The 144179-nt window shown below is 36.6% G+C and overlaps 6 protein-coding genes, 1 long non-coding RNA gene and 1 pseudogene across 19 annotated transcripts; 5 read left to right on the forward strand and 3 right to left on the reverse strand.

The window, feature by feature from the left end:
* Positions 1-2036: 2036 nt before the first annotated feature.
* LOC138316277 (ileal sodium/bile acid cotransporter-like) lies at positions 2037-6936 on the forward strand. Its single transcript, XM_069257904.1, has 3 exons — positions 2037-2820; positions 5494-5668; positions 5982-6936. Exons 1-3 carry the CDS (start codon positions 2095-2097, stop codon positions 6629-6631), a joined length of 1551 nt encoding a protein of 516 aa, XP_069114005.1. The 5' UTR covers positions 2037-2094; the 3' UTR covers positions 6632-6936.
* Positions 6937-16296: 9360 nt separating this feature from the next.
* Positions 16297-35133, forward strand: LOC138316278 (ileal sodium/bile acid cotransporter-like). 7 transcript variants are annotated; one of them, XR_011207616.1, is made up of 4 exons: positions 16297-16989; positions 21211-21382; positions 24403-32531; positions 32706-35133. XR_011207616.1 is itself a non-coding variant. In XM_069257905.1 (3 exons), the coding sequence occupies exons 1-3, from the start codon at positions 16417-16419 to the stop codon at positions 25086-25088; spliced, it is 1431 nt and encodes a 476-aa protein (XP_069114006.1). In that variant the 5' UTR covers positions 16297-16416; the 3' UTR covers positions 25089-35133. The 7 variants fall into 7 exon arrangements, 1 of the variants encoding a protein (XP_069114006.1); XR_011207618.1 differs by having other exon boundaries at positions 24403-32009; positions 32184-35133; XR_011207614.1 differs by having other exon boundaries at positions 24403-31023; positions 31140-35133.
* Positions 35134-41536: 6403 nt separating this feature from the next.
* LOC138316279 (adhesion G protein-coupled receptor E4-like) lies at positions 41537-55902 on the forward strand. 4 transcript variants are annotated; one of them, XM_069257907.1, is made up of 11 exons: positions 41537-41804; positions 44705-44753; positions 45424-45527; positions 49403-49502; positions 49978-50070; positions 50333-50463; positions 51119-51185; positions 51448-51533; positions 52728-52854; positions 53135-53283; positions 53618-55902. In XM_069257907.1, exons 2-11 carry the CDS (start codon positions 44712-44714, stop codon positions 53745-53747), a joined length of 1029 nt encoding a protein of 342 aa, XP_069114008.1. In that variant the 5' UTR covers positions 41537-41804; positions 44705-44711; the 3' UTR covers positions 53748-55902. The 4 variants fall into 4 exon arrangements, with proteins under 4 accessions (XP_069114008.1, XP_069114007.1, XP_069114010.1 ...); XM_069257906.1 differs by having other exon boundaries at positions 45421-45527; positions 53618-55901; XM_069257909.1 differs by having other exon boundaries at positions 41540-41804; positions 45421-45527; positions 53135-53287; positions 53618-53755.
* A 14397-nt stretch (positions 55903-70299) lies between these two features.
* On the reverse strand, positions 70300-80027 carry LOC138316281 (dehydrogenase/reductase SDR family member 1-like). Of its 4 annotated transcripts, XM_069257914.1 has the most exons (12): positions 79525-80026; positions 78879-79023; positions 78362-78420; positions 77367-77510; positions 76850-76929; positions 76532-76664; positions 75428-75556; positions 74870-74948; positions 73483-73566; positions 71128-71246; positions 71033-71095; positions 70300-71000 (listed from the first exon to the last, which is right to left on the reverse strand). In XM_069257914.1, the coding sequence occupies exons 2-11, from the start codon at positions 78982-78984 to the stop codon at positions 71078-71080; spliced, it is 951 nt and encodes a 316-aa protein (XP_069114015.1). In that variant the 5' UTR covers positions 78985-79023; positions 79525-80026; the 3' UTR covers positions 70300-71000; positions 71033-71077. The 4 variants fall into 4 exon arrangements, with proteins under 4 accessions (XP_069114015.1, XP_069114012.1, XP_069114014.1 ...); XM_069257911.1 differs by having other exon boundaries at positions 70300-71095; positions 79525-80025; XM_069257913.1 differs by having other exon boundaries at positions 70300-71246; positions 78879-79002; positions 79525-80027.
* Positions 80028-118289: 38262 nt separating this feature from the next.
* LOC138316282 (uncharacterized) lies at positions 118290-119716 on the reverse strand. Its single transcript, XR_011207620.1, has 2 exons — positions 119413-119716; positions 118290-119133 (listed from the first exon to the last, which is right to left on the reverse strand). It is a non-coding gene; the product is annotated as an uncharacterized lncRNA (long non-coding RNA).
* A 2372-nt stretch (positions 119717-122088) lies between these two features.
* LOC138316800 (repetin-like) lies at positions 122089-125490 on the forward strand. Its single transcript, XM_069258456.1, has 3 exons — positions 122089-122158; positions 123480-124232; positions 124763-125490. The coding sequence occupies exons 1-3, from the start codon at positions 122089-122091 to the stop codon at positions 125488-125490; spliced, it is 1551 nt and encodes a 516-aa protein (XP_069114557.1).
* A 1730-nt stretch (positions 125491-127220) lies between these two features.
* Positions 127221-141071, reverse strand: LOC138316283 (uncharacterized). Its single transcript, XM_069257915.1, has 2 exons — positions 140789-141071; positions 127221-128602 (listed from the first exon to the last, which is right to left on the reverse strand). Exons 1-2 carry the CDS (start codon positions 141001-141003, stop codon positions 127492-127494), a joined length of 1326 nt encoding a protein of 441 aa, XP_069114016.1. The 5' UTR covers positions 141004-141071; the 3' UTR covers positions 127221-127491.
* LOC138312908 (uncharacterized) lies at positions 129920-130646 on the forward strand (annotated as a pseudogene).
* Positions 141072-144179: the final 3108 nt, after the last annotated feature.

Consider the following 144179-nt stretch of genomic DNA (forward strand, 5'->3'; position numbering starts at 1 on the left):
GGTTAGATTTAACATTGTAGACTTTATCAAACAGCGATTGGAGATTAATGGCGTCGTTAAGTTAGCTTTAACAACCCAATGTTTTGCAATGACTCAACACATGTACACGGATTACTATCTACTAGGTACTATAGTTCGTCTAACCAAGGAATTATGACAGCATGACACACACATAAATACAACAAGTTACATCCCCTACGAGGTAAAACCTTCATGGATGTAACATATATATATCACCAGTATCCCAGATTTTAACTTGAGCTTTCACCGATTTTCCAGTATATGACCTAAAACTATATTGTTGTTCACAAATTCGGTCGACAAGGTGTGGGGAATTTTTGATAGTTTAGTATGTAAATAGCCAATTTCTTAACAAACATCTATTGGACTATGTCAGACACCAGGACGCTATATAGATACTTTTTCTGGTTTTATGAGGAAATCATAATATCACCACGTTTTGCTGACACGTGACTAGGAAGTTATTAATTGTAAGTCACTGTAATAAAACAAGCATTAACCAAGAACATGTATAATAATTAATGTATTATGATTACCATCTAACACTCATGCAAGAAAAGGCAAGTTAGTTCGAACACATTCATTTTCTTTCTGTAACAAATCCTAATTTTAAATCACATGATTATTTTTAATCCCATGATCAAATAACATTGAAAACAGCATATGACTAAGATGAGCAGCCATGAAGATCCCTCAACCCCATATTCTAACTGTATAATAATTCAACTGCAATCTCACCATCAAAATATGACGTCGAATCAATCACTCCCATTCATGGTACTTTCTCACATTCCCGACTATCACTGTTGTTTAGCGGAGACTAGGGGACAAAGGTTTTTTCGCTGGTTTTTTTCTCGGATGATACAGAATAATATCGGTTTGATGCAGCAGCCATGACGTACATGTAGGAACAGTCTATCTAACGACTTCGAATTGTGAATAGGTCATCTGACTAGTTATGAAATATAGCGTTTACACCGACGGAACCACCCCGGGAGGGTTTGTAGAAAGTGAACACCAACACCCAAAGATCAGGGATGTTTTAACAGATTATCGGCGTTAGCCAAGGCGATTCCATTTGTCCCTTCACTTGTTTAAAACTGTGAAATTCAGTTTTTAAATTATATCTATGGCCGTAAATTAAGGTGATTCATTATGTCCCTTCATTTATTAGCTATGAAATTAATTTTATATTTATGGTTTTTTTTATTAACTGTCATTTAAACAGATATTCTAAATATGTATAGTATGATGTTAGATAAAAGATATATTTCGCAACGACAAGATACTGTAATTCTTTTGTACATTATAAATCAACATGCATGGTTGTCACGTTAGTCATGCAAATACTTACGAATTATAGATGATATGAAATTGTTGATGGTTTAATAACATCTTAAATTTTTTTATGTCGATGACCTTTAAATGTCATTGGCCTTAAACACGAGGTCCAGATCTTTCGTCAAGAGTGGCCAGTGCGATACTGCATGTAAAATAGATTGGATAAGTTACACTATTTATCAAGTAAATAGCTGGAGAATATGAGACTTTTGTGTGCAGCTTGGGCGGCTACAATGACCTGTAACTTCTTTACAATAGCCATGGCGATATAAAGATACTTCTTGACCTAAGATTACTAAGATAACCATTTTTTCACAAAAATGATGATACGTTTGAATGTTGTTAGAAAAAGCTGGAATTTATGGGGGAAAATATATGACCAGCTAACGATGTATACGAACGAGTAATCGTACCCTCTCTCCTACTGCACCATCCACCCAACTACCCAAGATCACCTTCACGAAACACTGTTCTACTTTCATGAGAACAGCATGGTCATAATTTAGGACACTTGTACCCGCAAAGAAGCGGTGCCTAATCCAAAAATGTAAGCTATCCCTGTAAGTGTGATATTACAGACATTTGTATACATGTCGTGTTCCGTCCCACTTTATAACCCGCGGTGTTAACAAAGGCCGCCAAGTAAGTTTGTTTGCAAACAAGTTCACGGATGGCTTTACGATAGACTATATAAACCTGCCTACGGGTAGCTTACCGTAAACAGTCTCGGTCATGGCCTACACGTTGTTGTTGGGTCTGTGTCTGCTCGTAACAATCGGGGTATGTAATGGGGTCGGGCCCGATTACGCCGTCCCGGGGGTGGAAAATGCAAACAACGACACAGCCACCCCTGAGGGGTTCCATGCATTTTTCAGCTCGCCGATGGATTTCTTTCTGTTTATGGACGAAGTGAAAACTGTCTCAATGTCGTATAGACTGGTATGTGATACTCCGACAGACCAAGTCCAGTTGTCTTTTCGAAGTGAAGATCCACGACGATTCTTCGTCCTTTCCCCGACAAGTGTACATATTTCGTGTGAAAATGCAACAGAGACTTCAGTCAGTATAGTCAACACATCCGTAACGACCGCTCCAGCATCGCTACCGTCTCTCATGACAAACCTACCCACGCAATTAATCCTATCTGAAGCCGTGGACCTACAATTGTCCGCGACTCTGCTCGGACGCTCGGACTTGGTCATAAGTGTTCGTCGGTCAAGTCTGGATAGTGACATCATTAGTGAAAATGGAACTATGGATATATTGACGTTTCCCTTTGTCGTCAATCGGAAGATGCGAGCTCTCGATCAAGTAGTCCAAGTCATTGTGTATCTATTCCTAATCTTCATCACGTTAGCGTTTGGGTGTAAGCTGGACTTAAAAGTGGTCAAAAACTCAATCAAGAAGCCGATTGCTGTTAGCATTGGACTTGGCTGTCAATACATCGTTATGCCTCTCGTAAGTAACATTTATATTCAATTCAATTCAATTCATTTATTGAATTTTTACATCCACAAACAAGGATCGATAGCAGATTACAAAGATAATATTACATGTATAACACAATAATAATAAAACAACTTAGCATTCAAAAAGCCCGCTTTCCTCAGTTCAAACGAGTTTTTAAGGAAGAGGCCCAAATCCTATTAAATTTTCATAGTCTGTGAACATAGAATTGGTTTTGTATTTAGATAATAGGTGGGAGTAAAAGGAGTGGGGGAAAGGGGTAATGAGGGTAGGGAGGTGTTAAGCTGGAACAATTATAAGTTGGTGTAGCAAAACCTTTTTATCTGATGTGGTAGATGTGTTGAATAAAATTTCAATGTCATGATGAAATAGGCTAACATGTTAAATTACTGATTAAGCTTTTCTGTCTATATAACTTAGATTAAACGTAATCCCGGCCTCTGCATGTATTTATCTACTCGTTCTCAACGTATTGGTGTTTATCCCGTTGTGAATGTCGAATTGACACAGTGATATTCTCCATGCCATATACACATGCTAATTTTTGTGATCTTAATGCTAGTCTTTTTGTTGGTGTCACCCTCAACGTTGTGTGTCACATTTCACTTGGCTATGCATCACCGATATTTCCCCACTGTCCTCATTGAGGAATTCATATTATTACTTTTGAATCTTATGATAATTTCCGGCCGATACATTCAGAACCATAAAGGATATTTTGACAAAAAAAAAAACATCATATAGCATCACTTTATGAGAGTGTGCCATGTACAACGATGTTACAAGTAAAATTTGTCTCATCAACTTTTATGGTACTGTTATAATTATGTATCAGTAAATTGTCAAAAAGGGTCCACATCAAACATTTAAATACGCATGGCATCGGATGTCACTGCGTCTCTGTTTAAAGCAACTGGAGGGGAGACAACTGCTTTTATTCTAGAAAAAGTTTCGTCAAAGAGACATGTACACGCTATCTGTCCAGGTGCAGTGTTACGTGTACTGTAATGGAGATTAACTTATAGCAATTAAAGGAAGATAAAATTGTAGATATGGGAGATAAATATCAAGGTGTTTAGTGAAAGCATATGTCACGTGATTTGCATTACAGCCACACGTGTCGCGGTAATGGTATCGAGGATGATATGGGGTTTTATTAAAACCCTTGACCTATTTGTAACAAAACAAACATGTATATTTAACCTTGTGTTGTACATTTTCTATGTAGATATTGTACCTGACCTGTTTAGTATATCAGAGCTTGTTATCACTACTGTTTACCTCCACTACAAGTAGGTTTGTCGAAACTACATTGTATGTAACGAGGAATAGGCTTCTGAGAATCAACATGTATTTGATCTGAACTATAAAATATTTCTTGAAGGTAATCAGATATTGTCTGGACTTTGTCTGTCCGTGCATCACATATATACCGCGAAAAAGGAACTATTTTTTGTCTTGGTATTTATAATATTGATTATTGTTCGGTAAAATAGGCAATCACAATCGTTTTATTTAAAATTTTGACATCGTGTACGTCATGATATCTGTTCTCTCATACCTATACGTGTAATACTGGCTGGTCCAGGGCAATATACACATGCCGCCTGAAGCGGTATTGCAAAGCTACCCATGCAATAAAGCCTCGTGACGTTACAGCATCCACAAAATTTCTACTTCCTCGGTACAATTTAACATTTTTCTTCAGAAACTATGCAGTATTTACTTTAAAAGATACAATCAATAGAATTTGCGTTGAAAATATAACGCAATTATCATGTTGGGAGAAATGATTTGCATTCACATTTATTTTTCGAATTCATTTAAAAATGGCGGAAAGTCGTAGTAGCAAAACGGCAATTCATGTTGAAGTATGAGAGAAAAATACTCTTTCATACGTGGATATGAAGGATAGGGATATTCTACCCTCGGGATCACAAAATGTTGTAAAACCCTCGGCAAGCCTCGGGTTTTACAACATTTTGTGACCCTCGGGTAGAATATCCCTACCCTTCATATAGCATGGTACAGCTGATGAAGCCTTTCCATAGATACGAGAACCAACAGTATATAGGGATGTCTTGGTTTCAGGACTAATTTACCACCTATACACAACGTCAGCGTCTCATCAACTGTAGCCAATGTGATAATGGTTTACTGCCCACCTGACTCCCGCTATGGTCAGATTTAATATACTGTATTACAACCATTACAGTGTTACCGTTCCGTGACGAAATATAGAATAACATGCACACATAGCAGACGATCTGGTTAGATAGTACGTGTAATTGTCATGTCTATACTGGGGTCGTTATCATGTCAACATTACAAACGCATCTGTCATTGTTAGAAGTTTTCTATGGGAAATGTTCGCCATCGTTTAAATAAAATCCGGCAAAAATAATGATACAGTTATATAACTACAGCATTCACATTCATCGTTAATCTTATTTGAACGCTTTTCGTGCCTAAACAAAAATAAATAAAGATGTTAAAATAAATCTGCTAAAAGACAATTTTTTTTATATTTATTATGTAAAAAAGATGCCGCCGTTTGTACCGCCATATCTGATTGGCTGCAACAACGACGCAATAATTTTATAGGATGAAAAAGAGTCCCTCGAGAAATTTGGATTGATTAAATTACCTTTTTGATTATTTCAGCTGGGGTATGCCATCGCTAAAATCGTTGCTTCCGATCAACCTTCTGTGGCCCTGGGAATCTTCCTTGCCGGTACTTGCCCGGGGGGTGGGGCAAGTAACATATACTCGCACCTTCTTGACGGCGACCTTTCCCTCTCCATCACCATGACATTAGTAAGCACAGTGTGTGCTTTAGGTAAGTCATGTCCTTCTGAAATTCGGTTTTGAAGAAAAAATACGTACATGTAATATATTAGTATATTATATTATGTTTTACTTATTTGCTTCATAATAATCAGTAAAATGTTTGAGAAATAAATGACTAGTTAAGGGATTCTGACAGAGATTTAATCTATAAGAAATGGTAGTCCCATGCTCCTGCTTAACGTTCAACGTAATGGCCGATGGCGGTATGAATAAGATAAATATCGAAAGGAAACACGAACATAAGGAGTGGTAACTCTGGAAAGAAAGAATAATCTACATGGACATGTTTTTATATCTTTTAGGGCTTCTTCCAATGTGGGTATACACCTTAGGCCAAGAATTTCTCCAGGACGACAAGAAAAAACTGAATGTTCCATTTTTCAACATTTTCACAACTCTTCTTCTCCTGATCATCCCACTTCTTGTGGGTATCGGCATACAGTACAAACTTCCCAAGGTCAAGAGATTCATCCTCAAGGTCGTCACCCCTGTAACCATAGTAGGCGTCATAATTCTCCTCTCAGTAGGAATATATTCTAACTTGTTCATATTCAAACTGTTCAATCCGAAAGTGATTCTAGCTGGCTGCCTCTTACCATATTTTGGCTATGTTATTGGCGGATTAATTGCGATTATTCTCAGACAACCTTGGGTAAAGGTCAAGACTATTGCCATAGAAACAGGAATGCAGAATACTGGCGTGGCGTTTATCATCCTGCTGTACGCCTTTCCGCCTCCGGATGGACAGCTCGCGGCTGTCGCCCCAGCAGCCTCAGCGGTGATGACGCCACTCCCCCTTTTTGTTGTTACTATAATATTTGTTATTTACAAAAAGTGCAATCCTAAAAAGTATCAGAAAGTTACACAAAGAGATGAAAAGGAACCAGAAATGGAAATAAATGGAAATATAACTTTGGAGGCTCTCGAGAAAGCTAGAGAGTCGAATGTTTAATGTATATGGAACGGTCTCGTGCATGCTGCTACTAAGTGCTGCATCTACAACTGTATTACGGTCGTTACCAAGTTCTATCTTGGACCCAGACACTGTTAAACACAAACCAAATGTTGCCGACAATACATACAAATAATGGCTAGTCTACTTGACTCATGATCACATTAATTAACAATCATATGCATGTTCTAATTCATTTACACCTGGTAAATACAAAAACTGAATCACCGGGAACACCTTCTATACCAACCATAGGTATTTAGCACGCTGGTAAGTCAAAGACCCAATAAAGACTAATATATAGAGAAAGGTGAAGAACTCCTCCGTGACGCAAAATTGGGTAATCTAGTTCAAAGTGTTGTAAAAAATATCCAGACTTTATATCTCAAAAATCCCCCTCCCATGGTCCTTATGTCGTTTTTCAACGTTAATAATTATCTGGGTCAGGTTGACTGCCATTTTGCCACTATCTTGAAAGTTATGTAAAGACTAATCTCATTGGTCGTTGGTTTTAGCTCAGCCAATGAGATTAGGTTTACATAACTTTCAAGATAGTGGCAAATGGCAGTCAACCTGACCCGGATTACTATTAACGCTTAAAAACGACGTAAGGACCACGAAAGGGGGATTTGAACGATGTTTTCACCTGACGTTTGTTTGTGCCAAAGCCTGTTATTGTAGGCTGCCGTGTAGAGAATAGGCATTTTTGCTTGCAAAAAATGTTCTCGATCGTGTCCGACTAAGGGAAATTCGTCAATTTTTCAAGTTTCGAGGCTGTTTGTGAAAAAAGTAGACAAGTTCAGTAGGACTTCTTGTTATCATCTTGAGGTGTAGCATCTTAACTTTCGATTAAGACCAAAGACGTTGAGATATCTGGTCTGGATATTTTTTTACAACACTTTGAACTAAATTACCCAATTTTGCGTCACGGAGGAGCTCCTTACCTTTCTCTATATATTAGTCTATATTGGGTCTTTGACTTACTAGCGTGCTAAATACCTATGTACCACCTAGGTATGGAGGCTGCTTCACTATAACAGTCAGTTCCTCGTTTACAAAGCGATATCATTAGACCACTCTCATTTCCAATATATCGTCCCTACATATAACTGTAAAATTAGAAACTGTTTACAATATTCCAGACCTGCCCATCTACTAGGTATTTATTAATTAAAGAATCATTATAAACTTCCGGAAATCAAGGAGAATAACTCTAATCAAAATATCGTACCGTCACTCGCTTCATATATTTAACGTGCGTTGCCATTTATAGTAATTGTGTATTGTAACATTATACTTTTCTAAACGTTATATTTTTAATAACAAGTTAAGAATTCGTTTTTATCTAATCTATTCGAAGATCACTCACGAGGAAGTCGTAGTTCGAATGTTGGATGTCCATTTCTGCTCATTCGGTGTCATATCATTAGATACTTAGACATCCACAAAGTTTCCGTATTGGCTTCTTACAAAGTTACACTATATGTCCTCGCGGGTAGGTATCGATTGTGACATTATAAGTTTAAGCTTATACCAGCATGGGAGGAATATGCTGTAAGATGCAAATTACAGAAGATGGATTTATTTGGATTTCCAACCTACGGCCAATAGTGATATATGTCAATCGTCTGTGTTATGAGTTTGTAATTCATGCCAAACCCATTACACATTTTAAATATGCGTAAATTCATAGATCAATACGATGATTTTTTCGAACAAGAAAAATAATGATTTTGTAAATATCGCTCAATATTTTTGTTTAATCGTGAAGTTAACAAGTCCCCATTATTAGGATACACCACGAGCGTATTTTGTTTAATCGTCGAGCGTATTTTGTTTAATCGTGAAGTTAACAAGTCCCCATTATTAGGATACACCACGAGCGTATTTTGTTTAATCGTGAAGTTAACAAGTCCCCATTATTAGGATACACCACGAGCGTATTTTGTTTAATCGTGAAGTTAACAAGTCCCCATTATTAGGATACACCACGAGCGTATTTTGTTTAATCGTGAAGTTAACAAGACCCCATTATTAGGATACACCACGAGCGTATTTTGTTTAATCGTGAAGTTAACAAGTCCCCATTATTAGGATACACCACGAGCGTATTTTGTTTAATCGTCGAGCGTATTTTGTTTAATCGTGAAGTTAACAAGTCCCCATTATTAGGATACACCACGAGCGTATTTTGTTTAATCGTGAAGTTAACAAGTCCCCATTATTAGGATACACCACGAGCGTATTTTGTTTAATCGTGAAGTTAACAAGTCCCCATTATTAGGGTACACCACGAGCGTATTTTGTTTAATCGTGAAGTTAACAAGACCCCATTATTAGGATACACCACGAGCGTATTTTGTTTAATCGTGAAGTTAACAAGTCCCCATTATTAGGATACACCACGAGCGTATTTTGTTTAATCGTCGAGCGTATTTTGTTTAATCGTGAAGTTAACAAGACCCCATTATTAGGATCACACCACGAGCGTATTTTGTTTAATCGTCGAGCGTATTTTGTTTAATCGTGAAGTTAACAAGTCCCCATTATTAGGATACACCACGAACGTATTTTGTTTAATCGTGAAGTTAACAAGACCCCATTATTAGGATACACACGAGCGTTTGTTATCGTGAGCGTATTTTGTTTAATCGTGAAGTTAACAAGTCCCCATTATTAGGATACACCACGAACGTATTTTGTTTAATCGTGAAGTTAACAAGCCCATTATTAGGATACACCACGAGCGTATTTTGTTTAATCGTGAAGTTACAAGTCCCATTATTAGGATACACCACGAGCGTATTTTGTTTAATCGTGAAGTTAACAAGTCCCCATTATTAGGATACACCACGAGCGTATTTTGTTTAATCGTGAAGTTAACAAGTCCCCATTATTAGGATACACCACGAGCGTATTTTGTTTAATCGTGAAGTTAACAAGTCCCCATTATTAGGATACACCACGAGCGTATTTTGTTTAATCGTGAAGTTAACAAGTCCCCATTATTAGGATACACCACGAGCGTATTTTGTTTAATCGTGAAGTTAACAAGTCCCCATTATTAGGATACACCACGAGCGTATTTTGTTTAATCGTGAAGTTAACAAGTCCCCATTATTAGGATACACCACGAGCGTATTTTGTTTAATCGTGAAGTTAACAAGTCCCCATTATTAGGATACACCACGAGCGTATTTTGTTTAATCGTGAAGTTAACAAGTCCCCATTATTAGGATACACCACGAGCGTATTTTGTTTAATCGTGAAGTTAACAAGTCCCCATTATTAGGATACACCACGAGCGTATTTTGTTTAATCGTGAAGTTAACAAGTCCCCATTATTAGGATACACCACGAGCGTATTTTGTTTAATCGTGAAGTTAACAAGTCCCCATTATTAGGATACACCACGAGCGTATTTTGTTTAATCGTGAAGTTAACAAGACCCCATTATTAGGATACACCACGAGCGTATTTTGTTTAATCGTGAAGTTAACAAGTCCCCATTATTAGGATACACCACGAGCGTATTTTGTTTAATCGTGAAGTTAACAAGTCCCCATTATTAGGATACACCACGAGCGTATTTTGTTTAATCGTGAAGTTAACAAGTCCCCATTATTAGGATACACCACGAACGTATTTTGTTTAATCGTGAAGTTAACAAGTCCACATTATTAGGATACACCACGAGCGTATTTTGTTTAATCGTGAAGTTGACAAGTCCCCATTATTAGGATACACCACAAGCGTATTTTGTTTAATCGTGAAGTTAACAAGTCCCCATTATTAGGATACACCACGAGCGTATTTTGTTTAATCGTGAAGTTAACAAGACCCCATTATTAGGATACACCACGAGCGTATTTTGTTTAATCGTGAAGTTAACAAGTCCCCATTATTAGGATACACCACGAGCGTATTTTGTTTAATCGTGAAGTTAACAAGTCCCCATTATTAGGATACACCACGAGCGTATTTTGTTTAATCGTGAAGTTAACAAGTCCCCATTATTAGGATACACCACGAGCGTATTTGCGAGTTATAAGACAATAATTGCATTAACAGCATTGCACATTTGTTCAGACAAAATGTATTAATATTACATGAATTACGTTGTCCTGGAAATCTCATCTTTCTGTATTTATTTGTTTATGTATACAATGTACATATGTAGTCATTTTGAGAAACACAGTGGCATTTAAGTGACCTATCTAATATTGCTGTAAAATACACAGATTACACACATGATTTGTGTACACCGTTCAACGACAACTGGATTATTATGTACCTCTCCATCAAAGACATTTACTTAGACAACACCTACGTTAATTATTATTATATGTTTATATCATAGTTTCTATATCAATCAAGTATTCCAACATAAATGTTGCTTGATCAGCATATTTTATAAGTTTCATATGCCAAGTATTCAATATTCCTTAAAAATCTTCAAAGTTCCCAAAAGATAACTTCTGTAATGTTTGAATGTAAAGGATCTTCCTTTAAACTAAGGACCACCAGGGTTGTGTGGAAGGAGATGGAGTCGATTAGATATTATGGAATACATATATATGTATGTTTGTTTTCAGGTCATCTGACCATAGGTCATGGTGACCTATTGCGATAGTCTTTTGTCCGTCGTCGTGCGTCGTGCGACGTCCGTTAACATTTCCTTGTGAACGCGATAACTTCATCCCGTCTTGAGTAAATATTAAAACGAGCTTGATGAAACTTTTTATGCAGACTAACATTGCAAAGATCTCGGACGAGTTCGAAAATCAGCTTGATTCGACGGTAATTTACGGAGTTATTGTCCTTTGCACTAATAATTATGATTGGACCTTGTGAACACGATATCTTGAGTAAATATGAGGAACTAATACTACGTTTCTATTTCGTGAGCAGAAGACATCAGTTGGCTAGTAAATAACATCACAAATTTGTATCAAATATCAGGTGACCGTTAAAGGGACAATTCATTTTTAAAAGAACATTAAAATTTGTACATATATCGGAAAAACCCAGTTCTAATGGAAATTAGATAAGTCGGTTTTACTGTGATATGCCAGAAAAGCCCATGGTGGTGAAATGCGTGTGAAATGTTCACACTCGCTCGCTGTCTGCCATTACACATTGTGGTCGAACATCTTGTATGCCGAACCCTATCCCATGCTCGTAGAGTAATGCTACTTTTGTCTAGAACTGCTCAAATCGCTCTGACAGAAGTGTGTGTACCTTATTATGTGAATTGTCTTGCCTAAAAAATCATTTTATCACCTCCTCAGTGGTTATGTAGTACATATGTTTAACGTGCGTGACTTTGGCTTGGGTATGGGTACAGCGTACATATTGTACCTGCTTAATAGTATTGATCAACGATTTGTAATTACAACAGTATCAATTAAAATACTAAACAATGACGTGGAATTTGTCAATATTTTATGTTATATGTTTCATAAGAAATGTAGAACAATACATTTATGCTATATTTTGCTTCTTGATTATGTAAAAGAAGTAGCCTGAGTGAATTGTCCCTTTAAGGCCCATGGGCCTCTTGTTAGTCTTGTTATGTTATCGGAACGCTGTTATTATGTTATAACTTTTATACGAATCAAATAAAAAATGTTAAATCCGGTTTTTAGTTTTGTTTTCTTGTTGCAATTGACAATATTCATTGTAACAGCGATTAGTATACCCCACTTTCATAAGGAGTGTTCTGAGTGGATCAAACTTGATTAGTGACATTGAATAAATTAGATATATTTCACCGGACTCGAAAGGTAGGGGAAATAACTCATGAGGGAAATAATCCCTTGGAAGCTCAGCGCATGACTGGAAGTGGGCGTCGTCTGCATCTTCAGCAATGTAAACGATGCTGCTTACAGTTTTTACGACAAAGATGCAACAAACAACAACAAAAAATCTAAAAGATATGTCGAACAATCACTGTGGCTTACACCATGGAGTCAGTGCATAATGCTGATCTCTTTATGTGACACAGACTACAGTACTACAGATTTAACATCAATGTTGGCAAATGTATTTATGAGTTACTTTTACCAGAAATTTGGAATGCTTGTTAATGATGATTTTAACAAATTCGTGTATTTATTTTTGTTCGATTTAAAAAAAAATATGTCCAGATGTGTCGAGATTTGTCTCCATGGAAAGAATTTTTTCCCTCTCGAACTGCACACTCGATATACCTGCATATAAACCTACGCAGACAAACGATATGTGTCTTGTCAGTACAGAAAGTACAAGTTTTTAAAAATTGTTAAATATATATGAAGAATACAGTAGAAAATGGAGATTTTTGTATTCAAGCTAAATAATTATTGTATTTTCTGATAAGAGAACTTCAAACATCAACTGTACATTTAGTCTATATAATAATGTTTTACATATTGTTTTAGAAACTAATCATCTGGATCTTATTATGAATAGTAAACATCATTACTTTGAAAGGATCAAACAGGCATGTAACAAGTTAAAAAGTGGTACTATGGCATTACTACGTTCTGGTGCACACCAGTGTGCCCTGAAACCCCTATTTCAAAAATTATCAAAATAAAAATTCATCCTTCTGCCCTATATAGTTGTGATCTTTGGGTGTGATCTGATTTATTAATGCTGGAAAGGGCTCAACATTTTATTATAAAGTCTATACAAGGGTTTGACAGAAAAAAACCTAGAATATGTGTGTACTTCACTAATAGGATGGACCTCTATTGAGGCTTATATAGATATTAAAAAACTATGTTCCTAGGCAGAGTTTGTAGAAGGAAAAGAACAAATTTGATATTGGGAATTTTCAATATTATATATGTTTTTTAAATAATGTGACTACATATGTTCAAAAAGGTTTTATTCGAGACATTACCATAATACTTAGAACTATAACTTATATGAATATGTCTTAAAATTTTTCGATGATAAATCTTTTCCTACTAGTTATTGCTTGAAGGCCTTAGTCCACAAATCTGTAACTATGTATGAAACAAATGCATGGAATTTGAGAATGTCAAATGACGCAGAATTCACACGATTCTTATTATTACACGATTGTTTAAAACCCCATTAGCTTTGGAAACTAGCTCTACATGATGTAAGATATATTATGAAAATGATTGTGTCTGTACGTTTAGAAAATTATCTAATGTTGTGGACACTTTTACACTGATATTATTAGTTATATTGTTTAAATTGTTCATTAACTGAACAAATAAGAGATAATTTCATATGTTCAATTGTATCAATCACAAGTATATATTTCAACTCATATTTATACTCCCTCCCAGATTTTGAGCAAATACCAGGGGCGGATTTAGGTTTTGAGGTTAGAGGGGGCGTGGGACAAAGCAAATCAGGCGAGGGGTCTGGGGGGCCTAGGCCCCCAGAAGCTCTCGAATAAATGGTGCAAAATCCTGCATTCTGAGGATTTCATGAACACATTTTCCAGAAAATAATTGAAGCCATTTAAGGATGTTTATTTATGGTTTTCGTGTCAAGTGTCATATTTTTTATTTGAAGTTTTGATTTTTTTTTTACTTACAGAATTGCAATATCAAAATCTTAATATTTATATGGACATAAAGCGAAGAAGGGCGGGGGTCTGGGTGGGGGCCGCCTAGGCCCCCAGAAGCCCTCGAATAAATGTACACTTTTTCCAAAAAATAATTGAAGCCATGTAAAAATGTTCATTTATTATTTTTGACGTCTAATGTCATATTTTGAATATAAAGTTACAGAATTGCACTGCCTAAAATCTGAATATCTATTCATAGAGGCATGAAGCAAAGAAAGGGATGGGGGTCTGGGGACCGCCTAGAACAAATATACGTACCCGGCCTACTATGCCTTTAGGCCGGGTACGAATTGGTCCCTATGTATCGTAGTGGAGCACTGCCTCCGAAAATCACTCGGGCACAGTTTTTCATACTTTTTTGAAGGTTTTGAAGTAATAGGGAACAATTGTAGCTCTAAAGAAGACACCATTTTCAGTCTAAAAGTCTTTTGAGCTACAATATTGCAGCTAGGGGTCGCCTATTGAAGGTTTTTATAGGACTAATGAAAGTGTATGTGAATAAGCTTTTACTTTTATACATTATCTGTCAGATTAGATAATTCATTTTCCCTAACTTACACAATCTTCATAATTCGTGTATTGGACAACGAAAGAAAAGAAGGCTAGTGGTCTTGTCTATGGCCATACGGTGCCAGGAACCATTGCTATCATCCTGTTTTCTAATAGGGAGCCTTTTGTTATGTGCATTAATTTTTTAACGTCGTTTGCCTATCTTATAACATTATCGTTAGGATATGTTTTTATTGAAACAAAAAAGGAAGGCATCTGGCCATGGAGTGCACCCAGACCCTAGAGGCTCTCATTTTCTGTCGCATTCCACTTTTTTCTTTACACACATTTTCTTAGGACAAATAAAAGGCTTCTAGAAGCATTCGGCGTCAGTAGTGATCTTGTAACTGGCGTTTTGAAAGTACGCACACATTTGTGAATTGATAGTCGGATTTAATACAGGATTTTAATGCTTATTCAAAAATGTGTAATATATCATTTACAACCTGGAAAACGAAGGGCGTGACATATAGTCAACCAGCGAAGACTCATGGCCAGCTACAATTCATTCCACCCACCTCTCCCCCTTTTCTTTTATTGCTAAGGATATCGAGATATAACCTGTCAATATTGAATATTAATGACAATAAATTATCTAATATATTGGGATTTTATCGGGTTTTTTTATTTTGGAATAAAGTAAATACTTGAAGGGATTTACATTATACCTTTTAAGCGATGGAGATAAAACCTTAACTTACACGAAAAAAAAAATATAATTATTCCATTGTGCCTGGATACAAGTATGTTCATGCATGTATGTACCACAAAGTCGAATACATTTAGATTTTAAAATGATAACATCAAACGGTAAAGGTAGGAAATGGAGCTTTCTGTCTAATTCTCACTCTTTATCTAATTCCTTAATTTTTTCCCTTTCTCCCTCTTTTTTTCTTTCTTCCTTCTTTTCCTTCCTCCCCCTCTTTCTTTTTCCCTTCTTTTTCCTTTTTCTTTTTTCCTCTCTCCTATTTTAGGGGGGGCGTACGCCGGGTCCGCCCCCCCTTGAATCCGCGCCTGAATACATGTATTATTAGGAGGTCCCTTGGACTATTCAATCAGATTGATATCAGTGTATGTTCAATTTATATATGTGTAGCTGGTTTACAATCACTGCGAAACTTACTCCTGTATTTCTTTATATATTTTTATGCATTATACATATATTGTATACATTAGAATACTTTTGATATAGAAATATCCGAGAGAATCGTGTCCTCTTCTCTCTTTCTCTGATACCAGAGACTTGTACATGTTACTTTTTTGTATATATGCGTCGCTGCTAATATATGATAATTATGTTTTTTTGTTTTCTCTCTCTCCCTTTCCGTAATTTTGTCATACTATTTCATGTTATTACCATGTATATTATTATTAGCCTAATACAGTTTATGTATTCTTCATTTTGGAGGAAAATAAAGATAATAATAGTACTATAATGATCATGGGGTGTTTTCCATAATGATTCGTGAAGGGTGACTCCCGAGAGCTTCCGAAAGTCAATTTGCATGTCGTCCATGTTTTGTTTACATACAAGTTTTCACACTGCGTACACACGTGTGTAGCGGCGACCTTCACTGGGGAAATCCAGGTCACCACTCGGGCTGTGGCATCAAATGGCTAGCCAGCAGGCTTCGTGTATGTCATGATGAATCTCGTGATTTTACTCACAGGTTTTCTGCTGCAGTTTATCAATGGACAAAACTGGGAATTGGAGTTCGTGGAGCCCCATGGGGAAGGGAGGCTGTTATTGTCGGAAGGAGATGAACAAGTTATCACGTACAACTTCACTGTGTATACTTCTGAAAGTTCAACCATTTACACTACATCGACAGATACAGAAGTCGTGGACTTGATTGGGGAAATAAATCACAGCGTAACCGGAGGAGTGCCGGTCATTCCGAACGTTACGGCACGGGCTGTTTTTCTTGGTCGTGCTTCCCTTATTTTCCATGTAAACCGAAAACTGAATGGAACCGTCGCGACACAGTCTAAGGGAGACAACTCGTGGTACGAATTGCCAGTGGGTTTGGACGTGGTAGTGAAAAAACATGAAGGTGTACTTAATAGAGTTTTCCAAGTTTCCGTAATTTTACTGGTTTGTGTGGCCAATATCGCTATGGGATGTAGGACCGAGATTGAAGTAGTCAAATCAACGCTGAGGAGACCCATAGCCCCTCTGACAGGACTCGCATCTCAGTTCATCCTCATGCCTCTGGTAAAATCAATCAATATTATATTCGTAATATGATATTTTGAAAAGGCTTTGATTCCATTTACATAGTAATTACTATACAGATAAGAAGACGCCAGACTTTTATATATCAGATATCGGTGTATTCACGTAATTTCATTATTTTCATTTATAAGATTAAATAATTGTTGCCTTGGGAACGTTGAAGGGGTTATATTTACAGTATCAACTTTTAGCAGAACTTAACATTACATGACCATTATAAACAGCATCAGAAATAAAACTTGCTACAATAAGTCGGCAGTACGCATATTTATAGGTTAGTATATATCTAGCAATAATGATACCGAATTTTGCACAGGGACCTGGCACGACTTTTTTTAACTAACAGTATACATATATATATATTATAGTATCAAGGGTATGAACTCGGCGGTCGAGAAAAACGGACCTATTTTTTTAAAACCGTGATTATTTTAATAAATGGGTTCTATACAACATTGATGGATATCTTACCTTAAAGAGAAATAATTTATCTTTTCACTGAGTGCTTGATGAATAAAATTGGCCAAGTATTGACGAAGTTATGGCTTGATGAATCGGGAAATTTACGAAAAATATGCTAGGTAGACATTTCCTAGCTGCGATGACGTAGCTCTGAACGACGGACGGCAGATTTCTGACAGATGGTCGTCGTCAGAGCTACGATTCCGTCCCATTGCCCATAGTGTTGCAAAACATCCAGCGGTGAAAATGTTGCATTTCATGTGTGTCATGTAATTTTTAATTAAATTCAACAATATCAAACATTTTTAACATAAAATGATTATTTATTTACCCACCTCCATGTCTAAATTATGTTTTGAAGCACTTTTGAATGGCTCACATCTCCGACACGGCTCACTAAGCCGCCATGATGCTTCTCGTTAGAAAGTCTCGCGCTCCAAATATGGCACCTAGTACCATATATGGAATGACCTACAAATTTCACTGCGAAAGAAATAAATGTTACAAAGTTTTTAACATGAACTTTAAAAATTCTTTTTTGCTTAATTCTTAATAATACTTACATTTGTTCAGTTTCACCATATTTATTCTTAGTTTGTTGGCTTTTTAAAACTTTTAAACATATTTTACCTGTTGAGTGTTTCATTTCGTCACGGTTTCCGGTAAATCAAACATGGCGGCGTATTTGAACAGAATTATACATGTGTTGTGTTTGCCTTGGATTTTACCACTAATAGTTGATGAAAGATTATAATCGAAAGGTTTGTGAATTGAATATTGATCATAGTTGTCAGAACAATACAGTTACATAAGGATAATACCCGAAAAATATATTTTTATCAGTCTCAAAGTGCCCGATGTGGATCACATCGGGGCTTGCAACACTAGCGGCAACGGGGTGGAATTCATACCCTGCCGGGAACCGGAGTGGAGGCAGGGTATGATTATTCGTTCTAGACATTTCCCTGTCCGGTCGAAATGTCGTCTCGGCTCTAATGGGCACCTCAAAAACCAAGCCAAAATCACAAAAACTACTCTTGTGGTGGTAAACAGTATCCATAACTGATTTCATCCACAATCTCCTTTGGAGGTGTCATGACCCGTACTTTGTAGAAACTCCATTTAAACATCGTGTAGTTCACTTACTTTAACCGTCACCGCCATGTTCATTTGTTTTTCGGAACGCTTCTCGAGTTTACCGACAAGCACAACATAACATAATTTGCATAATGTAGTCACGATATTTAAAGTCGAGAAGCGTTCCGAGAGAAAAATGAACATGGCGGTGACTGTTAAAGTAAGTGAGCTACACGATGTTTAAATGGAGTTTCTACAAAGTACGGGTCATGATACCTCCAAAAGAGATTGTGGATGAACTCAGTTATGGATACTGTTTACCACAAGAAGAGTAGATTTTGTGATTTTGGCTTGGTTTTTGAGGTGCCCATTAGAGCCGAGACGACATTTCGACCGGACAGGGAAATGTCTACCTAGCATATTTTTCGTAAATTTCCCGATTCATCAAGCCGTAACTTCGTCAATACTGGGCCAGTTTTGTTCATCAAGCACTCAATGGAAAGATAAATTATTTCTCTTTAAGGTAAGATATCCATCAATGTTGTATAGAACCCATTTATTAAAATAATCACGGTTTTAAAAAAATAGGTCCGTTTTTCTCGACCGCCGAGTTCATACCCTTGATACTATAATATATATATATATATATATGTATACTATTGGTCAAAATTTTTTCGCGCCAGGTCCCTGTGGATTTTTTATCTAGACCCCTAAAACGCCAAAAACTGGTCTTGGGGCATTCTGGTGGGTCCATATTTATATAATCTGTAACTAATTGTCAGATCCATGTGAATGATGGCCCTTCGTGCATTTGTCACCATTTATTTGCAAGTTCAAAGATGATCAGTTTTATCATCTTCTACTGAAAAGTTTGTACGTTTGCCAAGTATCCCACGAAATCGGAGCCTTGTCTGTAAAGTCACTAAAGCGTGTAGTGGAACAGCTTTAAAGTGTCAAGTTTGTAACTGATTCATGTAAATTGAGTTTTAATTGAAAACCAACATTTAATTTAAATGTAGCTAGCACAGTGTGTCTAGCAGTTTCGGGTTTCGATTCGGTAAGGTAACTTTTGTCATTCCTCCGAATGAAATGAGAACCGGTTACACACGTGATATTGGACCGATCTTTCTCCGTGTGAAATAGATACAGGAATGACTTTTCACATTTTTATTTAACCTCGTCGATATACGAGTCCTCCAAGTACCATTAAGTTTGTAAGAGTCTCCCGCTGTCACAAGGAGACCAATGCTACACTTAAGAGCCTCTCTGCTGTCACAAGGAGACCAATGCTACACAATGTTGCACTAAACATAGATTCTACAAAACATATATAGAATCTACAAAATATTGAGGACCTTTGCCGCCCCCATTATGTTTCATCTTCCTACGCCACTGTATGGTCAGCAAAGTTTTTATAACTTAGAAAAATATGCCTAGCGAAATGGTCATAAATTGGTCAATATCAATAACTTGTTAAGGTGCAAATTGATACACGTAAACTGAGTATAAAATCAATTAGCATATCAAATTCAAATTTATATCTCTTGGCAACTACTACGAAATCAATAATACACATAACCTATGGGCACTATAGGTTAGATGTATATTGATGATATTATGGCATTTGTAGGTTCTGGTTGAATAGATTAATAGCTATCAGTGGTTTTTTAGCCCACCATCTGATGATGGTGGGCTATTCAAATCGCTTTTTGACCGTGGTCCGTCCTTCCTCCCGTCCGTTAACAATTCTTGTTATCGCTATTTCTCACAAAGTGCTGAAGGAATCTTTCTCTTTCATATGTTGGTTCCCTTTTGACCCTAGTTACGCATAAATGCATTTTAGGACCAATCGGTCGACAAGATGACCGCCAGGCAGCCATCTTGGATTTTGATAGTTAAAGTTTGTTATCGCTATTTCTCAAAAGTACTGAAGCGATCTGTCTCAGGCGAGCTGCCTGCACTAAATTTCACGAGGAGGTTTTCCTAGGACCTTACACTAGATTTTCATATTGGATTTTGGGACCGATCGGTCAACAAGATGGCCGAGAGGTGGCAATTTTAGGTTTTGATAATTGTTTGTTACTGCTATATACCTTAGAAAGTATTGAAAGGGTCTTTCCCAAATTTCACATGTAGTATGTAGTAAAAGTTTGAAAAGCAGAGAAAAGATCCATCTTTCCATTGTCAGACATAGATCATTCCTTGGTGGGCGCCAAGATCCCCCCGAGATATCTTGTTTTTATTATTGAAGTTTTCTGTCAATTAAAATGTAGTATAATTTCTACTTCATCTATCGACGAAATAGCGATACATTTACCTGGTACCTTACCTGCCTTCTTGCCATGGGCTATACTGTATAAATTCATATTATAGTTACATTCTAAACAGCGATTACCAGTCAAGATTATTGTCCTTAGGCCTTGCGTACGTAGATAAAAAAAGACAATTGAATAATCCGTGTGGAATTATTATTTATTACAAAACCTGATAATTCAACAGTACCCAAACGGCTCTACTGAATCTTAGCAAACCCGCGAAAAAAATGAAAGGGCAGAAAATCGATATTGTTATTGCAACTTGTTATCTTCTGTGAAAAAAATGATATTCTACTTTATTATTGCCGTATATAATCATGACCTTTGACCTTATTTTCTCCTCTAGATATCGTTCACAGTGGGATATCTCCTAAAGTTGTCCCCACCCATGGCATTCGGTCTGTTTGCCATGGGATGTTCCCCGGGGGGAGCGGCCAGTAATGTCTACACCTACTTCCTTGACGGGAATGTTTCCCTCAGTGTCACCATGACGTTTGTCAGCACTATCGCTTCTCTTGGTAAGTGGGGTTACACGGATCTGGGTGGGGAAGGGTCAAGGCTGGGTGTCATGGATGGGGTTGTCGCCGGGAGACTCGAGGGTGGAAGCGTGGTGAGAGAAGGGTGGGATTGGGTCAAGGTTTGAGATATATATACATACTTAGATAGAATATCCATCATTTAACTGTACATGAGGACTTTTATCTTATTCCAAATCTATGTGTGCATATTCATAGGTAAAACAGAACATCTATGTAATGCAAAAGGTATTACATCATTATTTGGGTATAAACATGGAACTAATATGGTTGGCATCAACACACATACCCAGTTGTTTTGTTACACGTTGTATTTAACACGCGTGAATTATGTGACGCACAGGGACACAAGGTTTGCTTGTCTGTGTAACAAAGCTCTGTTTGTCAGTAACAGTGATAGAGCCGTGAAACTGTGGGAACGCCAATCACTTCAACATAAATGTCTATATAATAGTCAAAATTAAAACAAATTTTGTTTTAAATGTCACCGATAGACTGCTATCCGCTGTAAATTTAACCGACTGGCCCAAATACGCGCTCGTTATGCATGCAAGTTGGAATTTGAAGATAATAAATGCATAGAAATTCTTTCACATGTTTCGGATGTTTGTTGGCATACAGCGCACGTTTTTAGGAAGGGCTTTTCATTTAGGGAATATTATGTATACATATCAAATGTTTCGGCGGACGGATGTTGTTAAGAAAAAGGTTGTCATCACATAGATATGTACATGTAGGTGGATATAGATGTAGCCTGTGAGCCCCGGGCGACTGTCATAATGACTTTAAGTGATGGACAGATTAATGCGTCACTTCTCACTTTTAGTGTTAGAGTTTCGGACGATTTTATCGTACCACTCGGCACCTCTCTGACATTATAGTGTGTAGTTTATTTCATTACTGACGCTTGTGTATCAACACCAATTAGCACCATATCGCTCAATATTTATCCTACAATGGTGTATATTGTGTAAAATCATAAATGTTCAGCAATTAACTTAATGATTGCCTTCAGTATGGTTAATACACGGACTAACCAAACTTCTGAATGCGGAACAAAGCTGTAAAATAATCACACTTTACAGGTTAATGTTTGTAATCCTTTACTTGAGTATATAAAAAATCCACATCAATACCTCAGGATCAGATGTCTTCATTGCAAGCGAGAAACGATGCTTGCAAATACCATTTTGCTGAGATGGACATATTATTGCAACGGGGTCAATTTGATAACAGAATAGGTTTGTATGTTTGTTTGTTTGATTAATGTCCTATTAACAGCCATGGTCATGTAGGACGGCCGGTGTGCGGTGTGTATGAAGTGCCTGTTTTGGGAGTACGATAATAATAAGGAATGACATTGCTGTCCTGCAATGTCTTTGCTATTGAAACTGAATAGGTCATTGGTAATTTCAAAAGCAAAGCTATTGCAGTACCACAATGGTACAGTCATTCCTTACGATCGTATTGTCTGTTGATCAAAATGCAACATTTTAATTATAAAAACAAGAGGCCCATTGCGCATGTATCGCTCACCTGTTTCAGGCTAAGAACACAATCTTCCAAATTGAATGCTTTAGATTTGAACTTAATATTTTTATTTATACATAAGGATTTTAAAGAGACAATTCAGTGAGGCTAATTCTGTTACATAACCAGGAAGCAAAATATGACATAAATGTGTTTTTCTACATTCCTTATGAAACATATAACAAGAAATATTGACCCACGACATTGTTAAGTATTTTGATTGATACCGTTGAAATTCCAAATAATTGATCAATACGATTAAGCAGGTACAACATGTACGCTGTACATGTACCTATACCCGGGCTAACGTCACGCACGTTAAACAATTGCAATACATAATCACTGAAGAGTTGATGGAATTATTTTTAGACAAGAACATGTATCTGATAAGGTAAACACAATACTGTAGGAGCAATTTGAGTAGTTCTAGACAAAACATTCTTAGGGCACAAGGCCAGGGTTCGGCATGCAAGACATCCGACCACTATGTGTAATGGCGGATAGCGAGCGAGTTTGAACATTTCACATACATTTAACTACAGCGGGTTTTCTGGCATATCACAGTATAACCAAATAATCTAATTCCTATAAGAACCGGTTTGTTTCCGAAATATCAACAAATTTTAATGTACTCTTAGACTGAATTGTCCCTTTAAAAAATTTGCTATATTTCCCCTATAGGACCCCGCCTCCCTGGCCACTGGGGGATGGTCCCACATCGTTTATACAAAATTGGGGGATGGTCCCACATCGTTTATACAAAATTGGTTCCCCTTCACCCAAGGAAGCTGCAGACTAAATCCCTTTATTCCTACAGCAGAAGAAGGATTTTAAAGAATTTTCTATGTTTTCCCGATTGGGCCCCGCCCCTCGGGCCCTTGGGGGACCAGACCCACCGTTTATACAAAATTGGTAGTCCTTCACCCTAGAAAGCTTCAGACCAGATTTGGTCAAAATCCATTCAGCCGTTTATGACAAGTAGGGATTTTTATGAAAAGTTGACAGACGACTGACGACGGACGCCGCGCCATAACATAAGCTCACTGGCGCTTCGGGCCAGGTGAGCTAAAATTTATGATGATCAAAGTATATACACAATGAATTCACATTACATAGAAATGTAGGTGACTTCTCTAGAGTCAACAGACGTCTTACATATCACGAAAGCACGCGTGGTCAATTGCACAGATCGGTGGAATGTTCACAAAGGATGATGTTACTCCTTTCCTTGTCTGTCACGATCACCGCAATCATGCTCTAGATAGACGGACACAAAACTAAGGTGTGTTGACAACGAATAGGTGTGTAGACATGTGTAAGGGTCAGGGAATCTTAGGCCAAATGTATTTCATAGAAAAAAACATTTGTCACGTAACCATCCCATATATATTACGAATATTGAATTTAGTTCGACAAGAAATCGTGATTTACACTTTTGTTGCGAAAATACGACGTATTTGTTTCTGTTTCAGCCCTCATTCCCATGTGGTTGTTTACACTAGGGATCCATGTCATCTACCGGACAGAAAACGTCACCATCCCTTTTCTAAATATTGTCACTTCTCTCGTCGGACTTATAATTCCGGTCGGTATCGGTATCGTCCTACAGAAGAAGCTGCCGAAAGTGGCCGAATGCCTGCTCAAACTACTGCGTGTGCTGGCTGTGGTTTTCTGTGTCCTAGTGTTTACCATAGGTATTTATGCTAACCTTTATATATTTAGGTTGATGACGCCTTTGAATCTATTGGCGGGTGCTCTGTTGCCATATATAGGTTTTCTGTTTGGTGCTGTCATGGCACTTTTAGCAAGACGCAACAAATCAGATATTTTGACCATTGCCATAGAAACAGGGATACAGAATTCTGGGGTGGCTATTGTACTGCTACAGTTGTCCCTCCCTCATCCTGACTCGGATATTGCTATAGTCTCACCAGTCAACTGCTCTCTCTTCACGCCCATTCCTATCATTATAGCAATAATCATCCATGTTGTGAGAAAGAAGTGCTTCAAGAAGGACCAGGACAAGGCCACGAAACAGGAAGTTGGGAATCGGAACGAGGACGGTGACCAAAACGTGCCTATAACGTATCACTACAAGGCTAGTGATGCTGAAGAGGAGGGAGAGGGTCACAATGGACACCATCTCCTACATAGGTGAACCATCCTATTGTCTAAAAATGGTATTTAACGTGTTGGAGCGTTCATCGGGGGCCTCCAAAATCAAGGTGCAAATTCATATTGACTGGAAGATCTGAAGGATGGCAGTGATTATTGTTACATGTACTTTCGTTTGGACTAACATCCAATTGATAATGATATTTTATGTGTTTGACAACATTGGTGGCAGTTGCCGCGCCATAACATAGTTCATATATATTTTCAATAATGATATCATCTGCCCCTTGTAACTCAGTTGAACTTAAACAAAGATCTGACTTGTATATTAAGAATTGTCAGGATGAATAACTTAACTTATGTAGATCGTAGAAATACTGATATTGATCCATTTACGGATTGATTAAGCTATTATACAACTTGGATTTGGGTCATATATAAGCATTTACGTCCTGTGTTCAATCGACCAAATTCTTGCTACACGAATTTAACGCGCTGATATGCTCCATTTACATTGAACTACAATTTATATCATATACCGTTCTATAATATAAACACCAGAATTGTCAAAAGATTGTTGTGAGAACGTCTATTTTGACGCCATAGACTGTTTATTTGTTTCGAAGACTAAATGAAGATTGTATTTCGGTGCAATTCATGTTCACTTGATATTATACTTACCAAAGTGATATTTGGATATTTTTTGAATGGAAGTGTTTAGTTCTATTCGATTCGTTCCATTTTATGATGCACATGTGTTATTTTCTCGTACCCAGAAGAGAAATCAGTTTAACAATTTTTTTCATTTTCCGGTGCTATGATTTGGCCCCCTTCTATTATTATTTTCTGTTAGACGGTCTGGCTTGGTTATTCTCTATGTGTACGTCTCGAACTCGTGCTATAGACATATAGGACTATTCACAGAATCACTAAAATCGTGGACTTAGGCCAACGTAATCCAAATGTGAAAGGCTAGATGTAGAACATCACTCACCCAAGGTGTCCAGTGGTGATCGATACAGTTACAATTGGGAGGTGTCTGAAGGTGGGTAACTAGTGACTCTTAACTGGGAGGTGTCTGAAGGTGGGTAACTAGTGACTCTGAACTGGGAGGTGTCTGAAGATGGGTTACTATTGACTCTGAACTGGGAGGTGTCTGAAGGGGGGAGTAGCTAGTGACTCTTAACTGGGAGGTGTCTGAAGGGGGGAGTAACTAGTGACTCTTAACCTGGAGGTGTCTGAAGGTGGGTTACTAGTGACTCTTAACTGGGAGGTGTCTGAAGGGAACCGATAACTAGTGACTCTTAACTGGGAGGTGTCTGAAGGTGGGTTACTAGTGACTCTTAACTGGGAGGTGTCTGAAGGTGAGTTGCTAGTGACTCTTAACTGGGACGTGTCTGAAGATGGGTTACTATTGACTCTGAACTGGGATGTGTCTGAAGGTGGGTAAATAGTGACTCTTAACTGGGAGGTGTCTGAAGATGGGCTAATATTGACTCTTAACTGGGAGGTTCTGAGGGAGGGGGTTATTACTAACTCTTAACTGGGAGGTGTCTGAAGGTGGGTAACTAGTGACTCATAACTGGGAGGTGTCTGAGGGAGGGGGTATCTAGTGACTCTTAACTGGGAGGTGTCTGAAGATGAGTTACTATTGACTCTGAACTGGGATGTGTCTGAGGGAGGAGAGTAGCTAGTGACTCTTAACTGGAAGGTGTCTGAAGGTGGGTTACTAGTGACTCTTAACTGGAAGGTGTCTGAAGGGGGGGGCATAATTAGTAACTCTTAACTGGGATGTGTCTGAAGGTGAGTAAATAGTGACTCTTAACTGGGAGGTGTCTGAAGGTGGGTAACTAGTGACTCTTAACTGGGAGGTGTCTGAGGGAGAGGGTAATTAGTAACTCTTAACTGGGAGGTGCCTGAAGATGGGTAACTAGTGACTCTGAACTGGGATGTGTCTGAGGGAGGGGGTATCTAGTGACTCTTAACTGGGAGGTGTCTGAAGATGGGTAACTAGTGACTCTGAACTGGGATGTGTCTGAGGGTGGGGGGGGGGGTTAGATAGTGACTCTTAACTGGGAGGTGTCTGAAGATGGATTACTATTAACTCTTAACTGGGATGTGTCTGAAAGGGGGGAGGGTAATAAGTGACTCTTAACTGGGAGGTGTCTGAAGATGGATTACTATTAACTCTTAACTGGGATGTGTCTGAAGGTGGGTTACTATTGACTCCGAACTGGGAGGTGTCTGAAGGTGGGTAAATAGTGACTCTTAACTGGGAGGTGTCTGAAGGTGGGTTACTATTGACTCTGAACTGGGAGGTGTCTGAAGGGGGGAGTAGCTAGTGACTCTTAACTGGGAGGTGTCTGAAGGGGGAGTAACTAGTGACTCTTAACCTGGAGGTGTCTGAAGGTGGGTTACTAGTGACTCTTAACTTGGAGGTGTCTGAAGGGAACCGATAACTAGTGACTCTTAACTGGGAGGTGTCTGAAGGTGGGTTACTAGTGACTCTTAACTGGGAGGTGTCTGAAGGTGAGTTGCTAGTGACTCTTAACTGGGACGTGTCTGAAGATGGGTTACTATTGACTCTGAACTGGGATGTGTCTGAAGGTGGGTAAATAGTGACTCTTAACTGGGAGGTGTCTGAAGATGGGCTAATATTGACTCTTAACTGGGAGGTGTCTGAGGGAGAGGGTTATTACTAACTCTTAACTGGGAGGTGTCTGAAGGTGGGTAACTAGTGACTCATAACTGGGAGGTGTCTGAGGGAGGGGGTATCTAGTGACTCTTAACTGGGAGGTGTCTGAAGGTGGGTTACTAGTGACTCTTAACTGGGAGGTGTCTGAAGGTGAGTTGCTAGTGACTCTTAACTGGGACGTGTCTGAAGATGGGTTACTATTGACTCTGAACTGGGATGTGTCTGAAGGTGGGTAAATAGTGACTCTTAACTGGGAGGTGTCTGAAGATGGGCTAATATTGACTCTTAACTGGGAGGTGTCTGAGGGAGGGGGTTATTACTAACTCTTAACTGGGAGGTGTCTGAAGGTGGGTAACTAGTGACTCTTAACCGGGAGGTGTCTGAGGGAGGGGGTAATTAGTAACTCTTAACTGGGAGGTGCCTGAAGATGGGTAACTAGTGACTCTGAACTGGGATGTGTCTGAGGGAGGGGGTATCTAGTGACTCTTAACTGGGAGGTGTCTGAAGATGGGTAACTAGTGACTCTGAACTGGGATGTGTCTGAGGGTGGGGGGGGGGGTTAGATAGCGACTCTTAACTGGGAGGTGTCTGAAGATGGATTACTATTAACTCTTAACTGGGATGTGTCTGAAAGGGGGGAGGGTAATAAGTGACTCTTAACTGGGAGGTGTCTGAAGGGGATAACTAGTGACTCCTAACTGGGAGGTGTCTGAAGGTGGGTTACTATTGACTCCGAACTGGGAGGTGTCTGAAGGTGGGTAAATAGTGACTCTTAACTGGGAGGTGTCTGAAGGTGGGTAAATAGTGACTCTTAACTGGGAGGTGTCTGAAGGTGGGTAACTAGTGACTCTTAACTGGGAGGTGTCTGAAGGTGAGTAAATAGTGACTCTTAACTGGGAGGTGTCTGAAGATGATGGGCTTATATTGACTCTTAACTGGGAGGTGTCTGAGGGAGGGGATTATTACTAACTCTTAACTGGGAGGTGCCTGAAGATGTGTAACTAGTGACTCTGAACTGGGATGTGTCTGAAGGTGGGTAACTAGTGACTCATAACTGGGAGGTGTCTGAAGGTGGGTTACTAGTGACTCATAACTGGGAGGTGTCTGAAGATGAGTTACTATTGACTCTGAACTGGGATGTGTCTGAGGGAGGAGGGTAGCTAGTGACTCTTAACTGGAAGGTGTCTGAAGGTGGGTTACTAGTGACTCTTAACTGGAAGGTGTCTGAAGATGGGCTAATATTGACTCTTAACTGGGAGGTGTCTGAAGATGGGTTACTATTGACTCTTAACTGGGAGGTTTCTGAAGGGGGGCATAATTAGTAACTCTTAACTGGGAGGTGTCTGAAGGTGAGTAAATAGTGACTCTTAACTGGGAGGTGTCTGAAGGTGGGTAACTAGTGACTCTTAACTGGGAGGTGTCTGAGGGAGGGGGTAATTAGTAACTCTTAAGTGGGAGGTGCCTGAAGATGGGTAACTAGTGACTCTGAACTGGGATGTGTCTGATGGAGGGGGTATCTAGTGACTCTTAACTGGGAGGTGTCTGAAGGTAGGTAACTAGTGACTCTTAACTGGGAGGTGTCTGAAGGTGGGTTACTAGTGACTCTTAACTGGGAGGTGTCTGAAGATGGGCTAATATTGACTCTTAACTGGGAGGTGTCTGAAGGGGATAACTAGTAACTCTTAACTGGGAGGTGTCTGAAGATGGGCTAATATTGACTCTTTACTGTGAGGTTTCTGAAGGGGATAACTAGTGACTCTTAACTGGGAGTTGTCTGAAGGTGGGTAACTAGTGACTCTGAACTGGGAGATGTCTGAAGGGGAATCCGATAACTAGTGACTCTTAACTGAGAGGTGTCTGAAGGATGTAACTAGTGACTTTTAAATGGGACGTCACGGCTCTTAGTTGATAAGTGATGCAAGCTTTACATGACAAAGAAGTCGACGTGATCGAATTCATGAAACATGAATTTTAATTTATAGTTGTAAAAGATTTAGGATAATATAAGTAACCCGAATCGTTTGGTATATGCTCTCTGATTACTGTAAACCACTTTATTCTTGCGTGTAAAATGAACATTAATTCACGTCTACATTATTTTTAACGTAATAGAGTAAAGTTCACTGACAATTCACTCACGTTTTATACTACTACACGTATTCACGAAAAGGTGAAAGCTCACTGACAATTCACTCACGTTTTATACTTTTCCACGTATTCACGAATAGGTGAAGACTCACTGACAATTCACTCACGTTTTATACTCATACACGTATTCACGAATAGGTGAAGGTTCACTGACAACTCACTCACGTTTTATACTTTTACACGTATTCACGAATAGATGAAGGTTCACTAACAATTCACTCACGTTTTATACTATTACACGTATTCACGAAGTGGTGAAGCCTCACTGACAATTCACTCACGTTTTATACTATTACACATATTCACGAATGGATGAAGGTTCACTGACAATTCACTCACGTTTTATACTATTACACATATTCACGAATAGATGAAGGTTCACTGACAATTCACTCACGTTTTATACTTTTACACGCATTCACGAATAGGTGAAGGTTCACTGACAACTCACTCACGTTTTATACTCATACACGTATTCACGAATAGGTGAAGGTTCACTGACAATTCAATCACGTTTTATACTATTACACATATTCACGAAAAGGTGAAGGCTCACTAACAATTCACTCGCGTTTTATACTCATACACGTATTCACGAAAAGGTGAAGGCTCACTAACAACTCACTTACAACTCACTTACGTTTTATGCTATTACACGTATTCACGAATAGGTTAAAGCTCACTGACAATTCACTCACGTTTTATACTATTACACGTATTCACGAAAAGGTGAAGGCTCACTGAGAATTCACTCACGTTTTATACTATTACACATATTCACGAATAGGTGAAGGTTCACTGACAATTCACTCACGTTTTATACTTTTACACGTATTTACGAATAGGTGAAGGTTCACTGACAACTCACTCACGTTTTATACTATTACACGTATTCACGAATAGATGAAGGTTCACTGACAATTCACTCACGTTTTATACTTTTACACGTATTTACGAATAGGTGAAGGTTCACTGACAACTCACTCACGTTTTATACTATTACACGTATTCACGAAAAGGTGAAGGCTCACAGACAATTCAATCACGTTTTATACTATTACACGAATTCATGAATAGGTGAAGGTTAATTGACAATTCACTAACGTTTTATACTATTACACGTATTCACGAATAGGTGAAAGCTCACTGACAATTCACTCGCGTTTTATACTTTTCCACGTATTCACGAATAGGTGAAGGTTCACTGACAACTCACTCACGTTTTATACTTTTACACGTATTCACGAATAGGTGAAGGTTCACTGACAATTCACTCACGTTTTATACTATTACACGTATTCACGAAGTGGTGAAGCCTCACTGACAATTCACTCACGTTTTATACTATTACACATATTCACGAATGGATGAAGGTTCACTGACAATTCACTCACGTTTTATACTATTACACATATTCACGAATAGATGAAGGTTCACTGACAATTCACTCACGTTTTATACTTTTACACGTATTCACGAATAGGTGAAGGTTCACTGACAACTCACTCACGTTTTATACTCATACAAGTATTCACGAATAGGTGAAGGTTCACTGACAATTCAATCACGTTTTATACTATTACACATATTCACGAAAAGGTGAAGGCTCACTGACAATTCACTCGCGTTTTATACTCATACACGTATTCACGAAAAGGTGAAGGCTCACTAACAACTCACTTACGTTTTATGCTATTACACGTATTCACGAATAGGTTAAAGCTCACTGACAATTCACTCACGTTTTATACTATTACACGTATTCACGAAAAGGTGAAGGCTCACTGAGAATTCACTCACGTTTTATACTATTACACATATTCACGAATAGGTGAAGGTTCACTGACAATTCACTCACGTTTTATACTTTTACACGTATTTACGAATAGGTGAAGGTTCACTGACAACTCACTCACGTTTTATACTATTACACGTATTCACGAATAGATGAAGGTTCACTGACAATTCACTCACGTTTTATACTATTACACGTATTCACGAAAAGGTGAAGGCTCACAGACAATTCAATCACGTTTTATACTATTACACGAATTCATGAATAGGTGAAGGTTCATTGACAATTCACTAACGTTTTATACTATTACACGTATTCACGAATAGGTGAAAGCTCACTGACAATTCACTCGCGTTTTATACTTTTCCACGTATTCACGAATAGGTGAAGGTTCACTGACAACTCACTCACGTTTTATACTTTTACACGTATTCACGAATAGGTGAAGGTTCACTGACAATTCACTCACGTTTTATACTGTTACACGTATTCACGAATAGGTGAAGGTTCACTGACAATTCACTCACGTTTTATGCTATTACACGTATTCACGAATAGGTGAAGGCTAACTAACAATTCACTCACGTTTTATACTTTTACACGTATTTACGAATAGGTGAAGGTTCACTGACAACTCACTCACGTTTTATACTATTACACGTATTCACGAATAGATGAAGGTTCACTGACAATTCACTCACGTTTTATACTATTACACGTATTCACGAAAAGGTGAAGGCTCACAGACAATTCAATCACGTTTTATACTATTACACGAATTCATGAATAGGTGAAGGTTCATTGACAATTCACTAACGTTTTATACTATTACACGTATTCACGAAAAGGTGAAGGCTCACAGACAATTCACTCACGTTTTATACTATTACACGTATTTACGAATAGGTTAAAGCTCACTGACAATTCACTCGCGTTTTATACTATTACACGTATTTACGAATAGGTTAAAGCTCACTGACAATTCACTCGCGTTTTATACTTTTCCACGTATTCACGAATAGGTGAAGGTTCACTGACAATTCATTCACGTTTTATGCTATTACACGTATTCACGAATAGGTGAAGGCTCACTAACAATTCACTCACGTTTTATGCTATTACACGTATTCACGAATAGGTGAAGGCTCACTAACAATTCACTCACGTTTTATACTATTACACGTATTTACGAATAGGTTAAAGCTCACTGACAATTCACTCGCGTTTTATACTTTTCCACGTATTCACGAATAGGTGAAGGTTCACTGACAATTCATTCACGTTTTATACTATTACACGTATTTACGAATAGGTTAAAGCTCACTGACAATTCACTCACGTTTTATACTTTTACACGTATTCACGAATAGGTGAAGGTTCACTGACAATTCATTCACGTTTTATACTATTACACGTATTCACGAATAGGTGAAAGTTCATTGACAATTCACTCATGTTTTATACTATTACACGTATTCAAGAAACATTTGAATTCTTGTTCCAGCTCGCCAAGATCAGCATAAGCAACAAAAGTTGTTAACAGTAATCCCAATTGAAATTATTTTATTTTATGAGTAACATGCTGAAGTATTCGCTCACGAGTTCACACGAATTTGAAGAAGCCCAAAAAGCAAAAGAAAACTTTGTTTTATTTTTTTGTGCAATGTTGATACTTGACGCGGGCTTCTGCACTGACACACGATTGTACGCGTTATCTGAATGTATAGACAATCATTTTAGAGAAAATGGATTGTTGAATTTTCATAATCCAGGGGACCAGAAGCAAGATTTTATCATAATTAATTTTCTATTTGTTATCCTACAGAAAGCAGATTGATTTGGATTAAATAGTACAGCCTTTATTAGCTGACATAATGACCAAAATGATATCACATTATATCAATATATTATACATTATAAAATTATCCTAAGTATTGTATATCTGTATTTACATGGCCTGTTTAAGTGGCAGCTTTTTATTTAATCTTTTCAGCTTTCAGTGTTTTAGTACGTTGATTTATTGTAATAATTCCCGATTCAATTATGAACGGAATATGAAGATTGACATTTTTAGGCTATTCAAATCGCCTTTCGTCCGTCCGTCCGTTAACAATTCTTGTTACCGCTATTTCTCAGAAAGTACTAAAGGGATCTTTTTCAAATTTCATATGTAGGTTCCCCTAGGGCCCTAGTTGTGCATATTGCATTTTGGGACCGATTAGTCAACAAGATGGCCGACCGGCGGCCATCTTGGATTTTGATAATTAAAATTTGTTACTGCTATTTCTCAGAAAGTATTGAAAAGATCTTTCTCAAATTTCACCTGTAGTTTCCCTTAGGGCCCTAGTTGTGCATATTGCATTTTGGGACCGATCGGTTAACAAGATGGCCGACTGGCAGCCATCTTGGATTTTGTTAGTTAACGATTGTCACCGCTATTTCTCAGAAAGTACTGAAGGGATCTTTCTCAAATTTCATAAGTAGGTTCCCCTACGACAATAGCTGTGCATATTGCATTTTGGGACCGATCGGTCAACAAGATAGCCAACTGGCCGACATCCTGAATTTTGATAGTTATGGCTATTTGTCAGAAATTACTGAAGGATATCTCTCATATTTCATCTGCAGGTTCCCCTTGGGATTTAGTTGTGCATAGTATCTTTAGCACTGATCGGTAAACAAGATGGCCAACCAGCTACCATATTGGATTTCACTGCTGTTTCTCAGAAAATAATGAAGTAATCTGTCTCAGACATAGATCATTCTTTGGTGGGCGCCAAGATCCCTCTGGGATCTCTTGTAATTAAAGGTATTTTACCTGGTATAATTAAGGTGTAGGATACTTAATTATCAAATAATTAATCAGCACTCCACTTGAGATTGTAGAGATATGCATAATCTGTGTTTATTTTCACGTACTCATTTAGCGATTTACCGATTTTCAATAGTTTCATGGCAAATTGTTCAAATTTCTTTCAGTAATGCAGTGTATACAATAAATTTCTTTATATGTTCATATAGAAAGCGTACTTTGCCAAAGCATGATAATGTATAATACAACAAGCTCAAAAGTTCAAAGAATATGACCGTATATCTACAGTATAATATTTAGATCAACTTATGTTTATGTTATTTCACTATTATAGTCCTAAGGTGATTTCACTGTTTGTCCTAAATGTTTGTATTGTCACTAAAGAAACAGCTGTAGGTTAAGCATGACAATCTACGAATACGATATGTCATTTCTCCACATCCTGTACCCGGTGGGCTATTTTCCGTTCTCCATAAGCCATGCTTTACCATCTCTACACTCGGTAGCGTACGTTCACTTTTTATAAGCATTGGGCGTATCCATGATCCGTGGGGTACCATCAGTATTACCACTCTATATAATGTCCATACTCTTTATTCCAGTGATCTATTGATACTCGTTACTGGATCAGCTTTTCTCCATATATCGGACGTGCACGACGTGTCACAAAGATTTTATATTATTTGTTAGGTTGATACAGATCTATATATTTCAGGAGTTATATTAATAAAACATGTATATACATGACACATATTTTGTATACAGAAGTGTTTACATGGTATTTTTGGTTCACAAAATAAAAAAAATATTCTTGCTTTAATCTATGTTGTTTATCAATTTTATTCATCTGGGAGGTGGGTTAAGAAAAGATTATTTGAACCTTTCTGAAAAATGATTACATTATATACTATATAAATGTTTCGTTTCCAAGTGCGTTTATGATTTGTGATTGGAGGGGGTGGACTTTATGAACTAAATCAAACGATGACAAATTACTTATAGAATAGAGGATACCAAAGTAAGAAGGATTGGGAATTGGATGACGATAGCTAAATATAACGTCCATTGTGAAATGGAACACGTGTTTGTACTGGGATATTAAGAAACGTCATGTCTTCATGTTTATATCAATTAATTGTTCGTTTGATTTCAAGTACAAGTAATGTTTTAAGAAAACAAACAGCCGTTATAACTTGTAATGAATTTTTGAACTTTACCAGATCACTGTATATTCTGTAGATACTGGTATCAAATACATGCGTTATTCAAGTAACAATTTTCAATTTCGCCGATTTACTATGCTATTTATATATTAAGATTTCGTTCATTAGAAACTCACTCCACAATAAATGTCCTCGAACCAGCTTATAACAATATCATCCCAGATGTTTTTATTGATGACGCGAAAACATCAAGGATTATATCAGAGAAGGAACACGTTTCGTTATCGATGTGACTGCGTCATTCGCCTGCTTGCTCCTGAAAGAGTTCGTCAGTGACGCCAAGGATGAACGGAATGAGAAATCCTCCCTCCGGTACCGAAGTGATCAGCTTTAGATCAACATATAATAAAGCAACAAACAAAGTAAGGCGTGATAACCAAGGCTACTTGTCACTCTCCATAACCTTTAAAATGACCTTTATTGAGGTTTTTTTCGCGAGAAGATAGAGATAGAAAACGAAAGTTGTAGAGACGAGATAGGTTTACATTGGCTTATTACATTTTCCGTTTCTTATCGTTTGTTCTGACTGCAATATGTGGTTAAGAGTTGTAAATAATGATGATAGGTGAAAATCGGTAATGATATAAGGTGTATATTTCATGATATACAACTGCTCAAGAGATTCATGGCATGGTTAAGGAAAATCGGGACGTGGATAATATTTACAACAGCATTAGTATAATTTTGGTCCAAGTAGACCAGTGAAACTGACGTTAGTTTTGCATTTTCTCGTTGTCTCCTCCTATATAAGATATTTTATACTTCAAACAGCAGTTGGTGTAAATAATACAAATTTTATTTTCATTAGACTGCACATTTCAATTCAATATGTATGTATGTATATGCACATTTGATTGCGGGATAATCATATCTCAGTAATAAAATTGTTTATTCATTTCTATGGCCAGTTGAGGCAACTTCGCTAGCCAAGGGTACAGTAGTCTACGATACTGAACCATTGGCAGATGTCACGTCAGAAGTAACATTCCCGCACAGCGCCACCTGCTGGATCACCGCAGTTGAGCACCTTCCATTTACGTAATGAACAACCAATGAAAAAGCTCCTATCATTGTTGTATGGATTGATAAATGACAACGCCCTTTGAAATGCACGTGGTGTTTGCGACAGATCTAAAATACCAAAGATAAACATGTTTGTTAGTCATTTGTTTGACAGTATTTGTGTTTCATTCTTCAATATCCAATTTTGTAAGGAGATCGCAGTTTTTCTTTGTATCATTTGTTTAAGTTTAAGAAACAGAGACCAAGCACGTATTTACCAATCTGTTTGAATAGCAATGTATCCATGAACTTCATTTAGCTGGTCTAAAACATTTGATAATTGACTAAAAAGTAAATATGTCTCCGCTAGGATCTATTGTTGACAGTCATGGTACGCTTCAAACTACAAATGTAGGTCACTATTATCACTTCGATTAAGTTTTGTTGACATATAAAAACTGCGTGTTCATTGGTCGCCTGAACCTAGAAACATCCAATCAGAATTTGAAAGCGGGAAATTCAATTATGACACACATCCGCAAATGGGTTGCAGGTAGAGTATCGGACTGAATACCCTTGGCTAGCGAAGTTGCAGTTGAGGGATTATGAGGTATCTTAACGCTCGCTCATGTTTTTGTTCCTGCTTCTATTAGCGCTCTGTATAAAGTTAACGGGACGACTGGCTTGTCAGTGTAATATGACCGACTTGAGTGTGCGTGTTCAGTATCTCTGGTATCATGCGTTAGACAGCTTAGTTCCACTAATCTGTCTAACGCATGGTACCAGAGATACTGAACACGCAGCTTAGTTCCACTAATTGGCCCTGCAGGTAGGGCGTTAGAATTGTACCTGCTGCCCCTATTGCATGATCGTAAAAGGCGACTAAATTTAGGATCTTATCTTTTCTCTTCTTCCTAACTGACTTTATCTTTCCTAATGCCTCCCTTGGCACCGCCTCACTTTTGGCCTTGAGTTGAGCGTTCGCCCCTGTGAGGAAGGCTCTGGGTTCTGTCCCCTGGCCGAGACACACCAAAGTCTATAAAAGTGGTAGTTTCTGCTCCTGCTTAGCGTTCAGCATACAGGGAGTGGGACGACTGGTTCGCCCGTTGTCAGTATAATGTGACCGGGTGGGGTGTGTTGCTTGGTGTCTTCGGCGGCATGCTTCAGTGATATAGCACTATAAAAAGGGCAACAGTTCCACTATACAAGAAGTCACAACACAAACATACCGCAGTCTCCCAGTACACTCACCTCGCACAACATACACGCAACACACCGCATACATGGGAGGCCGTCCTTACATGACCATAGCTGTTAATAGGACGTTAATAAATCAAACAAACAAACAAACAAAAGTTCCACTAATATAAAGAGTCGCAACACGAAAATATTGTAGTCACACGCACGCACATCATATACGTAACATATTGCAAACACGAGAGGCCGTCCTAAATAGTCTTAGCTGTTAATAGTGCGTTAACTGCAAGTAGGACGTTGGAATAAAGAATATGACAACATCCCCTTAGGAGTCACGCTCTGGCGACCTTTCGAATTTGTCAATTTAATTGCTGCCTCCAGATTTTCAGGGACGAAATAGTTCCAAAGAGCTACCAGCATTATTTTCTTTTACGTAGTAACTCGATCAAACAAAGCCAAATGTATATATGTATACAAATGTTGATTTCAATTGATTAAGCTAGGTGTAGAAAATGCATTTGATCTGATGTATTGGCGATATAAACGTCATCCCTAATGAAATGTCGTCAGATCTTCTATTAACGGAGTGTATGATACCTGCATTTTATCGTAAAAGGCGACTAAATTTAGGATTGTATCTTTTCTTTTCTTCATAACCCAAGTTTCAGGCGCCTTTTAAGTAGCACGTACTACCTGCAGGACTGGTGTTTATTTTAGCCCTACAGGTAGTGCGTTAGAGAATATCTGCTGCCCCCATTGCATTATCGTAAAAGGTGACTAAATTTAGGATAGTATCTTTTCTCTTCTTTTTAAAACTATCTTGTATGCTCTGTGTTGTACGTATAATGTTTATTGGCTGGGAGACTGTGGCATATTCATGTTGTCTTTAATAATGGAACTCTTGCCCTTTTTATGGTGCTATATCACTGAAACATGCTACCAAAGACACCAAGCGACATACCTCACTCGGTCACATTATACTGTACTGACAACGGGCGAACCAGTCGTCCCACTCTCTTGTTACTGAGCGCTAAGTAAGATGAGAAGCTTGTCTACCACTTCTCTTCAGACTATGTTGTGTCTTGGCCAGGGGAGAGAACCCAAAACCTATCTTACAGGGGCGAGAGTTGAACCGAAGGCCAAAAGTAAGGCGGTGTCAAGGGAGATAATAGGAAAAAGAGTTAAGAAGAGAAAAGACAAAATCCTAAATTTAGTCGCTTTTTACGATCTCGTATAAGATAGAGGCAGCAGGTATAATTCTTACGCCCTACCTTCTGGGCTATTATTGTACTATGTTTAATTCCATGGTGTAAATAAAATAAACCACCGATACATTAAGAAATATGTGCTGGAATACAAGGGGAAAACTGGAATCACAATGCATTCCTTATTTGACAGAATGACTTTTGATTCAGTATAACGTTTGTTTGATTGTTTGATTAATTAACGTCCTATTAACAGCCAGGGTCATGTAAGGACGAGATCCCATGTATGCGGTGTGTCGTAAGTATGTACTGCGAGGTGCGTGTTTTGGGAGACTGCGGTATGTATTGTTCGTGTTGTGTCTTTTTTAATAGTCGAACTGCTGCCTTTTTTATAGTGCTATTTGTTTGTTTGTTTATTTGATTGTTTTAACGTCCTACTAACTGCCATGGTCATGTAAGGACGGCCTCCCATGTATGCAGTGTAGCGTGTCTGAAGTGCGAGGTGTGTGTTTTGGGAGACTGCGGTATGTTCGTGTTGTGTCTTCCTGTATAGTGGAACTGATGCCCCCTTTTTAGTGCTATATCACTGAAGCATGCAGCCGAAGACACCATGCAACCCGGTCACATAATACTGACTACGAGCGAACCAGTCGTCCTACTCCCTGTATGCTGAACGCTAAACAAGAGTAGAAACTACCACTTTTATAGAATTTGGTGTGTCTCGGCCAGGGGACAGAACCTAGAGCCTACCTCACAGGGATGAGCGCTCAACAGAAGGCCAAAAGTGAGGCGGTGTTAAGGGAGACGTAAGGAAGAAGAAAGTAAGTTAGGACGAAAGAAATTGATAAGATCCTTAATATAGTCGCCTCTTACGATAATGCAATAGGGGCAACAGGTACAATTCTAACGCCCTACCTGCAGTACTTAATGGCGAGGTCGTTAGTAATGCTTCATCACTCGACTGCTATCTAGTAAAATACCCAGGTAAGTGTCAATGATTACCCCAATCCCTCACGATTTGTCTATTTCTGATTTGTATCATAAGCATCTTATTGTTAAATACTACTGATGGAAACATCATTTTATCTTCCTATTATTAACATGGCGACTGCATATCTTCAACTTGAAAAAGTCATTGAAACTTTATTCCTGATAAGAGCTATATGTCCACGAATCTTAGGCGTTTATTAGGTGTATCGTTGTAAAATCCTGCTCGAATCGTTATTCGTTGATAACCGATGTTATAACCGGAGTTCTGATGACACTAAACACCATCAGTAAAACCACCAATTTTCTATTTCAGTATCACAAACATACCCTGGAATGACATTTCTGACCCGATTTTCCCTACAATGGCGATTTGTACATTAGCCGATAAACATCCTTTTACTTCATCTTAATATATCCGCTGAATCTACGGTTTTAATATAGTGCGTCCTTTAATGGCTTTGGTTGTTAAAGCACGTGTCAAGCATTGCCGACAGTGCAGACGATACTTCAGAAACATCACAATAGCTTGGTAACTGCTCTTCATGCACCTTGTGCTTGTCACTGAAGGATGGATAGCTGCAAAGCGTAATAGAACTAATAGATCAGACAAATTGTGTATTTTGTTGTCGTGGCCTTATGATAATTTCCTCTCCTGCAATGAGAATAGCATTAATCCATCGTACGAGCACACGTACAACACTCGTGCAAACATTAGGTAACACGTACAATGTGGTGATTCAATGTTTCTTCGTAAAATCATTGCAATGCTTTCATAAGTCACAAAAACAATCAATACATACAGGAAAATGATGCCGGTAGTATTAACCTGTAGTTAGTTTTACACAATCTGCTTAATTCAGAACTGTTTTGTTGACATCTGGACACTGTTGATCTGATGAGATCTTCTTAGGTATGAGACCAATAGATATTACTGGGAATGGTCACGGGTGCGCTATTTTTACATCGGCTCAATCACACTGACATTTGAAATAGCAATGGGCAAAACAACAAACGCTCAGTCTGAAATAAACAAAACATAGTGATTTTTCATTCGAAAAATGGAAATAAAATGTATTTAGAAATTTTGCATTGGTACGGTGTAATCTGTTTGGTGTTCTATCCACAGCGTCCTTCGTGGTTGTTTTTTTACAGCTAATTTCTCTTCGACGTCATTCCATATCAAGATGTGGAAACAAAAATAACGGACGATTCTTATGTACCAATAATGTGCCGAATAAACACAAAATAATCACACAATAACATAGGAAATGTTCAATTGATTAGAATAATAATTACAAATGCATAATAAACAATAGCATCGTAAGTTAACATGTAATTTCGTGATTGAACATTTCTATAACAGTGTTTACATGGTATATTGTTATATATGGCAGATCCTAATTAAGTTACATTAGATAATTAGATCTAGTTTTTTTTTTACTTTCCGTGATGGAAAGAACACTCATTCTATACGTGCGTTACCATAGACGTCGCGTGCAGCCGGGACCAATTATGGCCGCTGTACGCCTCCTCCGGTGTCTGAAAAAGCTGCTTAGGAACCTAATCCTAGTCACATCATGATTTATCTCTCATACAATCAAGCACACCCTTAAGTATAGTATTTAAACTGAAGTTCCATCAGCTGGTCACCATTTCATCTGGGATTTTTCTAGGAAACTGATTCAATTAAAGGTAGGTGTAGTTTACACAGTGCTGGATCCAGAGGGGGTCGAGCTTCAGCATCCTTCCTTATCCTGAGAACGTAAATATCGTTTCTTTTCACAATTTTTCTTACACTTCCGAATATCCTAGAACCCTAGACATTTGGAATCTCTTTTCTGGATCCGTCACTGTAACTATATATAGATCTATGTTTAATATACATTGTTATGTCACAGAGCCAACTTTCGCGATCAAAATAAATGTCGCGAAAGTTTGTCCGAAATGATTGTTTGCCTTACCTTTCTAATACTGAAATGTCATTCGATTTTAATTCCGCAAAAAATAATCTCTACGAACCTGTTTTGAAATAAATGTCGCGAAATTAGACGCCGCGTCAAAATGTTTACATTAGTTACAGGTTTTATATAGTGTCCACCTTACACCAGAGTGTCCATTGACTATTTAAAGGCATTTGAGGGTTCCGGATAAAAATAGGTAAACATCAATCTGGTGTGTAATAGAAGACTAGAAGCTTGCCGTGACGAAACATATACCAACCTAGCTAATTCTTGTAGCTCTTCACAAGCATGGTTCGGTCGCTAATTTTCCGTTGATCAATATCCTACGTAACTTTACAAAGTGTAGTCATTAGCGTTAGAACAGTTAAAACTGACAGGAACTGGCGGCTGCTCATTAGGCCTATCATACATTGTGTATGTATTTGCTCTTGTTATTTTCCTGACGCGTGATTTACGCCGAATATAAACAACGGATGAAGCAAAATTCCAGTCAGCCAATCAGATTAAAGCTTATACATATTTAATGCATGCTACAAGGCCACCGCCAGTTTCCAAAACCAAAAAAAAAACCGCATGTTTAAAGCATGGCCGACATTCGAACAACATCTATTGATGTTATATTTGTGACATTATACATACGGGAATGACCACACATACAACTGTTTGTCTTTCAAATACTCGTTAGTGTTCGGACATATTGAAAATCATCTTCAATATTCCAGGATTACTATCACTGTTGTAATATCCATCCTCTTGTCTGTGTTATAGCAAAACGGAAGGCAATCACATGCATGGAAAGTCTTCCTTTGAACCACAGTGTACCGTTATTTTATTATTTTGGTGTACATCATAGAACCTAAACTACCTGTATAATCTGTTGTCGCACAAAGACGCTCAGTGTTGCTATGACATAGTCCAAGGGTAGAAATAACGACAGTGCTAGTAACCCTAAACTATCAAAGTTGGTTGATGACAGAAGGCACATAAACAAGACTTCCAAAAACATGCATTTGACAATTTTAATAATTTATGATTGTCAATGCGCTTGTATATTTTAACATTTTGTTATAACCTAAAGCTAGCCAAGCAATTGGAATTGCTTTTAAATGTGGATAGTAGTATTTAGGATATTCCAATAACAAAGCAAGGAATATTTTAATAAGAATCCGATAGCCAAAATAAATAAACGCTACCAAGTAAGTTTGACGTTGCTTTTATTAATATTTTGTTGGAAAAGGAATATGTCACCAGTAATAAAGTGAATAGTAAATCAGTACTTTGTTTGTTGCTATAGTTTCCGACCACGACGTCTGTACCTAGAACTGGCTGCTATAAGTCTAATCCAAAGCCTCTTACGTTATGTCCTTAGCATTAGGTGTCAATCGTCTGTGTTCATGGACGACCTTGTGCACGCTTTGCAGTATTCATACGATTGTGTTCAAATCAATGGAGTAAAATCAAGTTTAATGGATGTGAAACATGAATTGTATATCAAAATCTAAAACGCGGTTATTTTCTGTAAATCTCAACCTTTTCTTGAAAGATTCCACTAATGTAGCAAGTCTTTGATTCACTGTTGTACCATAACAAACACTAAATAAGGCGTACCTGGAGAATGTTATATACAAAGTATTGGTTTAAGTTGTACATGATTTAAAAAAAATAATTGTTACATACATAACCTAAATGCTGTGAGAACAGCCCTACCAGAGTGTGGAACACACGTTCAAATGTTCATTTACTGGTATAGTACTGCTATGGTTAGCCAAACGACTGTTTTGACCGTTGAATTTATGGCTAAATTCTGTCAATTATTAAAATAAAGATCTATATTTTGATCTTTGATTTTCAAACAATTGCACCAAAATAAGTTTTTGAACAATTGTGTAATTTATACATCAATAAGTCTTTTATAGCGCACAGAAATGTTGCTTTATGGAATTAAGATACTGTCATTTCGTTTCTTGTTTTCATTTTTCAATTCGTGGAAGGACTGAACAGGTACCGCACGCTCACTTTCTGTCGTCTTCCAGTAATGTTTTTTACTGCATTAATATCTATATCTTGAGCGTTTTGGACAATTTTCTCAAGGTAAAGGCGTGGTAGTTCTGGATATTGCAATTAGATGCACAATCATCTGATTTTAGTTCAGTAACAAGAGATTGCTATGTCATGCATATTCTATCGGAATTATGCGGGTCGTAGTGAACACTATCCTGCATGATAGTTTAGATATATAATCTATGGACTTATATGTAATGACCTAATAGTGCGTGCGATAATGTATTATAAAAAAGGTATTGATTACTTATACTGATCTTATTATTCAGCCACACCCAATCATACATAACTGAAAAAGATGTATCAACTACATTGACTAGAACTTATCGTTAGGTTGTTGATTTAGATTAAATTTAACACCGTTGGTCTACATATTATTCATTGGCCGTCCTTTTTCTACTATTTCTGAGGTACCGACTATTTGTCAGTAAGTAAAAGTCTCCAAATTATTACACTTGTAAATAGGTATAATGCCAAAACAAGGCATCAATACTTAGCTATCCGTTACAACAATGAAAACTATGATAAGAGAGAGAAAAATCTTATATCCATGATTTCTTTTTTCTTCAGATAGAATATGGCGAATTATATGTTTTTGATGGAATGGGAGAATAATACGGTAAGTTGATTGATATAACACAAATGTAATGATGAGATAATCACTGGCTCCGGTTTTTTTACACGACCACTTTTGATAAACAATACGTGTAATCTCAATATGAATTGACGATATTGTCACTATACATCAATAAACATACATGTACATGTAAAAAATATAATGTCAACATTGTATATGTCGATATACAAGACTAAGATATTCTATAGATTTTCTAATGTAATTCGTTTACATTGTACGACATAATAATTAAAGCCTAGTACATTATGAGACGCATGCCTGCAAAAGCTTTGACATCTATATAGACCGTATATTTCATAGGGAGATAGTTTAATGCTTATATTTACATTATATTTACATTATCAACTAATTTCGGGGGTCTTTGCATTAATTTTTTACGTTAGACTATCACAACAGTTTACCAATGAAGCGATATCCCACAAGTTTGATGGTGAACATTTGACTTTATCATGTCACATTAGTGAGGGACGCCATAATGATCACGTTTTATGTATCAGTTATACTCCGACAGACTTCACTATGAATTGGTTAGTTTAAATAGTAGGAGAGGCAAGTGAATGTAAAATGATTTGTTAAGTAATTGATATCAATGACAGGCGTGTAATACTTTGTTTCTATCATGACATGTTATATACTCTGATTGTTTCAGCAGTTGACGGAATGGGACGAACACAACATGGTGAAGATGACAGTCACTGGGTGTGGCTTCTCCTTTGTAGGCCTAATGCTCACCCTATGTCTACTCTGTTTCCTACCGTAAGTTCCTCCCATTGTCTCTCATTGACAGTGACTGTGTGTGGCTTCTCCTTTGTAGGCCTAATGCTCACCCTATGTCTACTCTGTTTCCTACCGTAATTTCTCTACCATTGTCTCTCATTGACAGTGACTGGATAGGGTGTTAGAATTGTACCTTCTGCAACTATTGAATGAGGCGACTAAATTTAGGATCTTATCTTTTCTCTTCTTCCTAACTGACTTTATTCTTCCTAACGTCTCTCTTGACACCACCTCATGTTTTGCTTTTGTGGAGCGCTTGCCCATGTGAGGTAGGCTCTGGGTTCTGTTCCCTGATCGAGACACACAAAAGTCTATAAAAGTGGTAGTTTCTGCTCCTGTTTAGCGCTCAGCATAAAGGCAGTAGGACGACTGGTTTGCCCGTTGTCAGTATAATATGACCGGGTGGGATGTGTTGCTTAGTGTCTTTGACGGCATGCGTCATTGGTATAGCACTATAAAAGGGCAACAATTCCACTATACAAGAAACACAAACATACCACAGTCTCCCAAAACTCGCACCTCGCACTACATACACGATACACTCAGCATACATGGGAGGCCGTCCTCACATGACCTTGACTGTTAATAGGACGTTAACTAATCAAGAAAACAAACAAAATGTGACTGGGTGTGGCTTCTCCTTTGTAGGCCTAATGTTCATCCTATGTCTACTCTGTATCCTACCTTAACTTCTCTACAATTGTCTCTCATTGACAGTGACTGGGTCTTGCTTCTCCTCTGTAGGCCTAATGTTCATCCTATGTCTATTCTGTATCCTACCTTAACTTCTCTACAATTGTCTCTCATTGACAGTGACTGGGTCTTGCTTCTCCTTTGTAGGCCCAATGTTCATCCTATGTCTACTCTGTGTCCTACCTTAACTTCTCTACAATTGACAGTGACTGGGTCTTGCTTCTCCTTTGTAGGCCCAATGTTCATCCTATGTCTACTCTGTATCCTACCTTAACTTCTCTACAATTGTCTCTCATTGACAGTGACTGGGTGTGGCTTCTCCTTTGTAGGCCCAATGTTCATCCTATGTCTACTCTGTATCCTACCTTAACTTCTCTACAATTGTCTCTCATTGACAGTGACTGGGTCTTGCTTCTCCTTTGTAGGCCTAATGTTCATCCTATGTCTACTCTGTATCCTACCTTAACTTCTCTACAATTGTCTCTCATTGACAGTGACTGGGTGTGGCTTCTCCTTTGTAGGCCTAATGTTCATCCTATGTCTACTCTGTATCCTACCTTAACTTCTCTACAATTGTCTCTCATTCGCAGTGACTGGGTGTGGCTTCTCCTTTGTAGGCCCAATGTTCATCCTATGTCTACTCTGTATCCTACCTTAACTTCTCTACAATTGTCTCTCATTGACAGTGACTGGGTGTGGCTTCTCCTTTGTAGGCCTAATGTTCATTCTATGTCTACTCTGTATCCTACCGTAATTTCTCTACAATTGTCTCTCATTGACAGTGACTGGGTGTGGCTTCTCCTTTGTAGGCCTAATGTTCATCCTATGTCTACTCTGTATCCTACCTTAACTTCTCTACAATTGTCTCTCATTGACAGTGACTGGGTGTGGCTTCTCCTTTGTAGGCCCAATGTTCATCCTATGTCTACTCTGTATCCTACCTTAACTTCTCTACAATTGTCTCTCATTGACAGTGACTGGGTGTGGCTTCTCCTTTGTAGGCCTAATGTTCATCCTATGTCTACTCTGTATCCTACCTTAACTTCTCTACAATTGTCTCTCATTGACAGTGACTGGGTGTGGCTTCTCCTTTGTAGGCCTAATGTTCTCTATGTCTACTCTGTATCCTACCTTAATTTCTCTACAATTGTCTCTCATTGACAGTGACTGGGTGTGGCTTCTCCTTTGTAGGCCTAATGTTCATCCTATGTCTACTCTGTATCCTACCTTAATTCTCTACAATTGTCTCTCATTTGACAGTGACTGGGTGTGGCTTCTCCTTTGTAGGCCTAATGTTCATCCTATGTCTACTCTGTATCCTACCTTAACTTCTCTACAATTGTCTCTCATTGACAGTGACTGGGTCTTGCTTCTCCTTTGTAGGCCTAATGTTCATCCTATGTCTACTCTGTATCCTACCTTAACTTCTCTACAATTGTCTCTCATTGACAGTGACTGGGTGTGGCTTCTCCTTTGTAGGCCTAATGTTCATCCTATGTCTACTCTGTATCCTACCTTAACTTCTCTACAATTGTCTCTCATTGACAGTGACTGGGTGTGGCTTCTCCTTTGTAGGCCCAATGTTCATCCTATGTCTACTCTGTATCCTACCTTAACTTCTCTACAATTGTCTCTCATTGACAGTGACTGGGTGTGGCTTCTCCTTTGTAGGCCTAATGTTCATCCTATGTCTATTCTGTATCCTACCTTAACTTCTCTACAATTGTTACATTGACAGTGACTGGGTCTTGCTTCTCCTTTGTAGGCCTAATGTTCATCCTATGTCTACTCTGTATCCTACCTTAACTTCTCTACAATTGTCTCTCATTGACAGTGACTGGGTCTGGCTTCTCCTTTGTAGGCCTAATGTTCATCCTATGTCTATTCTGTATCCTACCTTAACTTCTCTACAATTGTCTCTCATTGACAGTGACTGGGTGTGGCTTCTCCTTTGTAGGCCCAATGTTCATCCTATGTCTACTCTGTATCCTACCTTAACTTCTCTACAATTGTCTCTCATTGACAGTGACTGGGTGTGGCTTCTCCTTTGTAGGCCTAATGTTCATCCTATGTCTACTCTGTATCCTACCGTAACTTCTCTACAATTGTCTCTCATTGACAGTGACTGGGTGTGGCTTCTCCTTTGTAGGCCTAATGTTCATCCTATGTCTACTCTGTATCCTACCTTAACTTCTCTACAATTGTCTCTCATTGACAGTGACTGGGTCTTGCTTCTCCTTTGTAGGCCTAATGCTCACCCTGTGTCTATTCTGTTTTCTACCCTAACTTCCCTACAATTGCTCATTATGGTCTATCATATTCTATTATCGCCAATTTTTTTTTTCCTATCCTTAGCCATGTTATCTATATTTAAATATATCTGCCTTATCTTAGTATCGGTTATTAATCTCTACGTAACCATATTTCTAATGGTCCATTTCCTAATGCCTTCCTTGGCACTGCCTCATTTTTGGCCTTGAGTTGAGCATTCGCCCCTGTGAGGAAGGCTCTGGGTTCTGTCTCCTGGCCGAGACACACCAAAGTCGATAAAAGTGGTAGTTTCTGCTCCTGCTTAGCGCTCAGCATACAGGGAGTGGGACGACTGGTTCGCCCGTTGTCAGTATAATGTCACCGGGTGGGGTGTGTTGCTTGGTGTCTTCTGCAGCATGCTTCAGTGATATAGCACTATAAAAAGGGCAACAGTTCCACTATACAAGAAGACACAACATGAATATACCACAGTCTCCTACAACACGCACCTCGCACAACATACACGCAACACATCACATGCATGGGAGGCCGTCCTTACATGACCATAGCTGTTAATAGGACGTTAATTAATCAAACAAACAAACAAACTGTACCCTGTCAGGTAATCATTTATGCAGTTCGTATTTTATCAGTGTTGTACTAATGAGTAATTTGAAACCCGCAGTAATGATTGAATGAATTAAATCAATCAATTATGCATCCCGAAGGATAGTTTTCCTATAACGATGTCAAACCTCGACTCTAGAATCGTTTAATTCTTTAGCATGTGACACCAGTAAAACATCTGACTAACCATTGAATATATAACACATGCATAATTAATTTGTATCTTGTATACCATAGTTTTTCACCAGTTTTAATTTATGTAACATTTCTCACCTTTATTTTAGTCTCGCTAATGACGGACTCTATATCATCACCAACATGTGTATCTCCATGGTAGCCGCCCAGTTAGCCTTTATAGGATCGGAGAACACATACCCAGAGAAGGTCAGTTATATTAAATATTAACACGAAAAATTCAAATATGCTTAACATAAAAACAGGGTTACAAATCACACGATCTTTGGTCATAATACAGGAGTAGGAAGTGAATATAGAGAACGACTATAGTTGCGTGACCTGTTTCTTCCAAAATAACACCATGTGTAGTAAGTGGTGGAATGTGACCAGGGGATGCCAATCTTGTGCTTGCCAATGTTTAAAAATGATTTTAATATCTTTGTATAAAATCATCAAACTTTCAAATATCAGATTTATGTAAAGGTATGTTTAGGTAAACGCTGTGATATTTTAGAATCATTTTAATTTTCACTACAAATACAATATTGTTCTTTTAAAAAGTATTTGTCTATAGAACTATAAATCTCCAAATGTTCTGTCGTTTAATGAACCAGAAAGAAGTATTTTGTACAGAGGGAAGCAGGCAGTGTATAACGTTGTCCTCGATGTGTTTGTGTTACAGCTGCTGTGTAAAACAGCTACATCACTACTCCACTATCTGTTTCTGTGTGTCCACTTCTCGTCTCTCTGCTTTGGAGTCCATCTGATGACTAAGGTATTACTTATATTATGTAAGGTTTTGAGACATGTTACTCCTTTTACATGTGGTAATAAAGACATCCAATTAAATATGGTGTATCTATTCATTTATTGCTTTTTGAAAGTTTAATTAATAGAATTAAACGCTTAAAATAGCAACATAATGCGATAAACATGTGTGATGACATTTTTTTTTACTTTGAAATCAAATCCTTTTAAAGAGCTGTATTTCAAAACATTAATATCATTATTATCGATTTATTGAATGTTACATTTAGTTGAAGGCAGAGCATATGATGAACAAGTCACTGAAACGCACGTGGATCCTGCTCACATGTTGGGGCGCCCCTGGGGTGATAGTGGCGATCACGTCTGTGATACGTGGCGACACGTACGGTACAAATAAACTGTAAGTAATATATAGATGTTATATACAGGTGTGATTAAAGTCTTTTACAAACGCCACACATTAATCAACACTCCAAGAAACCATAACAAATAAGGATAGCAAATCAGAGCAAATGTACCGAAGAGTGTTGTGTGTTCCGGATAGTCACACCAGCGTCTTTAGATAATTCAGCCTGAAAAATCACCTATAATTCGTCTGAAAATGACATGAATTCACAATGAGACATTCTGACTGTGGAAAAAAGTCTTCAGAATGTATTAATATTTAATAGTATTTTCTTAATTAAAAAAATGGTATATCTATATGAATTGAAGATGACAGGTACATTTTGTAATTATATAAATCTCCCTTTAGGTATTTGATGCAATTTCGTGTTTGTGTGTTTTTACCTCTGACCGGTTTAATCGATCTCTTACGGATTGCATTCAAACATAACTAATTTAAACATGGATGATTTACAGAATGATTTGTTTTAGAAAATTACCAACAGAAGGAAGCTTATACTTGTTGAATCCCTGGTCCCGTACTCTTTGTGCTTTATCGGAACTTTCTATTCAAACAACTTTAAATTTGTTTCATCATGACTTGATAATTTGTTTACACATTTGTCACTAATATAAATATATATATGTAATCATACTCCCTACTGTATAAGGTGCTGGTTGGCCAGTGCCTACGGTACCAAATGGGCGTTCCTTGGTCCTGTTATGGCCATACAATTGGTACGTATTCTAGAATTGTTTTTTCAATCAAATGATATGTGTCTGTATTTAGATTTCAGGTCTGCAATATGAGCAATATATTTCAGAACATAGACATGTAATTTATAAAGTGTGATACTTGATTTTCTTTGTTTTCTTCCCAGTTTGTACATATCTAATTATTCGATGATGTTTAAATTAATAACAATAATATGATTTCTTTGTAACGTCGGTAGTAGCTATTTCAGACACAATATAAAATGATCACATGACAATTTTCCAGATTAATGGCGCAATCTTTGTTATCATGATGTTGACAAGAATGGGAGCAGACTCTAAGAAAGGTTGTTCTCCTCTCGAACTAGTCAAGTAAGTAAGAATGTCTAATTTCATGTAGTTGAAATGAATGCTACTTTATACCTACTATATCTGCTGTAATTGGATGTAACTCAACAAACATTTGACCTTATCATCTTTTTATATAGTTATATGACGCAACGCTTACTTTCCTGGAACACGATAAAAATACAGTTTTATTTACATTATGTATATATGTATGCCCATGTTACCATTGGAAGCATTTAAGAAGAGTCATTTGAAGGACGTGTCAGGCCTTGGTTTGGGGAAGGGTAGACTATCACGAGAAACCACATAGCTGTGGACGATAATTGAAACTGTCTCCATAATGGGTTTCAAACTCACTATCACGAGATGGAGGTCTAGTGATAAAATGGTGGAACAAATTGATAGCTAGGTCATCGGGCTTCCTACTTCATAGGCAGCAAGTAATGGCAGTTATCTCCTTCATTCTGTTTCTTTCTCTATAAGCAGCAGAGTTGCCAGCTATCTCCTTCATTTTGTTTCTTTCTCTATAGACAGCAGGTGATGGCAGCTATCCCCTTCATTTTGTTTCTTTCTCTATAGACAGCAGCTGATGATAACTATCTCCTTCATTTTGTTTCTTTCTCTATAAGCAGCAGGTGATGGCAGCTATCCCCTTCATTTTGTTTATTTTCTCTATAGACAGCAGGTGATGGCAGTTATCTCCATCATTTTGTTTATTTTCTCTATAGGCAGCAGGTGATGACAGCTATCTCCTTCATTTTGTTTCTTTCTCTATAGACAGCGGGTGATGACAGCTATCCCCATCATTTTGTTTCTTTCTCTATAGACAGCAGGTGATGGCAGCTATCTCCTTCATTTTGTTTCTTTCTCTATAGACAGCATGTGATGACAGCTATCCCCTTCATTTTGTTTCTTTCTCTATAGGCAGCAGGTGATGACAGCTATCCCCTTCATTTTGTTTCTTTCTCTATAGATAGCAGGTGATGGCAGCTATCCCCTTCATTTTGTTTCTTTCTCTATAGACAGCATGTGATGACAGCTATCTCCTTCATTTTGTTTCTTTCTCTATAGATAGCAGGTGATGGCAGCTATCCCCTTCATTTTGTTTCTTTCTCTATAGATAGCAGGTGATGGCAGCTATCCCCTTCATTTTGTTTCTTTCTCTATAGACAGCATGTGATGACAGCTATCTCCTTCATTTTGTTTCTTTCTCTATAGACAGCAGGTGATGACAGCTATCTCTCTCATCCCATGCCTTGGTCTGATGTGGTCCCTGGGGTTCGCAGTAACCTTCGGCACATCTAAGACAGCCCAGTATCTGTTTGTGGTGCTGGCGGCGTTACAGGTAGCCAATATTACCCTTTAGAATCACTGAGTAAACACACCCTGATGTACCTCAGCTCCAAGTAATGTCAAGTTATGTTTCAATGTCAAATAAATAAATGAAGGTTTATTAAGTGTAGACAACCAGTGCACATACATAAATGCTGTCCATCTCGTATGAGTTAGTGTTCCTTTATAAAGTTGAATTCGGAATAGTTCATTTATTAAGTTTTGATGATGTTGATTCTTAGAAAAAAGGTTTGGTTATTAATTTATAAGATGGCTATTTTTTTCATTGGAAGGGTCTGTTGATCTTCCTTGGCCACATCATGACCCACAAACAAGTCCGCAAGTCCTTGTGTGTGAAGATTAACCCTAGCGACTACGATATGTCGGAGAAGTACAGCGATGATTACACTCGCTCATCTAACATCGTGGAAGCTAAACGAGGGTAGGTAGGTATCAACTATATCTGAGAGATAAATACTATATTTGATATTACTAACACAGAGTGACCTGACAGTTACAATTATAGTATATATATATATCTTTTTTCAATGGTACGGACAGATTGAAACAGAGTATGTTTTCGTGTCTATTGGCATACAAATGTTTTTCCACATTATTGATGATAAATATTGCCATAAATCCAATTGCACGTGTATGTATGTATGATAATTTAAAAGCGCGAAGAATGAAAGATATACAATGTACTTTCAAAAACTTTATAATATAGCTAATATTGTTTCATTCATTCATTCGTGTTACTTTTCTTCCCTAAACAGGAGTTGTGATTCCGCTGCCTCTATGACTGAGAGACGTCATTCCGAACACTGTCTGAGTACTAGCGGGAATCAACTCATCGTTCCTCCCGCCGCCAAATGTCGACACAGGTCGCCGCGTAAAAGCACCTAACTTTCAGACATTACCAATGAACACCATTCCATACACTGCCGGAACACCAAGCTAGTTTTCGACGGAGTATAAGGAAACTTTATCTGCTATTTCTCCTTAATCGGTTTAATATCGTAATCCTCATTTTATGGTAAGCCATCTTCTTTATAATAGCCTATGATATATAGTCCACGAGTAAACGGTTATAACACGTGTTCAATGCATTTCTCACGATCAATCATGTCAGATAACTAATCGACAAAAACGAAATCACATATGCATATAATCATATACTTTGATATTCCGCTGATTCAAAAGTAAATCACTAAGCGATGCATGTATTATAAACATAATGATTTGTATCAGTATGGTATGGAATAACTCGCCCACTCCAGGGTGGGTATGACATAACTCAGATATAACCCTAATGATAGCAACGTTTGGTGTATACATTATCCCCGATAGTACAGATATTACAGATAAGGAATTCTTGTTAAGCATTTACTTATATTGATATTCGGTAGACGGAGTTCAGCAGAATACACGATATTGTTATTGTATGGATCAAACCAGATCTTTTAATTTTAATAAAAAAAACCCATTAAGTTTTACACGTAACAAAACAATCAATTGAGCCTAAATTGTCGTACATTTGATAGGCAGTGAAGTGAAAACGAGGTAGACAAAATCTGACGGGAACAGCAATGGTATAAAAACTAAATGTATGTTCAATTCATAGTGTCATAAGGGTCCCCTCGGTTGCTACACGATCCACAGCCAAATTAAATTTCAAACTATTCAAATTTTTCTTGAAGATACGCAAATTACTTAACATATAGAAATCGAAGTGTATCAGTTTCAAATCTGTTATCGTCAAATGCATAAGCTGCATCTTATGACAGTTTTTTCTCGTAAAACAGACTTATAACTTACGGTTGCGTGACATTACTAGATCTGTATCTATTTTGTTCAACTTGTTTTGATATCATATGGAACAACGTGTATCAGAGGACATCTCCTCAGACTGACCACAGTATCGGAGATAAGGGAGATAACTATGGTAGTCCACTAGAATGGTTTAGACGCTACTACCTGAAATATAGAATAACACTATGCATGGCAACGTTACTTAACGTCAGTTCTGGTTTTACAATATGGTTGACTGCCTGACGTTCAGCTGGCGAAGGCTTCTGTAATTTGTATCTGGAGTTCAATCCTACTGAATTATTTTGAATGCCTGAATCCGTCACACCATCATGATAGTTGAACTGTATGAAATACATGTCATTTCACGAAGAAGTGTGGATATATATGTTTGAATATGTAAATAGTGGTGCTGTGATTGTCAATGGATGATGCTAATTTCGATGTGGTACGTAGGATCCAATTTGACAAGTAGAGCGAGACTCCGGTGGCATGAAGCCGAGTTAGCTGATCATCCAGAGTTTCGCTAGCTTTCTGTCCGCTTTCGCTAGTTGTTAATCCTTTGATAATCAATAGGTGGTAAACATTAATGATTATGTACATATGATGCATTGTGTTTTTGTTTGCTGAGGATCATTATGAGTCCCTGTAGCTTTAAATTCATTCATATATCACAAGTTCCTGCGATAATTCATAAAAACGTCTTTAATGCTTTCTGTAGAATTGATTGGAAAATAATATATTTGGGTAATCCACACCTCCGTAAGACTAAATGTAAAATTGGTTATTCCAACGCGAGTGAAAAGTTAAGCACTATTATAAATATCATAGCCTCTAAACTGTGATAACGAATATACGTACCCGGTCTACCATACGCTTACTACACCATTTCTACCTGTCAAGTGTTACAGTAACACTAAATACTATGTTGTAACAATAAATGGCAATAAAGGCATAGTGTATGCAGACATTAATATCATTATGTTGTACGCACCCTGCTATAGGGAATAATTGTAAATATCTTCTTTGATCGCTCTATTTTATCCTTGTGTTCATTTGCTAGTTGTCATGTAGGAGCTTGATGAAATAATTAATATTGTTACATGTAATTAAATGTGAGTAACAAAACGCTGAAGTTTGCTATGATAATGCACAAAATGCTGGGAGCAAATTGTTGACGCGGTTTAGTGACTTGCGTATTTGTATATATTTATATGTATATACATCGTACTTTATGAAAAAAGTATTTTTTATTAAATAATGATACTATTCTATGTTTTTTGTTGTTGTTTTACCAACGAATTGAAGAAAAAGCAGTGACTATATCAAACCTACAACGTAGCATTGTTTATATTTGAAGTAATTGAATTTGAATGGAACATACTTGACAAACACTAAATGATATGCTATAGAGTTACAATATTTGATAGGAAACAAACAACATTAGAAAAATCTTTTTTAAGTATTTACTATCATTTCCTTTGGTCGGATAGAACAGTAAACAGTAACAATAGTACATTTAAGAATTCTAAATACACGTCACAAGGCGGTCAGATACCTGAATATCAATACAGTTAAGACTAAATAACCAATACAAAAAGTACCATACCATTCAAACATAAATTCATTTGAGGATGCTACACGGCCGACGAATGGTGATTTTTATCTAACACAGGTGCTGATGAGTTAATATTTTTCTATAGAAACGAAACTTACTTACTTAATAATATTACTATCATTGAATTTTTTGAGCTTTTTAAATTCACTTCAATTTCAATATAAATATTTTTTTTTAATTAATTGACACTATGATGGAATGAGGTAATAATTGCGCAGACAACAAAAGCAAACTAAATATTTTATATGTATTTTTGTGTTCATGGAAAATATACACACGATTAAACATAAATTGTTCCCTAAATGATAAAAATAGATTTAGGATCCGTTGGCGATGGAGCATCTTTACACAATATTTGATCAAACCATTATCTTAGCTGTTGACCTCCATTTACTATTGTATAGCTGTTATCAGTTCTCTTGCTATTTTTTCATGGCGATTCATAATTAATATGTGATAACGCATTTAATCATAGTTAATACTAATCCAGTATTGGATATTCAAACCGATTTAACCGAAAATGTTTTAAGGTTCATGCATTTTCCAAATTTTACAATTCACATAATGATATTTCATTTAAAGATGCTCCACCGCTGACAAATGGGATTTTTTTCACTATCAAAAACAAGAGCAGACGATTTTGTATTTTTCTTCAGTTACAAAAGTTACTTATTTTACACCATTACCCCCATTGAAAAGTTTGAGCTTCTAATTTTACTTCAAGTTAAAAATATGAAAAATAATTAATTGCATCCCGAAAAAATTCCATGGCACTATATCTTATATAGAATGGAGTAATGATTGCGCGTGCACCAAAGGCGAAATAAATTATTTTATGTTACTTTTTGTGTCGATTAGGCATACATATACACGATTAAACACCAATTATTTTTCAAATGATGAATATCATTTATGCTCTGTCGGCGGTGGAGCATCTTTAAGTAACTTGTAAATTTGCCTGATCTAAAATGAGCTTAGATATACAACGACATCGGAGTTATATCCCTTTTATTTACTTACAATATAATCATATTGCACAGTTTGCTTTACTTGCAATACTAGCTCAACAACATCAGATTAAATGCATTAGATACGTTTACGATATAATCGTCATTTTTATAAAAAAATAATCTTTCTAAAGAACCTAAGCAAGCGGTCTACAAATGCATACAAAATATATATTAGCACCAATATAAAGAGACTACAATATCACATATTGCACCAAGAGTATGCATAACAATCTAGATCCTTTAAGATAATATCAAAAACAATGTTTCCAGAAATATAAGGCCACTGTTTATGGATCTAGACAGTAATTTCTCATTAATTCATCATTAGAAATAATGACAACTCAACTGATATAGTAAACATCAAACCAGTCACATTCTGTTAGTTCGTTATAACTATTAACATTATTACTCTCCAGTCACATTCCGTTAGTTCGTTATAACTATTAACATTATTACTCTCCAGTCACATTCCGTTAGTTCGTTATAACTATTAACATTATTACTCTCCAGTCACATTCCGTTAGTTCGTTATAACTATTAACATTATTACTCTCCAGTCACATTCCATTAGTTCCTTATAACAATTAACATTATTACTCTCCAGTCACATTCCGTTAGTTCGTTATAATAATTAACATTATTACTCTCCAGTCACATTCCGTTAGTTCGTTATAACTATTAACATTATTACTCTCCAGTCACATTCCGTTTGTTTCGTTATAACTATTAACATTATTACTCTCCAGTCACATTCCGTTTGTTCGTTATAACTATTAACATTATTACTCTCCAGTCACATTCCGTTAGTTCGTTATAACTATTAACATTATTACTCTCCAGTCACATTCCGTTAGTTCGTTATAACTATTAACATTATTACTCTCCAGTCACATTCCGTTAGTTCGTTATAACTATTAACATTATTACTCTCCAGTCACATTCCGTTAGTTCGTTATAACTATTAACATTATTACTCTCCAGTCACATTCCGTTAGTTCGTTATAACTATTAACATTATTACTCTCCAGCCACATTCCGTTAGTTCGTTATAACTATTAACATTATTACTCTCCAGTCACATTCCGTTAGTTCGTTATAACTATTAACATTATTACTCTCCAGTCACATTCCGTTAGTTCGTTATAACAATTAACATTATTACTCTCCAGTCACATTCCGTTAGTTCGTTATAACTATTAACATTATTACTCTCCAGTCACATTCCGTTAGTTCGTTATAACTATTAACATTATTACTCTCCAGTCACATTCCGTTAGTTCGTTATAACTATTAACATTATTACTCTCCAGTCACATTCCGTTAGTTCGTTATAACTATTAACATTATTACTCTCCAGTCACATTCCGTTAGTTCGTTATAACTATTAACATTATTACTCTCCAGTCACATTCCGTTAGTTCGTTATAACTATTAACATTATTACTCTCCAGTCACATTCCGTTAGTTCGTTATAACTATTAACATTATTACTCTCCAGTCACATTCCGTTAGTTCGTTATAACTATTAACATTATTACCTCCAGTCACATTCCGTTAGTTCGTTATAACATTAACATTATTACTTCCAGTCACATTCCGTTAGTTCGTTATAACTATTAACATTATTACTCTCCAGTCACATTCCGTTAGTTCGTTATAACTATTAACATTATTACTCTCCAGTCACATTCCGTTAGTTCGTTATAACTATTAACATTATTACTCTCCAGTCACATTCCGTTAGTTCGTTATAACTATTAACATTATTACTCTCCAGTCACATTCCGTTAGTTCGTTATAACTATTAACATTATTACTCTCCAGTCACATTCCGTTAGTTCGTTATAACTATTAACATTATTACTCTCCAGTCACATTCCGTTAGTTCGTTATAACTATTAACATTATTACTCTCCAGTCACATTCCGTTAGTTCGTTATAACTATTAACATTATTACTCTCCAGTCACATTCCGTTAGTTCGTTATATAACTATTAACATTATTACTCTCCAGTCACATTCCGTTAGTTCGTTATAACTATTAACATTATTACTCTCCAGTCACATTCCGTTAGTTCGTTATAACTATTAACATTATTACTCTCCAGTCACATTCCGTTAGTTCGTTATAACTATTAACATTATTACTCTCCAGTCACATTCCGTTAGTTCGTTATAACTATTAACATTATTACTCTCCAGTCACATTCCGTTAGTTCGTTATAACTATTAACATTATTACTCTCCAGTCACATTCCGTTAGTTCGTTATAACTATTAACATTATTACTCTCCAGTCACATTCCGTTAGTTCGTTATAACTATTAACATTATTACTCTCCAGTCACATTCCGTTAGTTCGTTATAACTATTAACATTATTACTCTCCAGTCACATTCCGTTAGTTCGTTATAACTATTAACATTATTACTCTCCAGTCACATTCCGTTAGTTCGTTATAACTATTAACATTATTACTCTCCAGTCACATTCCGTTAGTTCGTTATAACTATTAACATTATTACTCTCCAGTCACATTCCGTTAGTTCGTTATAACAATTAACATTATTACTCTCCAGTCACATTCCGTTAGTTCGTTATAACTATTAACATTATTACTCTCCAGTCACATTCCGTTAGTTCGTTATAACTATTAACATTATTACTCTCCAGTCACATTCCGTTAGTTCGTTATAACTATTAACATTATTACTCTCCAGTCACATTCCGTTAGTTCGTTATAACTATTAACATTATTACTCTCCAGTCACATTCCGTTAGTTCGTTATAACTATTAACATTATTACTCTCCAGTCACATTCCGTTAGTTCGTTATAACTATTAACATTATTACTCTCCAGTCACATTCCGTTAGTTCGTTATAACTATTAACATTATTACTCTCCAGTCACATTCCGTTAGTTCGTTATAACTATTAACATTATTACTCTCCAGTCACATTCCGTTAGTTCGTTATAACTATTAACATTATTACTCTCCAGTCACATTCCGTTAGTTCGTTATAACTATTAACATTATTACTCTCCAGTCACATTCCGTTAGTTCGTTATAACAATTAACATTATTACTCTCCAGTCACATTCCGTTAGTTCGTTATAACAATTAACATTATTACTCTCCAGTCACATTCCGTTAGTTCGTTATAACTATTAACATTATTACTCTCCAGTCACATTCCGTTAGTTCGTTATAACAATTAACATTATTACTCTCCAGTCACATTCCGTTAGTTCGTTATAACTATTAACATTATTACTCTCCAGTCACATTCCGTTAGTTCGTTATAACTATTAACATTATTACTCTCCAGTCACATTCCGTTAGTTCGTTATAACTATTAACATTATTACTCTCCAGTCACATTCCGTTAGTTCGTTATAACTATTAACATTATTACTCTCCAGTCACATTCCGTTAGTTCGTTATAACTATTAACATTATTACTCTCCAGTCACATTCCGTTAGTTCGTTATAACTATTAACATTATTACTCTCCAGTCACATTCCGTTAGTTCGTTATAACTATTAACATTATTACTCTCCAGTCACATTCCGTTAGTTCGTTATAACTATTAACATTATTACTCTCCAGTCACATTCCGTTAGTTCGTTATAACTATTAACATTATTACTCTCCAGTCACATTCCGTTAGTTCGTTATAACTATTAACATTATTACTCTCCAGTCACATTCCGTTAGTTCGTTATAACTATTAACATTATTACTCTCCAGTCACATTCCGTTAGTTCGTTATAACAATTAACATTATTACTCTCCAGTCACATTCCGTTAGTTCGTTATAACTATTAACATTATTACTCTCCAGTCACATTCCGTTAGTTCGTTATAACTATTAACATTATTACTCTCCAGTCACATTCCGTTAGTTCGTTATAACTATTAACATTATTACTCTCCAGTCACATTCCGTTAGTTCGTTATAACTATTAACATTATTACTCTCCAGTCACATTCCGTTAGTTCGTTATAACTATTAACATTATTACTCTCCAGTCACATTCCGTTAGTTCGTTATAACTATTAACATTATTACTCTCCAGTCACATTCCGTTAGTTCGTTATAACATATAACATTATTACTCTCCATCACATCGTTTTATTAACATTAACATTATTACTCTCCAGTCACATTCCGTTAGTTCGTTATAACTATTAACATTATTACTCTCCAGTCACATTCCGTTAGTTCGTTATAACTATTAACATTATTACTCTCCAGTCACATTCCGTTAGTTCGTTATAACAATTAACATTATTACTCTCCAGTCACATTCCGTTAGTTCGTTATAACTATTAACATTATTACTCTCCAGTCACATTCCGTTAGTTCGTTATAACTATTAACATTATTACTCTCCAGTCACATTCCGTTAGTTCGTTATAACTATTAACATTATTACTCTCCAGTCACATTCCGTTAGTTCGTTATAACTATTAACATTATTACTCTCCAGTCACATTCCGTTAGTTCGTTATAACTATTAACATTATTACTCTCCAGTCACATTCCGTTAGTTCGTTATAACTATTAACATTATTACTCTCCAGTCACATTCCGTTAGTTCGTTATAACAATTAACATTATTACTCTCCAGTCACATTCCGTTTGTTCGTTATAACAATTAACATTATTACTCTCCAGTCACATTCCGTTAGTTCGTTATAACAATTAACATTATTACTCTCCAGTCACATTCCGTTAGTTCGTTATAACTATTAACATTATTACTCTCCAGTCACATTCCGTTAGTTCGTTATAACTATTAACATTTATTACTCTCCAGTCACATTCCGTTAGTTCGTTATAACTATTAACATTATTACTCTCCAGTCACATTCCGTTAGTTCGTTATAACTATTAACATTATTACTCTCCAGTCACATTCCGTTAGTTCGTTATAACTATTAACATTATTACTCTCCAGTCACATTCCGTTAGTTCGTTATAACTATTAACATTATTACTCTCCAGTCACATTCCGTTAGTTCGTTATAACTATTAACATTATTACTCTCCAGTCACATTCCGTTAGTTCGTTATAACAATTAACATTATTACTCTCCAGTCACATTCCGTTAGTTCGTTATAACTATTAACATTATTACTCTCCAGTCACATTCCGTTAGTTCGTTATAACTATTAACATTATTACTCTCCAGTCACATTCCGTTAGTTCGTTATAACTATTAACATTATTACTCTCCAGTCACATTCCGTTAGTTCGTTATAACTATTAACATTATTACTCTCCAGTCACATTCCGTTAGTTCGTTATAACTATTAACATTATTACTCTCCAGTCACATTCCGTTAGTTCGTTATAACTATTAACATTATTACTCTCCAGTCACATTCCGTTAGTTCGTTATAACTATTAACATTATTACTCTCCAGTCACATTCCGTTAGTTCGTTATAACTATTAACATTATTACTCTCCAGTCACATTCCGTTAGTTCGTTATAACTAATTAACATTATTACTCTCCAGTCACATTCCGTTAGTTCGTTATAACTATTAACATTATTACTCTCCAGTCACATTCCGTTAGTTCGTTATAACTATTAACATTATTACTCTCCAGTCACATTCCGTTAGTTCGTTATAACAATTAACATTATTACTCTCCAGTCACATTCCGTTAGTTCGTTATAACTATTAACATTATTACTCTCCAGTCACATTCCGTTAGTTCGTTATAACTATTAACATTATTACTCTCCAGTCACATTCCGTTAGTTCGTTATAACTATTAACATTATTACTCTCCAGTCACATTCCGTTAGTTCGTTATAACTATTAACATTATTACTCTCCAGTCACATTCCGTTAGTTCGTTATAACTATTAACATTATTACTCTCCAGTCACATTCCGTTAGTTCGTTATAACAATTAACATTATTACTCTCCAGTCACATTCCGTTAGTTCGTTATAACTATTAACATTATTACTCTCCAGTCACATTCCGTTAGTTCGTTATAACTATTAACATTATTACTCTCCAGTCACATTCCGTTAGTTCGTTATAACAATTAACATTATTACTCTCCAGTCACATTCCGTTAGTTCGTTATAACTATTAACATTATTACTCTCCAGTCACATTCCGTTAGTTCGTTATAACTATTAACATTATTACTCTCCAGTAACATTCCGTTTGTTCGTTATAACAATTAACATTATTACTCTCCAGTCACATTCCGTTAGTTCGTTATAACTATTAACATTATTACTCTCCAGTCACATTCCGTTAGTTCGTTATAACTATTAACATTATTACTCTCCAGTCACATTCCGTTAGTTCGTTATAACTATTAACATTATTACTCTCCAGTCACATTCCGTTAGTTCGTTATAATAATTAACATTATTACTCTCCAGTCACATTCCGTTAGTTCGTTATAACTATTAACATTATTACTCTCCAGTCACATTCCGTTAGTTCGTTATAACTATTAACATTATTACTCTCCAGTCACATTCCGTTAGTTCGTTATAACTATTAACATTATTACTCTCCAGTCACATTCCGTTAGTTCGTTATAACAATTAACATTATTACTCTCCAGTCACATTCCGTTAGTTCGTTATAACTATTAACATTATTACTCTCCAGTCACATTCCGTTAGTTCGTTATAACAATTAACATTATTACTCTCCAGTCACATTCCGTTAGTTCGTTATAACTATTAACATTATTACTCTCCAGTCACATTCCGTTAGTTCGTTATAACTATTAACATTATTACTCTCCAGTCACATTCCGTTAGTTCGTTATAACTATTAACATTATTACTCTCCAGTCACATTCCGTTAGTTCGTTATAACTATTAACATTATTACTCTCCAGTCACATTCCGTTAGTTCGTTATAACTATTAACATTATTACTCTCCAGTCACATTCCGTTAGTTCGTTATAACTATTAACATTATTACTCTCCAGTCACATTCCGTTAGTTCGTTATAACTATTAACATTATTACTCTCCAGTCACATTCCGTTAGTTCGTTATAACTATTAACATTATTACTCTCCAGTCACATTCCGTTTAGTTCGTTATAACTATTAACATTATTACTCTCCAGTCACATTCCGTTAGTTCGTTATAACTATTAACATTATTACTCTCCAGTCACATTCCGTTAGTTCGTTATAACTATTAACATTATTACTCTCCAGTCACATTCCGTTAGTTCGTTATAACTATTAACATTATTACTCTCCAGTCACATTCCGTTAGTTCGTTATAACTATTAACATTATTACTCTCCAGTCACATTCCGTTAGTTCGTTATAACTATTAACATTATTACTCTCCAGTCACATTCCGTTAGTTCGTTATAACTATTAACATTATTACTCTCCAGTCACATTCCGTTAGTTCGTTATAACTATTAAATTATTACTCTCCAGTCACATTCCGTTAGTTCGTTATAACATTAACATTATTACTCTCCAGTCACATTCCGTTAGTTCGTTATAACTATTAACATTATTACTCTCCAGTCACATTCCGTTAGTTCGTTATAACTATTAACATTATTACTCTCCAGTCACATTCCGTTAGTTCGTTATAACAATTAACATTATTACTCTCCAGTCACATTCCGTTAGTTCGTTATAACTATTAACATTATTACTCTCCAGTCACATTCCGTTAGTTCGTTATAACTATTAACATTATTACTCTCCAGTCACATTCCGTTTGTTCGTTATAACTATTAACATTATTACTCTCCAGTCACATTCCGTTAGTTCGTTATAACTATTAACATTATTACTCTCCAGTCACATTCCGTTAGTTCGTTATAACTATTAACATTATTACTCTCCAGTCACATTCCGTTAGTTCGTTATAACTATTAACATTATTACTCTCCAGTCACATTCCGTTAGTTCGTTATAACTATTAACATTATTACTCTCCAGTCACATTCCGTTAGTTCGTTATAACTATTAACATTATTACTCTCCAGTCACATTCCGTTAGTTCGTTATAACTATTAACATTATTACTCTCCAGTCACATTCCGTTAGTTCGTTATAACTATTAACATTATTACTCTCCAGTCACATTCCGTTAGTTCGTTATAACTATTAACATTATTACTCTCCAGTCACATTCCGTTAGTTCGTTATAACTATTAACATTATTACTCTCCAGTCACATTCCGTTAGTTCGTTATAACTATTAACATTATTACTCTCCAGTCACATTCCGTTAGTTCGTTATAACTATTAACATTATTACTCTCCAGTCACATTCCGTTAGTTCGTTATAACTATTAACATTATTACTCTCCAGTCACATTCCGTTAGTTCGTTATAACTATTAACATTATTACTCTCCAGTCACATTCCGTTAGTTCGTTATAACTATTAACATTATTACTCTCCAGTCACATTCCGTTAGTTCGTTATAACTATTAACATTATTACTCTCCAGTCACATTCCGTAGTTGTTAACATTACTTATCTCAGTCACATTCCGTTAGTTCGTTATAACAATTAACATTATTACTCTCCAGTCACATTCCGTTAGTTCGTTATAACTATTAACATTATTACTCTCCAGTCACATTCCGTTAGTTCGTTATAACTATTAACATTATTACTCTCCAGTCACATTCCGTTAGTTCGTTATAACTATTAACATTATTACTCTCCAGTCACATTCCGTTAGTTCGTTATAACTATTAACATTATTACTCTCCAGTCACATTCCGTTAGTTCGTTATAACTATTAACATTATTACTCTCCAGTCACATTCCGTTAGTTCGTTATAACTATTAACATTATTACTCTCCAGTCACATTCCGTTAGTTCGTTATAACTATTAACATTATTACTCTCCAGTCACATTCCGTTAGTTCGTTATAACTATTAACATTATTACTCTCCAGTCACATTCCGTTAGTTCGTTATAACAATTAACATTATTACTCTCCAGTCACATTCCGTTAGTTCGTTATAACTATTAACATTATTACTCTCCAGTCACATTCCGTTAGTTCGTTATAACTATTAACATTATTACTCTCCAGTCACATTCCGTTAGTTCGTTATAAACTATTAACATTATTACTCTCCAGTCACATTCCGTTAGTTCGTTATAACTATTAACATTATTACTCTCCAGTCACATTCCGTTAGTTCGTTATAACTATTAACATTATTACTCTCCAGTCACATTCCGTTAGTTCGTTATAACTATTAACATTATTACTCTCCAGTCACATTCCGTTAGTTCGTTATAACTATTAACATTATTACTCTCCAGTCACATTCCGTTAGTTCGTTATAACTATTAACATTATTACTCTCCAGTCACATTCCGTTAGTTCGTTATAACAATTAACATTATTACTCTCCAGTCACATTCCGTTAGTTCGTTTATAACTATTAACATTATTATTACTACTCTCAGTCACATTCCGTTAGTTCGTTATAACTATTAACATTATTACTCTCCAGTCACATTCCGTTAGTTCGTTATAACTATTAACATTATTACTCTCCATTCACATTCCGTAGTTCGTTATAACTATTAACATTATTACTCTCCAGTCACATTCCGTTAGTTCGTTATAACTATTAACATTATTACTCTCCAGTCACATTCCGTTAGTTCGTTATAACTATTAACATTATTACTCTCCAGTCACATTCCGTTAGTTCGTTATAACTATTAACATTATTACTCTCCAGTCACATTCCGTTAGTTCGTTATAACTATTAACATTATTACTCTCCAGTCACATTCCGTTAGTTCGTTATAACTATTAACATTATTACTCTCCAGTCACATTCCGTTAGTTCGTTATAACTATTAACATTATTACTCTCCAGTCACATTCCGTTAGTTCGTTATAACTATTAACATTATTACTCTCCAGTCACATTCCGTTAGTTCGTTATAACATTAACATTATTACTCTCCAGTCACATTCCGTTAGTTCGTTATAACTATTAACATTATTACTCTCCAGTCACATTCCGTTAGTTCGTTATAACTATTAACATTATTACTCTCCAGTCACATTCCGTTAGTTCGTTATAACTATTAACATTATTACTCTCCAGTCACATTCCGTTAGTTCGTTATAACTATTAACATTATTACTCTCCAGTCACATTCCGTTAGTTCGTTATAACTATTAACATTATTACTCTCCAGTCACATTCCGTTAGTTCGTTATAACTATTAACATTATTACTCTCCAGTCACATTCCGTTAGTTCGTTATAACTATTAACATTATTACTCTCCAGTCACATTCCGTTAGTTCGTTATAACTATTAACATTATTACTCTACTCACATTCCAGTCACATTCCGTTAGTTCGTTATAATAATTAACATTATTACTCTCCAGTCACATTCCGTTAGTTCGTTATAACTATTAATATTATTACTCTCCAGTCACATTCCGTTAGTTCGTTATAACTATTAACATTATTACTCTCCAGTCACATTCCGTTAGTTCGTTATAACTATTAACATTATTACTCTCCAGTCACATTCCGTTAGTTCGTTATAACTATTAACATTATTACTCTCCAGTCACATTCCGTTAGTTCGTTATAACTATTAACATTATTACTCTCCAGTCACATTCCGTTAGTTCGTTATAACTATTAACATTATTACTCTCCAGTCACATTCCGTTAGTTCGTTATAACTATTAACATTATTACTCTCCAGTCACATTCCGTTAGTTCGTTATAACTATTAACATTATTACTCTCCAGTCACATTCCGTTAGTTCGTTATAACTATTAACATTATTACTCTCCAGTCACATTCCGTTAGTTCGTTATAACTATTAACATTATTACTCTCCAGTCACATTCCGTTAGTTCGTTATAACTATTAACATTATTACTCTCCAGTCACATTCCGTTAGTTCGTTATAACTATTAACATTATTACTCTCCAGTCACATTCCGTTAGTTCGTTATAACTATTAACATTATTACTCTCCAGTCACATTCCGTTAGTTCGTTATAACTATTAACATTATTACTCTCCAGTCACATTCCGTTAGTTCGTTATAACTATTAACATTATTACTCTCCAGTCACATTCCGTTAGTTCGTTATAACTATTAACATTATTACTCTCCAGTCACATTCCGTTAGTTCGTTATAACTATTAACATTATTACTCTCCAGTCATCCAGTCACATTCCGTTAGTTCGTTATAACTATTAACATTATTACTCTCCAGTCACATTCCGTTAGTTCGTTATAACTATTAACATTATTACTCTCCAGTCACATTCCGTTAGTTCGTTATAACTATTAACATTATTACTCTCCAGTCACATTCCGTTAGTTCGTTATAACTATTAACATTATTACTCTCCAGTCACATTCCGTTAGTTCGTTATAACTATTAACATTATTACTCTCCAGTCACATTCCGTTAGTTCGTTATAACTATTAACATTATTACTCTCCAGTCACATTCCGTTAGTTCGTTATAACAATTAACATTATTACTCTCCAGTCACATTCCGTTAGTTCGTTATAACTATTAACATTATTACTCTCCAGTCACATTCCGTTAGTTCGTTATAACTATTAACATTATTACTCTCCAGTCACATTCCGTTAGTTCGTTATAACTATTAACATTATTACTCTCCAGTCACATTCCGTTAGTTCGTTATAACTATTAACATTATTACTCTCCAGTCACATTCCGTTAGTTCGTTTATAACTATTAACATTATTACTCTCCAGTCACATTCCGTTAGTTCGTTATAACTATTAACATTATTACTCTCCAGTCACATTCCGTTAGTTCGTTATAACTATTAACATTATTACTCTCCAGTCACATTCCGTTAGTTCGTTATAACTATTAACATTATTACTCTCCAGTCACATTCCGTTAGTTCGTTATAACTATTAACATTATTACTCTCCAGTCACATTCCGTTAGTTCGTTATAACTATTAACATTATTACTCACATTCCAGTTCGTTATAACATTAACATTACTCTCCGTCACATTCCGTTAGTTCGTTATAACTATTAACATTATTACTCTCCAGTCACATTCCGTTAGTTCGTTATAACTATTAACATTATTACTCTCCAGTCACATTCCGTTAGTTCGTTATAACTATTAACATTATTACTCTCCAGTCACATTCCGTTAGTTCGTTATAACTTTAACATTATTACTCTCCAGTCACATTCCGTTAGTTCGTTATAACTATTAACATTATTACTCTCCAGTCACATTCCGTTAGTTCGTTATAACTATTAACATTATTACTCTCCAGTCACATTCCGTTAGTTCGTTATAACTATTAACATTATTACTCTCCAGTCACATTCCGTTAGTTCGTTATAACTATTAACATTATTTCTCTCCAGTCACATTCCGTTAGTTCGTTATAACTATTAACATTATTACTCTCCAGTCACATTCCGTTAGTTCGTTATAACTATTAACATTATTACTCTCCAGTCACATTCCGTTAGTTCGTTATAACTATTAACATTATTACTCTCCAGTCACATTCCGTTAGTTCGTTATAACTATTAACATTATTACTCTCCAGTCACATTCCGTTAGTTCGTTATAACTATTAACATTATTACTCTCCAGTCACATTCCGTTAGTTCGTTATAACTATTAACATTATTACTCTCCAGTCACATTCCGTTAGTTCGTTATAACTATTAACATTATTACTCTCCAGTCACATTCCGTTAGTTCGTTATAACTATTAACATTATTACTCTCCAGTCACATTCCGTTAGTTCGTTTATTAATAACATTAACATTATTACTCTCCAGTCACATTCCGTTAGTTCGTTATAACTATTAACATTATTACTCTCCAGTCACATTCCGTTAGTTCGTTATAACTATTAACATTATTACTCTCCAGTCACATTCCGTTAGTTCGTTATAACTATTAACATTATTACTCTCCAGTCACATTCCGTTAGTTCGTTATAACTATTAACATTATTACTCTCCAGTCACATTCCGTTAGTTCGTTATAACTATTAACATTATTACTCTCCAGTCACATTCCGTTTGTTCGTTATAACTATTAACATTATTACTCTCCAGTCACATTCCGTTAGTTCGTTATAATAATTAACATTATTACTCTCCAGTCACATTCCGTTAGTTCGTTATAACTATTAACATTATTACTCTCCAGTCACATTCCGTTAGTTCGTTATAACTATTAACATTATTACTCTCCAGTCACATTCCGTTAGTTCGTTATAACAATTAACATTATTACTCTCCAGTCACATTCCGTTAGTTCGTTATAACTATTAACATTATTACTCTCCAGTCACATTCCGTTAGTTCGTTATAACTATTAACATTATTACTCTCCAGTCACATTCCGTTAGTTCGTTATAACTATTAACATTATTACTCTCCAGTCACATTCCGTTAGTTCGTTATAACTATTAACATTATTACTCTCCAGTCACATTCCGTTAGTTCGTTATAACAATTAACATTATTACTCTCCAGCCACATTCCGTTATAACTATTAATATTGTCTTCTTTGTTAAGTTTAACATTGGTACGTGACTATAAGAAAGTGTTAAAACGTGTTGCTGGCCTGTGCTTACATAATTAAAACTCATTGCCGACCTGTGCTTACATAATTAAAACTCATTGCCGACCTGTGCTTACAGCATTAAAACTTATTACCGACCTGTGCTTACAGCATTAAAACTTATTACCGACCTGTGCTTACAGATTAAAACTTATTGCCGGCCTGTACTAACAACATTAAAACTTATTGCCGGCTTGTGCTAACAACCACTTTGGCAGATACAGAAATCCTGGAGTCCATTTTCCCATCCAAGACGTTTTTGGATTTTGGCCAATTAAAAACCTCAGTTGTCGAATTGAAGGTGGCTGACGACCTAAATAAATAAAATATGAAGCATTAAAACATCTTGTCAAGATGAACTTGCTTGTCTTTATTAAAAAAACCTCTTAAATCAATTTGGTATTGTGTTTGTCATATCTGGAAATTAAACATTTCGATTATCTCGTAAAATTCAAATAACATATCTCTGGATTCCCAGTAAGGTTTCTCTTTACTCCGAACTGGACACATATTTTACACATTTGATATTTGTTGAGAGAGGAGGATCCTCCCACATGCAATGCACGTGCTTCTCTTCTCACAGTGGTGCATATTTTAAAGCAATATACGGATTTTAATCACATAAGGAGATTAGTATTATGATGTACATTATGACATGTACACTTTGTTCCAAGAGATATAATTGTATTTTCAGTTATCTCAAAGAAAGAGCTATTTTCAACAAAATATGGACGTTTTCCTATCTTATCCTATCAACTTAACTTTTTATCGTTTCATAAACCTAGTGTATGATTTTTCCCACGTGTTTTACCACAATTAATCTTTTTATAAAATAAAAATTTACAACCCGTATTTTAGATCTAAATTGTCCATGTCTTATTCTGATAGATGTAATTATTATGAATCCTTTATTAAAATCTTTTAACTAATTCTTTGACTTGTAGTTTGACCCTAAATGACCTTGGCTGTCGATGGGCCGTTAAAACTCAAACAAACTGTAAATGTCTAGGTGTCTTAATCAAAATTATCGTCATATAGAAGAACTGACTATTTTGTCAAAGAGCTGTAGATATTTTGTTAATATATCGTCGAGTTATATATCAAGAAAGAATACATTTTAAGAAATAAATTAAACTAAAAAACTATAATCATTAAAGTCCCGTCCCCACGAAGCTGCAGTAAATGTGGCGTACTGGCTCAAGCAGTCATTTGTGCTTCTCGGACCAGAACACTAGTAAGAATACTATTTGACTTCTAACTTATATCAATACCAGTTTTCTTTCCTTTAGAAGTCATCGCGGCCATCTTGGATTTCTCGAGGAAGCTTCAAACCCTTATTGTACTATCAACAATTACCAGGATATTTTAAAATCGGTTCATCGGTTTTTAAAGAAATCTCGGGTTTTACCAATTGGGAATGGACGAACAGACATACACGGATGTTACTATAGGGCTTCTATGTAGGTTCGTAATCTAAATATTTCACAAAGACAGAAGGATACAGAGGATACATGAGATATAACTAATCATAGTAGCTAAAAAATAACGAAATACAAGGTGAAATCTGCTGAGAGAAAAAATAAAAATAATTCTGGAAAGTATCAAGCGGATGGTATTGCAAAAACACTTGCTCACCATGAAGTTAAGAGTTTCAGTGTTTCGGACGTTCTAAAACCTTAAGTATGGAGTACCATATGACAAACGCATACTATCTGCTTTGTTTTGCTAAAATACTTAACGTGACACATTATCACCGACATTGATGACGTTCAAGTGTTGTCGGACCAAAGCTTCGACATTTTTTCTTCATAGTGAAACAATAGGCTGTGAAACATTCACGGATCTGATGCTGGAATTTATCTTACTGCAAGGTATGAAGATAAACGTTATCATACTTACGTAACAGCGAGTCTATGAGTAATGACAATGTGTGTTTCAATGTAGATCAAATGACATTTTTGGGGGGATGGGGGAGGGGGTAAATCGGGGAGTCAGAGATTGGGTTTGCTACAACGGCTCTTCTAAATTAGGTTAATATTTCGTAATTTGTATAATCCTTTTAATATGGCAATGGGATTCCAATCTTTTATATAAACTTCCCATTGTGAAATGTAGAATATGCCAGGGCCAGATAATAATATTTAATATATTAAAAACTGTTGAAGACTATATCTAAACTCCAAGTAATTGGAATTTATTTTACATACTTAGTGTTTCAACAAATTATTCATTCTCAATATATACTCTTTGAGAAGCGGTAGTCGAATAGCTTGACATTTTAAGGTTCCCCTCCCCTATAAATTGCAGGCTATAGATGTTTATTAGTTCTGTAGTTTTGGCGTATTATCAATGTCAGTCAACGCACTGTAGTATTTCATTAGATCATCTAAATATGGTGAACAGCTACTTCCGCTATACGAGCTATATCAATAGCATAATCAAAGTTTAATTTGCAAGGCTACAAACAGTGGGAAAAGCGCTCAAATGTGTGCATACAGTATACATATAATACAAATGGTTTAGATTAATATTAAAGATGTATTGTTTACCGTCGATGTCTTTGAAGCCATACTCGTACGCCAGGTCACTCGTCAGTAGAATCTTGCCCGACTTCTTACTGACAAGGTTTTTATCTGCAAACCAAGAGCAAATATTTAGAAGAAACACTCTACACTTTCGTTCATCGACCACGCACACAGCTCGAGGAAGCTGCACAAAAGGGTTTGTGGTTTTCCCTGTACCTAATTTTAATATACCAGCATTCAACACGTCTCAATCATGATCCACGATTCAGATGTAGATAGTGTTAAAACATATCGCAGCTCTGATTTTAAGAAAATATCTTCATATAAAATACACCCTCCCCCTAGCAATGAATCATCAATTCATACAGCAATATAGCGGTACTGCTATCTTAAGACTGCTCGAAAATCTTTATAATTAATATACATTACCTTGATTTTACGAGTACTTTGTATCGCTGCCATTGTTGTGTCACATTAGAAATAGTTCCCCAAGTTATAATTTAGAATTGATGTTAAAAGTTGGAAATAACTAAGTGCTGACAAGATAGAAGTTTTACTCATAAAAATGACCAAGAAGGTAGTTACATTTAAGATATAATTGTTTACGCATTTGCACTATGGTTTTACATTTCCATGTTTGTATTCCATGTATTGTATTGTTATAAATCAGTAGATTCATTTTACCTTGGAGATAGCATACAATGTTTTATACAAACTCGAGGTGTTTGCATTGGATGGCTCTCTATTCGTTCAAACTTGACTGATATTTTCAGTGTACTTAGAATGAATAAGGTATCTGTATAGGGGGAAGGGCAGTTGGTGCTTCTCAAAACGAACTCCAAAACCGCAGTTTTGTAAATATTCACGTCTGACAAATTATGAATATCAAACCACAGCTTTTTATATTGCTATTAGTATAACACTTCTCCAGCCAATCAAAATCAGCTCTAACATTTGATGGTGCCTTGATGGCGATCGACACGTTTATGCTTAATATGAAATGACGGAATACTGATTTGGAATTATGTAACTGACAACACCCCTCACGAGTCAGATGGTTTCATAATTCATGTCTGGCGGTACATAACACTGAATTATTTCGGTCAAACCAGCATTTTTGCAACCAGATAAATATTCAAAATTACACATTTTATTTCTACACCTGTTTACGAAGAACTAATACAGTTCTTCAGTGTTTCTTTGTTCATAAATGAAACTTGTGATTACTGTAAATGCTCCGGAGGCCATTGCTCATGAAATCGACACCTGATTGAGTTCTTTGGATAAAATGCCAAATTTTGATCATGCTTTCAAAGAGCCAGCCAGATTGCCATGTAATTAGAGGCATATGACGATGTTAACTGTACAATCTCTTTACTGGTTGCCGATATTTCAAAGTTAAACGTTTTACCTGCTAGTAAATTTACAATGGCTTTCCCAGCATATTCTGTCGTTTCTCCTTCGGCAAAATTGATTCCAGAATTTTCTTTCTGAAAACATGAACGTGAATACCAGAACTATGATTATTGCTTGTGCTTGTGTAAATCTCAGTCCAAACATAGAAAAAACGCACGGGAAAAACTTTCCAGTTCGCTATCCCTGAAATGACTTATATAGTTGTTGCATTGTTTTCTATGTATAATTATGTTGGATGGAAGTGGAAATGGTTCCGAAAGCATTACACTTTTAGTTTAACCTTGTTCACGCGACTAACGTTAAGTAATTGCCATGATATTGAGAGTGGGCTTAATGAATATTTATCTTTTTTATTCTGATGTTATTTACATTTTCCTTCATGATAAGTCCGAACTCAGAGTACTTGATTTCTTTCAAGTTAATAACTTATTGATTTAAGATTAGAAATAAACAGTGTCTAGAGTCAGGTTCTGCAGAAGTAATCAAGACAACTTAGTAAGCACTCTCATGTAATAATGTCAGATATGTTACGCAGAATTCTTTACTCTCGTACCGTGGATAGGTGACCTGATTCCGCCAGCTGGCTGACGACCTCCGTACGAACAGGTCCTGGCCACAGACTCACAAACGCTACATTGTGACGTCTCAGTTCTACTGCACAATCAGCGGCCATTCTGTCGCACTAGCAACGAAACCAGTGAGCATATTAGTAATACAAATGCGTGAGTAGCATATTAGTAATACAAATGCGTGTATAATTTCCACAAGTCATTTAAGACGATAATTTGAGATAAAATATTTTGAATGGAATTTAAAAGTTGATATTATACATCATATATGTCATTATAAATAAATTGTTTACAAAACTCCGGTATCTATATAAAACATATATTTCACATAAAAAAAATAAGTTAATACTTATATTTACATTATGTACTCAACGTGAAGGTCTCTGCTTAAAATCCTTGAAGTTAGACTAATAAAATCGAATTAGCATCGATCGTTTAATCCAAAAGATGGAACAGTCATTTTGAGGGCAATCAGTTAACGTGTCACGTTAACATTAGTGACGTCACGTAATGGATATTAAACATATCACCATATGTCATGTACTTCACTTTGACTTGGTTAGTTTATATATTAATTGTGCGAATGTAAATAAATTGAAAGTAAAAATGAATGGTACGAAGGAGACTCATCAGAAATCAATCGGACACAATTTTCTATACTTTTTTGTAGTTTTTTTATGCGTATAAATGTATTTATATATTACTTTTGTCTAAAACAAACATAACGACCATCCTTAATATCTACCATACCACTCACAAGGCGTCAAGTTCACAATTTGTAGACCTGCCGTATAGTTTTCCTACAAAAGAACCTTCAAATTTATATGTGAAAAAAATAAATTCTCTTTGTGAATTTTATGTTTTATACAGTTAAGTTTTATTACCAAGAATGTAAGTTATATAAAACAAGTAAGAAATAATGCATACAAACGTTTTAATAATGATTTTCATAATCATTAATTTGCTCCATTAGCAGTAATAGGCACCAATCGCAGCTCTAAAGACGACACCATTATCTGTCTAAAAGTATTTCGAGCTAAATGTTGATAAGAAATCTAAAATGTACAATCTAATTAACTAATACCTACGGCTTCTTTGCCCACTCCATAGGGGATGTTGAAGAGGTATTTGAGTCCTCCCCCTGATGATATATTGACAATCAGTCCGGACTTTCGGGGCACCATCAGACGGGCCGCGTGGATAGCACACATATAGTGGTTCCTAAATCGGAAATAGTATAAACCATACGAAAGTAATTTAACATTTAACCATTTGTGATTGCTATATTAAATTAAGGTATTACCGTTAACCACACTCATACAATTTTCAATTATTAGATTATTTTGAGCATAATGGTAATGACTATATGTGATAAACGGCTATATATAGTATATAGGTATACACACCTCAGCCCAACGTTATTGACATTGTCCCACATAGACATAGGCTGGTCCCAGAACGGCGTGCCCTTGTGTTCGGATATCATCTAATAAGATAAGTTGTAATTCATTAAAAATGATCAGAGCAGACATTCGATTTGTTTGATCATGGGTAACTCACGGCTTTACCGGTATCCTCTATACAAACATATCATCAGAGAAGATATTTCATTTCAACATTTTCAGTTCTTTCTGTTAATGATTCCATGACATTGCCAGTTGTGTGTTTACACTACGTCAGTGTACGTATTTTTAAGAAATGAAAACGCTTCTGTCGCTCCAATTCTGCCAGAAATTTCAATTTCCTCCACATAAAACACAATTGTAAGGATACGAAATTACATAATAATAACACTATTTTGAGATTTTCTGAAATGTACTCTTCAAGGTTAAGTATAATGTAGACCTATTCCTTTCAATAGCACAGTTTGATACTTTCAAAAAGCTTCTTTCATCACTGGTATCGTTTATTAAGATTAATCACCTTAACAGCAGAGTAGGCATTGTTGACCAGTAGATCAAGCTGGCCATCATGTTGTTTACTAATGGTGTCAAACAATGTTGCGATATCCTCATCTTTTGAATGGTCACATTGTACAGGGATACATTTCCCTCCTCGTTCTTCAACCTACAAACAAAGTCAAAGTTAAATAGAGTAGGCTAGATCTACATACAAGTAAAAATACAATTGATAAGAGAGGACTCGATTTACATACAAATAAAGTCACAATTAATTAAAGACTCTTTTTATATACAAATAAAAATACAATTAATTAGAGAAGACTCGATTTTCATAGAAATAAAGTCACAGTTCATTAGAGAAGACTCGATTTACATACAAATAAAGTCATAATTATTTAGAAAAGACTCTATTTACATACAAATGAAAATACAATTAATCAGAAAAGAATCGATTTACATACAAATAAAGTCACAGTTAATTAGAGAACACTCTGTCTTTATACAAATAAAATTACAGGTAATTAGAGAAGACTAATTCTACATACACAGAAAGCCACAATAAATTAAAGAAGACTAATTCTACATACACAGAAAGCCACAATAAATTAGAGAAAACTAATTCTACATACACAGAAAGCCACAATAAGAAAGCCACAATAAATTAGAGAAGACTAATTCTACATACACAGAAAGCCACAATAAATTAGAGAAGACTAATTCTACATACACAGAAAGCCACAATAAATTAGAGAAGACTAATTCTACATACACAGAAAGCCACAATAAACTAGAGAAGAGGATTATTGAAATGTATCGCTGATATAGCTTATGTCATAAATACATATGAAGGTAGAAATTTAAATTTCTTCATATAGTATGCACACAAATGTGTTTGTCAATAAATAACTACATTTGTTTTCAAATTATGATTTTAAAAAAGTTGTAATTAACTTATATATGTTTTATCCGTATAGCACATGTGTTACGGTGTGATGAATATGTAGTAATTATAAGTACCTCTCGAGCTGTATCCGTGAGTGAACCAGTGACGTCACCGGAACTCTTAAGAGTCCTACCTATTAATCAATGAGGATCACAAACTATCAATTATCACCAGACATTACACAATATATATATCTATACAGGATAAATATAGCACATTATTCATAACGAAGATGATTTTCTTCTCAGTAGGTGAACACCAATATTTTATAGATATATCAGTATAGGTGAATGACATTTTGCAATGGTGTAAGTACAGACGACCGAATAAAGACACTAAGGTTTCAAATCAGGATAACGAACAAAACATTTACCTTCCTGTTTTACAGCTTACGCATTCATGAACTAATTTGATTAAAATGATATTTCCATAGCGGAACATAATAATAAAACAAACTAAAACTCGACAAGCTACGGTTAACATAACATGTATTTTGGGACATTTATGGACCCTAGCATTGTAGACAGGACATGTTATTCTAACTTTACCTAACTGAATGCACCATACACCTTGTGTGTCACGTCAACATACCTGTTATGTAAACTGTGGCCCCAGCCTTCCCTAGCTGTAGTGCTATCCCCCTCCCGATCCCTCGGGTCGCCCCAGTCACGACACACACTTTTCCGTGTAAGGACATGGTTTGGTCTTGTATTATCTGTTGTTGGTATAGGTAAGTCTGGTAATGTAAGGTAGGACTTTTATAGACCTAACAAATATCATTTCGTGAGTGTCTGAAATAAGGGTCTCCCTAACTGATCAACAGTATTACATGGGTATTATAAACATTTGTTGACATACAGGTACAATGCTGTTAAAGCAAACTGGTTCGGTGAAACAACCACAGTCTTAAAATCATCGCATTCCATTTTACTTTGAATCGTTCTGGGTGTATAATTATTTTTATTCATATCAACGACCGCTATAGGCCTATATTCCGTGATGGATTTGCTTTCAAGTGGCGTCATATGAGTTATTTTACGTACAGGTGTATTTAAACGCCTCAAACCAGATTGCACATAATTTGTTTTCCACAAAATAACCTAGGGTGTTAAAAATAGCTGAAGAATACACGCCAGGCGTGGCGAAAAAGACTTAATTTTAGATAACCAGAAAGTTTTTGAAACGTTCAATATCCATTTCTGTACTATTCAAACTTGGTTAATTAACATTGACTTACCTGTAGTGTGTGATTGTCGTGTATAATTATCAGCTATACCTGTCACTGTAATCCGTTGACTGTTAAATGACACCACATGTGTGTCACGGATACTGAATCGGTATAGAATTTCTGTACAAACGTACACAAAATACAAACGTCATGGTTACTTCAAAGTATGTGGGTGAATGATATGAGGAAAATCTCTTTCCGTTTATCTTCCTCGCAAGAGGGTGTGTGTTGACTGATAGCTGACTGTGTGTCTCGTCAAGTAAAACAATCATAAACTATTCAGATTAGGAGATGTATGTGTATCGGTTAATAACACTTAAACATTCCTTAATCACAGTAAGGTGACACACTTTTCTGAATTTGTAAAAGTCGTATTGCAAAGAAATAGAATACTACTGCTGATTTGCAATTTATGTTGCTTCCCTATATAGGTTCTTATTGCGGATTATGTATTACTTGTTTCATTTTGACATGATTGAGTGTGTAAAATGCATGTGAATACATTTAATAGTTTGAATTAGTGCGTCATATTGGATATGTCTGTAACCCAATGTATATTACACATCAATGTATGTCAAACATCAGACGTGTATATTTATTGTTTATGTTTTTATTGTTAGTATATTAATTGCTAGTATTTTATTGTAACTATATTTATCGTAAGTATATTTATCGTAAGTATATTTATTGTTAGTATATTTATTGTTAGCGTTTTTATTGTTAGCGTTTTTATTGTTAGCGTTTTTATTGTTAGCGTTTTTATTGTTAGCGTTTTTATTGTTAGTGTATTTTATTATGAGTATATTTATTGTTAGTATTTATTGGGTAATTTGTTGAGTAGTAGATTTGTTGTTAGTATTTATTGTGAGTAGATTTGTTGTTAGTATTTACTGTGAGTAGATTTGTTGTTAGTATTTATTGTGAGTAGATTTGTTGTTAGTATTTATTGTGAGTAGATTTGTTGTTAGTATTTATTGTGAGTAGATTTGTTGTTAGTATTTATTGTGAGTAGATTTGTTGTTAGTATTTATTGTGAGTAGATTTGTTGTTAGTATTTATTGTGAGTAGATTTGTTGTTAGTATTTATTGTGAGTAGATTTGTTGTAAGTGTTTTTTATTGTTAGTATATTTATTGTGAGTAGATTTATTGTTAGTATTTTTATTGTTAGTGTATTTTATTATGTGTATATTTATTGTTAGTATTTATTGTGAGTAGATTTGTTGTAAGTGTTTTTTATTGTTAGTATATTTATTGTGAGTAGATTTATTGTGAGTAGATTTGTTGTAAGTGTTTTTTATTGTTAGTATATTTATTGTGAGTAGATTTATTGTGAGTAGATTTGTTGTAAGTGTATTTTATTATGAGTATATTTATTGTTAGTATTTATTGTAAGTGTTTTTATTGTGAGTAGATTTGTTGTAAGTGTTTTTATTGTTAGTATATTTATTGTTAGTATTTTTATTTTTAGAATTGTAATAAACATAGGACTTTGTATTTACCTGTAATGTTTATAATCTGGCCATTTGCTATGTGCGTGTGTGTCATGAGAGATTCTGATTGTTATTTAGAGTTTGAGATACCAAAATACTGTGCATGGGAACTGTTGGGAAGTCAGGGCATAGATTTGACGTATACCTAGTGTGTAAAGTGTGCAAAGATGTTGAGAATTATATACATTATTTCATTGAATGTAAACATTTCAATGAATTGTGGAATTTAGCTCTTAGCATATTTAAAATATTTGATTATAGTATCAATATGAGAAAACCCAAACATATTATATATGGTTATAAAATCAACCAAAGAAATTGTTATGATATAAATATTATTTTAATTATAATAGGTTATACGATTTATAAAGTATATCACATGAGTGAACAGAAAACTAAGATAGTAAATGTTATGTCAGTATTCAAATTCGAACTGAAAAACATGAAATCGAAAAAAGCATAAATCCAGAATGCTAAACGCATTCATACAAAGTTTAGAATGATGTTTTGGTTCAGTGCGGAGACTGGTCAATTGTACCGACTGCTTACGTAGATGTGGATAGAGTTGATATGACCAACACTGACACTTAGCTCTTGGTATGATTGACAGTCTATCGGTGACTAATATGGTTTGTTTTGGTTTAATACTACTATACATGTAAGTGAAAAGAACTATAACAATAACATATTAAACATGAATGTGAAAAAAAAAGAAAATAAATAATTGTGAAGCACAATGATGAGAAGAAGAAAAGTGTACGTCAGTATTCAAATTCGAACTGAAAAACATGATTTCCAAAGGAAAAAAACATAAGTCGAGAATGTTAAACGCATTCATACAATGGTTTGAATGATGTTTGGTTTCAGTGCGGAGACTGGTCAATTGTACCGACTGCTTAAGTAGATGTGGATAGAGTTGATATGACCAACACTGACACCTAAAAGGTCTCGGTAAAATTGACCGGTCTATCGGTAACTGGTATGATTTTTTATCACCATTTAAATTGTTTTAGTTTTGCTAACACTACCATATATGAAAATGTATAATTGAACAGAACAATAGTAATAACGTATTAAACATGAGTGGTGAATAAAAAGAAAATAAATTATTGTGAAACACAATGATGAGAAAAAAGAGAACGTTATGAAAATCGACAAAAGTAGAAATAAAAGTTGGTAAGTATATATATATATATATATATATCACATAAAAACGTGTGATTTGTGCATGTATATGTATATATGTATGAATGAGTATATGTGTGCGTGTATGTATGTATGTATGTATGTATGTATGTATGTATGTATGTATGTATGTATGTATGTATGTATGTATGTATGTATGTATGTATGTATGTATGTATGTATGTATGTATGTATGTATGTATGTATGTATGTATGTATGTATGTATGTATGTATGTATGTATGTATGTATTGTATGTATGTATGTATGTATTGTATGTATGTATGTATGTATGTATGTATGTATGTATGTATGTATGTATGTATGTATGTATGTATGTATGTATGTATGTATGTATGTATGTATGTATGTATGTATGTATGTATGTGTATGTATGTATGTATGTATGTATGTATGTGTATGTATGTATGTTTGTGTGTGTATGTATGTATGTATGTATGTATGTATGTATGTATGTATGTATGTATGTATGTATGTATGTATGTATGTATGTATGTATGTATGTATGTATGTATGTATGTATGTATGTATGTATGTATGTATGTATGTATGTATGTATGTATGTATGTATGTATGTATGTATGTATGTATGTATGTATGTATGTATGTATGTATGTATGTATGTATGTATGTATGTATGTATGTATGTATGTATGTATGTATGTATGTATGTATGTATGTATGTATGTGTGTGTGTGTGTGTGTGTGTGTGTGTGTGTGTGTGTGTGTGTGTGTGTGTGTGTGTGTGTGTGTGTGTGTGTGTGTGTGTGTGTGTGTGTGTGTGTGTGTGTGTGTGTGTGTGTGTGTGTATGTATGTATGTATGTATGTATGTATGTATGTATGTATGTATGTATGTATGTATGTATGTATGTATGTATGTATGTATGTATGAGTGTGTGTTGGTGTGTGTGAGTGTATGTGAGTGGGTGTGAGGCTGTGTGTGTGTTTGTGAGTGTTATGCAAGTTTATGCAAACATTTAAAGATGCTCCACCGCTGACAAATGGTATTTTTTTCACTATCAAAAACAGAAGACGACGATTTAGTATTTTTCTTCAGTTGCAAAAGTTACCTACTTTACACCATTACCACTATTGAAAAGTTTGAACTTCTAATTTTACTTCAAGTTAAAAATATGAAAAATAATTAATTGCATCCCGAAAAAATTCCGTGGAACTATATCCTATATGGAATGAAGTACTGATTGCGCATGTACTAAAGGCGAAAGAAATTATTTTATATCATTTTTTGTGTTAATTAGGCATATATATACACGATTTAACACCAACAAGGACATAGTCATTCAGATCCCCCGCCAATGGAGATATCAAAGCTGAAGAAAGTTTGATGTGCATGAAAAAAAAAAACAGGAAAAAGGAAGTTGAGCTAAATAAAGATGGAGTATAATTCAAGTAGAGCGGGGCTGCAATTGTTGAATCAGGTATACAGCCTTAACATTTATATAAGACTATATACACAAAGATGGGTGGAGTTTTGCAAAGTAACATTTACCATTTACCATGATATTTTCAGCAATGTTTCCATGGTAACGGAAGAAGTGCAAAAAATGAAAACCTAAAAATAGCAAAAGGTACTACTAGACAATAAAAAGAATGTGTCTATGAAGTTTCGTGGAAATATCTCTGCTGGTTTTAGAGTTATGCTGCGGAAACGAACCTGGTACAAATATATAATGTTTTCAGCAATGTTTCCATGGTTACGGAAAAAGTGCAAAAAATGAAAACCTAAAAATAGCAAAAGGCACTACAAGACCATAAGAACAATGTGTCTATGAAGTTTCATGGAAATATCTCTGCTGGTTTTAGAGTTGTGCTCCGGAAACGATTCTTACACAAAAATCTGCCATTTTCAGCAATGTTTCCATGGTTACAGAAAAAAGTACAAAAAGTGAAAACTTAAAATAGCAAAAGGCACTACTAGACCACAAGACAAATGTGTCTATGAAGTTTCGTGGAAATATCTCTTCTGGTTTTAGAGTTATGCTCCGGAAACGAACCTGGTACAAAAATATGATATTTTCAGCAATGTTTCCATGGTTACGGAAAAAATGCAAAAAATGAAAACCTAAAAATAGCACAAGGCACAACTAGACCATAAGACCAATGTGTGTATGAAGTTTCGTGGAAATATCTCTACTGGTTTTAGAGTTATGCTCCGGAAACCATTCGTACGAACGGACAGACGGATGGACGGACGGACGGACGGACGGACGGACGGACGACGGACGCCGCACCATGACATAAGCTCACTGGCCCTTCGGGCCAGAAGTGCTAATAATACAAAGTAACTTATTTTGCTTTTGGTGCATGCGCATTCAGAACTTCATTCTATATAGAACATAGTGCTACGGAATTTTTTCGGAATGCAATTAATTATTTCTTATATTTTTGTCTTGAAGTAAAGTTAGAAGCTCAAACTTTCCAACGGTGGGAATGATGTAAAGTTAGTAACTCTTGTAACTGACGAAAAATACCAAATCGTCTGATCCTGTTTTTGATAGTGAAAAAATACCATTTGTCAGCGGTGGAGCATCTTTAATCAAGTTATTTTACGTCAAAATAGACTTTCGTCAATCTGAAGGACTCATTCATACTTGTATAATTTGATTCTCACCCTTAAACTACGACCTGTGAAGTGTAACTGAGGTATTATCGTCAGGTTATGCGCGACTACGTACCTGAGTTGTCTGACTCGCGGGCGCCATCTTTGTTTACGTAGTGACTAATTATATAAGTAATATAATAAGGATAAGTAAAGTCTTGCTAAATAACTTATTATACTATGTAGTTATATTGCACGAGTGATATGGAAGAATGTTGTATCAATTTGCGAGATCGATGTATTGTGTATCGCATAAATTTAGAGTAAAGTCTGCGAACTGTACTTTGTGTCAGTGTACTTCCGGTACTATAATAGCTACTATACGTAAGTGCAGGACAAGTTAGTAGAAACAATGTTATTGTGTTAATTCTGACGGACCCGTCATATTTTAGTATTTATTGTGTATAAATTAATCGTAGGTTAAACGAACAAGCGATAGGCCATTATTTAGATAATTTGCCATGTTATTGATTTTATTGTCAGGCGAAGAGATTATTGTACGGCACCGTACAAGCGGTGATTGGTCAGATTCGGTCTTGTGATCTCTGGAAAGTTTATACAAGCCCGCGAATTCAACTGTCATGTCAGATTTGCTCAGCCAGCGACAGCATCATATACTGATACAGCAATGTACTTATAACATATGTATTGATTACGAAAATGGCGATGTTTAGCTATTAGCGGTGGTTTGTTTAACGTACATTATACCATAGTGAAACATTGTTTTGTATATATATACTTTCCTTATTTCGATAGTGCAGCTCATACTAACAACTCATACTAACATACAAATGTAATAATAGCATGTACTGCTATTATTTGTTTGACAGGATTCGACTTCAAAGAAATATAAAAACAAAATTAACTGTATTTGAACCTTGCAGTGCGAATTACGCTTTAAACAGTAATGCACGGCTATGACAAATAGATAATCATTTCAATTATCATAAATTCTACAGATATATTTTAGTACAGGACCGCTTGGTATCAAAAATGATACAAACTGGCCATATGTTTCATCAAGAAACATAGTTTGTTTTCGAAAATGTACTAGCAGCTTATGACTAATGGGTAACCAAGTTGAATACTAGCAATGGAGTTTTTGATACACTGCACTAGGATATGTACGCTATCGCTGATGTGTCCTTTATGATTTATTAGTTAATGTTGATACATTGTAAAGGGACATAACTCCAATAGGCTTGTCTAAAATTATATAGCTTTAAAGTTATATAGATATTTACTTTTTTCTTCTTTAATCTATTGAAAACCATAAGTTTTGATGAATTCAAAAGCTGTGAAAATCATTAAAATAGCTTCAGATGCCTTAAAAACGTTAGTAACTAAAATATGTAAATATAAAGATTTTTAGCAGTACTGACGAAATACTTTTCAACTGATATTTGTACATGTAAAATTAAAACCTATTGCTTGAAAGTTCTCAAAATGTTAACGTTAGGTGATGAATAACATATTAAAAGCTCATCTTAATTCGTGATTATGAAAAATAAAGCACATATAACTTTAAATGAGCTGTAAAACAATTCAACAACTTTATGAATATACGATTTTAAACAAGAAAGAAAGAAAACCGTTGTCTTCCAACAGCCTGACTTAATATAATACACGAGCTGTACGAGGAAGTGTAATGGAATACCAGTTGATCTGATTGAATAAGGACCACGCTTCAAACATTAATCCGGCAAGAAAGAAACAGGAAAGGACCAATCACACAAAATTTGCTATTTGTATAACGTACACTGTCTTCAATATCTCGTCCTTCTGTCCAGTAACTGTCACTGAAGAATTTAGGATAATAGGACATATCCGATACTGGTGTTGCTAAAAGGTCCGCTTTGACTGTTGTCTGTTGTAATCGCACTAATTGTTAGTATCTTATAAATAACATAGATATACATTGTAGGATAGTGTCCAAAACAAGGAATATTCATTCTCAAATATAGCTTGTTCAAACATCACATCGATGTCATATATAGTAGAACATTTTTATTATCATCAATATTCTAACAACCCTCAAATAATTCATGAAGATATATTTACATTTTTAGTGTTTCGTCACTATATGAATCAACTAACTGACGAAAACAAACATTTGCCTATGAAAACGCTATGAATACAACGATTCTAGTGCATTGATCAGCTGATTTCAAACATCACGCCAGTTTCATGTCAATAAAAAATAGTCCTCCACAATGGTGTAATGTATAATCTCTAATGTGTTGTTTATTGATATTGAATCAACTAAGGTTTACTGTAATAAATCAATCAAATCTTATGTTAACTATATTTCTTGTTTATCGATTTCATTTGCAAAAAAAAGGTCGACCGGAAGGCGGTAGCTTGAAAAAGCGGCGTTGTGAATCGACTTTGGCATCCAGCTGTTCCATTAATCTCGTTTCACGTCGTACATATATATGGGTGTCATAATTTTAAATATAATATAATAACCTTTCAATAATGTTTATTTTCATAAATTAGTTAATATACATTTGAATCAGAATAAGTCTGCCGTTGTAATATTAGATGTCTAATTCATATTAATTTATACTTCAAACTTCATTTTCCAAATACACAACAAAACATCTATCCAAGTAATTTATGTATGTATCAGTCTAAAATCATGCTCGCTCTTTGCAGCTGCATAACAAAATCTAAATGAGTTGTGTGCACATTATCCCAAAAGTGCTGACGTTTTACACGATTAAGCCAGGCCTCGACTTGAGGCCACATTTTGAATTTGAATCCTGTCCACTCTAATAACACTAGAACTGTGGCCACCGCTGTATCAGCCACTGTCAAACGATTTCCTGTCAAAAATTTGTCTTTGGAACTTTTGAAGTATTTCTTCTCGATAATTTCCAGGTGTTTGGATACCTGACGAAGTCCTTGTTCGACCATAGACTCGTTAGCGTCTTCCGGTGATAGTGCGTACTTCTCCAGGAATTGAGGGTAGATGTAGTTGTACCCCACCGCCCTGTTTTAAACAATAAATTTCGGTATTATCATGCTGATTGGTGTATCACTTTTCTTTTGTTACAAAGAAAAATGTATTGCTAGCGAAGATTAAATAATTTTTGTTGCAGCTAAAAGTACTACTTTATAAAATGTGTTCATTTTAAACAAAACCACAGATTGCATATAGGCTATACAAACGAAGGCCCGGTCCCACTTGCGTTAAGGAAGATTTGCGAATGCATTGCGCACAAAATTGGCTGATATTCACTGAGCATACGCAATATTCGTAAATCGTATTTGTATCTGTCGCCCAACATCCGCACACGTCCGTAATTATCCGCAATGGCGTGTTTTTCCGTTCCCAGGATTTTTGAACTGCACAAAATTTTGATTGCGGAAATCATTCGCATTAGATACGCTATTCGCTCGCAATATATACTCAATGCATGCTTATTATATGCGCTGTATATCCGCTGTTATTCGTTGATATCCGCAACTGACAGGGTTTTGCGGCTTTACAGCGAACTGGGACAGTGTGTAAAAGGAATAACGAATCAAAATAATTTGTAGCGAATGTACATTGAGTTCAGCGTGTGTATTGCGTCTGTTTTGCATTTGATTTGAGAATAATTTGCGAATGTATAACAAACGTGTTGCGTAAACCAAAACAACTGCATATTTATGGCACAAATCGACATATTTATCTATTATTTCCAGTCCGTCGAGAAGTACAGGTATAATAATGGGTCCTCGGCAATCCAACAACATATCAATCAAATTGTTTAAGTCATGAAATTAATTCAGACAGAAAAGAAAACGTTTTTACTTTGATTTGAATTTGAAGCAGATTGGACCTTCTTTGTATCTGGAGGATGAAGGATGAAAGTTGCAGCTTGTTTATCTTTGTTGCAGTCGTGTTGTGAAAAGCGATATCGAAAGGCCCGAGCGCACTTCTTTTCCTACCGTAATTCAGATGCCCAACATGCGCAATACAACCGTTCTTTCCGCTACATCTGCGCAATGCATTATTAATAGATTCGTAATATTTCCGTAACAATCGCAATATTTCCGATCTGTTTCCTCAATATTATATATTCGTAATTGTTTGTTACGTATCCGCATTGTTGGATAATCTTACAGATTGTACCCCTCATGGGAGAGCATCCGTTATCGTATTCGTTTTTATTCGTGAAATATCCGCATTTGTTCGTAATAAATTCGCAGAATGTTATTAACAAATCCGTAATTTATACTTGAAAATTTGTTATTTTTAGCCAATTTTGTTGCGGATGACAACGAACGGCCAAAATTTGTAAACTAAATCCATCCGTAATTAATCTGCTCTTCAGTGGGACCGGGCCTAAGAGAATGCAAAAATGAATCATAAATATGTTTAACGGAATTACTCAATTGAATAATGCAATTCCGTTCCACATTTGTCTGCATTGTAAATCGTACCTAGACTAGCGAAATATAATAATTCAGAATAATTTGAGATTTAACAAAGTTAAATAGTTAAGTTTGATAGAAAAGATAACTTTTACTTTTTAATGTTAAAGTCAATTTATTGCGCCATCATTAAACTTGATGTCACATGATATGTTTTACAACTAACATCTAGATTACGTGTTATTTATATGATAGAGGTCACAAAGAATGAAAGATTCTGTGATGTTATACTACTATCTACTGACCTGTGAAGTTCACCAAAAGCCCAATTGATGATAGACTCGTTGCTCATCTGTTGCTGTAGGTTCAGACCAAACCCAGCATAGTCCGTGTATCGCATCGCAAGGTACCGCAGAATGGCGGGTCTGAAAGTTGAGACAATAAAATAAGACATTTTAATGTAAAGTCAATATAAATGCATAAACTAGCACCGTAATCAGCTATGGTAGGTAGGAAGATAACTTCTAAAATCATTGTTTTTTAGATTGAAGAACCAGACGCCCCAGACGAGTTAGAGTTCACAAGTCATAGACGACACGCACTATACAAATCAACATGATATATGTTTGAACACTTGGCTTTATCATTCTTATCCTGTGTTTTTCTCTTAATTTTGGAAGTTGTCCGGAAAATCTACTACTTTTATTTTGTATTCAAGTATTAGCTTTTTGTTCATGTGTTCATATTTTATGTTGGCAGAAACATATTCACTGACACATTCTGCTTGATTGAATTAATCAATATCGCAAAACGTTTTTAAAGCCTTCAGTGCGGTCAAATATGAATAATGATGTAAACTTATCAGTGTCGAGTATAACTTAATCCAATATTCGAAGAAATGTGTTGAATTCAAAAGACAATTTAAAATCTTCAGGATGAAAAATATATTCCACGAGTTTTCATATTATTAAACAGAATACACATTCATCAGAAAAGCAATAAGAATCTTGATAACTGTGAACTAACTTAATAATGGTAATACATCAATTTATTTCGTCGTATTTTATTCCATATCCATAAGACCAATTCAAAACCTAGTTTTATACCTGTGTTGATTTGTGACACTTCAATAAACAATATGGAACTTTAGTATTCCCTTTTGATAAGATCTGCCACCAATTTGTTTCTGAAGTGTTACAAACGTCAGTCAACAGAGTTTTGAACCCATAAAAACTATAATGAAATGGGAATTTAATTAGATTGTGCGACCTTGTAGCTTAGAATCATTTTGATTGCATATTGTCTGCTACGGCCTTTAAATCCCCATTGGGACGCCATGTATCCGTGGCTGTAAGTCCGGGGTTCTTTGGAGGAGAACCCTACGACTCACATAAACAGACCTGTCATTGTAATATGGGATTTAATGTTCGATATGTGTCTAAAATCAGAAATCTTACTTATGAGAAAAGTAATTTCATTTTACAAAAGCTTATAAATCAGTAAATACCCTGTATCCATTAATCTGCTTGTTTGTCAATAAACCGGAACATTAATTACCACCTTTAGAGTGGTATAGTCGAGAATGACGACTGGGAATATGTTTTATTTTGATAACATTTCGCACATGATTGATTTACAGATTGAACTTGATTCAATACAATCTTGAATATACAGGAAATCAATTTGGTATTCATTCTCCTTAAAACCTCGTTAAATTACAATGTGGGCCCCGGTATTTCGTAAATGGTCGTACAACCCACATAATTGTACAGAAGGACGCAGAAGAAGGGTGTGTCTTGTTGCATTGGAGTGAAATTGGTGCATTTCCCCACTATGACAACGGTTGGCCATTAATATGGTGTCGTTTAATGCATTCGTAAAGGAGTAAAATGAGTCACCAATCTCAATATCGATATCATTAAAATACAGCATTGAAACAGATCATAAATAAAATATAATTGTTTGATTCGCCGTATCAAAATGGTAAATTATCTCGGTCATCAAGGGAAATATACATCCAAAGTTTAATGATAATTGAATGTCTGGTAGTGCTCAACATGTATTGGACGATACGTCCCACAATTACCACTGCGATCTGTGCCCCGACAGCTGTTGAAATTCAAACTGGTTTCGATATATTTTGGATGATTGTCAAAAGGTTACAGACATATTATATATTATGTAGCCGTTTGCATGTGTCATATACCAAATCTGTCAGGGAATCATTATACGTGTCTAGTATCATTTTCGTTCTTCCTTGTAAGAAATGTCGCGTTTTTGTCCTTTAGTACAGTATAACACATGCAGTATTGTGTTTTATAGAAGTACAAAACTGGTCCTGTTTGTAGGCAAATGAAGTAGTTGGTTTGGTTTCAGACAATGAATGACATATGAAGATTTCTTTAGATAATTAAGAAATATTAATACTAAGATTTTTAATGATTAAACCAAAAATATTATGAGCATCCCTAATTGTGGAAATGAGAAGTCAGGGTTATTATTACTTTGTGTCTGTGTGCATATTTACTATTATATTCCAACATCATGCTTTTGTTCGATTCCATTTAGTAAAAGAATAAAGGTACTTCTGGAAAATTTTCTTGAACATGTTTTGTTGATGTGATTTGCAGAAACTACCGATATGGCTATTATATGGAGCCAATGGTCGGAATCTGGTACAAATTCAAGCAGTACGAAATACTAGTTCTTCAATTTAAATTTTCAAAGAAAACAAACACAGGTGAAAGTATATAGATTAAGCATTTCACCGGCATTGTCCGTCATAAAAATATGTTCACAAGAGTTGAATTCTCTGTATACTCTGTGTTGTATAGTATACGGGTTAAGAGTTCGTGTGACACAGTGGTATCGGCCATAATCAAAAGGTCATTATAGTCATATTGTACGTTTATTTGTAGACACACAACTGTTCAGGTGGAGGTGTGCTCGATTTATTAGATAAACGAGTATAAGATGTCTAGCATGATGGATTCAATATATGTTAGAGTAATGGATGAAATTGGCAGTCATACACATTTTCTCTTTTGGTAAAGAATTCAAACGATGCAATGAAATATTCAAATCATAATTGAATTGAGTTTAAATTAAAGCTATTAAGTTTCCTATTTTCTTTTTAGCATAAATTGAATGAAAATACATGATTCAAGTTTCGACATGGTTTAGATCGTATAGGAAATCCAAGTTCACGGATACGTCTCTAATGCACATTAAAAGTGGTATCTACAAACTGCTCCTGCACTTGTTTGGACGTGAATCGGTCATATTTTGAATATAAACATTTTTCGTCCTCGACGTTGATACAATATATTATTTTTCATTTCAACAAATTTTATTGCAAAAAATATGCAAATGGATTTGGCAACAGGCAAAGCCTATATTAGCCATCTCCAAACAAATCCGGTATAGTACAATTATCAACAAATATTTTAACATTTAACATTACATTATAAATGAATATTATTATGAGTGTATCTCCCCAACTTATCATAGTAGAAAAATCTAAAAAAAATCTTTTAGTTTCAGATATATATTCTGATATGCATTGCAATAAATATGTATTTTTTTCTTCATCACAATTGTCACAACCATGCAGTAGATTTTTTGTGTTAAAATGCGAGTGGGGGATATTAGAATTATGTATGTTGGTTCTGAGTGATGATCTTTGTTCAATAAATAAAGGACATATGAAAAGATAATGTTCGGCTGTTTCATTACCAAGGCCACAAGAACAAATTGGAGAATCTCTCAAATGATCGCAAAATAGGTCAGAATTTAGATTGCTAGAGGAATTTCTAAGCTGGCACAGAGTAATATTTATAATTCGAGAACCTTTGTTTATAAAGGTATTTGTTATATCAGGTTCCATTTTATTAATGTTAAAAAGGAGTGTTTTAAATTGTGCAACAGTATTAACATTCGATAAGTCAAAGTTTAAAGCGAAAGAATTAAATTCTCTAAAGGTACTTGGAAAAAAACCTAGTATAGTAACTTGCAGTTCTGCACATAGGAATATTAAAATATCTTGTCATCCTTAGTGGATATCTCTCATTTTCAGGCTGATATAAAAATGGTTGTACAGTTTCAATCAAATGCTGTGGAGCAAATCCACGGAGTATCTTAAACATAAGAATAAGTTTGTGTTTTTGACGCCGATCAGAGAGAGATTCCCAAGCTAGTTCTTTATAAAGTATATCATGGGAGGTACCTCTGCGCAATCCTGTTATAATCCTAGCGGCTTCTAAGTGGACAGACTCTAACAGAAGTTTACATTGTTCAGTACAGTTATCCAATAAAACATCAGCATATTCTAAAATAGGTAAAATATTACTTTTATAAATGTTTAAAAGAGTTTTACGTGACACTCTTTTTTTAATGTTTTTAAAATATTTATCCTTTTAAATGCTTTCTGGTATACATAATCTATGTGATGAGTCCATTTACAATCGTCAGAAAGTAAAACTCCTAGGAGGGCTGAAGTTGGTTGCGAGTTCCTAGTTCCTAGTTCCGTTTATAAACGGAACTAGGAACCAGACCCGAGTTCCGTTTAACTTAAACGGAACTAGGAACCAGACCCGAGTTCCGTTTAACTTAAACGGAACTAGGAACCAGACCCGAGTTCCGTTTAACATACATACTGGCCAACGAGCGGAGTTCCGTTTATTAGGATTTCTATCTCTAACTGCATGTTCAATTACCTATTATATACAAGAATCGAACTTAGAGCTTCCATGAATAATACAGTACAGAATTAATCTCCTTAACACAAGTTTCCTTAAACGGATCTGACACCTAGACTCCAGTTCCGTTTAACTTAAACGGAACTAGGAACCAGACCCGAGTTCCGTTTAACATACATACTGGCCAACGAGCGGAGTTCCGTTTATTAGGATTCCTATCTCTAACTGCTTGTTTAATTACCTATTATATACAGGAATCGAACTTAGAGCTTCCATGAATAATACAGCACAGAATTAATCTCCTTAACACAAGTTTCCTTAAACGGATCTGACACCTAGACTCCAGTTCCGTTTAACTTAAACGGAACTAGGAACCAGACCCGAGTTCCGTTTAACATACATACTGGCCAACGAGCGGAGTTCCGTTTATTAGGATTCCTATCTCTAACTGCATGTTCAATTACCTATTATATACAGGAATCGAACTTAGAGCTTCCATGAATAATACAGCACAGAATTAATCTCCTTAACACAAGTTTCCTTAAACGGATCTGACACCTAGACTCAAGTTCCGTTTAATAAACGGAACTAGGAACCAGACCCGAGTTCCGTTTAACATACATACTGGCCAACGAGCGGAGTTCCGTTTATTAGGATTCCTATCATATACAGGAATCGAACTTAGAGCTTCCATTAATAATACAGCACAGAATTAATCTCCTTAACACAAGTTTCCTTAAACGGATCTGACACCTAGACTCCAGTTCCGTTTAACTTAAACGGAACTAGGAACCAGACCCGAGTTCCGTTTAACACAAATACTGGTCAACCAGCCGGATTCCGTTTATTAAAATTTCTACCTGTAATAGGATGTTTAATTACCATTATAATTCTGAAATCGAACGTAAAGCTTCCATGAATAATACAACACTTAATTATTCTATATAACAGAATTTCTTCAGCGGGTTTGACACCTAGACCCCAGTTCCGTTTAACTAAATCGGAACTAGGAACCAGACCCGAGTTCCGTTTAACACAAATACTGGTCAACCAGCCGAGTTCCATTTATTAGAATTTCTACCTCTAATAAGATGTTTAATTACCATTGTAATACAGGAAGCGAACTTAAAGCTTCCATGAATAATACAACATAGAATTTCTTCAACGGGTTTGACACCTAGACCCTGGTTCCGTTTAACTTAAACGGAACTAGGACCCAGACCCGGGTTCTGTTTAAGCTCAAACAGAACTAGGAACCATATTCGAGTTCCGTTCATTTGATCGGAACTAGGAACCAGACTCGAGGTCAGTTTAGAGCCGACGCTTGCATAGATGTGACTTTTTTAGATATATTTTTACAGGAATTGTCTTTGAAATTTCAGGACCATGTAATCAAAGTAAAAATCATTTCAGTGTAGATTTCTTTACACGAAGTCGACAACGAGACCTGTTCTGTTCTGTTTAATATTATGCGGATCTAGGAACCAGTTCCTAGTTCTGTTTAAGCCGATGTTGGCCTATACATTGCCTTTAAAGACTTTAATGAATATCCTGATGCTTAATAGTGCCCCGTATCGCAATACGGGTGCCTTATAGTAATCAGGTTGTCGGTCTATCTGTCCGTCCGTCTGTACGCCCGTCCGTCCGGACGTCCGCCTGTCCTTTTTTAGTTTTTTTTTGTTACCAAGAAGTCTTAAATTGCAGATGTATGTTACCTTAGTGCCCTTGTTCTGCATATTACATTTTTGGGCCAATCGGTCAATATGATGGCCGACAGAGAAACAATTTTGATTTTGGTAGTTGAAGATATTTATCTCTATTAAGCACCAAAGGGATCTGTCTGAAATTTCAGAGGTTGGTTTCCCCTAGGTTCCTAGTTGCGTATAAGGCATTTTTGAACCGATCTATCAACAAGATAGCCCCAAATGGGCCATACAACTCAATCAAACAAAATCAACAAGATGGCCAAGAGGCAGTCATCTTGGATTTTAATATTTATTGTTTAAAAAGCAGAGAAAATATTCCTCTTTCGTCAGACATACATCATTCTTTGGTACGCGCCAAGAATTCTCTAAGATATCTTGTAATATATACTGTCATCAATCATTTCGAAATCGGAGCTTCAATTGTACATTTCATTGTCAAAATATTACTTTTCCTAATCGCAAAGCACCTTGAGCGGGGCATATTTTGACGTGTCAGTGTTCTAGTATTTAACAGTAATCGTCTTCGGAACCTTTAGGAACATATAATCACAGAAAAACTCAATATAGCGTAGAAACGGAGTCGAAAAACCATGCCCGAGTTCCGTTTAAGATCATACGAATCTAGGAATTAGACCCGAGTTCCTTTTAACCCAACGCAATCAAATTCCATATTCAGTTCACGTGCTTTTACTGACCAATGAGTTCGTTTATTATGATTCCCACGTGTAATAAGATGTTTAACTGGACATTTTCATTGGACAATATGACGGGTGTTTATCTAACAAGGAAAAGTGGTCAATGGCATTCATATCTTAACTCGAGTTATGAAGAAGAATTTTTCCTCATCTCGCACGCTTAAGTTATCCCTGTTGCACCTCAGTTTTGGTCAAAGGTTCAAGCCCCTGGTTATGCAATACACGATAGACTGCCGTCCTCTTTGCCTGCTAAGCTTGAGTGTTGAACTCTGGAAACTTGGTCAATGAACCAGGTAGTGTTCGGCTCCAAGGAGCACCACACGATGGAGAGGCTGTTGCGTCTCTCCATCCAGAATGTCATATATAATCTTGAAAACTTCTGCCCTGAACAGGACATTGAGAGGATTGGCTTCTTTGAAGGTGTCATTACTCGTCAATGTCAGACGTGGTCCCTTCTGCCTTTTTTGAAGAGAATTCAGACGTTGAAGGCCATTACCTCACAGAGGTCAGTATCACCAAAAACGAAAGCTAGAAATTCTGCTCCCACTGTTATATGCGACCGAAGTCAAAGCCTTATTTCAATGGTAACATTGGGAAGGGTAGGAAGAGAACAAATCATTGGGACAAGACGAAAAGTTCCTGATTCGTCTCTCCGTCCTTGCTCGTTCCATACGAAAGGTCTGTTCTTGAGAATTCAGCCGGTCTCAGATTCAAGTCCTCCTCTCGTAAATAAGGGTTTGGGTAAGGCAACAATTCTCCATCTGTGAAGGTCTCGATATTCCTCGTTTTCATCTTCCTGTAGGAGATCGTCAGTCCACCTTCTTTCTAGAGTCAATGGAAGGATATCAACCCATGACCATTGAGCCTTTTCTGTAGTGAAGGAGCGGTTTGGCATTCCATACTTGCGGCATCCGTACTTTGTGTCAAAGTATGTATTTTTTCCCTCCTTTGGGGGATCCAGAGATGGCAGTTTCCATCCGGGAGGAACTAAGGACCATGCTTTTAAAGGGCGCGGTCGAGGAGGTGCCAATTATGGACTACACACTCGGCTTCTATTCCAGAATAATTCTGATCCGCAAGAGGTTTGGAGTTTGGTGTCCCATCAACTGCTGGTGGTTGTAGTGTGATTTCTGCACTCTAGGGAAGACATGTTCACAACTATGTCGACGAATTCCTAATGATCCATCTAGTTCGGGAATCTTTGGATCGGAACACCCGTCTGGTCATGAAACTTTTGCTTAGAGTTGGCTTAGTTCCTTAAAGAGTATGAGGTTCCCCTTCTTAAAACATTGTCTTCTTGGGAAACCGTTTCCACGCGGTTCATGGTATTGTCATTCCAACTTTGAAGAAATTCGAGAAGGCCAGAGATATTCCTCTGACCTTCAACGGCTGGCCCCTCGTTGGTATCTAAATATTCTGTGTTATCTCAACTCATGGGGTTTGCTCGGTGGTGTACTCTGAAAGGCAATTACAAATGTATTTCAGGGGGTTTCGTTGTCGTCCATGCCAGCTCCCACCGTTAACATGTTCACGGATGCGTTCATGGAAGTGTTAGGGGCTTACCTCGACATCCATTGCCAGTCGATGGAGTGGTCTGGGGAACATGCAGAAGATGATGGCTCTTCTGTTTTCTCTGCAGGCATTTTAGAAGATTCTGCATTCCAATGCAGTTTGAATGGCTACGGACAACTCTACAGTGGTCGCTTATCTGGAGAGAAAGGGACACCAGCTCACGTCCTTTGTGCCCTCGCTATCAGTTTTTCCGTATTATTCCTATCTATAAGGAAATGCAGTTAACAATTTTAGTCAAGCATCTTCCAGGAAGCGCAAATGTTCTGGCGGATAATCTCCAGGCGGCGCCAGCTGGTTATGACAGAACGGCATCTATATCCCTCGACCTTTTTGCCTCTTTTCTCAATAATCAGTTGTCAACCTTTGTCTCTCCGTGGCAAACCAAATGGCTTGGGCCATAGACGCAGGGTTCTACAGAAGTTTCCGGAGCATTATTGCTCCTTCTTTCCGATAGCGCCACTGTTGCCGCGTCAACCCTGGTTTTCGGAGCTCTTGTCGTTTCTGGTGGCTCGTCCTCGTTCTCTCACCAAAAACAAATGTCTTTCGTTAGCATCGGCCCCAGACGTTACCTTCACGCTTGGACGTGATTTTAGGAGTCCTAGCTCAGACAGGCTTTTCTTCGGATATGTCAGCTCGCATCGCCCGATCAATTAGGTCTTTCTCCTCTGCCGCCTTCCAGTCACGCTGGAAAATCTTCTTTAATTGGCGTCAGGAAGATTGATCCGGTCATGGCCTCTGCCCAGCTGATTGCGAGTTTCCTTCTCTGTCTTGTTTATGGAGCACAATCATGTACTATTGCAGGCTATCACACAGCTATTGCCTGTTTACTTTCTTTCCGTGGTAAACCAGAGGTAGGATCTTCATTTCTTTGTTTTTCTTTATTCGGGGGTTCAATCTGGACAGGCCTAACGTACAGTAGTTAGCTCCACAGTGGAACCTAGAACTCGTTTTAGAGTCATAAATGGGGGCTTCGGCTTTTAATGGGCCTTTAGGATCGGACTTCATAAAGGTTTTTAACTTTTAAGACTGTCTTTCTGCTTGCTGTTGCCTCAGGCCACATGAGAAGTGATATTTATGCATTGTCTTTTCGCTCTTCGCGTATTTCATGGGCAAGAGCTAGCTCTGCCGTTACCCTTCTCACTGATCCTGAAATTTGGGCAAAGAATTGGGAACCAGGTTTTTCGCCCCATTCCATTAGAATCCCTTTCCTGTCAGTCTCTATTGAGTCTGGGGAGAATTATCAGATGTTTTGTTCCTGTCGGGACCTTAAAACAGGGTCAGCAGGATATCTCCTTCCAGTCCATCTCCACATTGATATGTCAGGTGATCAAGATTGCTTATGAGCCGTCTAATGATCAATCTCATGCGGAATGCAAGGTGAGGGCTCATGAGGTTAGAGCCCTTGCGACTTCTTTGGCTCTCCGCAATAGGTCCTTGTACCAGGACATCAATGTCTTCTGCCGTTTGGCGTGGTCAGTCTACTTTCACCTCCGGTCTCTGTCCTTCCACTCTGATGGACTGTTTTCCTTGGGCCCAGTTTCGATGACTCAGTCTGTGACTGTTCCTCCTCAGTATACATTAAATGCATTTATGGTCTTTTAACCTTATGCGAGCAGGTTTCACAATGGTGCACCTCTTTCCACGGAGAGGTATATCCGTTTTTACCTTTGTTCATTCAACCCTGTTTTATATTCTCTGCCTGGGGCCTGTCCCCTACATCTACATTTGACTGGGCTGCCTGGCTTCGGACTCGCCATTACGGTAAGAAAGACAAATTCGCATACTAAAGTTATAGTAGCGCATTACTGTAAAGAAATTGTGGTTTTTCAATGTAAAACCAATTTACATGATGTAAAACTAACAATGACTTTATGGGGTTCCACTCTTCTGTCCTCCCTCCCTTTCATCCTCAGTCATTTGGCCTCGTGGCTACATAGAGGTGTTTAGGAAGGGACATCATTCTATATACTCTCGTCGAGTACGAAATAAGGTACGGTAGGGAGACGGGATTCTCAAATATAATGTTTTCAGGGCTATAAAAATTGGTGTATGTAGTGAATTTGAATTCTAAAGTTATAGTAAGTATTATATCATGAAAGTGGCTTAACATTGAAAAAAACTCTAATTTCCTTATAAAAGACTTCTTCTCTAAAACTAAGCACGATATATAACAACTCATATTGCAAAGGTAGTATCTGTATGGGGCGAGGATACAAAATTATAAAAAGGGTGTGGCTTATCCCCTTGGGCCTGAGGGGCGGGGCCAAAAGGGGTCAATTTGTTTATTTCCATATAAACGACTTTTTCTCTGAAATTAAGTATGGGATAGTACTCATATTGCGATGGTAGCATCCTTAAAGGAATTCAAAATTGCTCTTTTTAAAAATGCTGGGACTGACTCCCTACCACTATTGATTTGCACTCATAATCATATGATATTGAAAGCATCATTATATGATGGAGATTTAAATTAAGCAAATCGTGGAGCCTGTTTTGCTATTTCCAACTGTAAGAGTTTTTGTGACAATTACTTCATAAAACAGGTGATTCTTCGTGATATATTTTGTTGACTCACGGAAGGATATTTAACCAAGATCAATAGGTACAATATACATGTATATTTCGAAGGCAGTTTTGGTTTATGCTTGCAGTTCGATAAAATGCACATCAATTTAACAAGATATTAAAATATCAGAAAAATATTAATTTGAAATACTCCTTCACATAAAAATAAAAATAAATGGAGAAAAATAATCTGGAAATCTAAATATTTCGATGAAACGTTGTTAGATTTAAAATTAAAAATAAAATCCTTTTACCATGGGGATTAGATAAAGATATCTGTAAATATGGCAAGCCAATTTAAAATTTATTGAAGAAGCAAGGTCCATCCAGAATTTGATCGAATTATATAAGATATCATATATTATTATATTCAATATCAGGCCCTTCAAGTCAGATGAGCTTTACAAATGTTTATACAAGCGTGGGGTTATACGGAACTCAGGTCTGGTTCCTAGTTCAGTTAAAGCTTAAACGGAACTCGGGTCTGGTTCCTAGTTCCGTATAAGCTTAAACGGAACTCGGGTCTGGTTCCTGGTTCCGTTTAAGTTAAACGGAACTGAGGTAAAGGTGTCAGATCCTTTTAAGGAAATCTGTGTTATAGAGATTAATTCTGTGTCGTATCGCTGCTGAAAGCTCAGAGTTCGATTCCGATATATAATATGTAATTGAACATTCAATTAGAGGTAGAAATCCTAATAAACGGAACTCGGCTCGTTGGCCAGTACTTTTGTTAAACGGAACTCGGGTCTGGTTCCTAGTTCCGTATAAGCTTAAACGGAACTCGGGTCTGGTTCCTGGTTCCGTTTAAGTTAAACGGAACTGAGGTCTAGGTGTCAGATCCGTTTAAGGAAATCTGTGTTATAGAGATTAATTCTGTGTCGTATCGCTGCTGAAAGCTCAGAGTTCGATTCCGATATATAATATGTAATTGAACATTCAATTAGAGGTAGAAATCCTAATAAACGGAACTCGGCTCGTTGGCCAGTACTTTTGTTAAACGGAACTCGGGTCTGGTTCCTAGTTCCGTATAAGCTTAAACGGAACTCGGGTCTGGTTCCTGGTTCCGTTTAAGTTAAACGGAACTGAGGTCTAGGTGTCAGATCCGTTTAAGGAAATCTGTGTTAGAGAGATTAATTCTGTGTCGTATCGCTGCTGAAAGCTCAGAGTTCGATTCCGATATATAATATGTAATTGAACATTCAATTAGAGGTAGAAATCCTAATAAACGGAACTCGGCTCGTTGGCCAGTACTTTTGTTAAACGGAACTCGGGTCTGGTTCCTAGTTCCGTATAAGCTTAAACGGAACTCGGGTCTGGTTCCTGGTTCCGTTTAAGTTAAACGGAACTGAGGTCTAGGTGTCAGATCCGTTTAAGGAAATCTGTGTTATAGAGATTAATTCTGTGTCGTATCGCTGCTGAAAGCTCAGAGTTCGATTCCGATATATAATATGTAATTGAACATTCAATTAGAGGTAGAAATCCTAATAAACGGAACTCGGCTCGTTGGCCAGTACTTTTGTTAAACGGAACTCGGGTCTGGTTCCTAGTTCCGTATAAGCTTAAACGGAACTCGGGTCTGGTTCCTGGTTCCGTTTAAGTTAAACGGAACTGAGGCCTAGGTGTCAGATCCGTTTAAGGAAATCTGTGTTATAGAGATTAATTCTGTGTCGTATCGCTGCTGAAAGCTCAGAGTTCGATTCCGATATATAATATGTAATTGAACATTCAATTAGAGGTAGAAATCCTAATAAACGGAACTCGGCTCGTTGGCCAGTACTTTTGTTAAACGGAACTCGGGTCTGGTTCCTAGTTCCGTATAAGCTTAAACGGAACTCGGGTCTGGTTCCTGGTTCCGTTTAAGTTAAACGGAACTGAGGTCTAGGTGTCAGATCCGTTTAAGGAAATCTGTGTTAGAGAGATTAATTCTGTGTCGTATCGCTGCTGAAAGCTCAGAGTTCGATTCCGATATATAATATGTAATTGAACATTCAATTAGAGGTAGAAATCCTAATAAACGGAACTCGGCTCGTTGGCCAGTACTTTTGTTAAACGGAACTCGGGTCTGGTTCCTAGTTCCGTATAAGCTTAAACGGAACTCGGGTCTGGTTCCTAGTTCCGTTTAAGTTAAACGGAACTCGGGTCTGGTTCCTAGTTCCGTTTATTAAACGGAACTAGGAACTAGGAACTCGCAACCAACTTCAGCCCTCCAAACTCCTAAATGTCTATGTGTGCTAGCTGTATGAACCGTGTTATTGTCAAAGTATATATCGGGATGAATGACGTTTCGTTTCCTTGAAAATATTAATGATTCAGTTTTAGTGGGGTTAAACTTTATGTCCCATTTCAGAGCCCAGGTACTCATATTCGAAAGATTTTGTGAAAGTGTATGGGCAGCATAGATTTGGTTATTATCAATTACTTCACTAATCGAAGTGTCATCTGCAAACAATTTGCAATCACTAGTAACAATATTAGTTATGTCGTTAATATATAATAGAAATAAATAAAAGGGCCTAAGACAGATCCCTGGGGGACTCCAGCGTTAACAGTTTTAAATGTAGAGAAAATGCCTTCAGTTAAAACACGTTGCTTCCTATCAGTAAGATAATTTCTAAACCACCCTAATAATTTCCCTTTAAAACCATAAGATTCTAATTTATATAATAGTCCATCATGCCACACTCTATCAAAGGCTTTACTTATATCACAGAAAACAGACCGAACTTCTTTTCCTTTGTCTAATGAGTCAGTGATATTATTGTATATCGAAAGAAGTTGGTTCACAGTTGAATCACCGGGAATGAAGCCGGACTGATGTTTGGTGATTACTTCACAATCACGTAGGTAATTATAAAGATACTTAAAAATTACTTTTTCTATTATTTTACTGAAGCAAGAGGTGATAGAGATGGGTCGATAGTTGGAAATATCATTTACATCACCTTTCCCTTTGTATATGGCATTGATGTTAGCAGCTTTCCATGGCAAGGGAATACAACCGGTTTCCATAGTTTTATTGCAGAGAAGGGTAAGAGGAATAGAAATAGAGGGTGTCAATAGTTTTATGAATTTTGGGACAATACCATCAGGTCCCGCAGGTTTCTTTTCATTAAGATTAGAAAGCTGATCTTTGATATCCTGTTCAGTAAATACAATATTGTCAATCTTAAAAGGAAACTCGGGAGGAGGGGGAAGAGGATCAAGATCATTAGAAGAAGTGGAGATTGAAGAGAAGTATGTATTTAGGTGTTCCGCTTTTTCAAAAGGATGTTGGAGAAAAGACTCATTATGTCTTAAAGGGGGGATAGACGTTTGCTTATTATCAATTTTTAACAAAGATTTAGCAATTTTCCACCATTTATCTGGAGACAAGCTATTATTATTTAACGATGATTCAAGTTTCATGAAATAATTTTGTTTTGTTTCTCTAATTAGGTTAATAGTTTCATTTCTAACTAATCTGTACCTTTCCCATTGAGTAGGGGAATTTGAATTAATAGCTTTTTTGTGGATGCGGTTCCTGTGTCTTATTTTTAATCTAATCGTGTTTGTAAACCAAGGCTTATCATTCGGTCGCACTGTAACTATTTTTTGTGGTACATGGTCATTTATTTGTTTGTTAATTGTTTCAACTAGAATATTATTAAATTCGTTTACATCATTATTTTGTGAGATAGATATCCAGTCAATATTACTAATATTATCATTAATCCTATCAATATCAGCACCATCATATTCATATATCGTTTTCTTATATGCAGTTTGTCTATATACTGAATATGATATACAAAAGTTAATAAGACAATGATCACTGCAAATTGGAGCAAGAACATTTGTATCCCTTATAAGATGATTGTTGTTAGATAGAACAATGTCAATAGAAGAAGAAGAGGTAGGAGTAATGCGAGTGGGTTCTTTAATAAAACTGTTTAGATTATGTTTTGTAAGTAATCGGCCTAGATGAGAGTGTGGCTGAAGGTTTGACATATCAACATTTATATCACCAGTTATAACTACATCAGTAATATTATCATCAAAAACAATATTAAACATGTCATCTAATTTTCGCCAGTATTCTACATTAGATTCTGGTCTATATATACACCCTAGTAAGAACTTATGGCTATCTACTAAAACTTCTAACCAAATAATTTCAATATTGTTAGACTCCAAATCTCTTCTTCGCTTACAGATTACAGTATCTCTTGTATATATAATAATGCCACCACCAAATCCTACCTGCCTATCCCTTCGATGAAAACTACTAAAACTGTCTAAAACAAGGGCAGAGTCCGGAACTAACGGGTCAAGATGTGTTTCAGTAAGACATATTATATCATTTTCAGTCAGCTCACTATCTATTATATCTAATTTATTTCTAAGTGATCTTACATTAAGATGTGAAATTTGGAGAGTGCGCAGAGGACCGGGATTTTGTTCGATATCATTACACAATAATAGAAACTTTATAAGAAATAATTTGAATGCCAAATTTTTTCCAACAATAGAAAAAATATTAATACAAAGTATATCAGAATAAAATTGCTTGAATGTTAGATATGATTTGTCACTTCCATGCATATCACGTGCCCATAGCTTGATAGAAATTTCACAATCCATTAACAGGTATCAAGAAAGTATGGCGCTATGTGGTACATGAAATACATGGAAGAAAAGGTATTGCAAATTAGACAGGTCATGGGGAGGAGATACACTATCAACAACATCACATAAACAAATATATACATAACTAAAATTAACATGAGGTTGTTTTTCCCCTGTATGGGGTAGAGTTAAGATTTCATTTACATTTTTTCTTCTTTATTTAACCAAGGAGATAATGATTATACTTTTATCAAAATCACATGGTTAGGTGGAGAACGAGATATTATTAATCCAAAATAAAATTTCGCGTGTCAGCGTTTGCCATCACAGTGAAATTTCCTGCGCGATTAACAAAAAATCAGGCGATTCCATTTTGAGAAGGTAAGATAGCTTGTGTAATGCTAGCGTATACTTATATGAAACCGACCGTGACGGCATACCCATGTGTTTACTATAAATACATGAAAATACACTGTAACATTTGGAAGTCCAAACTATAATAGTCATAATTATGTTGTATATAACATTAGAGAAGTGAACATGCATGATGAATAAATCCAAACATGATTTTCAACAGATGATGCACTGTTGCGTAATGCATATGTACACAGAGGAATAATCAAAAGTACAATTTCAAAACTATAATAATTGGTTACAGAATCTACATTTGACTCATCAGTTTTATAGCAGTTTAAAGTTGTGAAAAAAATAATAAAACAATCTTACAAAAGATTCAGTTTTGATGCTCCTATTGTGAATGAGTACGTGAGGGGCGTGGACATACATGTACCACACAGACGCGTACAATCGTAACAGTCCAACCGTGAACGTGACGACCCGCACGCGTACATGACGACCCGTCATGTACTCATAGCTGAACGTATAGGGCAAATGCTTGTCAACAAAATTTGCATATCTATATTTACACGCAGATTCAACAGGGTAATGAGTTGGTCCTGTGTACACATATGCAGAAGAGTTATACTTTTCCATTGTAAAAATCATTAGAAAGTATCATTTTTATAACAAAAAAAAAAAAATATGTAAGATATCTATTATGGTGAACATACTTGATCAAGTGAACTTAGTATCTGATATAGATATAGAGAATATATATATATATATATATATATATATATGATAAATTTAAAGAAAAATCCTTACGGACGAAATCTATAAGAAACAAAACAACAACGACCGACCAGTATATTACAATATATTATTCTAATCGATTACAAACTTTATCTGTTTACTCTATCATAACTATTGTGGTGATCTTATAGAGGAATCACTGTGCTATCCTGCAATGATTTATGTCTGCTATTCAATGACATTATAGACACCAAGCTACATTGCCCTATTTATTTATATTCCTTACCCCTCAAAGACGACTATCTCCCCGTCCACCAGGAGAGGGACCTCTTGGTGGGGCTGGGACCGGAACACAGTGGGCAGATGTTCTGTACCATGGGAGAAATCCACGTCTACGGATACATGTGGGATCTCATTCTGAAATAAAATAAAAATTATTAACAGATGCACATCGGATGTGTAACGACTGTGTTAGTATTTAATACTAACACAAATAACGGGTACTAAAATGATAACAAAACATCCATAAAAAATAAACGATCAATATAAGCATGAAGTGCACCGCACGGGCACCAAGACTTATACACAAAATAGACCAGTGATTCCGGAAGAGTAAACGCTATCTGTGGAAACATACGTTATAGATTACCAATCACAAAGGGAAATCAGACGACAAGTAACGGCGAATCAAGTTAGATTTATTTAATCTGTTATCTCAACTGTTTATATGTTTTTGTGAACATTTATAATTACATGTTTGGAATGCTAAATATATCGATATACACATAAAATTCGACTTTCATAATCTAGCACTGAAAATGGACGATAAATGGTAAGCCGATGGTCAATTTTCCCGCCACCCCTCTAGCAGACCACTTAAAAAAAAACCACTAAAAGATCACTAATGATCGATACAAAAATTCCAGTTATGTTCATTTTGACGTTTCATGTGGTAACATGCCAACCAACTGATACCACGAGATAATAAATAATAAATCTACCAGGACTTGTAGACAACAGACAGGGTTATCCCAGTAAAATTTAGCCTTTTGTTTTAAAACATTTGTATCAGAACCTAAAATGAGCTATGTTGAAACATTCGATGACAATGTGAACATTAAAACTGTCAAAAGGCGACATTCCTTAAATCTGTTTTTCGGCTAATTCGTGTCGCTCGTGATTATTATTGAAAGATATGAAATACTTTTTAATTCAACAAAACGCTTTCTAAACACAATCAGGAGGAACAGATATATGTCTCATTTTTCCACTGTTTAGGATGTTTGTAATACTTCAATGTTAAATGCATCCCTTTGTATGTCAAATTCATGTTGTCATGACATCACGCTTCTATTCTAATAAAATCATCACAATGCATTCATGCAACAGAAAAACAGGCGTAAGTATGCTACCAAATACACATTTAACTTTCCCAATAACTTTCAGTGAAAAGAAATCATCAATTGCAAATACAGACGCCAATTACTGACGTTTGGGACAAATATTTCTCAATTACCATGGTAAGCTATTCAAGCTGTCTTGTACACTTTAAAATAGGTTATTATTATACAGTATCATCGATCATGCTACTTGGGGAAATAATCGCAATGCAGTAGAGTCTTGTACTTGTATTAAATATTTCGTATGGATCACTCCAAACTTCAGACTAAATGTCGATGTGGTTGATAATCTGTTATTTGTAGATAGGCTTTAGTGTGTGACATATATATGCGTGTGATAAGTGCATTCATTTTCTAAGAATACGGCAATACCGTGTCACTGGAGTATATTACACAAGTCATCGGTTCACATTTACTGACAATAGGTCACTGTTTGTCCAACTGTTTGAGTGTTGAACGAGCTGGGGACAGTATCTGTAGTTTTTTCTTACAAGGAATACTCAACTTAAAAACCATAATAAAAGTGGTATCAAAATAATTTTAAGTAAAATATATAATGCAGTTTCGAAAGAAGTGATAATGCAGATCCAATGTTCAGTCGTCTTACACAGTTCCAGCACCCTGCCTAAATCGAGTTCGACATAAGATTCGACTTGATGTCTCAACACTTTTTATCTGGAATATGAGTTTGTTTCAATTTCAACAAAATTTCTTTTCAATTAAATTGAAAAGGGACTGAACAACAGGCAAAAGTCCTCTCCCTGAACTCTCATGTGAGTGTGTTTTGTTACATTTACATCCTATTAACAACCAGGGTCATGCAAAGTTGTGTAGCGTGTATGAAGTGCGCTGTGCTTATTTTGGGAGACTGCGGTATAATCGTGTTGTGTCTTCTTGTATAATGAAAACTTTGCCCTTTTTATAGTGCTTTATCACTAAAGACACCACACCAAGCAATACAGCCCATCCGGTCACATTATACTGACAACGGGCAAACCAGTCGTCCTACTCCCTGTATGATGAGCGCTAAGCAGGAGCTGAAACTAAGTCTACCACTTTTATAGACTTTGGCGTGTCTCGGCCAGGGGACAGAATCCATAGCCTACATCAATAGAAGACCAAAAGCGAGGCGGTGGCAAGGGAGACGTTAGGAAGAACAAAGTTAGTTAGAAAGAAGAGAAAAATAAAGATCCTAAATTTAGTCGCCTTTTACAACTATGCAATAGGTGCAGCATGTACAATTATAACGCCCTACCTGCAGGGCCAAGAATGTGAATTTGTTCTTGAAAACAAAATTGCAAAATAGGCAACAGAAATTGGGATCTATTTTTTTTCTTCAAATACAGCTTTCTTAATAAAAAAAACTTTATTTTATTCATCCATTATAAGTCATACAAAACAAAAACAATCAGATAGATATAACATGAAATGGATTCAGAAACAAGTGTTAACAATTATGTTAATCCGTTTCCATTTTAGACTCATCAGTTCTGTACGGTAATTAAGTGGGAGAATGAATATGAAATTTAGGTATAAGGAAATGAAGAGATGAAAAGGGGAAGAGAAGAAGAGAGAATGCCAATGCCATTGTCTACTTTAAATAAATACAGTTTTCTTCTTCCTACCGTCTCCCTTGACACTGTCTCATTACAGTATTCGTTCCGCTGCTCAGGTTAATACAATAGTTACTACGTCTAGCTAAACACATCTGTAACACATCGCATCGCCTTTAAATGACCAAAATCAAACAAATAGGACAATACACTAAGTTTTCACACACGTGAGTGTGACCGATACCTGAACTTTCTCCCGATGACGCACTACATTTCCTTATCTTATAATTGGCATTGTATAATTAAATGTTATACTACAGAGAAATTAATATTCTTTACATATTATAGTAAATATAGTTAAATAAACGAAATTAACTTAAATTGTTATGAAAATGTCACATAGGGGCTTTTGATGATTACACATCTTGATACTACTTCCTGGTACTGAATAAAACATGGAATTAAACATTTTAAATAGCCATTCACAATCACTGTAAGTATTTATAGCCATTAACTTATGCAAATACAAGCGAGGACGAGAGAGCGGCCACATGGGGAGTACACATAGAGAAAACAATATTGAGTACTGGTGCCTACTAATGACGTACTATTTGTACAGCCATCAAAGGACAATCTGCTACTTCAAAGTCTGAAGCACCGCGCCTAATACAGGAAATTCCGTCGTATTTTATTTTAAGTTCAGTTCAATAGACAGCAACTGGCAAAGCAAAGAGCACACCAGGGATCTCTATAACTACTTGTTACAGATGTTTTATAGTAGTATCTGCAAACACTAAAACATGAAAAGGGGGAATGATATAAGACTGTGAGTGCATACATTAACGTAGTTCAGATTAAATTTGGTTGACTGTCATGTCACTTCTAAATCATACTTCATGGTTTCATATGAGGTAAGGCGTCTGTGTCGGCAGCAGGCATTGGACAGATGATGTTTCAAACCATTTTACATTACAATATCATTCCAGGAATATCACTTTGTGAAAAGCAGACTTTTGCTCGTAATGTTACTTTAGAACGGTATAAAATGCTTTGATAGAACGACGTAAAGGGAGGGTAAAATTGGGCAAAAAAAAACCCATTAACACTGATTTTTTCTGACCTAATTCGTAAATAAATATTGCGTCATCAAAACATTTATGTTTTATCATGTCAAAACAAACCTTTAATTTATGCATTAAGTTTCAAATAACCTTTGATTCATTCATTGCTTTAATCATATAGGCTGATATGCTAATATGCATATGCTTAGAAAATGCTGTACATGTATATGCATTTTAGTCCCCTACTGGTGAAACTAGAGAGACCCAGTATTTGTCTCCGTCTGTCTGTCCGTCCGGATGTTGGTTTTCAGACGATAACTTAAAAACGAATTAGTGGATTTGTTGAAACTTTATATGATGGTAACTTATGAGGTAAGCCTGTAATTGAATTTGGGATCAAAAGGGCAATTAGGATATGTAGGGTAAAATCAATGTAATAGCTTGCGGGGATCGGCAGGGGAGATATATTTCTTCAGCAATATTCAGAATGTTTGTTTATTTAGCCATTTACATTCGTATATAGACATAAAATCTGTACTTACCTAGGTCAAACATTTTAAAGTTTTAAAGTCAACCAAAGTTAATGATTTGTATGTCCCCAACATACGTACTTAGCACCCACTTTAACCTCGTGGTTTCAATATCGATAACATTTTTGCAATTAAGATCGGTTAACTGATTGAAAGTATGCCACGTTTGAATTCTGGGTATATTGACGTGCATTCTATTGAAAGGTATTAGCCTTTCGCTATGAATGACACAGTAATTAAACTTTAAATTGTCGATACAAACATGTACGGAAATGGATAAGTACCACTTATCGTTCCTTACAGTATGAGTTAGGTTATACTGATATCATACAGATCCCAAGAGAACACCATAAGGGAAGTGGTTGTATAAGAAACGTGGACTTTGTTGTTCATCTCTATTAGCGTAGCTTCGTCAAGGGAACCGTTTTTGATACAAACGTCATTTTGGGTAGTTTTGCATAAAGGTTACATCTCCTTTGTGCATTATGAGACAATTACTAAGGGCTTATGATTCCTTTGTGTCGAAAAAGGGAGTAGCTATAGGGGAGTTGATGGTTGTTTGTATTAGTACAGAATGTAGGTATTTGATATATTATCATTTCTACATCCATGTCTGTTTGCTGGTTATCTCCCCTCGGTTTGTTTGTTTCTTTGTTTGATTAATTAACGTCCTATCAACAGCTGTGGTCATGTAATGACGGCCTCCCATATATGCGGTGTGTTGCGTGTATGATGTGCGAAGTGCGTGTTTTGGGATAGTGCGGTAAATTCATGTTGTGTCTTCTTGTATAGTGGAACTGTTTCCCTTTTTATAGTGCTATATCACTGAAGCATGCCGTCGAAGACACCAAGCAACATATAACCCACCCGGTCACATAATACTGACAACGGGCGAACCAGTCGTCCCACTCCCTGTTTGCTGAGCGTTAAGCAGGAGCAGAAACTACCACTTTTATAGACTTTGGTGTGTCTCGGCCAGGGGACATAACCCAGAGCCTTCCTCACAGGGGGGAACGCTCAACTCAAGGCCAAAAGTGAGACGGTACCAAGGGACGCATTAGGAAAGATAAAGTCAGTTAGGAAGAAGAGAAAAGATAAGATCCTAAATTTAGTCGCCTTTTACGATCATGCAATAGAGGCAGCAGGTACAATTGTATCGCCCTACCTGCATGACCCTTTGGAGTAAGCGGTACACTATCCTCTTTGGTGGATAGTCATTGTATGATGTGCAATAAGATCGCTAGTTTGTGTGTCGTCTGTAAAATGTGACAAGTATGGTAACTGTATGTATGGAAGAGTGCCGTCTGTTTCGTGTGGTTTTATTTTAGTTCTTCTAAGCTTACACTCTCCGATACTTTGCTTTCTATTACATATATACCTTATAAACTGAGCCATATGAAAACCTTTCGATAAACCACTAGAACGATGTATTTTATCTGCTATTCAAGGAAGCTTATATCTCGTGTAATGTATTTCCATGTTTCCTGTCAATACATTTGCGATCTTCAAACCCAATGCAGAGCCATACCTTTTATAGGTCTGTCTTTATGATATGCTATTAGCATGAAATATATACATACAGCCTTGACCTACTTTATAGCATTGAATGTTGCAGATTAAATTTCATTGACGTTGTAGATTCCTTCGCATCTGACATTTACAGGCACTAGAAACACGCTACCAGTCAACGAATAAAAAATAGCTAGTCATTAACTTTCACCAAGTTATGAATTGTGAGCTTAAACATTTCTATCGCATCTTTTTCTTTATGACTGATGTAATAATAAATGAAGGGGGAAGAGTTGTAACCTAAAGTCTTATTGCCCTACGTAAAGCTATTTATTAGAATGGTTTGATGTTAATTCCACTTCCTTGTTGGTTGTGTGACAACAATACTCTACATTTATGGATGTGTGTGTTACAACATGTCGCCAATTACTCCCTGATGAGGACACCGTAACACCGTCACCGCACTGCTCTGTTACATCATCAGGCAGGAAGCAGTGATTTCTAACTTGAATATGATTGGATGTTTTTTCGCCAATGTATACCGTGGATATTTAACAAAATCGGGACACTTTTATATTATCGATATTTAAAAGGGAAACAATCGATATTCGTTGACAGTATTTACATTATCATTTTTAAATTGTGTAGATGGTCTCTATAGAAACTGTTTATATGATGTCACTCAATCCGCCACGGGTTTTACACATTGTCAACAATAAATGTGGATTATTATTGAATTTTTCTGTATTACGACCTCGTATGGTATCTTTATTACGACCTGGTGTGGTATTTTTATTACGACCTGGTGTGGTATTTTTATTACGACCTGGTGTGGTATCTTTATTACGACCTGGTGTGGTATCTTTATTACGACCTAGTGTGGTATCTTTATTGCGACCTGGTGTTGTATCTTTATTACGACCTGGTGTGGTATCTTTATTACGACCTAGTGTGGTATCTTTATTACGACCTAGTGTGGTATCTTTATTGCGACCTGGTGTTGTATCTTTATTACGACCTGGTGTGGTATCTTTATTACGACCTGGTGTGGTATCTGTATTACGACCTGGTATGGTATCTTTATTACGACCTGGTGTGGTATTTTTATTACGACCAGGTGTGGTATTTTTATTACGACCTGGTGTGGTATCTTTATTACGACCTGGTGTGGTATCTTTATTTCGACCTGGTGTGGTATCTTTATTACGACCTAGTGTGGTATCTTTATTGCGACCTGGTGTGGTATCTTTATTACGACCTGGTGTGGTATCTGTATTACGACCTGGTGTGGTATCGTTATTAATCTTTATTACGACCTAGTGTGGTATCTTTATGACGACCTGGTGTGGCATCATTATTACGACCTAGTGTGTTATCCTTATTACGACCTGGTGTGGTATCTTTATTACGACCTGGTGTGGTATCTTTATTACGACCTGGTGTGGTATCTTTATTACGACCTGGTGTGGTATCTGTATTACGACCTGGTGTGGTATCGTTATTACGACCTGGTGTGGTATCTGTATTACGACCTGGTATGGTATCTTTATTACGACCTGGTGTGGTATCTTTACTACGACATTGTGTGGTATCTTTATTACGACCTAGTGTGGTATCTTTATGACGACCTGGTGTGGCATCATTATTACGACCTAGTGTGTTATCCTTATTACGACCTGGTGTGGTATCTTTATTACGACCTGGTGTGGTATCTTTATTACGACCTGGTGTGGTATCTTTATTACGACCTGGTGTGGTATCTTTATTACGACCTGGTGTGGTATCTTTATTACGACCTGGTGTGGTATCTTTATTGCGACCTGGCGTGGTATCTTTATTACGACCTGGTGTGGTATCTTTATTACGACCTGGTGTGGTATCTTTATTACGACCTGGTGTGGTATCTGTATTACGACCTGGTGTGGTATCTGTATTACGACATGGTGTGGTATCTATATTACGACCTGGTATGGCATCTTTATTACGACTTGTGTGGTATCTTTATTACGCCCTGGTGTGGTATCTGTATTACGACCTGGTGTGGTATCTTTATTACGACCTGGTGTGGTATCTTTATTACGACTTCGTGTGGTATTTTTATTACGACCTGGTGTGGTATCTTTATTACGACCTGGTGTGGTATCTTTATTACGACCTGGTGTGGTATCTTTATTACGACCTGGTATTCTACTCGGTGTCTTACCGAGAAGGCATTCAACCTGTAATCACTTCCATCCCATAAATCATGCATTTACATTTCGTAAAGGTTGGCTAAAACATAAAATACTCAATATTAATCCAGAACATTTAGACTCAATCTAGATTTAGTAAGTGTTTTTTGGAGGTTTTTTGTGCTGGATAACTTTAGAGGTTGTACAGCACAATTGCTTTTAATATTCCAAGTTTTGACAATACCGACATGTTTTAATTATAAAATGTGGGATTGCTCTACCTGTAGGTAGCTTCTGCAGCATCGAACCTTATTGATTGGTATGCAAATACACAAATTGTGATGAGAGTATGTCCAAGTTTAATGTTGATTTCATTATTATCTGCATTGGTTTCTGTATGATGATCTTCTCATTTCATCCCTGTTAGGTCTTGACTGCGTTTATAACAAAACACCTTTCTGATTCCCACGCTCTGTCTATTAACAACGACGTGTTTACTCTATGTGCACTTTAAATATCACCCGTTTTATTTTCATAGGTTTGTCGACTTAAACTTTTAAATAATCTTAACACATAGAAGATATTGGAACTCCAATTATTATATTAACAATAAAGGTTCGAAAAAAACCTCAAAATGAATAACATGAGATAAGTGGAGATTTAGTGCCAACGTTCGGCACGCGATGTTTACCTGTGTCTCGTCGTATAATTATCTAACGTTAGGTATATATAGATTGATAATCACAGGTGGCCTAACAAATACTCCTATAATCATTTTCTCTGGTCTTAAGTTCCGGACACCAAATTGAACAAATTTAATTTGTTCAAGATTTTGACGTCACTTCACTTATGTCACATAAATATTAAAATTTGATCTTGAACACATTTAATATCAGCGTTCACAATTAAATGACCTTTCAATGCTATATTAAAATGTCTGGACTAGTAATGATCAGAACAGTTAGTTTAATATATACCAATTTGTTACAATTCGTTTGTTATTCTGTTGCCAGATGACTTCTAATGGTAATACTTCAAAATATCATACAAAGAACGTCTATATTAATAATGCCAAGAATAAACTTTACTTTACTAGATAGAAAAATATGTGATATTGACATTACAAAGTGCAAGTTTAGAAAACTTTAAATCGGCTTAAAATTCTCTGTTCTTTAAGGTAAATATTTGACAACAGATGTAGGCCAACCTTTTAAAACCTAATTCGCGTGTGATATATACATATATTTCATTGAGGATGTGGCCCACATTTCACCAATAGTAATTATATTGATTCTGTTAAAATTATCAGTTCATATAGATGTCCACACCAGAGTAGAAACCAGACGACTGGCTTTCTTCCCTATGTATACAACTGTATACATTACAAAGAGGTATGATTTTTACCGATTTTAATCTAGACCCTTAAAATATATAATATGCATTGCCATCCAAAAGGTCTGTTACAAGTGTCTAGATTCTGTATAAAATAGTTTTGACAAAAATCCATGTGTAACAAAACGTCCAATATAACGAGTTTAAGTACATATGGACCACCAAGTCCCTGTGGTCAAGGATTACGTCCTTATAGAAAACAACCAACTGTACTGTATTATCAAAACAGAGGAATATTAGTTAGCTATTGAGTTCTATAATTAAAGTCTAGGTTCTCATATAACACTAGATAGAACAAAAATGGGTCCTTCTGCTCAAACTCCAACCAGGGTAGCTATATTGAATTAAGGCGCATTATGCGCTAAAAAATCCTGAAATTCTAATATTTTACCTATTCATTATCAAAATTGATATTTTGAACTTAAATCTCAATATGAATTTCCAAATTCATATCATGGTTATCTAGGAATAATTGCCTGTCAGAAAAACATTTTTACTTTTGAAATTCATAATTAGCCAGCCAATCAGCGGCCGGGTTAAATTTTATCCTGGGCTCGTATACACAGGGGCCATTTCGAAGGTCTTTTTTTCATTTTGTTGGTTGTTCCCTACTGTGGTTCACATCGTGTACAAGAAAAATCGCTGTAGTGTGTGGTGTATAGATAGGAGGCTGCGAAGAATCACTTCATATTATAGATTGACGAAATACAAGCACGAGTTTTCATGTTTTCCCATTATTCAGTCAATATCCTATCTTTAACAAAGCACATCATAATTTCTACAAGATAACTTATTAATCTTTACTCATCCTCGATAACCCAGGGGTTTTATATCGACCGTGGATATATCGTCAGTGATAGCAACCCATGGAGTATCGAGGATGACCGCCCCTCACTGGGCATCCTTTTTTTGCGCTGAACCATGCAGGTAAATTGATGTTCTTGGAATTCTCAAAATCTTACATTTTCTCCCTTTATATGTTTTGCATATACAGCAATAATGACCATATAACAATGTAGAAAGCAATGTCATTTACAACGGCTAACAAACCAAAACCAAATCTGACGCCGACGCCAAGGCGATTCCACAAAACAAGGAATGTGTACCTAAATACTCTATGGTGTTTTACCAAATTCTGTAAAACATTGCTGCACACAACGATGTGTATGGTACATGTACATATTTCAAAAAAACAACAACATATATTTGTGCCTTTCTGTGTTAATTAAGTCATATGTGCCTGTATATAAAGAATAACACAGTGCTTGGGATTTTGAGCACAGGTATTCGTCACATCTCCTCTATATTCGCCAATGTTATCCACTCCTACTTGAAAGTACACGCACCTCATGTTTCGAAATTTGTTACAACGCTCAGCCGAAAAAGTTCAAAGAATATTACAAAAATAACATTGAAGCAAGTCCGAACTGTCTTTATAAGGTCGCAGCCCTTCGTACATGAAAATAAAGAAAAAAACACACTCTTCAAAATTCAATCCTACACACTGACAGCTTCAGTTTGCGGCCGCCATTTTTTTTATCCACTGTCAAAAAATCTCATCAGCGGGAATGCGATGTTTGAAGTCAGCTCATTATATAATCAAGCGATTCAAAGCCTTTTAAGATCCGACGAACGTGATCATCCGACAGAAGCTCAGTGCTGTTGCTCTTTATTTGCAAGCGTTCAAGTGATAAAGTAACGTCCAATATAATCACCTGACCAAAAACGGCATACCTGTTACGGAAATAAAAGTTTCTTTCTTCTCTTATGTGGGTTTCCTTCTCAAATGGGGATTTTGGGACAAGGATAGTGTATGAATATATATGGATAAAAAATAAACAAAAAATTCGGCTCCGTTATTTCCATAAATTGAACTTTTTAACATTGCATAATTTATGCTTACTGAAGCCTTCGGTCATATTACCAAACTTGATATCGTCTTTAGACGTCACATTGTCAGATTGGTTCCCAGTCGTCAGTAAGCCCAACACAGGGATCTAATAATTAGTTACAGTTTATAGAAATACAGGTTACAAGAGTCGTTGTTGTTGCATACAGAATATATTCCACAGGGTGAGTTACTTGTTAAAAGTTACGAGCTTGAACTCGAGTATGGAAAACATTGTATGACCTGTGTCTACCACAATACGTTTTAAAGGTCTAAATCTTACATTTGTCTTATACATATACACCATGTAGAGTATGATTCCAGCCGATTTATTATATAAATCTATACAACGACTGAAAATGGTTATACATGTCTATATAAACTAATTAATTTGCAGATGCCTTTGAGCTCCAACATTCGGACGAGGACAAATGTACAATTTTAAAAGTGAACGAATCCATGTACAGGTTGATGTTAAGAAACAAACAATATATTGTGTCCATTTAATACTAGATTATTGTACATGTATTTCACCACTATATGAAGACGGACCATGTTACAACTCATTTAAATATTTCTAATGTAAATATTTATATATGTACAGGTCAGCATACATACACTGATTATACATGTAACAAAAAATGTGAAAACGTAGCCAAAACAAATCGATTTATTGTGACAATCAATCAACTATCATTTGTAAAATAATGAGATACATTTGTGTATCAGTCAGCGTATATACATGTTTTTTTTTATTAAAGTCAACAATAAATCCATGGAAAATATCCCGTTTGACATAAAACCCCAAAACATGTACCTTTTCGAAACACCTTTTATTTTAAAAAATAGGAATATAAAACGAGACTGATAATTTTGTAGAGTTGCAAAAGTTAATTAACACTACACTTATCATCATCATCTGAACAATTTAAATAAAATGTTCACCTTCATAACGCGGGTCGTCTTATGCTTTCCGCCTCGTTGTAATCATCGTGCGTTAGTTGACTATCACTGTGTCAGACGAAAAAAACAGCTCAATGAATATTTTCTTCACATGTAGTTTTAAAGAAACATTTTTTTTTGAATGGCAGTGTTCATTGGTCTTGGTCCAATTAGTGACAGTCGCGCGATGTCTTTCACCTTGAGTTCGAAACCTATGTGGAGTGGGGCAGTTGTCAGGATTTTGAAACATATCGATGGTTTTCTCCCAATACGTACTCTGGCTTTATTTTTTATAGCCCTGTCTGATCTTATCCTTGATCACCAGACGAGCGTAACATTATTTTAAGGACAATTAATAATATGGTTAACTAATCAATGTCAGATTTTAGATAGAGCCATTTTAGCATCACATTGAAACACAGTCAACCGATATTCTTCTTAAAAACTTTGGTATCGTTTTACCACCAGTATGTCGTCTCTCCGTTGAGTTACACAATAATATTTGACTACTTTTTCGCGTAATGGAAGCACGTGTCATTGTTTTTGAATTGCCGTCAACTGGAATATAAAGAAGAAATTGTCTATTAGATGAAGTACATATATACATGCATTGCGTATATTCTTTTTAATATTACTCTTTACTCTGTGATCTAATTATTTAAAATGTTAACATCGACTTCTAAGCATACTTATAACATGACGTTTACTTCATACTTACAAATTGAAAATAATCAATAATCTGTAGGCATCAATTAAAAAACACATTAAACGTTATGTAAGATACGTGTTTATAGGTCTCCATTGTATTATCCATTAATTAAACCTAGATTTCCTTACCTCATGTTGCCGCCGTGCCCTCTATAATCAATTGACTCGAAGGTAGTCGATGGTTCAATGTTCTATGTACATGTCACGGTTTGATAATATAACAAATAGACAAACCGTGTGCACGGATTAGTAAACCGTGCGGACGAATTGACAAACCGTGTGCACGGATTCACAAACCGTGTGCACGGATTAGTAAACCGTGTGCACGGATTCACAAACCGTCTGCACGGATTGACAAACCGTGTGCACGGATTGGCAAACCGTGTGCACGGATTAGTAAACCGTGTGTACAGATTGACAAACCGTGTGCACGGATTAGTAATCCGTGCGAACGGATTGACATACCGTGTGCACGGATTGGTAAACCGTGTGCACGGATCGGTAAACCGTGTGCACGGATTCACAAACCGTGTGCACGGATTCACAAACCGTGTGCACGGATTCACACAAACCGTCTGCACGGATTAGTCATCCGTGCGAACGGATTGACAAACCGTGTGCACGGATTAATAAATATATTTCCATGTCCCTTCGCGGGCTCCGTACTACACTTACCACACAGTGTGTTAAAGGAATGTGCTTTTTTTATTTTTTAAAGAAAAATGCATTGGCACATCTGGTGATAACCGATTAGCTACAATATTGTAGTAATAGTGAAAATAGCACCGATATCTTTGTATTGCTACCTCACCTTTACGTGGTATAATGTGTAGCCCTAATCAATACATCCAATGAGGCCGTGTGTCTATCAATGCATCCTCAATACTCCAGGGGTTAATGTCACTATATGTAACCCATGGAGACGACTTAGAATATCAGCAATGTCTTACTGACTAACCGTTGTGTAAATGGATATGGTGCCAAAATGTTCGTGTCTATAAATGTATAAAGGGAGATAACGCCAACTAGGTAGAAAGAAAATACGTTGACAGTATTCTAGCGTCATCCTTACAAAAGTGCTTTCTGGTTTTGTTAACAAAATTACAGCAATCAGAGCAGCATTCTTCTGTCTACCGCCTCGCGTTATACGTCTATGGAGCCAGCCACTTTTCTGTCTAACGCCTCTCGTTATACGTCTATGGAGCCAGCCATTCTTCTGTCTAACGCCTCGCGTTATACGTCTATGGAGCCAGCCATTCTTCTGTCTAACGTCTCGCGTTATACGTCTATGGAGCCAGCCATTCTTCTGTCTAACGCCTCGCATTATACGTCTATGGAGCCAGCCATTCTTCTGTCTAACGCCTCGCGTTATACGTCTATGGAGCCAGCCATTCTTCTGTCTAACGCCTCGCGTTATACGTCTATGGAGCCAGCCATTCTTCTGTCTAACGCCTCGCATTATACGTCTATGGAGCCAACCATTCTTCTGTCTAACGCCTCACGTTATACGTCTATGCAGCCAGCACTAAACATCCCAGAAATCAAGGTGAATTAAACATATCACAGTCTGCACGACAAAGTTTTCATGCTATAGGCCCTTCGGGCCTATGAACTCCAGAATCAACAGGCCCGATCGAAATTTTACAGGTCCGAAAATTTCAAGAAAAAATCCATAAAATAAAAGTAGAAAAAAGAAGCTGAACACTGTATAGATATTACAGTTTTTAATGGTTTTAGTCTCTGGTGTTGAAAAAGAGCATGTTATCAACCTCCCTCTCGCTCATTTCATTATCAGATTCACCGTCATCACTCCCATAATCTGAATCAGAAGATGAATCGTAGCTTTTACGGACATTTTGAAGGAGCTGAAAAAGAGAGTAATAAACAAATTAACAAATGAAATATTATATTAGTTTGAATATTTTGTTGGTTTGAAAGCAAAGTTATTTATTACAGTCATGATTTTTTTTTACAATCTATTTCTAATATATTTTTAAAATCCCTATTAAATATCTGTTCTTGTAGTGATTAATTATTTTTCTTGCACATTGTGGTATAGAAACGAAAACTCTGGGATTTAGCTAGTGCATGGGCTGTCCTAAACTTGATAACAAGTTTGTCATATTCTGCTTTTTTAAACTTCATAAGACAGTCCACTGCCTGGCATTTTTTAGTTGTTTTTTTCCACTGTTTTTAGCCACAGCTATTCCAAAGCGTATTTCTTATGAATATTGGTATTCTTATGATGCTTTATAGCAGTCGGCTTAAAATTATTTGTCCCGACACAAAACGCGCCGGTCGTTTCATTTTCACGACAGCATTCACAAAACATGTTACCATTTGCATATTTTAACCAAGGCCTACCTTTATGCCATTCGTCGAGAAACTTGCGGACCCTTTTTCGCATTTTTTGTTTGAAGAAACTGTAGGTTGGCTTTCCGTTTCGATCCTAAGTTTCTTTTCAGGCTTTGCCCCATCAATATATCGAAGCATGCAGGCCATTAGAGGCAAACCGGAAATGTGTATTAGAGTTACGTCCCTTAAACCGGAAAATGAACTGTATGCCTTCGCGATTACTAAACGCGATGTTTCGACATGCAATGACTTCATATTCCAGTTTAACCATTTTATCTGAATGAAAGAGTTCAGTTTCGTGTTTAAAATTGATGTATTATTAACTGATGGATAAATTCTTTGTATAAATTTCAAAGGTCCGTCGGGTCTGTGGGTTGGTGGAATCCATAGGCCCGGCCTTATTTTCAAAGGCCCCGGGTCTCGGGCCTGTGGTTAACGTCGCAGACTGCTATGGAGCCAACCATTCTTCTGTCTAACGCCTCACGTTATACGTCTATGCAGCCAGCACTAAACATCCCACGTGAGCGTATTGAAATGCTATTGATGGTAGTAATGCCTTCACCACTATGTATTGGTGCTAGCTGATGCGTTTGTCATTGTCTGAATTGATGCTACTGAACCTGTGCTTTTAGATACTTTAGGATACCTATGACGACGATATTTGTTTATGGTTTTATAGTCGTTGTTGATAAATCAGGCTGCTAATCTCTGATTCCCTTTCAAGCTTTTTCAATGTTTTAAAATATCATTGTAAGTGGGTCTAAAATTATCGCGCCGTACTCGAAAGAAGAACATACAAATGGCATATTTTCAAGTTCCGTTTTAGAAAGCTCAAAGGTGAACAGCATGTTTACTACATTTTGAGAGGTTTCCATTGATTTGATTTCCTTCAATATTCATGGTGCTTAAAGCATCCGTTTTTGGCATGTCTATATATTTCCATTTCCCACTTATATAATGTTTTTTCTTACTGGTGTATAAATGCTTTTTTGGCCGACTTTTTCTATTATAAATTGTTCATCAAACGTCTCTTTTGGTTTCCGGAGGTGTGCTTTAGCCTGATTGAGACTTTGAATTACTCTTGATCTACCAGTGGTTGAAGTTTTAACAGACTGTGTTTCCTATAAAAATGATGTCCCTATAAACGATCACAGACATGGTTAATGGTTGGACAGAAACGTGACTAACACCTGTGTTGTGGTATTGTAGTGTAATGCCGATTGTTTCACACTTTTATTGTTATGTGTTGCTATTCCAAATGAAATGTGCCACTCCACACACCGTGAAACATTTACGTGTAACATGTCTATGCTCGGGACAATAACGATGTCGCTGTAAAATCACAAAGTCGGCTTGTAAATCGATTAAAAGGTAAACTATAAACCACGATTGAACGTTTCATGTAATTGGATAACGTTCTTAAATAATGCAAAAATGTTTGTTTCGAGAAAGATTGCGTAATATTAATAAAACAAAAATAGTCATTGTTTTAATGTAAACTTTAATGATACCAAACAAATATCACCCGTTCGTCTGTCATTATCACACGCAATCATATCACATACTTTATATAACAGTTTTATTACAATTGTTGATACCAAAAAAACACAATTAATTAGATACTTTTGAAAAGTTATTTACCTTAACTAATATTCATGTGATTCCATAATAACCTCCTCTGTATTTTTTCTCTTCTAGTTTCCCATATATATTGTTGTTATGTTTGTATTGATGATTGGACCCCCGCAGGTGTAAAAGAGCCTTATTAGGGCACCTTCCCATATTCGTTATTAAAAATTACGCCATCAATTAACACCGACATATACATTTCATTCTAAAAGACAAACGCTTTAGACTTTCGTCCGGAAAAAACCCTACCAACAGCCACTTAGTAACTAGTCACAATGGTCTGACCAACAGCCACTTAGTAACTAGTCACAATGGTGTGACCAACAGCCACTTAGTAACTAGTCACAATGGTCTGACCAACAGCCACTTAGTAACTAGTCACAATGGTCTGACCAACAGCCACTTAGTAACTAGTCACAATGGTCTGACCAACAGCCACTTAGTAACTAGTCACAATGGTCTGACCAACATCCACTTAGTAACTAGTCACAATGGTCTGACCAACATCCACTTAGTAACTAGTCACAATGGTCTGACCAACAGCCACTTAGTAACTAGTCACAATGGTCTGACCAACATCCACTTAGTAACTAGTCACAATGGTCTGACCAACATCCACTTAGTAACTAGTCACAATGGCCTGACCAACATCCACTTAGTAACTAGTCACAATGGTCTGACCAACATCCACTTAGTAACTAGTCACAATGGTCTGACCAACATCCACTTAGTAACTAGTCACAATGGTCTGACCAACATCCACTTAGTAACTAGTCACAATGGTCTGACCAACATCCACTTAGTAACTAGTCACAATGGTCTGACCAACATCCACTTAGTAACTAGTCACAATGGTCTGACCAACATCCACTTAGTAACTAGTCACAATGGTCTGACCAACATCACTTTAGTAACTAGTCACAATGGTCCCTGGACCAACATCCACTTAGTAACTAGTCACAATGGTCTGACCAACACCACTTAGTAACTAGTCACAATGGTCTGACCAACATCCACTTAGTAACTAGTCACAATGGTCTGACCAACAACATCCACTTAGTAACTAGTCACAATGGTCTGACCAACACCACTTAGTAACTAGTCACAATGGTCTGACCAACATCCACTTAGTAACTAGTCACAATGGTCTGACCAACATCCACTTAGTAACTAGTCACAATGGCTGACCAACATCCACTTAGTAACTAGTCACAATGGTCTGACCAACATATCACTTAGTAACTAGTCACAATGGTCTGACCAACATCCACTTAGTAACTAGTCACAATGGTCTGACCAACATCCACTTAGTAACTAGTCACAATGGTCTGACCAACATCCACTTAGTAACTAGTCACAATGGTCTGACCAACAGACATTTAGTAACTAGTCACAATGGTCTGACCAACATCCACTTAGTAACTAGTCACAATGGTCTGACCAACAGACACTTAGTAACTAACTAGTCACAATGGTCTGACCAACATCCACTTAGTAACTAGTCACAATGGTCTGACCAACATCCACTTAGTAACTAGTCACAATGGTCTGACCAACATCCACTTAGTAACTAGTCACAATGGTCTGACCAACATCCACTTAGTAACTAGTCACAATGGTCTGACCAACATCCACTTAGTAACTAGTCACAATGGTCTGACCAACATCCACTTAGTAACTAGTCACAATGGTCTGACCAACATCCACTTAGTAACTAGTCACAATGGTCTGACCAACATCCACTTAGTAACTAGTCACAATGGTCTGACCAACATCCACTTAGTAACTAGTCACAATGGTCTGACCAACATCCACTTAGTAACTAGTCACAATGGTCTGACCAACAGCCACTTAGTAACTAGTCACAATGGTCTGACCAACATCCACTTAGTAACTAGTCACAATGGTCTGACCAACATCCACTTAGTAACTAGTCACAATGGTCTGACCAACATCCACTTAGTAACTAGTCACAATGGTCTGACCAACATCCACTTAGTAACTAGTCACAATGGTCTGACCAACATCCACTTAGTAACTAGTCACAATGGTCTGACCAACATCCACTTAGTAACTAGTCACAATGGTCTGACCAACATCCACTTAGTAACTAGTCACAATGGTCTGACCAACAGCCACTTAGTAACTAGTCACAATGGTCTGACCAACATCCACTTAGTAACTAGTCACAATGGTCCTGACCAACATCCACTTAGTAACTAGTCACAATGGCTGACCAACATCACATATAGTAACTAGTCACAATGGTCTGACCAACATCCACTTAGTAACTAGTCACAATGGTCTGACCAACACCACTTAGTAACTAGTCACAATGGTCTGACCAACATCCACTTAGTAACTAGTCACAATGGTCTGTCACAACTGCAACAGACACTTAGTAACTAGTCACAATGGTCTGACCAACATCCACTTAGTAACTAGTCACAATGGTCTGACCAACATCCACTTAGTAACTAGTCACAATGGTCTGACCAACAGCCACTTAGTAACTAGTCACAATGGTCTTATAAACAGACACTTAGTAACTAGTCACAATGGTCTGACCAACATCCACTTAGTAACTAGTCACAATGGTCTGACCAACATCCACTTAGTAACTAGTCACAATGGTCTATCACATTAGTAACTAGTCACAATGGTCTGACCAACAGCCACTTAGTAACTAGTCACAATGGTCTGACCAACATCCACTTAGTAACTAGTCACAATGGTCTGACCAACATCCACTTAGTAACTAGTCACAATGGTCTGACCAACAGCCACTTAGTAACTAGTCACAATGGTCTGACCAACATCCACTTAGTAACTAGTCACAATGGTCTGACCAACATCCACTTAGTAACTAGTCACAATGGTCTGACCAACAGCCACTTAGTAACTAGTCACAATGGTCTGACCAACATCCACTTAGTAACTAGTCACAATGGTCTGACCAACATCCACTTAGTAACTAGTCACAATGGTCTGACCAACAGCCACTTAGTAACTAGTCACAATGGTCTGACCAACATCCACTTAGTAACTAGTCACAATGGTCTGACCAACATCCACTTAGTAACTAGTACAACTAGTAAACACAATGGTCTGACCAACATCCACTTAGTAACTAGTCACAATGGTCTGACCAACATCCACTTAGTAACTAGTCACAATGGTCTGACCAACATCCACTTAGTAACTAGTCACAATGGTCTGACCAACATCCACTTAGTAACTAGTCACAATGGTCTGACCAACAGACATTTAGTAACTAGTCACAATGGTCTGACCAACATCCACTTAGTAACTAGTCACAATGGTCTGACCAACATCCACTTAGTAACTAGTCACAATGGTCTGACCAACATCCACTTAGTAACTAGTCACAATGGTCTGACCAACAGACACTTAGTAACTAGTCACAATGGTCTGACCAACATCCACTTAGTAACTAGTCACAATGGTCTGACCAACATCCACTTAGTAACTAGTCACAATGGTCTGACCAACATCCACTTAGTAACTAGTCACAATGGTCTGACCAACATCCACTTAGTAACTAGTCACAATGGTCTGACCAACATCCACTTAGTAACTCTTAGTAACTAGTCACAATGGTCTGACCAACATCCATTTAGTAACAGTCACAATGGTCTGACCAACATCCACTTAGTAACTAGTCACAATGGCCTAACCAACAGACATTTAGTAACTAGTCACAATGGTCTGACCAACATCCACTTAGTAACTAGTCACAATGGTCTGACCAACATCCACTTAGTAACTAGTCATAATGGCCGGAGAGGTCTTGTGGTATGCTATAATCCAGTTTTACCCCATCCCCTGGCACTATACTAGCATTGTTTAAGAAGGTTCTCTGAGAGCAACAAAGTGACTTCCTATTCAGTGTGGTAGATATTAAATTTTCTCGTCATATATTTCAAAGCTAGTTTGCATAAGTTTATCATTTATTCACGAATTAATGTATAAGAATAGTCCTTTTTTACCAGCAAAGGTTCGTAATAAAAAGTCATCATCCGCTCTATAGCTGAATAAATGACTTCTTGCTTTGACATTAAAGACTAATTTTAACCAATGACGTTTTTATTATGTTTCTTAATTAAATGTCCGGTAAAAGAGCCACGGAATTGAGATTATTAACAAGTCCATTCGCCCCATAAAAAATTACACAGAAACAAGATGGAGCAGAAACCTGAATTATCACGATCCTCCCTCACTAGAAATGCTGTCACTTTCTGCCGAATCACACTTGACTGCCCGGCTTGGTAGACGTGTCATTGTGCATGTCTCCGCACAACTTGAACTTTGATCTGTTGATGAACTTAGTAAAGGACGAAATGTACGTGCGTCATTAAATTCAGGTGAAATCGCTATCATTTGATAATCGGATGTGTCCGAATTCGAAGAATCCGTGCTCTGGCGTAAACTCCCAATGTCATTTCGAATACGAGATGCATTTATTCTCTCATTGTTTAAATTTTCATCATCTGGAGAACTTGGTAACATAACAGATCGATTGTCTACTAATTTCTCCAGGTTTAACACGAATGGCGGTCTGATAGTCTCTTTGGCAAAATTCTTCTTATTCAGATTCAATTTTTCATCATCACAATTATTAATATTTCTATTGTCATAACTTCTGACATAGCCTAAGTTATTGTTCCTCATAGAAGCAGGCTCTAACGTTGGCACTGTATAGTCGGTGTCCATCCGATCATACCGGTATACATTGAATAGTCTCTGGACAGAATTGAGTATCAGCCATACATTAATCACAGAAAAAAATATCAAACTCACAAAAAATGCAGTTAGAGGTGCATATCTCATAGCAAATGGCGTTTCTTTGAAAATGCATATTACTAGAAACGCAAACGGTATTGCACCTCTGAATACCGCAGTAAAGCCACAACCCACAATGCTCAACTTCCGGTAAAAACTTGTCTTGTTCTCGTTCATATCTTTTGCTATCCGCGAAAAGTCAATGACCATCGTGTTCATTTCCATGGTGATGCCGACTAGAGCCAAAAGTAAATTCTGCATGAATATAACAAAAATTGAGTAGCAAATGATAGTTGTTAAATGATGAACGATGTCAATGCGCAGGCGCGAAGTATTGGCAGGTTTTGGCACATGCATGTGATGAGCAATGACGTAAATGTACTTTCCAAGATAAATCCCGAGAAGAGTCTGTATAGGGACTTTAAAGGCGGGGTCAATATCACTCCGGAAAGGCGAGGAAATGACACCGGAAGTACTGATGAGGATGAAACTGAAGACAGTTAGAAGAGCCAACAGCAGATGCTCGGTTACTCTGTAAACATAAAAAAGATCAAATATTAATGTACGATTCGCTATATACAGGTATTATCCACAGGTTTAAATACATGCTTACATTTGTAAAATGTGTTCATTCATGCTCGAGAGGTATGGAATCTACTATGGTTTACGCGTTTAGCATTTTACACCTAGGATAGATTATTGGAACTTCCAAAAAAAAAAAAAACCAAAAAAAAAACTTTTAAAAGTACGTAATATCTTGACATCTGCAATTCATATATCACAGAGTATATACATAACAATAACAACATGTCAATAAGTACATTGTTTGGAGTATGGTTGTTTAGTTATGTTTGTACTTTGGTACGCTTTGGTAATATAGTTGGCATTGATTAGGCTTATTATCAATTGCGTGCTATATGGCTGACGTACAGTTGTGTTATGTGTTCTTGTACTAGTGGTTTAGGATGGACTTCTCTGCATTCAATTTGCTGCGTTTAATATTGTCTGTATTGTTTTGGGAGACTACAGTATGTTTGTGTTGACTAATTCATGCTGCCAAGTACATAGAAATTCACATCCAAACCGCTCACAATATGCAGACAACTTGCAAACCCATTCCCTTAATGCTGAGCTCAGCAGGGAGAACGGAAACTGATAATTTTAAAGTCTACTCTGTGCCTCGTCCTAGAGAGCCTTTCTCACAGAAGTGATAACTCAACTGAAGCGGTGTCAAAAGGGAAGACGTAAGACAGGTCAGTAAGGAAGAGAAAAGATAAATTCTAAATTAAGTCGCCTTTTTGTGTTAGAATTGAACTTGCTCTATTACACGATATCGTAAATGGCGACTTAATTTGGATTCTTATCTTTTCTCTTCTGCCTAATTAACTTTCTTCTGTGACACCGCCTCATTTTGGCCTCCGGTTGAGAGCTCGTCCCTGTGAGGAAGGCTCTATATTCTGTCCCCTGGCCGCCGAGACACACCAAAGTCTATAAAAGTGGTAGTTTCTGCTCCTGCTTAGTGCGCAGCATTAAGGGAGTGGGGCGACTGGTTCACCCATTGTCAGTATAATGTGACCGGTGGGAGTGTGTTGCTTGGTGTCTTCGGCGGCATTTTTCAGTGATATAGCAAAATTAAAAGGGTGAGAGTTCTCCTATACAAGAAGACACAACACGAATATACCACAGTCTACCAAAACACGCATTTCACACTTGACACCGCAAGACACAACATACACAGGAGAGAAAGTGTTCTTAAATGACCCTGGCTGTTAACAGGATGTAAATGTAATAAACCATGCCAAACTTATGGGAGCGGCAGGTACATAACATCCTACCGGCAGGTACATAACATCCTACCGGCAGGTACATAACATCCTACCTGCAGGTACATAACATCCTACCGGCAGGTACATAACATCCTACCGGCAGGTACATAACATCCTACCGGCAGGTACATAACATCCTACCGGCAGGTACATAACATCCTACCAGCAGGTACATAACATCCTACCGGCAGGTACATAACATCCTACCGGCAGGTACATAACATCCTACCGGCAGGTACATAACATCCTACCGGCAGGTACATAACATCCTACCGGCAGGTACAATAATAACATCCTACCGGCAGGTACATAACATCCTACCGGCAGGTACATAACATCCTACCGGCAGGTACAATAATAACATCCTACCGGCAGGTACAATTATAACATCCTACCGGCAGGTACATAACATCCTACCAGCAGGTACATAACATCCTACCGGCAGGTACATAACATCCTACCGGCACATAACATCCTACCGGCAGGTACATAACATCCTACCGGCAGGTACATAACATCCTACCGGCAGGTACATAACATCCTACCGGCAGGTACAATTATAACATCCTACCGGCAGGTACAATTATAACATCCTACCGGCAGGTACATAACATCCTACCGGCAGGTACATAACATCCTACCGGCAGGTACATAACATCCTACCGGCAGGTACATAACATCCTACCGGCAGGTACATAACATCCTACCGGCAGGTACAATTATAACATCCTACCGGCAGGTACAATATAACATCCTACGGCAGTATAACATCTACGCGGTACATAACATCCTACCGAGGTACATAAATCCTACCGGCAGTACATTATAACATCCTACCGGCAGGTACAATATAACATCCTACCGGCAGGTACATAACATCCTACCGGAGGTAAATAACATCCTACCGGCAGGTACATAACATCCTACCGGCAGGTACATAACTACTGGCAGGTCCAATTATAACATCCTACCGGCAGGTACATAACATCCTACCGGCAGGTACAATTATAACATCCTACCGGCAGGTACAATTATAACATTCTACCTACAGGTACATAACATGCTACCGGCAGGTACAATTATAACATTCTACCTACAGGTACATAACATGCTACCGGCAGGTACAATTATATATATATATATAAATAACATCCTACCGGCAGGTACATTTATAACATCCTACCGGCAGGTACAATTATAACATCCTACCGGCAGGTACAATTATAACATCCTACCGGCAGGTACATAACATCCTACCTGCAGGATAATGCAACAGATGAAACTCATTTTTCCATAAGGGTGCTTCCTCCCGTAGGCATGTTATCGAAGACACAGAATATTCAACGTCCTATTAAAAGTCAGGGTCATGCAAGGACGCATCCCCATACATCCGGTGCACAGTTGTGTATCCTATAGTGAAACTGTTGCCCTTATAGTGCTATATCACTAAAGCATGCCACCGAAGACACCCAGCAACACACCCCACCCAGTCACATTACTTTTAGTATACTGACAACGGGCGAGCCAGTCGTCCCTCTCCCTTAATTCGGAACGCTAAGAAGGAGCAGAAACTACCACTTTTATAGACTGGTGTGTCTCGGAGTCGCATTATACTGACAATGATAAACAGGGGCAGAATGTCATTTTTATACCTTACTTGGTCAGAGGACAGAACGGGGCGAACGACCAAAATTGAAGCGGTGTCCAGGGAGACGTCAGGAAGAAAAGAAATTAGATCCCAAATTACATCGCCTTTTACATCATGTGACAGGGCAACATATCTAACGCCCTACCTGCAGGACAGCAATTTGAAAGTCAAACGTAATGTCTTCTTTATAATTAATCAAACAATTTGGCACATATAAACCCAATAATAGGCGACAAATTTGAAAATCATATATTGTTTCATAAATATTAAATGATAAAAATTATACACAATGTAACCTTAAATAAAATTTGAGATTCGCTGTATCACAATATCTCTGAATTAGATATATATTGAAGTTTGTACTTGAAGTGATTTATAATATCAAATTGATTGGAAAACCATAAAATGTAAATGACAGTTGAATATACAGTTCATAGACCGTCAGTCATTTGTTAAAACGAGACAATAAATCACATATAAGTTCCTTAAAGCAAAAAACTGCAAACACTTCATAAATTGTAAATTACATCGCTGTGTTTCTCCTGTACATAGCGTGGGACCTTTCTCTATATAGCTTGGGATCTTTAAGGTATAAACCCTGTTTAAAGAAGTACTATTTTGTATGCCTATATATCACTTCGTAGGTGTACTTGAACATGACTATGTTGATACGAAGTCTCTATGCATTAGGCATATCATAAATTTTGCCACAATTTATAAACAACACAACAATTTGGCGTGAGCAATCCTTGTGTCAAGGAAAAGATTTTTGACGATCCCTAATTAAAGTGATGAGCAGTAATCAATATAGACATAGAACGTAAGTTAGCTTCTTACATGGGGCTAGTCACCAGCCCCGGATCTTACGACAGTAAATACAGTAGGTTTTAGATATCACTCCGTACTCTGTAGAGACACGATTGTTAATGACCTACAAAGGATAACTACAGCCATGATATCGATAAGGTCCTGGGTGCTAACCTTGTAGCAGTAATACCCGATACTAATACTAACCATATGTAACATCGGCCATCTAACGGAATATTTGGTAGCTTCAGTGCTTTAAACACGTCATGTATATATTTCTGCGTAGTTCAGAAGTTCACCGACTTCCATGCACTTTTGGTATACATATTAAGTAGTTGATAATCCCAACGTACGCTCGTGTACACAAAGGATAGGTTTAATTTTCAATGTTAGTGAAACATGCCCTTCTATTCTCTGATGTTGATCTTCTATTTTCGTTTCGTCATTTTTAACTTCGGATCGGAGCCATTTAAGGCATGTCGAGTCTGCAGACAGAGAGAATACGAACCCGCGACCCAGAGGTGGAAGTTCATGAAAGTATAGGTACATTGGTTGAACGATAATCAAGTAGTCAGCAATAATGTTGTGTTTTATTCAGAAAGCAATGATATTGAATTTCATTACTATGATTTAACGATGTTGAACTCGTAATGCGACAATACACGATACAAGTTAGGCATGGCTTTAGAGCTATAGAGCTTATACAGTGTATTGATTCCCTGTTCAAATACGACATAAGAAGAATTAATTCCCGGTACACGAAACAAATTGTCTTTATATAGAATGAACAATGACAAATAACAGTGTTGCAATACAACAGTTTAAAATAAATAGCCGATACGTGCGCCAGCCGAACAAGGAAGTACCGTTATCAGTTGACTTTGATTGGTCGAAATGTATGTTATTTACCCTAACGAGAACATAATGTATCATTAGAGCATTCAGCGACGGCATACCGTTCAATAGTGGGTTAGAGGTCAAACATTACTTTATCGCATTTTATAGCTAAAATTGCACAATAGCATTCTGTTATCAATACCCACTGGGAACCTGCCAATGTAAAGCATTGCATGTAGTTCTACAATAGTTTCCATGCTAAGTTTTGTTATAGAACTAGATCTACTCTACCTTTGTGCTGACTCAAATAAGTTGGTTGATTAGGGTTGAACAGTCAACAATGTCAGACTCTCCTGTATAAAATGTCTTGTGGGTATGGGTGTATGTGTGCTTCGGGAAAGTGAAACTCATGTATCCTTTTATACGGACATCTCACTGAAACTACCATAGAAACAGAATAACACACCCACCCGGTCAGTGGACAATTGGCAAACCAGTCGTCTCACGCCTTGTATATCGAACGTTAAGCAAGAGCATCATCTAGCATGTGTATGGGTTATGGTGTGTCTTGACCAAAGAGCAGTACCCAAAGTTCTTGGTATAATGTGACCAACTTGGGTATGCTTGTTCAGTGCTTTCGGCGGCATGTTTCTGTGAGATAGCACATTGTACTATTACAAGAACATACAACACAAATATGCCGCAGTCTCTCAAAATATGTAGACATTCATATGTGATAGACCATCCATAGCTGACTCTTGTCAAATGAACCTGAACCACATAGGCGAATGCAAACTCGATGCCACCAAGACAGCAAGGTGGTGGCAAGTGGGGGACAATGTCGGAAGTTAGGAAGAATGGAAGAGTATGGCCCTAAATTTAGTCGCCTCTTGAAATAACCCAATGGGACAGCCCTGATTTAAAATAAACCGTTGTAAAAAAAAAAAAAAAAAAAACAAAAAAAAAAAAAAAACCGCAAAGTATACAAGCTAATTCTATTTCTGCTGATACCTTTTTTCAATTGGACTTATTTCTGACCAAACAAGTAATCGACAAACATATTTTCATCGGATAATTTATTCACTGTTCTCGATTTTCGTATGTAATAGTATCTCTCCGTTATATGACTTTCTGCTACACATCAACACATTCAATACACAAAGAGCCTACTGGCGATACCTCCGGGATAGGGTTGTCATTGGAAAACATGCCAGCTAATTATTTACTTCAAAATACCAATAAAACCAGGAACAGTATTTCACCAATCATCTGTCAGTTCCGTGTTTAAGGCGGTGGAAAATATCGCGTGTTATAAACATCGACCTGCACTAAAAATAGTATATGCGTGGAAAGTCGACGGGGATTCCCCTTGAAGCCCAGGTGGTATTGAAATTTTACATATCAACGAATATGCCTACGCAATTTATGTCATCACATGTTCATTTGACAAGCGTGAATACAGACAACAACAGACAGAACATGTAATAAAGATAACTGTATTATCTGTAGTGTTGACTGTGTTGTTTGATAAACATCATTTGTTCTATATACATAATGATGACATCACAACACAAGTAAAAACCTACTGTTTGGTACAATACCAAACAAACCAAAATGGACCCGAGAAAGACTTACAGATTGTATATATTTGATACAGTGTAATATCCTATAGTAATCGGTATAAAATCCAATATCTGTGATATACCATAGTACACAGACATAAAATTAACAGTCCCGAATACCATATAGCCGAGTATTTTCGTATATTACATATTAATTAATTGCGATCGACTTATTGCCACGAGCTGTGTTGATAACAAAGCCTCATTGGTATTGTTTGATGTGTTATGTATCATATCTCTATCCCCTGCAGGTAGGGCGTTAGAATTGTACCTGTTGCCCCTATTGCATGATCGTAAAAGGCGACTAAATTTTTGATCTTATCTTTTCTTTCTTCCGAATCACTTTACTCTTCCTGACGTCTCCCTTGACACCACCTCACTTTTGGTCTTTGTTTGAGCGCTAGCCGCTGTGAGGAAGGCTCTGGGTTCTGTTCTGCTTAGCCTCAGCATAACGGGAGTGGGACAACTTGCTCGCCCTTCGGCGGCATGCTGTCCCTATTGCATGATCGTAAAAGACGACTAAATTTAAGATCTTCTCTTTTCTCTTCTTCCTAACTGACTTTATACAATATGCAGGTATCACAATATATTGTTACTGACCCCCACAGACAATATACAGGTATCTCACTGTATTGTTACTGACCCCCACAGACAATATACAGGTATCTCACTGTATTGTTACTGACCCCCACAGACAATATACAGGTATCACACTGTATTGTTACTGACCCCACAGACAATATACAGGTATCTCACTGTATTGTTACTGACCCCACAAACAATATACAGGTATCACAATGTATTGTTACTGACCCCACAAACAATATACAGGTATCTCACTGTATTGTTACTGACCCCCACAAACAATATACAGGTATCTCACTGTATTGTTACTGACCCCCACAAACAATATACAGGTATCACACTGTATTGTTACTGACCCCACAAACAATATACAGGTATCTCACTGTATTGTTACTGACCCCACAAACAATATACAGGTATCACAATGTATTGTTACTGACCCCCACAGACAATATACAGGTATCACACTGTATTGTTACTGACCCCCACAGACAATATACAGGTGTCACAATGTATTGTTATACAGACAATATACAGGTGTCTCACTGTATTGTTACTGACCCCCACAAACAATATACAGGTATCTCACTGTATTGTTACTGACCCCCACAAACAATATACAGGTATCTCACTGTATTGTTACTGACCCCACAAACAATATACAGGTATCACAATGTATTGTTACTGACCCCCACAGACAATATACAGGTATCACACTGTATTGTTACTGACCCCCACAGACAATATACAGGTGTCACAATGTATTGTTACTGACCCCCACAGACAATATACAGGTGTCACAATAATATTGTTTACTGACCCCCACAGACAATATACAGGTGTCACAATGTATTGTTACTGACCCCCACAAACAATATACAGGTATCACAATGTATTGTTACTGACCCCACAAACAATATACAGGTATCACAATGTATTGTTACTGACCCCCACAGACAATATACAGGTATCACACTGTATTGTTACTGACCCCCACAGACAATATACAGGTGTCACAATGTATTGTTACTGACCCCCACAGACAATATACAGGTGTCACAATGTATTGTTACTGACCCCCACAGACAATATACAGGTGTCACAATGTATTGTTACTGACCCCCACAGACAATACGCAGGTATCACAATGTACAGTATTGTTACTGACCCAACAGACAATATACTGGTGTCACAATGTATTGTTACTGACCCCCACAGACAATATACAGGTGTCACAATGTATTGTTACTGACCCCCACAGACAATACGCAGGTATCACAATGTACAGTATTGTTACTGACCCAACAGACAATATACAGGTGTCACAATGTATTGTTACTGACCCCCACAAACAATATACAGGTGTCACAATGTATTGTTACTGACCCCACAGACAATATACAGGTATCACAATGTATTGTTACTGACCCCCACAGACAATATACAGGTGTCACAATGTATTGTTACTGACCCCCACAGACAATATACAGGTGTCACAATGTATTGTTACTGACCCCCACAGACAATATACAGGTGTCACAATGTATTGTTACTGACCCCCACAGACAATATACAGGTGTCACAATGTATTGTTACTGACCCCACAGACAATATACAGGTGTCACAATGTATTGTTACTGACCCCCACAGACAATATACAGGTGTCACAATGTATTGTTACTGACCCCCACAGACAATATACAGGTGTCACAATGTATTGTTACTGACCCCCACAGACAATATACAGGTGTCACAATGTATTGTTACTGACCCCCACAGACAATACGCAGGTATCACAATGTACAGTATTGTTACTGACCCCACAGACAATATACAGGTGTCACAATGTATTGTTACTGACCCCCACAAGACAATATACAGGTGTCACAATGTATTGTTACTGACCCCCACAGACAATATACAGGTGTCACAATGTATTGTTTCTGACCCCACAAACAATATACAGGTATCACAATGTATTGTTACTGACCCCCACAAACAATATACAGGTATCTCACTGTATTGTTACTGACCCCCACAGACAATATACAGGTGTCACAATGTATTGTTACTGACCCCCACAGACAATATACAGGTGTCACAATGTATTGTTACTGACCCCCACAGACAATATACAGGTGTCACAATGTATTGTTACTGACCCCCACAGACAATACGCAGGTATCACAATGTACAGTATTGTTACTGACCCAACAGACAATATACTGGTGTCACAATGTATTGTTACTGACCCCCACAGACAATATACAGGTGTCACAATGTATTGTTACTGACCCCCACAGACAATATACAGGGTCACAATGTATTGTTACTGACCCCCACAGACAATATACAGGTGTCACAATGTATTGTTACTGACCCCCACAGACAATATACAGGTGTCACAATGTATTGTTACTGACCCCCACAGACAATATACAGGTGTCACAATGTATTGTTACTGACCCCCACAGACAATATACAGGTGTCACAATGTATTGTTATTGACCCCCACAGACAATATACAGGTGTCACAATGTATTGTTATTGACCCCCACAGACAATATACAGGTGTCACAATGTATTGTTATTGACCCCCACAGACAATATACAGGTGTCACAATGTATTGTTATTGACCCCAACAGACAATATACAGGTGTCACAATGTATTGTTACTGACCCCCACAGACAATATACAGGTGTCACAATGTATTGTTACTGACCCCCACAGACAATATACAGGTGTCACAATGTATTGTTACTGACCCCCACAGACAATATACAGGTGTCACAATGTATTGTTACTGACCCCCACAGACAATATACAGGTGTCACAATGTATTGTTACTGACCCCCACAGACAATATACAGGTGTCACAATGTATTGTTATTGACCCCCACAGACAATATACAGGTGTCACAATGTATTGTTACTGACCCCCACAGACAATATACAGGTGTCACAATGTATTGTTATTGACCCCAACAGACAATATACAGGTGTCACAATGTATTGTTATTGACCCCCACAGACAATATACAGGTGTCACAATGTATTGTTATTGACCCCCACAGACAATATACAGGTGTCACAATGTATTGTTATTGACCCCAACAGACAATATACAGGTGTCACAATGTATTGTTATTGACCCCCACAGACAATATACAGGTGTCACAATGTATTGTTATTGACAGACAATATACAGGTGTCACAATGTATTGTTACTGACCCCAACAGACAATATACAGGTGTCACAATGTATTGTTACTGACCCCAACAGACAATATACAGGTATCACAATGTATTGTTACTGACCCCCACAGACAATATACAGGTGTCACAATGTATTGTTATTGACCCCAACAGACAATATACAGGTGTCACAATGTATTGTTATTGACAGACAATATACAGGTGTCACAATGTATTGTTATTGACCCCAACAGACAATATACAGGTGTCACAATGTATTGTTACTGACCCCCACAGACAATATACAGGTGTCACAATGTATTGTTACTGACCCCCACAGACAATATACAGGTGTCACAATGTATTGTTACTGACCCCCACAGACAATATACAGGTGTCACAATGTATTGTTATTGACAGACAATATACACAATGTATTGTTATTGACAGACAATATACAGGTGTCACAATGTATTGTTACTGACCCCCACAGACAATATACAGGTGTCACAATGTATTGTTATTGACCCCAACAGACAATATACAGGTGTCACAATGTATTGTTATTGACCCCCACAGACAATATACAGGTGTCACAATGTATTGTTATTGACCCCAACAGACAATATACAGGTGTCACAATGTATTGTTACTGACCCCACAGACAATATACAGGTGTCACAATGTATTGTTATTGACACCCAACAGACACAGACAATATACAGGTGTCACAATGTATTGTTACTGACCCCCACAGACAATATACAGGTGTCACAATGTATTGTTATTGACCCCCACAGACAATATACAGGTGTCACAATGTATTGTTATTGACCCCACAGACAATATACAGGTGTCACAATGTATTGTTATTGACCCCAACAGACAATATACAGGTGTCACAATGTATTGTTATTGACCCCCACAGACAATATACAGGTGTCACAATGTATTGTTATTGACCCCCACAGACAATATACAGGTGTCACAATGTATTGTTATTGACCCCCACAGACAATATACAGGTGTCACAATGTATTGTTATTGACCCCCACAGACAATATACAGGTGTCACAATGTATTGTTATTGACCCCCACAGACAATATACAGGTGTCACAATGTATTGTTATTGACCCCCACAGACAATATACAGGTGTCACAATGTATTGTTATTGACACCCACAGACAATATACAGGTGTCACAATGTATTGTTATTGACCCCCACAGACAATATACAGGTGTCACAATGTATTGTTATTGACCCCCACAGACAATATACAGGTGTCACAATGTATTGTTATTGACCCCCACAGACAATATACAGGTGTCACAATGTATTGTTACTGACCCCCACAGACAATATACAGGTGTCACAATGTATTGTTATTGACACCCACAGACAATACGCAGGTATCACAATGTACAGTATTGTTACTGACCCAACAGACAATATACAGGTGTCACAATGTATTGTTATTGACCCCCACAGACAATATACAGGTGTCACAATGTATTGTTATTGACCCCCACAGACAATACGCAGGTATCACAATGTACAGTATTGTTACTGACCCAACAGACAATATACTGGTGTCACAATGTATTGTTATTGACACCCACAGACAATATACAGGTGTCACAATGTATTGTTATTGACCCCAACAGACAATATACAGGTGTCACAATGTATTGTTACTGACCCCCACAGACAATATACAGGTGTCACAATGTATTGTTTCTGACCCCCACAGACAATATACAGGTGTCACAATGTATTGTTATTGACCCCAACAGACAATATACAGGTGTCACAATGTATTGTTACTGACCCCAACAGACAATATACAGGTGTCACAATGTATTGTTATTGACACCCACAGACAATATACAGGTGTCACAATGTATTGTTTCTGACCCCCACAGACAATATACAGGTGTCACAATGTATTGTTATTGACACCCACAGACAATAATGCATTTGTATTTCATCCTACTCTTGATCAATGAAAAAGAAAATAAAACAAAGTGATGTTGTTATCCACTGTTGTGATTAGCTATGATCATGATCGATAATCCATATTGATATACATTACAAATATTATAAGATAATCCTAATCTCATATTTAAATATGAAATTCATCAATACATACATAGAAACCGAATCATGATAAAGAGGTCAGTAACGGCTATTTACCTTCTGGCCAACTGTTCTGGCTTATCTGCGTATACCTGACTTGCCACGATGAAAACATTGTACTTGCTACAGCAACATTTTTTCGCCAGGTAAGAACGTCCTTTTAGACACAGACAATGAACAAATACACATCCGTTGACCGTTAGTGATAAGGCCAATACAACTGTCCAGTCCGCTGTCATATTACTATTTACCACCGTCTGAACATTGATCATCTGGTTCTATACTCTCTGTACATAGTCGTCTGTATAGTCAGCAGACGACATGCTTCATACTGATATTTCTAAATATAGACCAACTTCCTTGTTAGTGCGTTTACTTCCTGGTTGAGATGGGTTGTGCTGACAACTCTGTAGGTATTTGGTAGAGCAGGAACAAAAGGCAGATATAATGATATACAATGTACACTATAATATAATATATAGTTCTGTGCCAGTCGTGTGTATTATATTGGTGATTTAAAACTATATTTAATACCTGTCCGTTTGATAATTCCCTTTACACTTGATGAGATATTTTGGTCTGTTCACGTACTACTTTTCCAAGAAGGAAAATAATTATACATATAAAATTACCTATGGAGCAATCCGATACAAATTGAGAACACCATGTGTATAGGTAAAGTCTAAATGCATTAAGATGTTATCAAATTATGATTGGAGAACAGTGTAAGACAAGCAAATGATACATTCTAATAATGATGTTTAAACAACATTGAGCCCCTCGTCCCGATAAGTGTGCCTGAGTTACGATATCTCCGCTCATTGAGTATTTTTAAAAGACGCCCTTTAACATCAACTCATTGTTAGGTACTGACCGCATGGCGGTCGTTTTTCACCGGGTACTCCGTCTTTCTTCAAACTTCTAAACCTGTCACGTCCTAAAACGACCTGGATGTCAAACCGAAAAAATCACACATAATTTATTGCTTAACGTTCTATTAACATCTTGGGTCATTAAGGTTCTCGTAAAGGCTTTAACCAGTGATATTCTGGTATTAAGGTTCTCGTAAAGGCTTTAACCAGTGATATTCTGGTATTAAGGTTCTCGTAAAGGCTTTAACCAGTGATATTCTGGTATTAAGGTTCTCGTAAAGGCTTTAACCAGTGATATTCTGGTATTAAGGTTCTCGTAAAGGCTTTAACCAGTGATATTCTGGGATTAAGGTTCTCGTAAAGGCTTTAACCAGTGATATTCTGGTATTAAGGTTCTCGTAAAGGCTTTAACCAGTGATATTCTGGTATTAAGGTTCTCGTAAAGGCTTTAACCAGTGATATTCTGGTATTAAGGTTCTCGTAAAGGCTTTAACCAGTGATATTCTGGTATTAAGGTTCTCGTAAAGGCTTTTAACCAGTGATATTCTGGTATTAAGGTTCTCGTAAAGGCTTTAACCAGTGATATTCTGGTATTAAGTTCCGTAAAGGTTTACAGTGATATTCTGGATTAAGGTTCTCGTAAAGGCTTTAACCAGTGATATTCTGGATTAGGTTCTCGTAAAGGCTTTAACAGTGATATTCTTATTAAGGTTCTCGTAAAGGCTTTAACCAGTGATATTCTGGTATTAAGGTTCTCGTAAAGGCTTTAACCAGTGATATTCTGGTATTAAGGTTCTCGTAAAGGCTTTAACCAGTGATATTCTGGCATTAAGGTTCTCGTAAAGGCTTTACCAGTGTATGGTATTGTCTCGAGCTTAACATGATATTCTGGATTAAGGTTCTCGTAAAGGCTTTAACCAGTGAATTGATATTAAGGTTCTCGTAAAGGCTTTAACCAGTGATATTCTGGCATTAAGGTTCTCGTAAAGGCTTTAACCAGTGATATTCTGGTATTAAGGTTCTCGTAAAGGCTTTAACCAGTGATATTCTGGTATTAAGGTTCTCGTAAAGGCTTTAACCAGTGATATTCTGGTATTAAGGTTCTCGTAAAAAAGGCTGTACCACGTGATATTCTGGTATTAAGGTTCTCGTAAAGGCTTTAACCAGTGATATTTTAAGGCGTAAAGCTTTAAACGTGATATTTTGCAAGCCTATAACTCATTACTGTGCTGCAATTGAACAAAACTAACTTCATTAATTGTTGGTATGTACCCTGGCTAACTGTCAGTCTTACTGTGGATATGTAATTTGTGAAGCTGCTTGTAAATTTCAGTAAAATAAGAGAAAAATGTATATTTCTGGTGAAGTGTCTTCTTGTCATGTTCAGAGTACCTTATGGTGTCTATAAGAACATTTGTATCAATTGAGATGGCTTCTTATATGCGATATTTGTGATCCGCCATTTATAGCAGCCATTTGCATTTACTACAATAGGCTCCTGTGCTATTTGCTGGTCCCATTTTGCCAAACAAACTGTTGGAGTACCTGGCATATTCACAACTGAACACGATGGCATGATTATTTGGTTCCATCAATGCAATTCACACGAGTTCTATGTCTTCTCCAGAAATATACATTTTTCTCATATTTTACTGAGTTTTACAAGCAACTTCACAAATTACATATCCTCAGTAAGACTGACAGTTAGCCAGGGTATATACCAACAATTAATGAAATTAGTTCTGTTCAATTGCAGCACAGTAATGAGTTTTGGGCTTGCAAAATATCACTATTTTAAGCCTTTACATGAACCTTAAGGACGTTCTCCTGTGTATGCAATGTGATGCGTGTCTGAAGTACGAGCGTGTTTTGGAAGACTGCAATATGGTGTTAGTAATAGTGATATTCTTGTCCTTTTCACAGTGGTATATCACTAAAACATGTTGTCAGAGACACCCCACGTACCCGGTCACATTATAAAATGTCGTCACACTTCCTGTATGCTGAGCGTTAAAGGGACAATTTAGTCTAAGAGACCATTAAAATTTGTACATATATCAGAAAAAATCCAGTTCTAATGGAAATTACATCAGTCGGTTTTACTGCGATATGCCAGAAAAGCCCGTGGTGGTGAAATGCGTGTGAAATGTTCAAACTCGCTCACTGTCCGCCATTACACATTGTGGTCAAATATCTTGTATGCCGAACCCTGTCCCTTGCTCGTAGAGTAATGCTACTTTTGTCTATACTGCTCAAATCGCTCTGACAGTAGTGTGTTTACTGTATTAGGTGAATTGTCTTGCCTAAAAAATCATTTGATCACCTCTACAGTGGTGGTTATGTAGTTCATTCGTTTAAAGTGCGTGACTTTGGCTCGGAATGGGTATAGCGTTCATATTGTACCTGCTTTACAACGGTATTAATTACAATACTTAACAATGACGTGGAATTTGTCAGTATTTTATGTTATATGTTTCGTAAGAAATGTAGAACAATACATTTATGCCATATCTTGCTTCTTGGTTATGTAAAAGAATTAGTCTGAGTGAATTGTCCCTTTAAGCAGCAGCAGCAAA

This window comes from Argopecten irradians, chromosome 2 (assembly GCF_041381155.1).
Source record: "Argopecten irradians isolate NY chromosome 2, Ai_NY, whole genome shotgun sequence".
Taxonomy (NCBI): Eukaryota; Metazoa; Mollusca; class Bivalvia; order Pectinida; family Pectinidae; genus Argopecten; species Argopecten irradians.

Coding starts and splice junctions, on each gene's coding strand:
- LOC138316279 (XM_069257906.1), top strand. CDS start 44,712: ATGGCGAATTATATGTTTTTGATGGAATGGGAGAATAATACG. Junction 45,528..49,402: donor TGTCTACTCTGTTTCCTACC/GTAAGTTCCTCC, acceptor CCTTTATTTTAG/TCTCGCTAATGACGGACTCT. Junction 50,464..51,118: donor ACGTACGGTACAAATAAACT/GTAAGTAATATA, acceptor CTACTGTATAAG/GTGCTGGTTGGCCAGTGCCT.
- LOC138316277 (XM_069257904.1), top strand. CDS start 2,095: ATGGCCTACACGTTGTTGTTGGGTCTGTGTCTGCTCGTAACAATCGGG. Junction 2,821..5,493: donor AATACATCGTTATGCCTCTC/GTAAGTAACATT, acceptor TGATTATTTCAG/CTGGGGTATGCCATCGCTAA. Junction 5,669..5,981: donor AAGCACAGTGTGTGCTTTAG/GTAAGTCATGTC, acceptor TATATCTTTTAG/GGCTTCTTCCAATGTGGGTA.
- LOC138316278 (XM_069257905.1), top strand. CDS start 16,417: ATGATGAATCTCGTGATTTTACTCACAGGTTTTCTGCTGCAGTTTATC. Junction 16,990..21,210: donor AGTTCATCCTCATGCCTCTG/GTAAAATCAATC, acceptor TTTCTCCTCTAG/ATATCGTTCACAGTGGGATA. Junction 21,383..24,402: donor CAGCACTATCGCTTCTCTTG/GTAAGTGGGGTT, acceptor TTTCTGTTTCAG/CCCTCATTCCCATGTGGTTG.
- LOC138316281 (XM_069257913.1), bottom strand. CDS start 78,984: ATGTCCTTACACGGAAAAGTGTGTGTCGTGACTGGGGCGACCCGAGGG. Junction 77,511..78,361: donor TCACGGATACAGCTCGAGAG/GTACTTATAATT, acceptor CTTTGTTTGTAG/GTTGAAGAACGAGGAGGGAA. Junction 76,665..76,849: donor GTCAATAACGTTGGGCTGAG/GTGTGTATACCT, acceptor TTTCCGATTTAG/GAACCACTATATGTGTGCTA.
- LOC138316283 (XM_069257915.1), bottom strand. CDS start 141,003: ATGATCAATGTTCAGACGGTGGTAAATAGTAATATGACAGCGGACTGG. Junction 128,603..140,788: donor CCAGAACAGTTGGCCAGAAG/GTAAATAGCCGT, acceptor TTATGTTTACAG/AGTAACCGAGCATCTGCTGT.
- LOC138316800 (XM_069258456.1), top strand. CDS start 122,089: ATGGAGCCAACCATTCTTCTGTCTAACGCCTCACGTTATACGTCTATG. Junction 122,159..123,479: donor GCCAGCACTAAACATCCCAC/GTGAGCGTATTG, acceptor TCATTCTAAAAG/ACAAACGCTTTAGACTTTCG. Junction 124,233..124,762: donor CTTAGTAACTAGTCACAATG/GTCTGACCAACA, acceptor ACATCCACTTAG/TAACTAGTCACAATGGTCTG.